The sequence below is a fragment of the Mya arenaria genome, chromosome 11 (genome assembly GCF_026914265.1).
Source record: "Mya arenaria isolate MELC-2E11 chromosome 11, ASM2691426v1".
NCBI lineage: Eukaryota > Metazoa > Mollusca > Bivalvia > Myida > Myidae > Mya > Mya arenaria.
Window position 1 is genome coordinate 61,093,988 of NC_069132.1, and position 123,902 is coordinate 61,217,889.

General features: G+C 35.5%; 3 protein-coding genes, 1 long non-coding RNA gene and 1 pseudogene across 5 annotated transcripts; 3 read left to right on the forward strand and 2 right to left on the reverse strand.

Annotated features, from left to right (window-relative positions):
- Positions 1 to 6,153: 6,153 nt before the first annotated feature.
- On the reverse strand, positions 6,154 to 27,205 carry LOC128208671 (paired box protein Pax-6-like). The gene is made up of 5 exons (XM_052912220.1): positions 26,803 to 27,205; positions 15,846 to 15,948; positions 15,551 to 15,744; positions 9,851 to 10,020; positions 6,154 to 6,435 (listed from the first exon to the last, which is right to left on the reverse strand). Exons 1-5 carry the CDS (start codon positions 27,203 to 27,205, stop codon positions 6,169 to 6,171), a joined length of 1,137 nt encoding a protein of 378 aa, XP_052768180.1. The 3' UTR covers positions 6,154 to 6,168.
- A 4,407-nt stretch (positions 27,206 to 31,612) lies between these two features.
- On the forward strand, positions 31,613 to 56,812 carry LOC128208908 (E3 ubiquitin-protein ligase HECTD1-like). 2 transcript variants are annotated; one of them, XM_052912606.1, is made up of 11 exons: positions 31,613 to 31,769; positions 33,044 to 33,230; positions 33,636 to 33,806; positions 34,350 to 34,725; positions 35,020 to 35,207; positions 35,888 to 36,041; positions 37,003 to 37,153; positions 38,004 to 38,199; positions 40,125 to 40,318; positions 42,595 to 42,709; positions 54,144 to 54,263. In XM_052912606.1, the coding sequence occupies exons 7-10, from the start codon at positions 37,004 to 37,006 to the stop codon at positions 42,688 to 42,690; spliced, it is 636 nt and encodes a 211-aa protein (XP_052768566.1). In that variant the 5' UTR covers positions 31,613 to 31,769; positions 33,044 to 33,230; positions 33,636 to 33,806; positions 34,350 to 34,725; positions 35,020 to 35,207; positions 35,888 to 36,041; position 37,003; the 3' UTR covers positions 42,691 to 42,709; positions 54,144 to 54,263. The 2 variants fall into 2 exon arrangements, with proteins under 2 accessions (XP_052768566.1, XP_052768567.1); XM_052912607.1 differs by lacking the exons at positions 31,613 to 31,769; positions 33,044 to 33,230; positions 33,636 to 33,806; ... (4 more) ...; positions 38,004 to 38,199; positions 40,125 to 40,318 and adding exons at positions 54,987 to 55,043; positions 55,780 to 55,985; positions 56,410 to 56,812 and having other exon boundaries at positions 42,598 to 42,709.
- Positions 56,813 to 62,496: 5,684 nt separating this feature from the next.
- LOC128208909 (uncharacterized) lies at positions 62,497 to 69,853 on the forward strand. Its single transcript, XR_008256916.1, has 8 exons — positions 62,497 to 62,666; positions 63,064 to 63,234; positions 63,780 to 64,162; positions 64,457 to 64,644; positions 65,325 to 65,474; positions 66,555 to 66,716; positions 67,549 to 67,747; positions 69,668 to 69,853. It is a non-coding gene; the product is annotated as an uncharacterized LOC128208909 (long non-coding RNA).
- Positions 69,854 to 76,922: 7,069 nt separating this feature from the next.
- LOC128208672 (uncharacterized) lies at positions 76,923 to 78,251 on the reverse strand. The gene is made up of 2 exons (XM_052912221.1): positions 78,246 to 78,251; positions 76,923 to 77,876 (listed from the first exon to the last, which is right to left on the reverse strand). The coding sequence occupies exons 1-2, from the start codon at positions 78,249 to 78,251 to the stop codon at positions 76,923 to 76,925; spliced, it is 960 nt and encodes a 319-aa protein (XP_052768181.1).
- Positions 78,252 to 108,684: 30,433 nt separating this feature from the next.
- Positions 108,685 to 109,433, forward strand: LOC128208673 (uncharacterized; annotated as a pseudogene).
- Positions 109,434 to 123,902: the final 14,469 nt, after the last annotated feature.

The window sequence follows — 123,902 nt, forward strand, 5'->3', positions numbered from 1 at the left end:
TGCATGAACACATATGTATCTTTGCGACAAACACTGTTTTAATTTACTTTTATTCGTATATTCGCCAGTCGGATATTCGACCATTTCCAGTCGATTATTCGCGAATGTTCAACTGCAAACCAGTCAGTAGTCAATGAATTTTGGAATTTGAGCCAGTACTGCCAGTACAGTAATGTGTTGAAAATTGGCATTGAGGATTTGCAAGGCACAAATGAAACCCATACCGGACAATACTTTTGGATTAGTATATGTGTTACAAGAAATAGCACGGGCATAGGCATTTCCTTATAGCTTTATTTAGAAGCAATATTAAATGTTAGATATATGAATACATTTTTAATCCATTTCAATCCAATGTATAGTAATTTACTCATAAGACAAGTTTTATGATCTTTTGTTGTAAATTGTCAAAGATTCAATGAGGCGCCCAGGTTATAAGTAATTACAGCAATAATGTCTCTCAGATTTATTCAACATGGTAAACAAAAATCTTTGTAAGGGATATTTTCATTTTACTCGGGAATGACAGATCACAGTGAGCACACAAAACTAATATTATATTTAATGGTAAAACCTTTTTTAGACCACAAGTCAATAACTATGCCCGTGTTGATAAATGTTTAAGGAACTGACCAAAATAGTCCAAAAAGTAATATTAAAATAAGTGTATACTGAGAATGATGGTAATTATATATTTCAATTAAACATTTCTAAAATATCTTTCAATAATATTTTTAATCAAGCGACTTGGTATTTTTACTGGCACGATTTAAGTCGTACATGTATGCTATAATTATAATATCATAAACAATAACAAACGAAACTAAATGAAACACAAGAAATAACAATGAAGTTTTAATGATAATATATGTTATATCCTATATATTGCCTCTGAATTATACAATTTTTAAAGCTTTAACTTATAGCCTGTATAGCTATCAATTGTGCTGGGAACATTAATTGCTGAAGCATTATGAAACCCGTCTGACGTTTGTAGTTTTATTAAAATAGTTTGATTTACACAAGTAATTAAACAATCACATTTTATAGATAATATTCATACCGAAAGACAATGATTTGGAAAACAAGTACAAACGAAAGCTTTTGCAAAATGAATAAACACTCTTAAAAGAAGAAAAGCAAATACAAATAAAGTAGCGAGTATGGTGTAGGCGTGGTAGGTAGCGTAGCGAGTATGTTGTGGGTATGGTAGGTAATGTAGCGAGTATGTTGTGGGTATGGTAGGTAATGTAGCGGGTATGTTGTGGGTATGGTAGGAAATGTAGCGAGTACGTTGTGGGGATGGTAGGTAATGTAGCGCGTATAGTGTGGTTATTGTAGGTAATGTAGCGAGTACGTTGTGGGTATGGTTAATAATGTAGCGAGTACGTTGTGGTGATGGTAGGTAATAAAGCGAGTATAGTGTGGGTATGGTAGCTAATGTAGCGAGCACGTTGTGGGTATCGTAGGTAATGTAGCGAGTACGTTATGGGTATGGTAGGTAATGTAGCGAGTACGTTGTGGGTATGGTAGGTAATGTAGCGAGTACGTTGTGGGTATGTCAGATAATGTACAAGTACGTTATGGGCATGGTAGGTAATGTAGCGAGTACGTTGTGGGTATGGTAGGTAATGTAGCGAGTACGTTGTGGGTATGGTAGGTAACATAGCGAGTACGTTGTGGGTATGGTAGGTAATGTAGCAAGTACGTTGTGGGCATGGTAGGTAACATAGCGAGTACGTTGTGGGTATGGTAGGTAATGTAGCGAGTACGAAAGGGCATGGTAGGTAATGTAGCGAGTACGTTGTGGGTATGGTAGGTAATGTAGCGAGTACGTTATGGGCATGGTAGGTAATGTAGCGAGTACGTTATGGGCATGGTAAGTGATGTAGCGAGTACGTTGTGGGTATGGTAGGTAATGTAGCAAGTACGTTGTGGGTATGGTAGGTAATGTAGCAAGTACGTTATGGGCATGGTAGGTAATGTAGCGAGTACGTTATGGGCATGGTAGGTAATGTAGCGAGTACGTTGTGGGTATGGTAGGTAATGTAGCGAGTACGTTGTGGGCATGGTAGGTAATGTAGCGAGTACGTTGTGGGTATGGTAGGTAACATAGCGAGTACGTTGTGGGTATGGTAGGTAATGTAGCGAGTACGTTGTGGGCATGGTAGGTAATGTAGCGAGTACGTTGTGGGCATGGTAGGTAACATAGCGAGTACGTTGTGGGTATGGTAGGTAATGTAGCGAGTACGTTATGGGTATGGTAGGTAATGTAGCGAGTACGTTGTGGGTATGGTAGGTAATGTAGCGAGTACGTTATGGGTATGGTAGGTAATGTAGCGAGTACGTTGTGGGTATGGTAGGTAATGTAGCGAGTACGCTGTGGGCATGGTAGGTAACATAGCGAGTACGTTGTGGGCATGGTAGGTAATGTAGCGAGTACGTTGTGGGCATGGTAGGTAACGTAGCGAGTACGTTGTGGGTATGGTAGGTAATGTAGCGAGTACGTTATGGGTATGGTAGGTAATGTAGCGAGTACGTTGTGGGTATGGTAGGTAATGTAGCGAGTACGTTGTGGGCATGGTAGGTAACGTAGCGAGTACGTTGTGGGCATGGCAGGTAACGTAGCGAGTAATGTGTGGATATGGTAGGTAACGTAGCGAGTATGATGTGGGTATGGTAGGTAACGTAGCGAGTATGATGTGGGTATGGTAGGTAACGAAGCGAGTATGGTGATAGGATGGTAGGTAACGTAGCGAGTATGGTGATAGGATGGTAGGTAACGAAGCGAGTATGGTGATAGGATGGTAGGTAACGAAGCAAGCATGGTGATCGGATGGTAGGTAAATTAGCGAATACAGTGATGGTATGGTAGGTAACGTAGCGACTATGGTGATGGTATGGTAGGTAACGTAGCGACTATGGTGATAGAATGGTAGGTAACGTAGCGAATATGGTGATAGGATGACAGGTAACGAAGCGAGTATGGTGATGGGATGGTAGGTAACGAAGCGAGTATGGTGATAGGATGGTAGGTAACGAAGCGAGTATGGTGATAGGATGGTAGGTAACGTAGCGAGTATGGTGATAGGATGGTAGGTAACGAAGCGAGTATGGTGATAGGATGGTAGGTAACGTAGCGAGCATGATGATATGATGGTAGGTAACGTAGCGAGTATGGTGATAGGATGGTAGGTAACGTAGCGAGCATGATGATATGATGGTAGGTAACGTAGCGAATATGGTGTATGTAAAGTAGGTTACGTAGCAAGTACGGTGTGGGTATGATATTCATTACCAAAAGTTTTGGTATCAGATCTTTCCCTCGAAAAAATACACAGTTCTAACATAACGTAACGAAATTTCACGTGTCGTAACGTTAGGGAATTTAACACAACATAAGATAAGACAATGGTCCCATTACATAACTATACATCGAAAATACTGGGTAAATGCTGTGGATGGAGAAAGTGTTGCTGGCAAAAAATAGGAATGTATCTGGGGAGCGGAGATTCTTTGCCAATGTCATAATCAAACTTAGTGATGGAACTTTCTTGGCGAGTGATTCCGGCGGACTAATAATAAGATTCTGGAGCACTATATGTGCTTTTCTTCAGATATTTCAGAATAGAAAAAAGTCCGCTTTTTCGATCACATGACCAACTGACTTGAGATAAACATCACGTGGTAAACTATCACAATAAAGCAAAATGTACACGGCACCCTGATGTTAAACCTGTTTGTGATTAAGTGACAGGATAAATAAAGTAACGTTACTTAACGTCACATAACGTACCATTTATTTAGCCTTGTTTGAATTACCGTAATTTTATGAAATTAATTGCAATCATATACCTCTAATTTGCACGCTTCTTCTTCTTCTTCCCGAGGGTACGCGCGTAAGCCGGTAACGAGGGTCGGACATTTCGATCCGCACTGATCTTTATTATTGCAAACAATAATTATTAATTTGTCTTATTGTTTACATAGAAAAAAAACATCATTTTGTTCTTTTCGACACAAAGCATGAACGACGTTGCTGACTGACTGATGATTCTTATAAATTCTATATTAATGTTGACTTCAAATAGAGCCTTTAAAATCGCTCCTTTGTCAATTATTTGTTTTATATCAAGTCTTGAAAAATTATATATTTTATTGCTCTTTTTTGAAATGTCATAATGTTATTTTCATAGAACATGCAGTTAAAGATGCACTCTTACTCCCAAATAAAACTTACTACACTTAAAACATTTGTTTTAATATGCCAAAAAAGGACGAAGAATCTCGAAATCAAAATTTAATATTTTTGCGTATTCAGCTATTAAATACATGCTTTCAATCTTGTTAACAGTAATTAATATTTTCCATAAATGCATTATTTAGGGAGTAGTAAAAGGTTTATCACTCAAAATTTATGTTTGTTATTTATGTGTATGTATTGATTTTGAATAAGAGTGCTACTTTAAATCAAAAAGAGACGTCGCGTTGTTGCGCGTGACACATATGGAATGAGGGTGCCAGAAGGAATTTTCCCGCAGGCCGAATCTTACTGGAAATGCCTATCCGGTGTGTAGCAAATGTTGTGTCTTGTTTAATATCGGTTAGGCAAGTCAAGTACCAAATCCAGGAATCTACAAATATATATACATGGCAGGTAATCATTGGAGCTATAACATTTTGTTATGTGTTGAAAATGCTCCAACGTGTCTTCCGTTATAGTGCCAATGAGTGGAATATGGATGTAAACCATGAGTATGGTTTCTTAGTTTTCATTTTTAGAGGTTTATACGAGTGAATTAAAGCAGTGTGGTAGTTCGTCATACTTTAAACAGATCGAAACTGATATTAATCCAGTTAATTGTTAATTTTCATGTTATGAAATTGCTACAGTTTTTTCACAATTCGTTTCCTACTAAATTACAATTCATGAGCACCACAACCTATTCATTGGCACCACAACGTTCAGAAAATCGAACATAGTGCAGAAAGTATAACAAATAAAGTTCTAAAATGTGTAACGAGGCAACCTTTTGTCAATAAAAAAGCCACACACATGTAAAGAAATTGCTTAAACCTAAGGTACGATAACAATTCTCACGAAAATCCAGATTCTTACGTTGTCAGCACTAACCTCTAGCAAGTTATGCAAGTTCTAGACGATCAGATTTTAAATTTTATTCAGAACTTTTACATTTAGAACAACGCATAGCCAATGCTATGAAGAACTACATTCTCCAATTTGTTTTAATTTACTCGTTTAAACCTCTAAAAAAAAATGAGAAACCATACTCACTGTTAACATCCATATTCCACTCATTGGCACTATAACGGAAGACGCGTTGGAGAATTTTCAACACATAACAAAATGTTATGGCTCCAATGATTGCCTGCCGAGTATATAGTAATCGTAGATAAAGCACCATGGTAACAATTAAACTTGTTTTATTTTTTCTTGTATTCAAATCTCAATGCATTTCTGGTTTTGTTTTCCAAAAATTACGACGAAATGTAGAGACAATCACATATATAACCGCATGCATTGCATGTAATGGGTTTTACAAATAAAAATAATCCAAATCGATTCAGTTTTAAAGCTGCACTCTCACAGATTTAACCATTTTTACACCTTTTTTCTTTTTTGTCTTGTCTTGGAAAGAGCATGCTGTATCAACGCAGTGGTCCAAACGAGCAAATGACCAAGAAGCGCTAGCGCTCTTCATGGTATTTGCATGCGTGCCCTACTGCGTTCATGTATATACAGCATAAACGCAAGAAAAAATGCGAACAATCCCTAAATACATAAGATGTGCAGTTCTCACGAAGCTTGTATGTATTAACATGTTCAGTAGTACGTCTTACACACTGTTTTGATGATTTAAGGTTAAAACTTTCTAATTACACCAACAACAAAAAAACAAAAACAAACAACAGTGTTAAATATTTTCACTCAGTTTGCTTTGCGATTTGTATGTCAAACAATCTAAACATCGTCCAATATCTGTTTCATTGACTTGACTCACAAAATAAGGCATATCGCATAAAGCCTCTTGTAATCTCAAATAAAAAAGTTGATTTGAATGTGTTTGAGCTAGTAATTTTACTCTTTATCAGTTTTAATCTATAACTGGGTGAAGAAAAAAGTATATTTAAGACAATCCAGCATAGCTATGGAGAGTTTGCTGTTAAATTTGTATAGGACAAGGGCGTAAACGCTGACGACCTTTGCTGAAAGGATTCTTGAAGACTTTCAAAGGCAAGCATTTGCTGCGATACTGTTCTTGGCGATAGCAATAAAGGGCAATAAGAAGACGTTGTCGTTGGAAACACAACATCTTGATCGACCCTGTCTGCATTGTCTGGAGCAGGCAATGTGTCCTTGACATTGTTGCTTCTTCTTTCCCTTGCTCTACGATTTTGGAACCAAATCTTGACCTTAAAGTATACAAAGCAATCACAGAAAAATAAAAATAATAATATAAAAATGTTCTATAACCAGTCAATCAGATAAGTGTGCACATTGTTCATTAGGCCATTTTTTTTCGAAAACAACCTCTGATGTATGCCAGTACATCAGTAAAAGTAGTTCGTAAAATTAAAATAATATTATTAATTAAATGTAGTGTTTTAGCTTGAATGTATTGATCTAAGTTTAAATTGATTGCCAGTGAAGCGTATTATTGCAAACATAATTAAGGAGTTATTATGTTTAACTGTACTTAAAATTACTAGTCTTCCTGATCTACTTGTAGCGGACTTAATGTGTACCGATTTCTGACTTTGTAAACCGTCCATATACATCCAAGGTTGTTTTCGATAAATGGCCGAGAAGTAACAAATGCTCATTGTCGTCAACATCATGAACTTTTGGAGTTTAGAAACGCGTACTTATGCAATAAAATGTTAATATAATAACTCCAGATCTTTCACAATAATATGAGAGGAGAATACCAAATGCAAAACGTGTGTGTGTTTTTTCAGTAATTTATTCAAACAAAACCACATCAGAAAGGAATACAACAAATCAGAAATAGCATATTTGTTTGTAACCCCCGTTACCAGTCTTCTCATTATGATCGTCACAACCTTGTTAAAGATCAAAGTGAAATTTGGTTTTCAAATTCGTTTTGCTAAATTGCCACTTACAATAAAACTATAGAAATCATAATCGTTAGAAGAATTGTGAGCATTAAAAATTCGCCCTGTTGGTAATTTTAGCACCAGCAAGGTACTTCCATGTGTCTTTAATTTCTTCATAATTTCAATTTCATCAGACAATATTTTGACATTTGCCTTCTGTTTAACTATTTAATCGAGACCGATCTTATGCCCTCGAGGAAGAGACCCACCCTCTTATTACGCTAAATTAGCCCCGGCCCAATGATACTATACTATAAACCTGTCACTTGACACCTAGCGCGTATCGTCACCAGCATTCAGCTCCTCGTAATGCTCTAATAACACCCATTCTCCGTTAACTGGTCGAATTAAGACGTTATTAAAACGTGTTTAAAACGAACGACTTCGCTCCATTAAATTATCTCTATGAAGAAATTTCAGAAAAATAAAATTTGACACCTTCTGCATTTTATATCGTATAATTTTCTTAAAATTAGTGAAACCCTGCTTCAACCCTAGTTATCTAGCGAAAATAGAGTTTTAAATGATTTATTATTAACATTAGCTGCTCGGCTGCTATTAATTGAGATTTTTTATAATAATAATAATAATAATAATAATAATAATAATAAAAAAATAAATAAATGATAATAATAATAATTATTATTATTATTATTATTATTATTATTATTATTATTATTATTATTATTATTATTATTATTATAATTATTATTATTATTAGCATACTTAGTATTATCAGAATGCTTTATAAACCATTATTTACCAACAACATAGAATCTGTTGGGTGAGGACTAATACTGTTCTCTCAATCTCAGCAAGCAACGTTTGCTCTTTATGTCAATTCAATTGTTATCAGTATAGTTTTCTGTATTTCACGCAAAACATGTTAGAATCAAAGATAAGATAATGCATTAATTATTACTTCATGGACTAAATGCAACATATCGCTTTTGTCACAAACTACAAAGCAATGGTATTCCCTGTCGTCAAGCATGGTGCCACCACATAACATTTGCAACCATTTTTCGATTTTGTTTTTCGTTTATTTCGTGAAATTTAGAAAATTTAAACAAAACGCGGAAATTATGTGGGTCCAATAACCCTAACATCCATACACATTTCTGGGCATGACCATATCGGTTCAATTGCTTTTTTAGATTTAGGATTAATTTAAGAAGTATTCCGTACTTTTATATTTCGTTACAAAATGTAGATAATGTTCTTATTACACCACATCATAAACACGAATAACGACATAATACAAGAATTAACAAAATAACATTGTAAATTAATAAAGGGTAGTTATTCTTCATTGCTTCATATAATATTTATAGATGCACTCTTACTCCCAAATAAGATTTACCGCAATTAATACAATTGTTTTAATATATCAAAAAGGATGAATAAATGTTGAAAACAATGGTTCTTGAAGGATACCGAGTTTAATTTGAAAGAAACGATCAGAAAACACGGTATTTCTACCTTATGAAACGTTAGGAGATCACAGTAAATCTTTTTACACTCACCAATCATTTAATATTTATGCGTTTTCAGCTATCAAGTACACGGTTACAATTTTGTTTTCAGTAATTAATATTTTCCATAAATGAAATATTTAGTAAGTAGTTAAATGTTTATCACTAAAAATTTATGTTTGTTATACATATGTATGTATTGAGTTTGAACAGTATCATTTTATACTCTCGTCAATTTACCAATTTGGTCTATACGTGATCACCATCAAGAGTTATTTCAATATAAAAATAAATTTAATTTGCTTATTGCAAAATAGCGATATTGTATAATAGGAAAAAAATCAAACATCAGTCTTATTAAATAATTAAATAATAGAAATGACGAACATCATAAATATTTAAGGCAAACTATTTGACATTCTGAACGGTAAAAAGACACCAAGACTCCGCTTCAGAACATATTTCAAGATCTCGTGGCGGGTTTCGATTGTATATTAAATTATCTGTTCATCTTTTTGTAGCATTAATAAATTTTCCAGTCAATAACACATTGGTGTTCAAACCAGCTGAGGGTTTTAATTTATTGTCAAAAGTCGTTATATATGCCTTGGAAATTCTATACAGGAGTTATTCCTTCGTAATTGCTACAGAATTGGAAATTGAGAACATCTTTGCTTTTGGGTTGAACCGAAAGACAATTGATGTCTATAATTAAAGCATGATTAGCCTCAGTATGCTGGTAATATGAGTCTTGGCAAAATATTGCCATCTTTACATTCCCCGATTGAATTATTGTTTGCCAGGATTCAATTTAGATTTCTAATATCACGTGATTCTTAAGTGGAACTTTGTATTCTAAGATTTCGCAGAAGAAAGACAACATGAAAGCAATACGGTTTGATATTAAAATGTGTCCAACCAATCACTCTTAATTTTAAAGTAAACTGATTAAGAAAATAAATGGTACTGATGTTACAATACTTTTTTATTAAACGGTAGCGTGCCACCAAACACCTGAGCTTCCGGCGACGATATCACTTGTTAACGAAAAGCTGCATTTTCTATGTGATAAAATCATTTTAAAAAAATAAAAAGACAATAGACTTAAAGATGTCAATCCATCGTAAAATTTACCCAAACTTATCATTTTGATGGCCGAAGTTCTCGTCATAATGTTATAATGTAATAGTTTAAACAGAAATTGTTTTCGTTTTCAAAATATATATATCACCAACCCTTGTCTCTGTGAGGTTAAGGTTAGTCGAGAGTTCAGCCACATCAAGACTGCTAAGGTAGTGGGTCCGGTTGAACTTCCTCTCCAACTCCGAAACCTGATGCTGGGTGAACGGCACCCTGGGATTGCGTCCAAGTTTACGCTTTTTTCCTCCTTCCTTCTTACGGATGCCTGGAAAAAAATGCAAATAATTTATCTCTAATAGTTGCTTCAAAAATGAAAAGTACATGAACAGGCATTGTAAATGCTGGTTTCATTAAAGGTTAATTCAAACCACGATTCGTGACACAGAAAACATACATTGGTTATGTGGTTAGGGGGGACGGCATATACACATGCATGGATTCCGCATAATTTAATATTTTACCTAGAATGAATGTCTACCAATTGGTCATTAAGAAACTTTGCAACGTACATTCTGGTTTAAAACTGGTATAAATCTTCGAAAATTTATATTCATACAGTAATGCTCAGCAATTGGTCCAACTTATGAATACACATATTCCAGTGTTTGCGTATATGTGATGTAGGTATATGAATGAAAATATGATAAGAAACAATGCACCCGAGTCAGCTCATATTTGTGAAAGTTGTATGATTGATATTTGGTATAGTCATGGATGGCTTATAGTGACACTCTTATTCAAAATAAAATTACACACATGTATAACAAACACAAATTTTGACTGATAAACCATTAACTACTTACTAAATAACGCATTTATGGAAAAAAATTAATTACTGATAACAAGATTGTAACGCAAAAATATTAAATGATTGGTGAATGCTAAAAGATTTTTTGTGATCTACCACCGTCTCAAAAGGTAGAAATACCGTGTTTTCTGCACATTTCTTTCAAATTAAACTCGGTATTCTTCATAAGAACCAATGTTTTTGACATTTATTCATTCTTTTTGGTATATTAAAACAATTGTATTAATTTTGGTAAATCTTATTTGGGAGTAAGAGTGCATCTTTAATAAGTCTGTTTCAACGCATCGAATTTATTTCTAAACGTGTGTTATTTAATTTCAAATACATCACTAACATGTTGTATTTATATTATGTTAAACTAACTTTTTTTATTTGAAACACATTTAATTAAAACACATGCTTAGGTTTAAGGTTTATTGATTTGGCTACTGACCTTAATTTTGTAGTTTGATTTAATTACTATTGTAATTGTTCATAACGAAAGGTTTCTGATTTATAGAAACTAATAATTATTGTAACAAAATAGATTACTCAGTTAAAGCACAACTTAAATTTCTTTATTGGACGAAAAAGGCTATATAAAATATTCCTTTCCTTTTTATTCTCATCACGTAATAGCAATGTGTGTACACCACGTGATAAATTACGTCATATATGTTACGTCGGCAGGCCACATTTTGCTTAAAATAAAGATAACTGCACCATTTTAAATAAAACAAAGGGCAGTCTATGCCGCTTAAAGAGTCCCACCTTCGTTTTATTACCAAGGTGATTGGTTTCATCAAACACTTCGACAAACCTGTTTCCAAAATAATGTTTTGACAGTGCTCCGTCACACGGCCGTATTGTAAAAAGGTTTGTCGAAGTGTTTTCAGACACTAAACTCGCAATTAAACTCTGGCAAAGGACCGAAGGTGGGGCGTTTAAGCGGTGATGACTGTGCTATGTTTCATTTAAAATGATGAAGAAATCGTAAAAGTTATCTTTCTTTAAAGATGCACTCTCACAGATTTATCATTTTTACAACTTTTTTTATTTTTTGTCCTGGAAAGAGCAAATTTTGCGTAAATATCTGCAAGCAATAATATAAAATTGCTGACAAAAAATCAGATTGTAGAGTTTCATATTTCCGTTCGAAAATTAATGTTTTACTAACGGTTTAAGAAAAATGCATAAAACATCAATTTTTGAAATGAATATAAAATCCTGCGATATAATTTTTGTCAGCAGTCTTATTTAACTGATTTCCATGGATTTTCGCAAAAATTGACTCGTTCCAAGACAAAAATAAAGGAGTTGTCAAAACGTTCATTCTGTGAGAGTGCAGCTTTAAAGTCTTCATTCGAAGCAAAATATTGCATTTCGACGTAGCATTTATGACGCAATTAATCACGTGGTATACATACACTGAAGAGTGTCGCTGTTTCATTTCACTATCCCCTAAGCATTTAATTTACCGTTCAAAACTTGAACTTATACCCCCTGCCGGCAAATGACTAGGTCTTAAAAGGCAAGGCTTGAGTATTTTATGAATGAAATTAACTGGGGTGATGGGTTAAATATTTTGAAATGTGTATTGCCTTTTAATTTTCACAGCAAGTTAGACGAAAGGAATTTGATACATTTATGAACACTTGATTACGACCCTGAGAATGACTGGTCTGCAATATGTTATTATGTTGTGCTTTTGGCGATTTGTTAATTATTTTCCGAATCAAACAACCTGTTATGTCCAGTATTATTTTTAAACAATAATCTCGGGCATGGTTTTATTTTAAGGTTATTGCTTGAGCATGCATCACTATAAAACTATACAAAATATATTTATAAGTTTATTTTTGTATTAAGTACAATTTTCTTTGCTGAAATAGTATTATATTTAAATATTTATAAAAGAGAAACGCCAAGTTTGAGTAAGGAACAACAGAAAAAGTAATTAATTTTAAACAATTTTCAAACTATTAGTGTTTAACTCAAATTAAAAATTTGTAAACTATAAAACGCTGACTAATTGGATGGTAGGGAATATTAAAAAAATATGTCCTTAAAAAGTCACCATATACTTAGGTGTAGTTATTTTTCTGTTACTTCAAGATAAATAAAAACGATTGTAAGTCTAGTGTCGTCCGTTGCTGCGGCTTTAACACTTGTTAACTAACTGTTAAGCATGTGTACATATCATATTTTAAAATATTTATATGAAAATCTACAGAAACAAGCTCAGTAGCCGAAAGTTTAAACATAAACCCCGTTTAATGGCACAGGGTAAACGCCAAAGACATATAACACAAACACAAACAATCACAAACCAGAGACATGGAACAACAGCACAAAACTCCACAATCAACACACTACATATATACTATATAAACATACTAGGTGTGTTTATCAAGGATTGTTAGGTACTGCCTTGGAACGGTCAGTAAAATGTAAATATACAGGGGGTTTAAACCAGTTTGTGTGCACAGCCTCACTATTATCCCAACAATCCCGAATAAACGTAAATGGTAAATCTTATCAAAATGTGCATTAATTTGAGGAAAATTAATAATAAAACAAAGAATAATAAACTAAATGGTAAACCCCAAGTACTTCTATGATTACGGATCCCGGCTCTATCTGCAGACGTAGGAATACAATTCAAAGTACCTAATGCAAAAACTTAATACTTAATGCCCTAATTTCATGTACTACAAATGGTTCGGCAGGTATAAGTCTATTTCTTATGTGTTCATTATAATATTGACAATGTGTTAAGAATGTCAATACATGTTATATTATTCTATTTTTTATTTCGATATTGTATTGAATTCTGTTGTACTCTACAGGGTACCCACCTGATTTGTTAATAAAAAAAACTTGCTGTACATATTATATATGGCATTTTAAGTCTCTAAGTTAAAATTGTTTAACAGATATTATCCGAGTATGAATATAACTAAGTGATTCCTGTTCGATTGTTTGTATTGCAAACATTCGAACTCAAACCCGTTGTATATACATAACAATCAGTCATTTTTTATAAAATGACATGTTCAATCCAAACATTTGCGTTAGTTTTTATTTTAAAACTAATGAACTTTAACCTACGAAAAGGAAGAACGCATAAAAGACCTGTAAGGGCCGTAAAGAGATTTGCCCAAGTCTTAATTAACTCGATTTTTTGTACATGTCCATGTCTTTTATGCGCCCGAAGGATCTCTTTTCCATAATGTATTTGTATGTTTCGTTGTTTATACATAGTTCACAATGAATATCAGAGGTTCCGTGATACTATGTTTAGCGAGCATAATGTCTAGGTGTAACTTACGTTATAACTATAGTTGAACAATTTTATAGGAGTTGTTATAGTTTCAGAAACTATTTAATTATAAAGTCAGTGTTGCATACACTGAAATTTTTTATGTGAATCACATGTAATTTTAAGACAAATAATGGTTTCAGACTTATAAGCCATAAAACTAACTATTCCGGTTATTAAAAAAAAACACGTTTTGTTTTAATGAATTCTCCAATGATAACAAACACATTGCAAGGTTTAAAACGTCGAATTTCATATTAAGCCAATAATGTTTTACACTTATACACCTTTGAACTTATTACTCCGGTAATTAAATACAATAAGTTTTTTAATGAACTTTCCAATGCTAACAATCACTTTTCTTGGAGACAAGTTTTGAAACGCACCTTAACTGTAAGTATTTGTAGTGCATGAATGAGTGTGTGTATATTTACTAAAAGCGAGTGTATGAACGTTTGTGTGTATTGTTACTAAAAGCGACCGGACGGACAGAAATACTACATACACTATACTTGAATATTGAAATAATTTTATTTATATTAATTTATATTAATTTATAAATTACACATTTATAATAATAATAATAATAATAATAATAATAATAATAATAATAATAATAATAATAATAATAAAATAATAATAATAATTAAAAATATAACTTATAAAATAATAATAATAATAAAAATCAAGAAAAAGCGCACATTATTAAATTATTTAATAAAAAAGATCTATAATGGTTGGTTTAATCTGTTTGTATCTAAATTTATGCAATTACACAACACACATATGGCATGCAAGTGCAAATTGTTTTTTCTAAGTATACCCACTGAATATTATTTATGATCGGTGCATAACACCAGTAATGTAAACATGTATAAATTAAGTAATCAAACAGTAGGCATACCTAGACGGATACATAGAGTGGTGGTTTTATTTATTATGTTTTTGAAATAGTGTTTGTTAAAGAAATAGTACTCGTAGATGAGAGAGTATGAGAATATAATTAAAACAGTTTTAGAATGATAGGAAGTTATAGAAGGGGTGCTCACTTGGCGTTGTCAGAGGCGAAGAAGATGTAACATTTATCGAAAGCGTTTTGTTGTTTTAACATGGTTTAATTGTTTTGAGCAACTACGTTTTACCGAAGTGTGCCTGAAAAAGTAAGGTTATTAATTAATTTATTTAAATACGATAAAAATATTCTGAATTCATATGAACTCTGCATAAACGTTTAATATTATAACGCACCATATGATACGCAACGAAATAAAAACAAAATAAGTTATCGAGCTTTTTTATTAGAACGAGTAACCGGTAGGTTTTTACTACATATTTTAATTTTTATCTCTAAAGGTAACAAAATAGCGATTAGAACTAATGACAATCAACAATTACTATCATCACCAACAGCATAACATTAACAACACCATCAATAATATTTTAACTTAAATCAAATTAGGCTTTAAAGAACTACCAATTTGTGTCTGCGATTACATATTTTCTTTTTTGTTGTTGTTATTACTACACAAAATAAATTTTAATCTCCAAAGGTAAGGAAAATAGAAATACTAATGGCAATCAACAATACCGATCATCAAATTAAATCAAATAATACTGCTGCTGATGATACCATAATAAGAACAACTTTAAATAAAACAAAACAACAACAACAACAAATACACCTACGCTGTAGTTTTGGAGGCTTGTATCTGGTACACTGCAACCAGTCGTAACGTAAATCATCGCCAGCTTCATTTGGCTCACACGTTTCTTCATCCTCATTATCCTCTATGGTGTTCTCAATGGCACCAGCCTTAGCACCACGTTCTGAACTACTGTCACTTATGTCCAGTACTTTATTTAAGTCTCCCGATAAAATTCTGTCAATAGAGAACTTTATTTCCAAACTTGCCTGATTATTTTTGTTTTGTCCGCCATTAAAACTATTTTCCAACAGGCGATTTTCCGTATTGTCTTTTACTTGATGTTTGTTGATATTTCCTGCTCGTCCACGGAGAGTCTGTTCTTCTTCATAACAAAACTGAGGTTGGTCGCGTTGTTTAAAGGCATGTTCCTGATGATGCCTGTGTTGAAAATAAAGATGTTGTTGATAATGCGATTCAAAAAGTTGCTTCTGACGTTGTATAGAAAGTTGATTCTGTGATTGTACAAGTTGGTGCCTGTAGATGTTTGGAACAATCAGATCAGGACCAAATGTGCGACCCATTCTCGAGCCGTGATCTTCTATAAAATCACATAATGATTTTTTACCGTGTACCGATGACATTTTAACAAATTTCGTTAACTTGTTTCTTAAAAAAAAGTTTAAAGAATAAAGATTATTTTCACCGAAATGCTAATTTAAAATTTCCTGACACTCTTTGAAAGTATTCTTAAAGATCAATTTAGATCTTAAAGATCAATTTAGATATCCACCTGAAGATTCTTAGACATTGACTGCACATCCTCTAATCAGAATTTACCTGCCCAGCCCCTAACACACGATTGGTCAACACTGGATGAAGGCGTGGCATTGCGGTTTTGATCTTCTATAATGTTGAAGTATGGTGAAAACGATTAATTTCCAAATAATGGGAAATGCAATATCCAGCAAGTCAGGTAATCATCAGGTAATCATCCTTAAGAAAGAAAATCATCACAATGTCTTCTTTATCATGGATGTGACTTTTAATTGATCAACAAATGGTAAACACCTGATTAGTATTTTTTTTCAAAACAATGACAAAATAATTTATTCATTTCAATTAGTTTTAAAACGTACATATGAGAATCAGGTTGAAAATTAAATAAATATTTTATATTTATTGCGTCAATTATCAAAACTATTATTATATCTCCTTTATTTCCTCCATCCGCTGTGGAAACACACTTGGACACCAAATATTGAAAATGTCGTCATAAAGCAAGCGTGTGTTCCACTTCCTTTCTTCAAACTGGTAACTTTTATTATTATTATTATAATTATTATTATTTATTATTGTCATTATTAATTATCATAATAATAATAATAATATATTATTATTATTATTATTATTATTATTATTATTATTATTATTATTATTATTATTATTATTATTATTATTTTATTTGTAGTTATATTAGAAGTAGCTGAAACAGTTGTAGTAATAATAGTTCATAGTAGCAACAGCAGCAGTGGAAGTAGCAGTTGTTTAAACATATGTATGATTTTATCATGCTTATGTTACAGTAAGGGAAATAGTGTGGTAACGTTTGTTATGGTGTGTGAAGCATACAATAAACTAAATCTAAGGTTTATTCCCCAAAGATTTAGAATTCGACCAAGCATGTTCAATTTTGGGAAGTTACTGTCAACTTAAAATAAGACAATTCTAAATAGTTTTTTTCAATATCTTGTGTAAAAGTTTTATTAAACGACTTGAGTTGATAAATAGTATAACTTAATAACGCAAATCACAGTCCTGTCAATTGTATTTGTTAACAAATCGCTCTCAGCTTATTTTATGTATGTTTACTATCATGCACTGACTTGAATGTTTTCGTTAACTTTGAACATGCATTCATTAGCGTGTTTATTTATTTGTACATTTCTTGACGTATTGTTTTAAACTTTCTATTGATTTATCGATATGCTGTATATGCATAAGATAATAAACATTCTGTTCTGTTCTTTTCTGGTAACGGAAAAGGAATAGTTCTGAAATATTTGCTAAAAATAGCATAACTAATAATAATTTTTTTAACATTATGAAAGCCTTATGTCTTTTTTGTTTGTATTTCTGATAAAAGCCATATAAAATGAATGACATACTTTTATTTTTCTGTAGTTGGCTCCCCTTAATTACAACGAAAGAAACAACTGAAAATATATCCTACAAAATCGTGTGGAGGAAAATGTCACTCCACCGAAAATTCGGCGAATTTTGCCGACATTCATTACGATTGACTCAAAAAGAAAATTTAATTCAAGGCTAAAGGATGATTAAATTTTTTTTTATCCCCACAATAACAATATTAAAGAAACCTTAAACCATTCTCACTCATGATCAAGACAACCGTTTCGTTTGTATTGTGCCTAAAGGCGCACACTATAGGTTGACGTATGTTTTAGGAAAGTGATTGTTTTTCAACGATCACCTCCCATAGTTATCACCTTTCTGCGCGAGCCGATTGGATCAAATTCATACGCTGTGACAAATCTTGAACTGCATATTTACTTTATTATGCACCAGTCAATTGTAACTACGGCCCCCCTGGTCCGGGGAAAAGCGGGGACTTTGACTTTCGGTCCAGCTATCCCCGGCTAAAATCCCCGTCCTGCGGGGACGAACAGATGGTAAAATCCCCGCCAAATGCCCCCGCACCCAGGGACCCTAGGTAAGACCCATTTTCAAGTATATTTAAAGCGAAGACAAAACCACCGCATTCACCCGGCACTGCCGGGCCATCTGAAAGGTAAAAACACGGCCCATTTCCCCGGCTATCGCCGGTATACCCTCGGGACCTGGGGGGGGGGGCATGGTTACAATTGACTGGTGCATTAGTGTCACAAGTAATCGCATTTTGTGTCTGCCGACGTTTTACCCGTGTTAATTGAATCTTAGTATCCAATGAAATGGCAGAATTAAAGATGCACTATTACTCCCAAATAAGATTTAACATATTTAATATAATTGTTTTAATATACCAAAAAGGATGAACAAATGTCGAAAACAATGATGCTTATACCGAGTGTACTTTAAAAGTAATGTGCAGAAAACACGGTATTTCTACCTTATAAGACCAAAGTAGATCGCAGTAAATAATTTAGCAATCACCAATCATTTAATATTTTGCGTCTGCAGCTAGTAAATACACAGTTATAATATTGTTAATAGTAATTAATAGTTTCCATAAATGCATTATTTAGTAACTAGTTGAAGATGTATCACTCAAAATATTTGTTTGTTATACACGTGTATGTATTGATTCTGAATAAGAGTGTCACATTAAAGAAGATATTGCATATTGTAAAAACGCGCGCTAATAAAAACTACCTTTTCTGCATTTTAAAGAGGCCCGATATAGTCTGGCGAGTGTCGTCAAGATGCTTTGCATCGACGTTTTTCTTGTTATTTTACAGGTATAATTTTTCCTACTTGGACTTTATATCTTAATCAGAGCATGGCCATTGAAGTTGTGAATGAATGTTGCGGAGAACATTTGCATACCAGTAGTAACCTGGATTGATTTTCTAAAATATATTACTCAATTGCATTTGATGCAAGACTGAATGATTTCCATTGAATATTAATATATATTGGAATTACTTTGTAAACATTTAAAATAAACTGAACTATGAAGAATTTACCAAACCAAAATGAAAGGTATTCGAAATATCGGATAATACCTAATCATGCGAAATAACTACCGAATAAAACATTAATGTTGCAAAAAATATTATTATGTACCGGGGATAGTTTCAAAGTTGAATAATGTGTCCTGGTGATAACATGTAAAATGGGACAAAAAATGATAGTAACACTGTTAATATACAATATACATTTATGTATATTTCGAACTTTCAAAAAATCTGCCAAAGGTGAGAGCACAATTTTATAAGAAATTATTGAGCAAACTTTAGTTAACAATGAGTTTGATCCATTCTCTCCTAGATGAACGTATATATGCAAGCTGCTTAGATATCAGGGTTGGTCACAATACATACTTTCTCACTGAAGTGAACGAGCAGAGACCATTATTCTGTTCTATGTAATAGCAACATCGATCCAAGCTTAGACAAAAGCTTCACGTGTTCCAAATTTGATCACAATATCTCATTCCCTACTGATGACTTTCTGTTTGCGAAAACGTACCTACTTGATTCAAAAAGCAATAATATCTATATATATATATATATATATATATATATATATATATATATATATATATATATATATATATATATATATGAATAGAAAACACCACATAAATTCTACGGCCATACGTTTTGTACACCTCAATAAATCAGATTAACGGCTTATTTTTTTTTAGATAATAGCGTCTCGAACGTTGTTCTTGCAATGCTTGTGGGAAACACATCATGGTTAACTAATCTGTATAAATGAAACAGTTTTAAGTGCAAACAGATAAAAAACAAACATCTTTTTTGCTCTCATCCCTCGATATGAACAACATCGAATATTTTCTCTCGAGCTAGAGAATAGGTAAATGGCCGTAATCATTCTCACAGTCTCGTTATTCTAAATACATCGTTACTATCCTCAGTCCACTTAATAGCTGTCCTCTGTGCATTTATTTACGGAAAAATATGGATCGTATTATGATGCAGTTAAATGCTAATTAGGCGTAAGATATCAAACCATAATGTTTTAAATGAAATTATGATACTTCATTTTATCCTACAATCAGTTTTTTTCATCAGTATAATTTCTTTGTTTAAAATTGCCTAAATCGGCTATTACTTGATTTTTTTATTGAGATTGTTAGTTTTTAATTGTGCTTGTAAAATCTTGTGTAACTACATACGAACAACCTTTTAACCAATTACTAATGAATATCATACACTTTTACAATTCAAATCAAACCGCGTAAAGCGTTGACAGGCTATCGACCTGCTACAATTTTTGTCATAGTCATGTTATGCCGAATGAAACAGAAAGTATGTGAATAGTTTTTAGTTTGTCTCAGAAAGTTCAGTCCAATATCTTGAGCATGTAGCATAATGCATATGCATATTTAAAAACACAACTGATATAAACTTTTAATTTTGTCCACGAGTGACATATGTTTAGGGCATTATTAAGATACATGTACATTAAGCATACAGGGAAGAAATAGTATGTAGGTGATTCGACCCTGAGGTATTTGGCGTTGTAGAAAGAAGTCTTAAGCATAAACCTAATTAATATGTCCAATGCATTTTGTTGGGATGCATTTGGTTAAGCTGGCATACCCTGTTAGTAAGTTAAATACGATTCAAGTGAAGTTTAAAGTGTAGAGAAGGGTTACTAAAAATTCCTTAATGCTTTATCCGTGGCAGTGCATTGTATATGAAACAAAAGCTCCAGATAAGGTTTTATATGATATTGAGTATTACTCCATACCTTATAAGTAACAATATGACGTATTCCACATTTCAAGTGACTTATACTTCATGATCTCATTGAGAATCAACATTAAACTCTAAAAGTTTTTGCGAAGGAAATTATGAGCGAGCATATACTATCTTTAGAGGTTTATGTTTATAAATATGTTTAACAATTACATGATTTAGAAGATTGACTATACTCATAAAACGTGGCAGGCCGAAAGCCATTCAACGCTTTAAGCGCTTTAATTGATATATAGTATGTATGCACTGTGCTGTTTGTGGAGTTTTGTTTCTTGTTATTATGTTCAATGTCTTTGGCGTTTGTCCAGTGCCATTAAACCGGTTTATGTTTAACTTTATGCTATTGAGCTTGTTCCTGTTCATTTTTGCATAAATTTTGCAGACACACTCTATTCAAGCAATTAAGCAGTGGTATTCAGAAACTTTGTTTTAAAGCTGAGACTTGAATTCAATTTTATGTATGAATTTTGACTGAATTGCATCACCCATCCGAGATGTTATTAAAGTTTTATTGAAATTATTTCTATGCCCTATATTTAATAATGGCTTTAGCCTGAGTTTAAGACCCAGATCCAGAAAAGCGAGTTTATAATGTCATGAATGCTTTTAAATAAAGTAATTTTAACAGAAAATGAGTAGACAGTTGTTAATAAATGAGTGAGTATTCGGTACTTAACATCATTTTGATAAGCTATTTTTCCTTAGAGAGTTTGCGTAGTCTGAATTGTTAGTGGGACGATGTGACCTAATATGCAGAGCTATTTGTAAAATTTGAGGTGTATACAAATTACTTGTTGACCTCGTAACTTGAATTTAAAGCTGCACTCTCACATATTTACCATTTCTACAACATTTTTTTTTGTCTTTGAAAGAGCAATTTTTTTGGTAAATTAATGTTTTGTGGCCTAAACCGTTACTAACGGTTTAAGAAAAAAAGCATGACATAAACATCATCATTTTTTTTAACTTAAATATAAAACTATGCGATCTAATTTTTTGTCAGCAGTCTTATTTAACTGGTTTCCACGGATCTTCGCAAAAATTGGCTCGATCCAAGACAAAAAATAAAAAAAAGTTGTCAAAACGTTCAATCTGTGAGAGTGCAGCTTTTAAAGCACTCTTCAATCGATATGACAGCTCTATAATTCAAATAGTGTAAGCTGAAGCCAATAGTTAATCTTACTTTAGGGGAGAGCACCAATAAAATTGTTGCTACAAAATGTTGCAATAATTAATTAATGTAAACAAATAATTATAGACCTCTTTAGAATAAAGAGTAGTTCAGGTGAGAGGAAATGAGCTTGTTTAATTTTACACACATGTTTAATAATTATTCAATAGTATTTTTCATTAGAACTGGTATACATTGTATATTACCTTAGCTGGATAAGTTAGTGAATTGTCCAAGTGAATTTGGTGTGTGCCGAATTGTCAGTGAGTCGACATGTCCTAATAATAGGTCCTCGTGCTTCCCGCTTTTTTCGGATTCATTGCACACTGAGTTTTTCCGGTGAGTGGAAGGGTGATTCTTGTTAACTGTTGGTAAAAAATTAGATATTTTTTGCACAAAAGTGTAGTATAATGATTTGATTGATAGTCATATGAAGACTGGTAGGACTTTTTGGGTTACTCACATAATTTTATCGTTGCGTTTTAAGTTGTTTATTGCTGAAATTAGCATTTTGTCGTCTGTCATGGAGGCCACGTGGTTTCTGTAAATGGCTGCCAACGAGTTTTGTGACGATTTTTTATTATGGCAGGCTCCAGACAGAGTGGGTTCGGCTAACCCTTGGGTTACAGTGATACTTTAGAAATGCCTTAATATTAAAAGAAAAAGTATCATGGCCTGGATGCTCAGTATACATGTAGCTTACCACGTGGTCTGAGATTTTCAGAGAATTTAGCTGACCAGGCTTACCTTTCTGTACAAAACTTAAACATAGTGTTCCTATAATAGTTACTCGATTCCGCAACTTTCATGTATATGTAAGTAGTGATGTATGCAAATTTGTGTGTTTAGCAGGTTTAGTGAACTCTGGAACCCTCATACTAATTAATTTAGAATGAGGTGTACGATTTCCAAACCACAGTGGCTTGATGACAAAGATTTCTTAAAGGCTAGTCCATGTAAACAGACTCTTAAGTCTTTGACGATTTTTTATTTGGCGACTACATTTATGCACCAGTCATTTGTAACCACAACCCCTCCAGGTCCGGGGAATAGCCGGGACTTTGACTTTCGGTCCAGCCAACCCCGGGTAAAATTCCCGTCCTGCGGGGACGAACTGATGGTTAAACCCCGGCCAAATGCCCCCGCACCCCAGAGACTCTATATAAGGCCCAATCTCGGCTTAATTTGGCGCTATGACTGTAAAACCACCGCAGTCACCCCTGCGGGGCCACCTGGAAAGTAAACACATGGCCCTTTTCCCCGGCTATCCCCTTTTTACCCCCCGACCTGGGGGGGCTGTGGTTACAATTGACTGGTGCATTAGGGAACAAAATGAATATCCAAATGTTATAAAAGTTCCCTCAAGGCACATTATTTATGTGGCTAATCAAAGTCATAATAAATCCGTTAAACTAGCCAAAATTATATTTTACACAAACATGAACATGTATTTCATCAATATAATACAATTTGCCTTGAACATAAAATGAGATTTGACAAAATTCAAAAGTATCCAACATGTATACTGTATTTTTATATGAAACAAGTGAAGAATGTTTGCCCAGCAAAATATATAAACAAAGACCAATTCTCTTTGAAAGTTATAACTTCTTAAGAGTGTTCGGATGGTAAGAGTGTTCGGATGGTTCTCGTCCTTCGACCCCTTTCGCAAATCGATGAAGGCGAGCCGAGTACAACGTCATTTTGACGGAACAATCTAACAATGTCTAGCCACAGGCATCTGAATCATTCTTTGTCACTAAAATATTGTTTAAAACCATTTTGGGCACATACAATGAGATAAACAACACATCTGAAGATATTTAGTGTCTTTGATATACAAAAAAGAAACGAGGTATGTAACTCAAACTTACCCGATTTCACGGTAGAGTCCAGTTTTATGTAAATTTCTCAACCAACATATAAACAATCCATTTTTAAATAAGTGACATGGAAAGAAGAGTCAATTACCTTTAAAATGGTGTGCGATATGTTGGTATAACTATATTGTCTTTAGACAAACAAGCATAATTCAATGTCAAATTCTCATGTTTTTCTTTAGTCGGAAAGAGTACAGCAAATTAAAATCTTCAATTTTCCTCGTGTAACAGACCTAATAAAGTTATTTTATGCTTCAGTGTACAGATAAATTAATTCCATTCCATAATATCACGAAAAGACTAACATCACAATGTTAGAAACAACTGTATCAGTCTTTAAACTAAATCCTCTTTAAATTTCGTAGGCACCCGGCCATTTTACCGACAAGCGCCCAGATGATGTCATTGGCATGTACATTTAACATCTTTGTACCGGCTTGAATGTGAGCCACACAAGCTTGGATGGGTCAAATACTCTTCTTTGGAGGTTGATCAGAAACATCTGAGCGCTGTCAGGAAAATGTCCGCCTCAAACAAAATTTTAAAGTGGATTTAATTTGAAGACTGATACAGTTCTTTCTTAAATTGTGGTGTTAGTCTTATTGTGATATAAAGGAATGGAATTAATTTATCTGTGCAATGAAGCTTAAAATAACTTTAATGGTCTGTGTTAAGTAATGTTTACACGGGGAAAATTGAAGATTTTAATTTGCTGTACTCTTTCCGACTAAAGAAAAACATGAGAATTTGACATTGAATTATGCTTGTCTGTCTAAAGACAATATAGTTATACCAACATATCGCACACCATTTTAAAGGTAATTGACTCTTCTTTCCATGTCACTTATTTAAAAATGGATTGTTTATATGTTGGTTGAGAAATTTACATAAAACTGGACTCTACCGTGAAATCGGGTAAGTTTGAGTTACATACCTTGTTTCTTTTTTTGTATATCAAAGACACTAAATATCTTCAGATGTGTTGTTTATCCCATTGTATGTACCCAAAATGGTTTTAAACAATATTTTAGTGACAAAGAATGATTCAGATGCCTGTGTGTCTAGCTAGCGTTTGTGATAATTTGCATTTTGAATAATTTTGGTTGTAGACTGTTTTTCTCAACAAGGATACTGTACCGGTGTTAACATGTACATTACGGGCCACTGCATCAATGAGCCAGTGGTGATTTTTATCGTAAATTGAAATTATCTGTGTCATAGTTTCATTATTTTAATACATATTTGAGTGAATTGAAATGGAGTCAGCATTGAAAATGAACACCAAATTGAGTAAATAGAAATAATTGATGTACATGTATTGTTAATCTTTATACAGGTTTAAGATAATTGAAGTTACGACTGAAATCCTTTATTGAAAAGGCCCCCAGGTATTTTGTTTGTAGCTTACGAAGAAGTTATAATTTTCAATGAGAATTGGTCTTTGTTTACATATTTCGTTGGGCGAACATTCAAGATTCACTTGTTTCATATTACGGTATATAGGGTACTCCTACTCTTTTATTGAACAAACCTATCTACATATTCATGAATGGCACTAAATTGCTACATGCAAAGAAGTCAAATGCTCATACATGCCATATTTTCTGGAGACTATTCAGTGTGATTTGTTCAGAAAGGCTGAAAGTTCAAGGGGATTTTGGTAGTATCCCGGGGGGTTTCCCCCCGCCGGGGGATATGGCATGTATGAATGCTCCTCAAAAAAAGGGATTTTTTAACAGAGTAGACAAAAAAACTATTTTTTCAGGAGGGGAATGGTTGAAAAAATGAAATAATTATGATTTGTTGAAAATAACTTATTTTGAAAGCCAATGAAAGGAGCCACTGTACATATATGATCCTCGTGGTACTAGCAGGGTAATGAATTTTCTGGTTATACAAAAAAACTTTTTTAGAAAAACATGTGTATGCGTTCAGATCGGCCCATGTATAGAATTCTATGTCAGTGATTTGAAAGTTGATCTGATGCAGCCTTGGCAGAACAGTGCATGCAATTAAATAACACGGTTAATATTGTCAGTATTATCTTTTGATGTTCTTTTTTCGTAGGATATATTAATAGCAGAGTAAAATCTGCATAATTTGTAAGAATAAATATTGTAAGATTTTTCTCCCTTCAATAAATTTAAAATTAAATTCTTGTGCACATACGTGCATTACCCTTGAAATTCCTATTGTAAGTGATCAATATTTGATATTTAATTTACGATATGCATACCTGCCGGAAAATGTTGGTACCTTTTTAAAGGAATGCTCAATCACATGATTGATAATAACTAGGAACTTGTTATGGACTTTCTAAAATGAGACAGATACTATGACTATCTGAGAACTTATTTAATGTGCAAACTTTTAAGTGCTCCAACACGACTTCCATTACTGTGCCAATGGGTTTAAAAAGGAAGTAAATGGTGAATATGGTCTCTTCTTTTATTCAATACATGAGGCCTAAAAAATGGTTTGGTTAGGGTTATATCCCTTTCAAAAATAGGTAGGTTAGGTAGGCTTTTTATATTATTTTTATTAGGCTTGACCCTTTATATAAGAATGTTATTTTCATCATTTGAGAACAGAATTTAAGTAATGTTCTGTATAAAGCATTCATGGTTTTAAACTACATATTGAATAGCAATGTGCAGCAGGCATCTTGCAAGACAATGAATGCCTGCAGTGCGTTAGGTGTTGTGAGTCTATGATAACATGCTATGCAGTAGGTTTCTTGTGAGCCAATGAATGCCCGCTGTGTGTGGTAGACCTCGTGTGAGGTCGATGATTGCCTGCCATGCTGTAGGGGTTGTCTTGCTAGCCGATGTCTGCCCACTGTGTGGTGGGCGTCTTGCTAGCCAATAACAATGACTGCCCACTGTGTCTTGCGACCCAATGATTACCCTCTGTGTGGTAAGCATCTTGCTAGCCGATAACTGCCCATTGTGTGGTGGGCGTCTGACTGCCCACTGTGTGGTAAGCATCTTGCTAGCCGATGACTGCCCATTGTGTGGTGGGCGTCTGACTGCCCACTGTGTTGTAAGCATCTTGCTAGCCGCTGACTGCCCATTGTGTGGTGGGCGTCTGACTGCCGACTGTGTAGTAAGCATCTTGCTAGCCGATGACTGCCCATTGTGTGGTGGGTGTCTGACTGCCCACTGTGTGGTAAGCATCTTGCCAGACAATGACTACCCACTATGTGGTGGGCTTCTTGCCAGACAATGTCCACCCACTGTGTGGTGGGCTTCTTGCTAGCCAATGACTGCCCACGTTGTGGTGGGCATCTTGCTAGTAAATGATAATGACTGCCCACTGTGTGGTAGGCGTCTTGCTAGCCAATGACTGCCCACTGTTTGGTAGGTGTCAGGCTAGCCAATGACTGCCCTGTGTGTGATAGGTATCTTGCTAGGCAATGACTGCCCACTGTGTGGTTGACGTCTTGTGAGCCAGTGCCTGGCATCTTCAGTGTGTGTATACCATGTAATAAATTCCATCATGCTACTTTGGAAGGCAACATTTTTCTTAAAGACTTAAATCAAAGATTATTTTTTTTACTACACCATTTTAGATCAAACAAAGGGCAGTCCATGTCGCTTAAAAAACCCGCATTTGTTTTATTACCGACAATTGATAAGGTCATTAATATCATCAAACACTAAGACACACCTGTTTCCAAAATAATGTTTTGACAGTGCTCCGTCAGACAGCCGTATTGTGAAAAAGTTTGTCAGAAGTGTTTTGAGAAACTCCACTCTCAATCAAACTCTGGTAAAAGACCGAAGGCAGGGCTCCTTAAGCTGCGAAGACTGCGCTGTTTCATCTAAAATGGTGAAGTAGTGAAGTTGTCTTTGTTTAAAGTCTTTTTTCAAATCAAAATATTGCTTTCTGATGTAGCATGTATGATGTGTATACACACACTGATCTTGCTAGCCAATGACTGCCCACTGTGTGGTTGGCGCCTGGTGGTAGCCAATGTCTGCCCATGGGCAATGTGTGGTGGGGGTCTTGTTAGTCAATCATTGCCAACTGTGTGGTGGGGGTCTTGTTAGTCAATCATTGCCAACTGTGTGGTGGGGGTCTTGTTAGTCAATCATTGCCAACTGTGTGGTGGGGGTCTTGTTAGTCAATCATTGCCAACTGTGTGGTAGGGGTCTTGTTGTCAATCATTGCCAACTGTGTGGTGGGGGTCTTGTTAGTCAATCATTGCCAACTGTGTGGTGGGGGTCTTGTTAGTCAATCATTGCCAACTGTGTGGTGGGGGTCTTGTTAGTCAATCATTGCCAACTGTGTGGTGGGGGTCTTGTTAGTCAATCATTGCCAACTGTGTGGGGTGGGGGTCTTGTTAGTCAATCATTGCCAACTGTGTGGTAGGGGTCTTTTTAGTCTATCATTGCCAACTGTGTGGTAGGGGTCTTTTTAGTCAATCATTGCCAACTGTGTGGTGGGGGTCTTGTTAGTCAATCATTGCCAACTGTGTGGTAGGGGTCTTTTTAGTCTATCATTGCCAACTGTGTGGTAGGGGTCTCCACAAAGTGGCGGCATATAGGGTTGCCCTTGTCCGTACGTACGTCTGTCTGTCTGTCTGTACGTACGTACGTCCCGAAGATTGTTTCCGATCTAATTCTTGAAAACCGTTTGTCCAATCCTCACCAAACTTTAAACACATGTTTGTGACCATAATATCTTGATCAAGTTCCTTAGCCATGGAAATCGCTTTTGTCATTTAGGAGTTACGGCCCTTTATTTGCAAAAAAAGACTTGAAAAATACGTCCCGAAGATTGTTTCCGATCTAATTCTTGAAAACTGTTTGTCCAATCCTCACCAAACTTTAAACACATGTTTGTGACCATAATATCTTGATCAAGTTCGATAGTCATGGAAATCGCTTTAGTCATTTAGGAGTTACGGCCCTTTTTTGCCAAAAATACTTCAAAAATATATGTTTCCAATCTAATTCTTGAAAAGTATGTGTCCAATCCTCACCAAACTTTACATACATGATTGTGACCATAATATCTTGATCAAGTTCGATAGCCATGGAAATCGCTTTAATCATTTAGGAGTTAGGGCCCTTTATTTCCCAACAATACTTAAAAAATATCATCTCGATGTAAATGAGATGTGGATCCAACAAGTTTTTTCCTGCCTGAATGGCGCCATATAACCTATACAGTCTTGCGATGCCGTAAAACCCAACTCAACTTATCCTATATGTGCAGATTATCCTGAATAATCATTATGGCTTATTTTCTGTGACAAAAAATCGAAGTGGGGGCATCCGTGTCCTATGGACACATTTCTAGTTTAACCAACAAGGCCAATTATTTCATCTTGAGGTTACCATCTTAGAGGATTTTTTGTAGCCCAGGTCAATTTTTCACCGACACAGGCAACTGGGCTAGTGTTAATGCAGCACACTGTTTGGCGCCAACTTTTTTCTTCTTTTTTGTTTGGCATTGACTTTTGTTTGCACCTACTTTTTCCTTCTTTTTATCCGCCTTGAAAAGGTGAGGGGATATAGTAATGGTAGGCGCGCTTCGGTGCGTGTGTGTGTTTAAAATTGGTTTCTTCGCAACTGCTCTTACGTTTTTCATGCGATTTCTACCAAACTTTCACAGATTGATGATCATAGAGTGAAGCAGCGCATATTGTCGGGCTTTCCTGATTTGACAATTTTTGAAAGAGTTATTGCCCTTTGCTTATTTTACATATAGAATTGGTTTCTTCGCAACTCCTCTTACATTTTTCATGCGATTTCTACCAAACTTTCACAGATTGATTATCATAAAGTGAAAAAGCGCATATTGTCGGGCTTGCCTGATTTGACCATTTTTGAAAGAGTTATTGCCCCTTGCTTATTTTACATTTAAAATTGGTTTCTTCGCAACTTCTCTTATGTTTTTCATGCGATTTCTACCAAACTTTCACAGATTGATGATCATAATGTGAAGCAGCATGAATTGTCGGGCTTTCCCGATTCAACTATTTTTGGAAGAGTTAATGCCCTTTACTTATTTTGCATTTAAAATTGGTTTCTTCGCAACTCCTCTTACGTTTTTCATGCGATTTCTACCAAACTTGCACAGATCAATGATCATGAAGTGAAACAGCGCATAATGTCAGGCTTTTCTGATTTGACCATTTTTGAAGAGTTATTGCCCTTTGCTTATTTTACATTTCAAATTGGTTTCTTCGCACCTCCTCTTATGTTTTTCATGCGATTTCTACCAAACTTTCACAGATTGATGACTTTAAAGTGACACAGCGCATATTGTCGGGCTTTTGCGATTCAACCATTTTTGAAAGAGAAATTAAAGCCCTTTGTTTATTTTACATTTAAAATTTGTTTCTTCGCAACTCCTCTTACGTTTTTCAAGCGATTTCTACCAAACTTTCACAGATTGATGACTATATACATGTAGTGACGCAGCGCATATAGTCGGGCTTTCGCGATTCGGCCATTTTTGAAAGAGTTATAGCCCTTTTTTCAACATTTAAAATTGGTTTCTTCGCAACTTCTCTTACATTTTTTCATGCAATTTCTACCTAACTTTCACAGATTGATGACTATAGAGTGACGCAGCGCATATTGTCCTGCTTTCCTGATTCGACCATTTTTGAAAGAGTTATTGCCCTTTCTTTATTTTACATTTGAAATTGGTTTCTTCACAACTCCTCTTACGTTTATGACTATATAGTGACGCAGCGCATGTATTGTCAGGCTTTTGCAATTTTACCTTTTTTGAAAGAGTTATTGCCCTTAATTTTACGCATTTCTTATGTTCCTGAAAAACTACCCTTACCATTGATTGGCTTTGTTACAAAAAATGCCCCATGAGGCGGGGGATATAGCTGTCTGTGACCGCTCTTGTTTGTTTGGTATCTCCTTTTTCCAACTTTTTTGTTTGGCACCAAATTTTCCCTTCTTTTTTGTTTGGCATGAGCTTTTTTGTCTGGCAACTACTTTACCATCTTTTTGATGGGCATCTTTTTTCCTTCTTTTTTGTTTGGCACCTACCTTTCCTTTTTTAGCTCTACTGGCCAAAGGCCTTTCGAAAACCAGCCAGATCCGCCCATGCATGCCTAGATTATGGGCCTTGATAGTAAAAAAAATCAGTATGTCAGTAAACAATCGCTCTTTAACACGATACAGTCTTGAGTTTTGATTGTATCTTGATGAAACTTGTACAGTATTTGGATATCCGTTAGAGCTGGGTTCCTTTGGAAAACCAGCTAGATCTGCCCATGCCTAGATTATGGGCTTGAAATGATTAGATTATGGGCCTTGATGGTATAAAAAAAATGCTAATGTGTAATAAATGCTTGCGAACATGATAGTCTTCAGTTTTGAGTATTCAGATACCCATAAGAGGTTGGTTCTTTTTGAAAACAGTGATGTTGACCACACAAACCCAGCCAGTAGAGCATAGGCCCTTTTGGGCCTCTTGTTTAACCATGTGATCACATTGTAAAGTCTTGCCACACTAAACCTACTATAATATCAGTTTTTGTCTTTATTTAATATCGTTCATCCCACTGGGACCTGCCCCTGCTGGTGGTAGAAGAGAGGACCGGCCAATATCGCCTCTATCACCCAAGACAAGACGGGCCGGTCTTCACCCTGGAGCAATGCCTAAATATGCTCCAGGCCTACCACCAGCAAGATGGTCGGCGCCGTGGATGAGGGTGGTTGAGGACCCTGGCGAAGTTCCAAGCTGCTCCCAGCCCACAAGCAAGTAAAATTGCAAGCATGCATGTATGACCTAAAATATCAACTGATGGCCAATAGAACATAAACATCTGATCTCATACAGTAGCTTTTAGATATGCATATATAATTATTTTTATGCAAATGACCATGTCAACTGTATAAGAATGTTCAAGACCCGTGTCCTTTCCTCTAAGGTCAAGGTCACACTAAGGTATTTATTCAAAATGGAATGCTGCATATAAGGACAGAGTACATGTTGTCATGTTCAGGCTGTTACTTTCTCTTGTATGGTCAGATTTTAAAATAGCTTGCCACATGTGTTGGACATACAAAGACAATGTGTTTCGTGCAAGACCCATGTTCCTACCTCTAAGGTCAAGGTCACACTTGGGTGTTTATTCACAATTGAATGCTGCATATAAGGACATAAAGTAAAGGTTTTCATGTCCGGGCTGTAACTTTCTCTTGTTCTATCTCTAGATGAATGATTGTCAAATATGGGAGCATTGTTTGGGATAAGAGTTTTCAGAAATTTTTGTTTGCTTGTTTGACCGTTGTTTAAGAGAAAAAAATGCTTGGGTATTAAATGTTATAGCCATGGTATTAATATGTTTTCGAGATTTGCAAAATCTAACTTTGGTCATTAGTAAAACATTGTTCACATAATCTTTTATTTTAATCTTTGCAATAGAGTGATGCATGGGAAAATAAAGGCACATACTATTTTATTTTAATCTTTTCAATAGAGTGATGCATAGGAAAATCAAGGCACATAATCTTTATTTGAATCTGTCCAAAAGTGTTGCATGGAAAAAACACAGCACATAATCTTTCATTTTAAACATTTTAATAAAGTGATGCATGGAAAAAACAAGGCCCATTACTCTTACTTAAAAGTTTTGAATTACATTTTATGGGTGACTTGGAAAAAAATGGACAAAATTTTATTTGAAAATCTTGAGGCCATTATTTTTGTCTGCCTGTTCTCATGGTTAATTAAGACAACAATTGTTTACTATCTATAGTAAAATTTCTTAAAATATTTCATTATAAAAATGATTAATAATGTCAAAATGAAATGACAAATGTACTAGGTGTTGGTGTTTATTAATCACCATTATACATAGTCATTTTTGCCCTTCACTGATGAGCCATGGTCCTGTCAGCTATCTTTTACAATAACAGCTTCTACCAGTATTTATAAACTTAAAGAGAATAACATGGATTGAACCTTTTCCTTGTGAGGCACATCCATGTAAGCAATAGACTCACTATTAAAATACTGTCTCATGATTTCAGTGGCTAGTATGAACTGACCTGGTGAGTTGAGGCACTAACCTCTGTGACGATGGCGGATTGTGACCCTGAGACAATGCTGGAATGGCTGCAGATAGGCAGCGGGGAGATGCAAGAAATGCAGCATATCGCCCTTGAACAACTGTGCATGCTACGGCTCATCTGACAACGTGGATCGGGTGTTTGAAAGGTGCAGTTATAAAACATGGAAATTTACTCATAACCAAATAAAGCATTAACATTTGGATTCTTGCTTACATAGTGACAAAGCCTAGCTAATATATTAAAGACTTGTAACTGTAAGATCTAAGAATAAAAAAAACTGAAATGTCTGTTGACCCTATTCCCATGTAGTCAATAAGAATATATTTTCCCCTCAAAACACTCACCGGTACTGTAAGACTGGAACTTTATAAGAAAAAATAACATAACATCCATGTATAATTGGTTATGAACATTTTAAGAAATGATTTGGTATAACTTTTGAAAGAGCAATGAGAAATATGGCAACTGATTCCTGATGCTAGTTGCCATGTGTTGAAAATTAGCTGTTTTTAGTCGACCCTGTATGACTTTTATCTGTTTGATACTTCAGTTTCCCACCACGTACATTCTTCTCGCAATCACTTACTACCTTGATGTATCAGCCGAGTGCACTAGACGGATTGTGGCTGTTGAGGGGGCTGTGAAGGCACTGTGTAACTGCCTTGTGCTGGTTGACATGGAGTCTTGGACAAGCAAAGACCTAGCAGAGCAGTGTATCAAGGTAAGTTGTCCATTTCAAGAATTTTTAAACTACCAAGAAGACACAACATGGTTGAGACTCTTCCCCTGATATTATATTCAGTAACCCTGGATGTGATTTGTCCGCTGATTTACGGATATTTGCAGATCAGATGGCTCAAGAAATAATCCATTTCCGCATCTGCACCTTATGCTATAAAAATTGACTTCAGTTTGCACCAAATTCCACCCAAAAGAATGAGGAGTTGCCCCCTTGTCAAAATAGTTTGAAACTATAAGCCTTTTAGCTGTAAGGTCAATCACATCCATGACTTCCATTTTTAACAACTAGCATATTGAAATGTTATCCTAGGCTCCAAGGTGCTTTTTGAAAACTTTGACCTTTGAAACTGCCACCAAAGGGGCCTGGGGCTGTCTTGAACCTTGGGTGTTTCTCTGCTACCCTCTCCCCAACCCCCTGGAAACCCAGTGAAAAGCTAAGGGAAATTTTCTTTCAGTCATTTCACTCCTGAAACATTTAATTTGGTATACAACATTACAAGACGGTCAAACTTTTTATCTGCAGGTGCTAGAACTAGTATGCACACGAGAATCCGGGGCAGTGTTTGAATCAGGTGGGCTGAACTGTGTCTTGCAATTCATTTGCGAACATGGCAGCCAGGTTCATAAAGACACACTCCACTCATGCATGTCCGTCGTCACCCGGCTATGTGGCAAGATAGAACCCAAGGATAGCTCCCAGCAGGAGTGTGTAAGCTCTCTCTCCGCCCTGCTCGATCATGAGGACCATTTTGTGAGTGAGGACCATTTTGTGAGTGACGGATCCCTGCGGTGTTTTGCTTCCCTTGCTGACAGATTCAGAGGGGAGGACCCAGCGCCGCTAGCGGCTTACAGCCTTATTAATGTTCTCCTTCAAAGGCTGTGTCAGGCAGGTGAACCAGGTAATAAATAAATAGATTCTCTCTTGTATAAAAGTATTTTCAGTGTAATTACCTTTCAGATTTATCCATTTTTTAAATAGATATTATAACAAATTATGTGCTTTTGGACACTGTTTAATAAACAATATACTTCATTCAGTGATTAGGAGGTGTTAATGTGTAATTAGGGAAAACTCTGCCATTTATTTATGCAATAACTCACTTTTGATCTTGTCACAAATGTAAGAAACATTGTTTCATATAATATTGCATCTTACTGAGCAATAATTTTTGAGCAATGTATGTCCATGCCAGGTCTGAATACACCCATATCAAGCATGCCAGGGAAAGTGACAATTACGCCAGAAGTGAAGTCAAGTCACAGTGTCTCCACCGTTATCAGCCTGCTGTCCACACTGTAGAGGTTCACCTTCAATCACCCACGATCTACTGCGGTCTGACCTCCCACATGCTATGGAGTGCGGCCTCAAAGATGACGAAAGGTTGGTTCATAGTTGATTTGTCTTTATTAATTTACTGTCATGGTAAAGCAGACACATTGTAAATGAATTGATGTTATCAATAATCCTCATCGTTGTTAGTGTTTTCTCAGGGATTGATAAACATCATGGTATTTTTAGCTCACCTGAGCATGTTGTTTTCAAGCTGAATTTTTCCCTTTGCTCACCATCTGTCATCTGTCTAAAATCTCTTCAAATGACATCTCCTCCTAAACTGGCTGGTAAATTTAGATTAAACTTCTCTGGGAGGTTCCTGGGATGGTTGCCTTTCAAAATTGTTCAAAGAAATGAATTCCATCCAAAAACCTGGATGCCATGACAACCAGAAGGAAAAACTTACAAAACCCATGAGGCTCTAGTCCTTTACTATGTTTGTTCGAACTATGCCCCTGTGGTCACAACTGGCCCAGCCCCAGGGGTCACAAGTTTCTTACATACCATAACATATACTGATATAGGTAAATCTTTTAAAAAAACTCTCGTCTTAAACTGCTTGGCCAAGACCTTTGATATTTTGTATGTAGCATCAAACAGTATTCCTCAATCAATTTTGTTAAAATTGTGACTCATTAAACATAATTGTCCCCACCCAGTGATCAAACCTTATGGCCAAGATATTTGTTGAAGCTACAGCCATACAATTTGGACCATGTGCGTTTCAGAAAGTCAAGCCTCTCCCTGATCAAGAAGATGGTTCACTATATGGAGGCTCCGTTATTGTTGTCTCTGTTAACCATGGCGATGAATCCGTGGGTGGGTACAAGTTTCCCGGCCTCACTGACGGAGGTGCTAAATACAAATGTCCTAGATCACGAGGTGGGTATAGCTGACAATGTAAATGTTGAGGAAGAAGTTCTACAATATACAATTTGATTTTGCTTGTACACATATAATTATGATGATTTCAGAATTTTAGGCCCATTGCTTCCGTCCAAACAGCAGTTAAGGATTGCTTTCATTTTATTTGTGTGTTCATGCTTTATGTACGCAGAAATGCATGCAAGCAAATTTTATGAAAGGCGCTACTGCTTCTAGGGAAATTTGAAAATGTGCCCTCATTTGCATATGATCAGATTTTATAAATCCTTATAGTAAAAACTTATTCATTAGGATGAAAAATTAGGTATATCATTGAACTGATTATTAATTTTCAAAAAAAGCTATATTAATAATATCTGTCATGTGTTTCCGTTCCGGATAGAAAAATCCGACCGGAGGGCGTTTCCATGGAACAAGGCTTGCCAAGTTACCAGCTATGCAGCGTGCCTGAGGGTTGGATTTTTCTATCCGGAACGGACACACATGATAGATATTTTTTTTAGCATGCATTAAATTTCATTTTTTGTGAAGAAAATACAAAAAAAGCCACATTTTTGTACATATCACCAAAAAGTGCGTGCGATGATGTTTACTGACGTCATGTTAATGGAACTTGCATATTGAAATCTCATAATTATGATTACATAAAGTGTATTATAAAAGAAATTGAAATTATTATGTCACAGCGCGTGACTCATCTGGCATGGGGGGGAGCCAGATGGAGTTTTTCAGCAGGGCTGAAATCACCGGAAATGCCTATGCGGTGTGCTAGAAATGTTTGTATAATAGAAAAGCTGATCACTAACATCATATACCATTGGTAAAATGACATAGTGCTGATCCAGTTAGAGGGTATTAATATTGAAACAAACAATGACTTCATAACCCCTTGCAATTTATACAATATGAACATCACGGTTTCGATATACCATACATTACAAGCATGTAAATATTGCAGGATGATGACCACTATGCAAATAATTGAGGACGTGATGAAGGAAGGGGGAGAACTCTTCCTGGACCACTTTGCTCGTCTTGGACTGTTTGGCAAGGTTCTGTCCCTTGCTGGGCCAGTGATGGAGGAGGAGACTGGGATGGGGCCAGAAAAGGTTACCAAATAGTAGATGTTTGTGGTAGCGTTTCTGGTCATGTAACTATTGCCAAGATATTAGACCTTCCATTTTCCCAATTGAAGATGAGACACAAGCATCAATATGAATTTTGTATATATCTATATGCAATTTAAGTTGTGACAAGCAATTTGAAAGCAGAAAATTAAAAAGTTATTCTATCTCTGTTAAATTATTTAAAAAAAATATTTTCAACCATTTGAAGTTAACTGTGATTTCAAATAAGGCCAAAATGTTTTTAATAGTTAGGTCAGGGTTACATCCTTTTCAAAAATAGGTACATGTAGGGAATGTAAACTTTTTATGAGGCTCGATGTTAAAACGTTAATGTCATCATTGTGGAATGATGTAAAAAGAAATCTTCTGTATAAAGATTTAAAGGTTTCAAATTACATATTAAAACACACACAATTTTTTAAATTTTTATTTTTTTACCAACAGAGTCCGACTATAAATGGTAGTGTGGGCGCCTATTTTGTAACTCGAACCTGAAGAAATTTTTAGGCCTTGTTGCATTTTGTTGATAATGAATAAATGGAGGAAGAGGTATTAATAACTCCTCAGAAAAAAAGTTATAATGAATTTCTGAAAACACGGGTACAAATTATTTTATACTGGCAGTACAAGATTATGCGGAAGAAAATAATGAGCATGAAAAAAATGCCAACACCAGAATTTGCTCTAGGATTTTTGGGCTTGGGGTCATGTGGTTGATACATAGAGGTATCTGACTCGGTCCCACGGAAGTCCCTTGCTTGAAAAGTCAGTCAGGGGCTTGTGTTTTTTGCATCATTGAAAAACCTTAACACTCTAAAACCTAATTCAGTAGGAGGACAGTGGGAGTACGGAGATTGTCCAGGGCTGCCCGTACCACTGGCGTGACTGGAGCCTGGTCCAGGGTCGTGACTGCCTCTACCTCTGGAGTGACGCGGCCGCTCTTGAGCTCTCCAGTGGATCTAATGGCTGGTTCCGCTTTATCCTGGACAGCAAGCTTGCCACAATGTACTCCAGTGGCAGTCCTGAAGGTATGCTTATATATATTTATTGATGACTGGGTGTGAGAAAGATACAACTCCTTAATTCTGTGTGGAATTATAAACATTGTTCCCATTCTTCAGAACTTTGTTGTGCCCATTCTTCAGAACTTAGTTATTTAGGTTAACAAATGTATAAGTAAATCTGTTCCTGCATTTCTCATGAAAAAAAAACCCAGTTGATTATTCCTCCATAAATACTAGGGATGGCAACGAGTACTCGAGTACTCGATCGAACGTCCGAGTACTCGAGTACCAAATCATTACTCGAGTACTCAAGATTTTTTTTTTAAAAATCTATAAAAAAAAAAAAATACATCATTTACAGACAAAATATCAGATCTGGTTAGTTGCCAAGAGGACAATTTACGGTCCCTCTAATCCCCGCTGTGTACACAATTGACCTCAATCAATTAGTTGACAGTTGTTGTGATAGTTGCAAACTGTCAACAAAGGACCCCTATTTCAAATTAGCACTGATGTCAATTAGCGGTACTTTCACCTACACAATTCTATTGTTTACCAATTAGAGACCTTTCAATAAACAATGGACGCTAACGAGCGAAAGAGTATCGACCATCACGACTTAATGGGCGTATTTTAACTATTTTTGCAATGATTATCACAATTGATTGGTTGATATTTTAAATCAAGAATTATAAATATTAATGAGGTAAACAACAATTACACAGTACGAAAAACTATCATTTAAAAAAATAATTTGTAGAGTAAACAACTGAACTTCGTATTGAATTTCGTTCACTATTTTTATATATGCTTTTAATTTTCGTTCATTGTAATTCTAATTGTTGTTCATTCCTGCACTGCATACTTGACATTGATATAAAATGAAACGAATAAGACAAATTAAAAGCCTGATTGTTTTCTTTTTATATCATGTTTTGTTAAAATACCTAATGGGAGTTTACTTTAAAGGTGAAAATTACTTATAATACGACCAACGCACAATATACGCCATTAACGATACATGTATACACAATCTTGTCTTCACGAACACATACTGTATTCAATTTTTCCGAGTAACCGAGTACCCGAGTACTCGATCGACCGAGCGTCCAAGTACTCGAGTATTGATTTTACTACACGTTGCCATCCCTAATAAATACACCAAAAAATAACTCATTCTGATAGTCTGTGTCACCATTTAGAAATAACATACCTGTTAATGGCATGGTTGTTTATTTTTCAAATCATTTGGAAGATAAATGGATACGGTTGTGATCTGTTTTATTTCTTTCAAGGTTTGAAATAACTGTTTGATAACCTAATATTTACACCTTAACTTCCATTCCTTAAATGAACCGCCTTTCAGCATTTGCGTTCATCAATTGATGAACGCTACATTTTCTGATATGTTCGGATTGCAATTCATCGCATAACAATATACATGAAAACTATTGATTTTGTTATTGTTTGTATTGTCTCTGCAGGTCCCGTAAAATATAAATCAACATTTTAGAAAGTGTTAATTTATTATATTTTAAATGTATTGTTGCCATAAAGGTTTCAATTTGATTGATCTTTTCCTGCGTTATTGTGACGTCATTTGAAAAAAGAAACTTTTACTTTCCTTAAAGGATTACTGAAGGATTTCCTTAACTGAAATGAATGTATTTTTTAACAATTCTTGAATGAACTATTGGTGTAAATTATATATAAGTAATGAATTGCGGGTTTGATGTCATTATCGGGGATCATACCCCGATAATGATATCAACCCCCAATTCATTCCTTAAATAATATCTGAAATACATCATTGATTTCATTAAATATACACATTTTTATGTTAAAAAACACTTGTTCCTTTCTTTTCTTATGACTTTAAAGACTTACTTTAAGAAAGTACATAAGAAGTTTTATTGATACTGGTCCTGTACTAGCCATTTTTTGTACAGGTGGATCTGACTGTTTAGAGAATCAGGGTGAATTTCTGGAGAAACTTCAGCGAGCCCGAAGCCAGATCAGGCTGGGTACTCCCAGTCATCCTATCTTGTCCACAGTGAACCCTGGCCGTATTCTCGTAGGCAACTGGGTTATATCCTGCAGCAAGGAGGGCGAGCTGCATGTACAGAACTCAAATGGACAGCATGTGAGTATTGACTGCAGTGTTGATGTGTGCCACCGTTTGTTATATATATGCCTTTAGAGAAGGTTATCAAAATATGTCACTGATACTTCACTGTCTGGAATAGTGAAATAATATTTTAATATTATTCACTGTTTTGATAATGTACTGTGGTTTTGCTGCCCAATTCCATGATCATTTCTGGACTGATGTTTTGTGTGTATTTTGGGATTAGATACTATTTGATGTCAAAAAAAGTAGAATAATAAAAAAGAAAAATTGTTGTTTTTAGCTGGACTATTTAAAGAGTAAGGAGAGCTATACTACTCGCCCAAGCGTTGGTGTCAGCGTCACCCCCTTGGTTAAGGTTTTGCGTGCAAGCACACATAGGTTAATATCTCGGCAACTGCTTGAGGTATTGCATTGAGACTTTATGCAATGGTACTCAACCATCCAACCTACTAAATCAATCAAGTTAGATAACTCTAGTTTGCATTTAATGCAAAATAATTGCCCTTTATTATTAGACTTAGAAATTCTGGTTAAGGTTTTGCATGTAACCACTTTTAAGTCAATACCACAGCGAATACATCATGTATTGCATTATAACTTTACACACATGCTCCCAACCATTTAATCTTCTTATTTAATCAAGTAAGATAACTCTATCTTTCATATTATTTTAATTTTTGCCCCTTTATTATGCGACTTAGAAATTCTGGTTTAGGTCTTGCTTGTTAGCACACATAGCAGACAACGCGAAAACTTTCACAGGACAATTTACCTGTCGCAATGTTACAAACAGTATTCGGTTACATCAGCCTAAACCTTGATTTTAAGCCTCTTTTTTTAAATAAGTTTTGTAATTCCCCATTATAACAGGTTTAGATCTTTTTGGTTAGATTTGTCCTACAGTACTATAATAAATTACAAAAAAAAGCTAAACATCATGTAAAAAAAAAAAATCAATATTCGAATCTTTTGTCATAATTTTTTTCTTCCCTTGCCTCCAAAAAAAACCTCATATCTGGTTCGCCTACCCATGGAACAGCTAGATCTTACTCTTTTAATTAATCTTTAAATTAAAGATACAGTAAAGTTATAAAATGTAACGAATTGTACTACAAGTCAAACTCAGACACAACATTTATGCAAAACCGAAAGTAGATTTCTTGTTATAGGCAATGTTAAACAGAGCGGAAAGAAAGTCAGCTCGATATATTAATCATCATATTTAAATTAACACGATTGCGGGAACCACTTCGCCGAAAATAAATACATACGGAATTTTGTAATTTCCGTAAAATAAAAGTATTATAGTATGAGCTGAGATCGGAACCTTATGCGTTTTATCGGTTTTTACGGAAACATGTCGAAACGGGGTTTACAAATTGTGATACACAGATTAACACGCTGAATAATCATGATATAATAGTTTAAAATAACATTTATTTAGAAACTGAAAGTAAATTTTCCGAAAATTAAACGGTGCTGACTGTAATTTTTCACCGGACATTGTGACCGACCAAAACAAAAGTTTCGTCGGTCAAAATGGAAATATACAGGACATGTCCGACTGTCCGACGGACATTCGCATTGTCTGACATAGGATAATATCTCGGCAACTAATTGATGTATTGCATTGAGGCTTTATACAATGGTTTTCAACCACCCAACCTAATTGAATAATCAAGTTAGATAACTGTGTTTTGCAAATAATGGCCCTTTATTTATGATTACTTAAAAATTCTGGTTAAAATTTTGCATGTAACCACATTTATGTTAAAATCTCAGCACATCATGTGTTGCATTAAAATCCAATCTAACAGTGATCCATTCATGTTTCACCAAAACTTTCAATCCTTACACTGAAAGGCGGCGGAATAGTCGAGCGCGCTGTCTCTGTGACAGCTCTTGTTATTTAACCATTAGTAACGGTTTAAGTTATAAAACATTAATTTTTAGAACAGAAATATGAAAATCTGTGATCTGATCTTTTGTCAGCATCTTTTATCATTGGTTTGCAGATATTTACGCAAAATTTGCTCTTTCCAAGACAAAAAATAATAAAGTTGTAAAAACGGTATATCTATGAGAGTGCAGCTTTAAAAAAAGATGACCATTATTGAATGATTGTGTCAAACTGAAAAACTGTACATTGCAATAAATGTTCATTTAATCGTCAGCCCATATGTTAACGTTGACCCATTCAAAACTAACTCTCAAATCCAGCCCTAGGGTACACAGCTTAATATGATATATATGCTGTAAAAATACATGTGCATTTATTATTCTTACAGGATGGCTGGTTTCATGCCAGATGTTCAGAAATGGTGTCTGATATTCCAAGGCAGCGATCGAGCAATCGTGAACAGAAGCGTCAGATACAACTATGAAGTCAATCTTCAAAGACCGGTATGATTATGTTTTACTTAGGGATGGCAACGAGTAGTAAAATTGATACTCGAGTACTCGGACAATATTCCGAATTAGTACTCGGTACTCGATTACTCGGATAACTTACAATTGGTTTTTGGGAAAGACAAGTTAGTGTATACATGTATTGGTCATGTATATTGTGCGTTGGCCGTAATATTGGCCATTTCATTTTTAAATAAGACTGTCATTATGTACCTTAACAGAGAAATCAATAAAAAGGAAACAAATACTGTTTCATGCTTTTAATTTGTCGTTTTTATTTCATTTTATAGGTATATATGTGCTACATTATAAATGGAAAGTAAACCTCGGATCATATTCGAGCATTGAGATGATCGAGACTACGCTCAATAATGAAGAACATTCAGAATTACAATTAACGAAAATTAAGTTGTTTACTCTACGAAATACTTTTTAAAAATGACAGTTTTTCATTCTGAAATATTGTTCTTTTTCTCATTAATATTCATTTTTCCATGATTAAGATATCCACCAATCAATTGTGATAATCATTGCAAAAAATACGCCCATTCTGGAATCATTGCATGTAACGGTCGTTACTAATTCGTTCGTCAACGTCCATTGTTTAGTGAAAACACACTATTGGTAAACAATACAATTCTCTAGGAGATGTACCGCTATCAAAACAGTTAATTGACATCAGTGCAATTTGGAAATGAGGGCCCTCTGTTGACAGTTTGCAACTACCACAACAACTGTCAAATGATTGATTATGGTCAATTGTGGGGATTAGAGGGGCAGTAAATTGTCGGCTTGGAAACACGAAAGATCTGATACTAACATCTGTTAATTGTGGATTTGGTGAATTTTATAAAATAAAATTATATTTTTTTCGAGTACTCTAGTAATGATTTGATACTCGGGTACTCGGATGATTGATCGAGTACTCGAGTACTGAGGTACTCGTTGCCATCCCTAGTTTTACTGTTCAAAATGTAATCAAAGTTACTTTGTACTTCATACTTCACACAGTTGTTCAGGACCATTAAACAATAAGGTTACATAACTCCATATCCTCCAATATACAAGTTATGGTCCCTGATTGACTTAAGAACTTCGGTTAAGGTTTTAGTTTCTATACATATAGTTTCATCTGCATTGATAGAGTGGGACATATAGTTTCACCTGCATTTATAGAACAGGACAATCATATAGTTTCACCTGCATTCATAGAACAGGACATATAGTTTCACCTGCATTCATAGCTTGGGACATATAGTTTCATCTGCATTCATAGAATGGGACATATAGTTTTACCTGCATTCATAGCTTGGGACATATAGTTTCATCTGCATTCATAGAATGGGACATATAGTTTCACCTGCATTTATAGAACAGGACAATCATATAGTTTCACCTGCATTCATAGAACAGGACATATAGTTTCACCTGCATTCATAGAAAATGACATAGTTTCACCTGCATTCATAGAACAGGACATATAGTTTCACCTGCATTCATAGAACAGGACATATAGTTTCACCTGCGTTCATAGAATGGGACATATAGTTTCACCTGCTTTCATAGATTGGGACATATATTATCATCTGAATTCAAAGAATGGGACATATAGTTTCACCTGCTTTCATAGATTGGGACATATAGTTTCACCTGCATTCATAGAACAGGACATATAGTTTCACATGCATTCATAGAATTGGACATTTAGTTTCACCTGCATTCATAGAATTGGACATTTAATTTCACCTGCATTCATAGAATTGGACATATAGTTTTCACCTGCATTCATAGAACAGGACATATAGTTTCACATGCATTCATAGAGCAGGACATATAGTTTCACCTGCATTCATAGCTTGGGACATATAGTTTCATCCGCATTCATAGAATGGGACATATAGTTTCACCTGCATTTATAGAACAGGACATATAGTTTCACCTGCATTCATAGAAAATGACATATAGTTTCACCTGCATTCATAGAACAGGACATATAGTTTCACCTGCATTCATAGAACAGGACATATAGTTTCACCTGCATTCATAGATTGGGACATATATTATCATCTGAATTCAAAGAATGGGACATATAGTTTCACCTGCATTCATAGAACCGGACATATAGTTTCAATTGCTTTCATAGAACAGGACATATAGTTTCACCTGCATTAATAGAACGGGACATATTGTTTCACCTGCATTCATAGAACAGGACGTATAGTTTCACCTGCATTCATAGAACAGGACATATAGTTTCACCTGCATTCATAGAATGGGACATATTGTTTCACCTGCATTCATAGAACAGGACATATAGTTTCACCTACATTCATAGAACAGGACATATAGTTTCACCTGCATTCATAGAACAGGACATATTGTTTCACCTGCATTCATAGAACAGGACATATAGTTTCACCTGCATTCATGGAACAGGACATATTAAGTTTCACCTGCAGCGTAAGGGCATTGGATCATTGGAGTCCAGTATGTTCTGTGTCTTGAGGAGCATTTGTCCACTTATCACCAAATTTGGTCAGAATGTGGATGGGCATAATATATGGCATAAGTTAAATCAAGCCATATTGCCTAGGTCAATTGCAGACATTTGAACCTCTGGCAATGACAGAGAGGTATATTTGGGTCTACAAGTCGGTAAATTGGGTTAAAAAGCGATAGAATTTCTTAATCCCTTTTATTTTTAAGTCAAAAACAATGATGGACATAATGTTAACAAAATCTTGATGGTTGTTTATATTTTTAGATATTCTGAAAATACGCATGAAATACGTCATGATTAAAATAGTTCAGGGTCTTTGATGTCGGTGTTTTATGTCTGGCTAGTGAAATATGAAGTTTATATTAAGACGAGCTCTTGATAATTCAATCAGACTGCCAAACAGGTCTAGAGTAGACGACTGCAAAATTGTGTATGTTAATGTTCTATTAGTAGAATGCCAATTAACAAAGAATGCTGAATAGTAGGATGCCGGTGGTTCTGAGTGCCATAACTCAGCAACGATCTCGGGCTAGGTGTCAAGTTATTTCACAGATTGTTTATTGCACCATTTTCTTAAAATGACAGATTATGCGGTATTAAGGCATGGTTGATTATATTGAGGGTTTTCAAATGAAATTTTAAGGCCAAAAATTGATCAGATTATTTTTGTCAAGAGCGGTAGTTTCCGTCGGGTGAGCAGTAGAGCGGTAGGGGGTCTCACATACTGTTGATTTTACATACTGCCGGTAGAGTTCACATGTCTGCAATTGAAGATGATGGCCATTTGATTATAGAAATAACCTAATTTCAGTCTTTTACGATCAATAACTTTAGAAGTCTTTGTTAAATCATCACCAAATTTGATCAGAATGTGTATGGACATCATAACTTGGAAAATTTGGCACACAGCCATATTGCTCAAGTTACTCAAGAGTTATCACCCTTTGACTATAGAAACTCTCTAAAAAGGCATAATATCCGTAAGTATGACAAACCTCCTCTTTGGCACTGCATAATTATAACCCTTTAATTGGGAAAGTGTATTAAAAAAAATCATCATTGTATTTCTTGCAAGAGGTCTTAATTTCTATCTGATCCCAGTCACGTTTAAAAATGTTGAAAACCACTCGGTGAATCGTTAAGGCTGGAATCTTTGTTTTTCCAAAGATTGAAAGAGCACAAACGAAAAGCAATTTTGTATGTACAAAGTTGAGAAATAACCCAGCATTCTAAAATCTTGCATTCATTTCAACTTATTAATAGGCAACAAGTATGGGGAATTCCCTTTGAAACCAGATCATTATATACATTATGGGCATGCCTATTATACTTAAAATAATTTGAATACAAGATTTGAAATATGATCTCATTTAACAATTACCTTTTGAAACTCATGATCTTACACACAATTAGGTTATGTATCAGAAATGAAGTCAAATAAATGCTTGATTTAAACATGTGTATATTTTAATTAAAAAAGTAAACAATAATCCACTACATGATATATAAATGCAATATACATCTTAAAGGAACTATTAATTCCATAAATTTAACCCATTTTAAAATAAATCATGAATAGGGGTGACTGTTTGTACTTTTGCTGCCCAGTATGACTGGGGTAGGGGTGACTGTTTTCGCTATCGCTGCCTGATATGATGGGGGTATGGGGGTAGGGATGACTGTTTTCCCTGTTTCTGCCTGGTATGATGGTGGTATTGGGTATGGTTGACTGTTTTCACTGTCGCTGCCTGGTATGATGGAGCTATTGGGGGAGGTGTGACTTTTTTCCCTGTTTTTGCCTGGTATGATGGGGCTATTGGGGGAGGTGTGACTTTTTTCCCTGTTTTTGCCTGGTATGATGGAGCTATTGGGGGAGGTGTGACTTTTTTCCCTGTTTTCGCCTGGTATGATGGGGTTATTGGGGGAGGTGTGACTTTTTTCCCTGTTTTTGCCTGGTATGATGGGGCTATTGGGGGAGGTGTGACTTTTTTCCCTGTTTTTGCCTGGTATGATGGGGCTATTGGGGGAGGTGTGACTTTTTTGCCCTGTTTTTGCCTGGTATGACGGGGGTATTGGTGTAGGGATGACTGTTTTCGCTATCGCTGCCTGTTATAATGGTGGTATTGGGTAGGGATGACTGTTTTCGCTGTCACTGCCTGGTATGACGGGGGTATTGGTGTAGGGATGACTGTTTTCGCTGTTTCTACCTGGTATGACGGGGGTATTGGTGTAGGGATGACTGTTTTCGCTATCGCTGCCTGTTATAATGGTGGTATTGGGTAGGGATGACTGTTTTCGCTGTTGCTGCCCAGTTTGATGGAAGTATATGGGTAAACACCAATACAAATTAGTTTTTTTTTTCGAATTTTAGATGGGAAGTTGATAAATGTACATGTTTCTTTAAATTTAGTAAATTTTTATGCCCCCTTTTGAAAAAAGTGGGGTATATTGTTTTGCACATGTCGGTCGGTCGGTCGGTCGGTCTGTCTGTCTGTCGGTCGGTCGGTCGGTCGGTCGGTCGGAATACCAAATGGTTTCCGATCAATAACTTGAGAACGCTTTGACCGAGGGACCTCATACTTGGTATGTGTATTGGTCATCACCAGCAGATGAACCCTATTGATTTTGAGGTCAGTGGGTCAAAGGTCAAGGTCAGTGTGACCTTTACATGAAAAACGGTTTCCGATCAATAACTTGAGAACGCTTTGACCCAGGAACCTCATACTTGGTAGGTGTATTGGTCATGACCAGCAGATGAACCCTATTGATTTTGAGGTCAGTGGGTCAAAGGTCAAGGTCAGTGTGACCTTAACATGAAAAACGGTTTCCGATCAATAACTTGAGAACGCTTTGACCCAGGGACCTCATACTAGGTAGGCTTATTGGTCATGACCAGCAGATGAACCCTATTGATTTTGAGGTCAGTGGGTCAAAGGTCAAGGTCAGTGTGACCTTTACATGAAAAAACGGTTTCCGATCAATAACTTGAGAACGCTTTGACCCAGGAACCTCATACTTGGTAGGTGTATTGGTCATGACCAGCAGATGAACCCTATTGATTTTGAGGTCAAAGGTCAAGGTCAGTGTGACCTTAACATGAAAAACGGTTTCCGATCAATAACTTGAGAACGCTTTGACCCAGGGACCTCATACTAGGTAGGCTTATTGGTCATGACCAGCAGATGAACCCTATTGATTTTGAGGTCAGTGGGTCAAAGGTCAAGGTCAGTGTGACTGTAAGCTGAAAAAAGGTTTTCTGATTGTCCATATTTTATTTTCTTATATAGTAGACAGTAGAAATTTATATGTCACTAAATGCATGAGTTGAAGTATCAGTTTTCAGTGAACATCTAGTTAATTTTACATTTAATACTTGCAATGTTATGTTCTTAATAATCTGACCAACATATAAGCTAGTTTTTTTATTAACAATGTTAATTTATTTTGCCATTTTAATTTTTAATTAATTAAAAAGCTATTATTGCTTGCTGGTGTATTTTATATTAGATACATGACTAAAAATTATTTTAATATAATTAATTTTTACATGTTGTAATTGGTATTTTTGCCAATGATTTCAACTAAAATTGGACATGAAATGACATATGTGTTTAAAAATAATATGGGGTGTCATATAAGTAATTGTAGGTCATATACTTTAAAGAAGAAAAGCTGAAATTGAGATAAAGATGACCAATAAGTAATTATTTTACAATATACTGAAAATATATGGTACCAGGTCTAATAAATTTGAATGGCAAATAAGAAATATGATTTGTATGTAAAGAAAGACCTACACACATGCACTATAAATGATAACATACACAACAGTTACTATGCTTAAATGCTTCCTTTTTGACAGATGTATATATAGACATGTACAAGATTGTTTAAATTCTGAACCGTAAAGTAAATTTCAATGGCAAATAAGAAACTATGATTTCAATGTAAATAATTGATCCTCTCCAGTATATGGTTAACAGCCTATGAAGTGGGATGGGTTAAATATTGTGTTTAAAAAAGAAAGTAGACCTTTCTGAATTAATAGTTTACATTTTGTCAGCAACATGATGAACATGAAATAATAAAGATTTTGATTTTATGTGCCTTGCTGCTGGACGCTTATAAACTAAGTTTAAAACATCAAGCTATGGATAGTGATAGGGAGAGTGAGAGCCTGTTTTCACTGCGGCTGTCCCGGGTGATGGGGGATATAGGGGTCAACAGATGGATGATAAGAAGGAGGAGGAGAACACATTTGAGGATTGAGACTATGCACAGTGTTAATTGCTTGTTAAGTGATATAAATTTAACTTCATACGTATTTGGTAGTCAGAGTGAAGGCACCACAACACCTGGGATGGAATCTGACACTGACTACTTGCGTTGTGATAACAGTGAACATGTGGCTCTTTACTGGGCAACCTGGCAGTATGGAAAGCCAAATCTGCTGGTGTTAAAGAATGAGCTCACTCCTCCTCAACACTGCTACTTACAGAGACTTAGAGGTGACTGCCCACTGCCAGCAGTACAACCAGAAGGACCTGATGATGTTCTAGATGGGGAAGGGAGAATAATATTGACTAATACAAGAGTCGAATACCAGGACTTGGTACAGCAACAAAGTGAATCTGGTGAAATAATAAGACATGGCCCATCAATGTCAAATGATGAAAGATTTGACATTGTCAATGGATACCATTGTAGCAAGCTGCCTGAAGAATGCAAGTTCATGTTCCACAGACCACGCCCTGGACACTGGCCAAGACCTGAAACATTGGCCAGTGCCAGGGAGACTGGAGTATTCCTAGTGCCACAGGGCTACACAGAGAGCCCATCTAAACACTCATTGTGTAGATCTAAAGCATTAATGATCCCTTCAAAGTTAACAAGTTACCCTTATTCAAGATGGCAGTGGAGGTTTTCAACTTCATTAATGGAACGGCTTTTAATGTTTGATTTTAACACTGTTCAAGTGAAGGTATATACACTGACAAAAATATTGAGAAAAACGTGTTTCAAACCTGTGTTTGATGACAGATTCAGCACATTTCATATTAAAACAGCAATGCTATTTACAATAGAAAACTATCCTACAGAAATATGGAGGGAAAACAAGATTGTGAAATGTGTGTGTCTACTTCTGACAACACTGAAAAGATGGTTTAAACAAAAATACTGTCCCCATTTCACAATATCTGGAGTTAATCTGTTTGTTGGAAAGTTGCATAATTGGGAACTTCCAAACCTATGCAGCATTATTTCACATCTCATCAACACAAAACTGCAGTGTTTATTTTGCATTCATATGGACAATATTGATGTGAGATTGCTTCAATGCTCAAATCTTGAAAATTTATCATATGAGCATGTGGGCACAAGAAACTGTTGTGATGTTCTACAGGAACTACTGTTTGATGAATTAGATTATTTGACTATTGTTTTAGAGGGATTGATAACTGATTGTTCAGCTGATGACATTGAAAGGCACTATTTCATTCTACAGAGTATGTCTGATTCATCAAGTGACCTTGAACAGGAAGTAGTTTCTATGCTGACCCCATTCCTATGCAGCACCCTTGCTTCCATGCTGGCTTCAAGGTGCATCTATCTGGAACAACCAATCACACAGGATATCTTCAACTGGTACCAGCGGTCTCTTGACTCGGACCTTATGTCCAGTAGGTTGAAATTTGCCTCCATGTTATACTGCAGAGGGCAGTATGAGGAAGCTGCAGAAGTACTGACTTACTGTGAAGGGCTGCTAGGGCCAGAAGTGTTGCAGTGCTGTGAACATTCTGAAAGGAAATACCTGGAACCAAGCACTGAGTATAAGAAAAAGTTCATAGTCATCTCAAACACAGAGATTCGGAAGAAATACATAATGATGTGTATATCCTTCATAAAGGAAGAAATAAACTGTATTCCACAACATCTTGCATTTGAAATGCTGAGAAGTATAGAAGGTGAAGACAGATTACCTAGTGACAAGTGGAAGAACAATGTGGTCATTGACTGTGTTCCATTCCTTTATTACTTACAGCATCTCACCTACTGGGAGCTACACCAACCCATGAGAGAACAAGCAGCCCTTCATAATCTGCATGAGTATACAATGGGGACAGATCAAGGCCACATTGACACAGCCCACAACATGCTGGGCCACTGCTATGAACTTCAGAACAGGCTGGACCTGGCTTGGATGTGCTACAACAGATCAATGGAAATCTATGACAGAGACAATGTTTCCATCTGGCATGCAGCCAGGATCCTACATCAGTTTTTATAAAGCTGATATCCACATTGACACAGCCTTAACCATTCTTAGACATGAGTTTCATAACATGCAATGCTTGGATGTGCTACAGCAGAATATTGAAGATACATAACGGAGACAATGTCTCAATTTGGCATGTTGCCAGAACACTCAAAAAGTTTTTACATTCAAACATAACTGCTACTTTTAAACGTGTTATTGCATTGCCTTAATGTGTTATTTCACCACTTACCGGTAATACATGTTTACAGATGTAAAACTTTATTTTGTTTGTGTGTTCTAATTATCAGAAACCAGATTAAATAGTGAAAGATGAAAAACAACAATTGCATATTGTTCACTTATTTCTAAGAAAAAATTGTTGCCACAAAAAGAAGTCTTTAAACAGACAATATAATCTTGTGGGTAGATGACGTTAATATTGTAAAGTGGTAAACACTCTCTTGTGCATAGACTAAATATTGATAATCAAAAATTATAAGTACAAGATCTCATTGAAAATACACCAAGCAGTAGTAGAGTGTACTAGTACACTCTGTCATATTACAAGATGTATCAAGTTTTAGAGCAATCTCTCTTAAATTGTAGAAGTCGCTTGCTCCAGAAACTTCAATAATAATCTGTGAATTAATCTAAGTTAAGGGGCACATTTCCCTTACATGGCTTTGCTGAAACTGATTGAACATTTATTTAGCACTCGAACCCAAGGTGAGCAAGTGTACAAAGCATAGAAAAAACTCTCCTAGACTGTGGAAGTAGTTTGCGCCACTCATATTATAGCCGTAAATGTGTAGATCAACTACAAGGGCAAGTTAATTTAAACCACATTGCCGCAATTTATGAGACCAATGTCAGACACTTATATACTTCATGGTGAGCCTGTGTACTAAGTTTCAGACCATCTCTTATAATATGTGGTATTAAACCTAAAAAAACCTATATTGTATTAAAGTGACTCAGGTATAGGGCCTTGCCTCTAAAACGAATTGGTCATGCAACTAACACAAATGTTCAAGGCACTTGTTTCTTTGTAATTTGTTGCAACACGGTTGCAAAACAATCCATTCAATCTGTTCGCAGAAGTAGTTTGCTCAACAAATGTTTGCAACAAACGTAAGGCCGACAAACTGAAATGCTAACTGCCAAACAGATAAACACGCCCACCCACACGTGCGGTAATGCGCACCCACACGTGCGAACCCCCCCCCCCCCCCCCCCCCCCCCCCCCCAAACACACACAGACACGCACACACGCACACACACACTTTTGCCTTTCACTGACCTTCACATATGAGGCCCTTATAATGCAATTGTTTTGTCTAGATGTTTTAAAATGTCAATGGCCAAATGTTATCACAGGTTTGATTTGAAAATGAAATACCACATGTACATTGATTTCTTTTGATACTGTATGATTGGTCGGTAAGTACAAAATGTCTCTTGAATAGAATTTTTGTGAAGTATCTGAACTCATGATCAATCCTGTAGTAATATTAGTAAAACATTAAAAAGACGAAACTTTTCATAAGTTAATATGACACAGCAATGATGACTAATTTACAACTTATTCATAATAAGCATTAAAAGCTATCTGATAACCAATTTTAAAGCACTCAGTATATAACCCCACGTTTAGATAGCTACTTGTATAATAGCCAACTGAACCTTAAAGTGACACAATTTTCCCCGCTTAATGTAATCTAGCCTGTATTTGTTTTAATCTTGGTGTAAGATTATGCTTCGATTTTCCATAGATCTACATTGTATCACATTGCTTTCAAACAAAGGCTGTTGCTGTTTTCAAAAATGACTGCCATACATTTAAACATAAATGTTTGATTCACACGGCGATATACTAAATTCTTATACTAAAACATTCATTTGTTCTAAATCACATTAAAGAATTCTTGATCGATAATTTGCATTGTTTGCTAAAACTGGTCATACTCCACCTTGAATAAAGCGTCTAATGTAAAACAAAAAGGTTATTCTTACTTAATTCTCACTTAAAACAGATTGACTTATGACAATTGGAATGACGCTAAGTCACCCGATGAAATATAATGCAAACATGTATATAGTTTTCATTGTTAGTTGCACAAGGTCCATGTTAATAATTGCAGCATACAAAGTGAAGCAATGATCAAGTACATTAATTTTTGAGTCGCCTGACTAGGCGACATATAATGGTTACTTTTGTCCGCGGCGGAAGCCGTCGCGTCTCGTTTTCACTTGTCCGGAGCATATCTCATAAACTATATGTGGTATCATCTTCAAATTTTATATGTTGATAGATCTCATTGAGGGCAAGTGCATTGCTTAAGAACTGTTACTCTTGCTTTCATATTTTCAGAGTAATTGCCCTTGGTTAATTTTCATGTTTTACGTTTTGTCCGGGGCATATCTTGTAGAATATAAGAGTTATCAACTTGAAACTTCATATGTAGATAGATCTCATGGAGTGCAAGTGCAGTGCATAATAACAGTAACTCTTGCTTTCTTAGTTTTAGAGTTATTGCCCTTTGTTCATTTTCATGCTAAAGGCTCACTTAATAAATATTTCTTGAACTTGTTACTTAAATGTCTGTATTTTATGACAACTTATAACAGATCATATGTATACATTGAGGTATACTGTTCGTATTTTCCAGTTTGAAGTGGCAGCTTATGCCTGTGTTCCGAATTTCTTCTATCTTGCGGTCACCCTGCTGTTTGGACTCATCGTTGTCATCTTGGCAAAGTTCAGCTTTGGACGAGCTCTTATTCTGAAAGTAAGTAGTCTTAAGCTGTAAGGGACACTGTGCAGCATGGCGTAAAGCTGCAACTTTGTGTTGGATTAGCTCAAATTAGGCATGAACGATTAGAGGAGTTCTTTTTGGCTCATTTCTTGAAATACTGCACTGTCAACAGTCCCTGTCTAAGGTAGATATTGAGCAATTCAGTTCTTACCTTGTGTGTGTTTTAATGGAAAGGGTTGAGATGTTTTCTTAGAATACAACCTAAATTTACAGCAAATGAAATTGCAGATAGGCAATCATTAAGTTTTAGGCTCAACCTTTTCACTATCACAGGTGTTTTAAATCCGATTTAAAGTGGACAACATGTTAGCAAATGAGGTTGTATTCTAAGTTCTTTAGATAACCTGAATTTGCAACGTTCACTCTGTCCATGTTTTATCATTAAGATTACTTGCATGTCATCAAACTATTACATAATATTGGTGTTATCGTCGTTGGAATTGTTGTCGAAGATCTAAAATTAAATTCTATAATGCAACTGTATACCCATGTTGCCAGAGACATATGCACAAGTAAAGCAAAGCCCATATCTCCAGCTTTAATAACTTTGAGTCAGATCCCTGTTTTTACTGAAAGAAAAAATACTTGGTTAGTCAGCTGTATCTATATCCTATCCTATGTATGAATAGATAGTAGTCATGAAAACGTATACGATAATGCATTATGCTTATGCATGAATTCATTTTCTTTCCACAGTATCCACACATATTTACGTTCGGAGTGTTCAAACAAGGAGGACCTTCCAAGAAACAGGTAAAGTGTGATATAAGTAGACAATGAGGGATATGACCATTTCAGTGAAACAGTAATAGAAACAATGAGTTATTGTGAATATGACTTTATCCTAAAATATATCTTTACCTTTTGTATTTCAAGGTCAAAACATTAATGGTTGAATTTAAATCCATTATAAAATCCATCCATTTTTAAGGCATCACGTGTATTATATGCAAGTTATAGAGTATAACGTTTATTTATAAATAGTTGCTTATTTAAGGCGCCCTGAACCTGTTTTAAAGCTTCTCCTGTGTTCATATTTGTACGTTTTTCATGTTGGTCGGACAACCGGACAATATTCAATGATGATGATGATGATGATGAACATGATGATGAGGTGGTGGTGGTGATGATGATGATAATGATGAAGATAGTGATGATGATGATGATGATGATGATGATGATGTACATGATCACTGATCTGTTTCAAAATATTGTCTTATGTTTAAATGTTGTAAATGTTGTAAAAACATGACCTCACATTAATCGTAGCTTACCAGTCTGTCATGATTATCAGTATATACTGCTCATAACCTCTGCTTAATATGAGGACCACAGCTGTAACTGCATTAGAATGTGCAGCAATACCCCTTATTCTGGCTGAAATGGTTGGTAAATTTACCACCTTGAATTAATAAGGATAAGGGACAAGAGTTGGCATCTCTCTAGGGTGTTCTCTTGTTATTAAAACTGATTGATATTTTCCCGACAGATGGAGACAGGGACATTTAGCATCACTGTGGTTGGCAAGGGTTGGAAGGAGAAGCTTCCTGATGCCGACACAGAGCATGACACAGCCCCCGACACCCAGATGATTGTGCGGGTGTCGGGCCCGGAAGCGGGATATGTTGCCACGCCAATTGTCATGGTTCAGTGCGGCTGTACTCTGCTGAAGGAAATCTCCCAAGACAAATTTAGGTATGATTAAAGTTGCGTTCTTACTACCAAAGAAACAGTACCGTAATTAATGCAACTGTTTAAATATATTAAAAATGATGAATAAGTATCGATAACAATAATTCTTATAAAGAATACAGAGATTCATTTAAAAGAAAGGTGCTTAGAACACGATATTTCTACCTTATGACACTATCGTTGATCGCTGTTAATATTTTTGGACCCACCAGTCATTTAATATTTGTGCATTGTTTTGTATTTTTCAATAGTTTATTATTTAAGGCAAAGCAAACATATAAAAGCCTTTTATAAAGCAATGAACCTTCAACACTGTTGTAAAAAGTATTAAAACTTCTATTCATTCTTATATAGATTCTCATAGAAGCCATTAAGGCCTTATAAGATATAACAGATTAGTATGTTATTTATTTTAAATATCTCTCAGGGGTGGTGTGTACACAACAGCCATGCTTTTCCGAGAAACAAGCCTGATTGAACGACTCATCAAAAACAACATCAAGTTTGAAGTTGTGAAGGAACAATTCCCACTGTGAACAATAGCTGGGCCAAAATTACCATTCCTTGGTGAACAATAGATGGGCCCAAATTCTTGTCCATCTGTGAACAATAGCTGGGACCTCACTATCAAAACTAGCTTTACCTTTGCCATCTAATGTCATTTGTTATGACATTATGTCATGTGAGCCTTTTGTATGTAAACTTCTATTTTTACAAATTATGACATGCCTTTGTAAAGAAAACAATAAAGAGTATGTTTATATTACTTAAGTAAAATAATTGAGGCTCTTCGGATTCATAAGTCATATTTTAAAGCTTTCTAAACCGATGCTTTGAGGTACAATATAAGGTACCTGTATACTATACTATACATAATATATAAATACTAATATATATATAATATTAACTACATGTATATCTAGTAATTTTTGCAATCAAAAGTCACACAGTAATTGAAAATGTGTTGTAAAGCTGGTTACAACTGGTGTTTGCATTATTTCTAAACGACATTTGCAACAAAATGACAGCTAATGTAAGCAAACAATAAATACAGAATTAATTGATTAAACTTGAAAGTTATGTAATGGTAAAAATCATATATGTATAAAACTGTGTTCAGCATAATAAAATAAGCCTCGGGTAACAGTATTTCCCTCATGTTGACAATATGTACTGTCACACTGGAAGCCATGCAATATTTATATTATCGGAGAGCTTGTTGAGCAATATACAATACTAATGCACCAGTCAATTGTAACCACGGCCCCCCCCCCCAGGTCCGGGAAAATCCCCGCCTGGCGTGGGACAAACTGAAGGTCAAATGCCCCCGCACCCAAGAGACTATATAAGGCCCAATCTTCGCTAAATTTGGCGCTATGACAAAACCACCGAGGTCACCCGGCCCTGCGGGGGCACCTGGAAAGTAAACACAGCCCTTTTCCCCGGCTATCCCCGGTATATCCCCGGACCTGGGGGGGCCATGGTTACAATTGACTGGTGCATAACCATGGTACATAAATTCGTCTGAAAATAATAAAATCATAATGGCAGGAAGAAAGCCTAACTTCCATTATTATTGAATTACTTTCAAGTAGAAACACCACTGCAAACATGTTTCAAATGGTGATTATGTGAAGGTTTAGAATTTGAGCATATTAGACATTTAAATTTATGAAATCTAGTGGAATGTTACATCATTCAGTGAATGGGTAAAAAAGTTCTTGTCTTGGCAAAACCTGAATACTGCATTAGTGCCAGAAAAATGCTGGGGTTGCTTACAATAGGTCGCAATTCATAGGAAATCCTTATATCTGGAGCTCTGCTTAAGTGAGAATTTTAATTGTATAAAGAATATTGTTTTTCATTTAGGTTTTCTTTAAGGTTTTAAACCAATCACAGAAACGCATTGACTGGCCCAACTGAGAAATTAGGAAATGACAATAAGTGAAGAGAATATTGTTTTTCATTTGGACTTTTTTTCTTGCAGACCCTGAACCAACCCAGACATTGCGCAGATCGCAGAGGATCAGGGAACGTAAGTTGACTTTGCATGTTCTACCCTTCCCTAAATTTGCCACCAACTTCCACCAAATGCCACCCAAATCCATGGCAAATGGGTGGCACTTGGTGGAAAATGGGTGGCACTTGGTGGAATATCAAGAATTCCACCAACTGCCATGAAATTTCCACCCAACTGGAGGTGGCAGTTGGTGTAAAATTGAACTCAGTTTTTTTTTCATGTGGCACTTGGTGAAAAAGTGGGACTTAGTTAATTTTTCATATGGCAGTTGGTGAAAAAATGAACTTAGTTAATTTTTTGGGTGGCATTTGGTGAAAAAAGACTTAGAAAATCTCAAGAGTTCTGTAAAATGGAACCATTACTTATCATGATGGAATAATAATAGAATTTACGACAGTTGCTGTTCATGCTGCTGTTTTAGCATCATTACATATGCTACTATTTAAAACTAACTGGTAATGTTGCTCAGGTTATACTGATGATGATTACGATGTTGGTGGTTCTATTGATGATGATTATGATGTTGGTGGTTCTATTGATGATGATTATGATGTTGGTGGTTCTATTGATAATGATTATGATGGTGGTGGTGGTGGTGGTAATTATGATGATTGTGGTGGTGGTGATTATGATGATTGTGGTGGTGGTGGTTGATTTTGACAATTGTGTTGTTGTTGGTAGTTCATTGTGGTGTTGGTGAATATGATTGTGGTGGTATTGGTGATTATGATGATTGTGGTGGTGGTGACAACAACAACATGTTGTTATTGATGATGATGATGATGATGATGATGATGGTGGTGGTGGTGGTGGTGGTGGTGGCGGCGGCGGCGGCGGCGGCGGCGGCGGCGGCGGCGGCGGCGACGACGACGACGACGACGTGCTGCATTAACACTAGCCCAGTTGCCCCTGTCGGTGAAAAATTGACCTGGGCTACGAAAAATCCTTTAAGATGGTAACCTCAAGATGAAATAATTGGCCTTGTTGGTTAAAAAATTGTTGTGTGAATGTTTATCTTGTCACTGCTGACCAACTTCCGGATAATCTCGCATTGTTAAGGATGTTTTCTTCTGCAGTGATTTCCCTTGTTATTTTGATAGATATTATATTTCATACTGTCAATACTATTTTGATAGTGAAATATTGAAGTATGTATGTTGTGTTTTCTTTTTCAAATAAACTTGGAATTATTAAGTTACTGAAAATATGAAATAAATGTTAGTACAATTTTTAACACTAATGCTACAAGCAGCACATGTTGACAGGACCTTCAACCTCCCCATACATCAACAATCCAACTGCCTTGACAGAATCAGCCCCCCCCCCCCCCCCCCCCCCACACACACACACCATCCAACCACCAACACCAACACCGCCCCCTTGCAACACAGGACCATACCTCCACCATAGCCTTGCAGTCATACCAAATAAAACATTTTATTTTGTTTGAATGCAAGTATGGTTGTGGCGAGGTCCTGTTTAGTAAGATATTGTACAGGTGTAATATCATTACTTGTTATAACCATATAAGGTACTCAAGATGCGGGTGGACTATGGAAATCATGCTTGGACTATAGAAATCTCAGAGTCTGTAACGTTTTTCATGCGATTTCTACCAAACTTTCACAGATTGATTATCATAAAGTGAAGCAGTGCATATTGTCGGGCTTTCCTCATTTTTGAAAGAGTTATTGCCCTTTGCTTATTTTACATATAGAATTGGTTTCTTCGCAACTCCTCTTACGTTTTTCATGCGATTTCCACCAAACTTTCACAGATTGATGATCATAAAGTGATGCAGCGCATATTGTCGGGCTTTCCTGATTTGACCATTTTTGAAACAGTTATTGCCCTTTGCTTATTTTACATTTAAAATTGGTTTCTTCGCAACTTCTCTTATGTTTTTCATGCGATTTCTACCAAACTTTCACAAATTATAATCATAATGTGAAGCAGCATGAATTGTCGGGCTTTCCCGATTCAACTATTTTTGAAAGGGTTATTGCCCTTTACTTATTTTACATTTAAAATTGGTTTCTTCGCAACTCCTCTTACGTTTTTCATGCGATTTCTACCAAACTTTCACAGATTGATGATTATAGAGTGACGCAGCGCATATTGTCCTGCTTTCGCGATTCGACCATTTTTGAAGGAGTTATTGCCCTTTCTTTATTTTACATTTCATTATTCTTCACAACTCCTCTTACGTTTATGACTATATAGTGACGCAGGGCATATATTGTCAGGCTTTTGCAATTTGACCTTTTTTGAAAGAGTTATTGCCCTTTCTTAATTTTACGCATTTCTTATGTTCCTGAAAAAGTACCCTTACCATTGATTTGCTTTGTTACAAAAAATGACCCCATGAGGCGGGGGATATAGCTGTCTGTGACCACTCTTGTTTGTTTGGTATCTCCCTTTTCCAACTTTTTTGTTTGGCACCAAATTTTCCCTTCTTTTTTGTTTGGCATGAGCTTTTTTGTCTGGCAACTACTTTACCATCTTTTTGATGGGCATCTTTTTTCCTTCTTTTTTGTTTGGCACCCACCTTTCCTTTTTTAGCTCTACTGGCCAAAGGCCTTTCGAAAACCAGCCAGATCCGCCCATGCATGCCTAGATTATGGGCCTTGATAGTTAAAAAAAATCAGTATGTCAGTGAACAATTTCTCTTTAACACGATACAGTCTTGAGTTTTGATTGTATCTTGATGAAACTTGTACAGTATTTGGATATCCATTAGAGCTGGGTTCCTTTGGAAAACCAGCTAGATCTGCCCATGCATGCCTAGATTATGGGCCTTGAAATGATTAGATTATGGGCCTTGATGGTATAAAAAAATGCTAATGTGTAATAAATGCTTGCGAACATGATAGTCTTCAGTTTTGAGTATTCGGATACCCATAAGAGGTTGGTTCTTTTTGAAAACAGTGATGTTGACCACACAAACCCAGCTAGTAGAGCATAGGCACTTTTGAGCCTCTTGTTTTAACCATGTGATCACATTGTAAAGTCTTGCCACACTAAACCTACTATAATATCAGTTTTTGTCTTTAATTAATAGCGTCCATCCCACTGGGACCTGCCCCCGCTGGTGGTAGAAGAGAGGACCAGCCAATATCGCCTCTATGGCAACCCAAGACAAGACGGGCCGGTCTTCACCCTGGAGCAGTGCCTAAATATGCTCCAGGCCTACCACCAGCAAGATGGTCGGCGCCGTGGATGAGGGTGGTTGAGGACCCCGGCGAAGTTCCAAGCTGCTCCCAGCCCACAAGCAAGTAAAATTGCAAGCATGCATGTATGACCTAAAATATCAACTGATGGCCAATAGAACATAAACATCTGATCTCATACAGTAGCTTTTAGATATGCATATATAATTATTTCTATGCAAATGACCATGTCAACTGTATAAGAATGTTCAAGACCCGTGTCCTTTCCTCTAAGGTCAAGGTCACACTAAGATATTTATTCAAAATGGAATGCTGCATATAAGGACAGAGTACATGTTGTCATGTCCGGGCTGTTACTTTCTCTTGTATGGTCAGATTTTAAAATAACTTGCCACATGTGTTGGACATACGAAGACAATGTGTTTCGTGCAAGACCCATGTTCCTACCTCTAAGGTCAAGGTCACACTTGGGTGTTTATTCACAATTGAATGCTGCATATAAGGATATAAAGTAAAGGTTTTCATGTCAGGGCTGTAACTTTCTCTTGTTCTATCTCTAGATGAAAGATTGTGAAATATGGGAGCATTGTTTGGGATAGGAGTTTCCAGAAATTTTTGTTTGCTTGTTTGACAGTTGTTTAAGAGAAAAAAATGCTTGGGTATTAAATGTATTAATATGTTGTCGAGATTTGCAAAATCTAACTTTGGTCATTAGTAAAACATTGTTCACATAATCTTTTATTTTTATCTTTGCAATAGAGTGATGCATGGGAAAATAAAGGCACATACTATTTTATTTTAATCAGTCCAAAAGTGTTGCATGAAAAAAACACAGCACATAATCTTTCATTTTAAACATTTTAATAAAGTGATGCATGGAAAAAACAAGGCCCATTACTCTTACTTAAAAGTTTTGAATTACATTTTATGGGTGACTGCGGGAAAAATGGACAAAATTTTATTTGAAAATCTTGAGGCCATTATTTTTTGTCTGCCTGTTCTCATGGTTAATTAAGACAACAATTGTTTACTATCTATAGTAACATTTCTTAAAATATTTCATTATAAAAATGATTGATTGAAATGACAAATGTACTAGGTGTTGGTGTTTATTAATCACCATTATACATAGTCATTTTTGCCCTTCACTGATGAGCCATGGTCCTGTCAGCTATCTTTTACAATAACAGCTTCTGCCGGTATTTATAAACTTAAAGAGAATAACATGGATTGAACCTTTGCCTTGTGTGGCACATACAATATAAGCAATAGACTCATTGTTAAAATACTGTTTCATGATTTCAGTGGCTAGTATGAACTGACCTGGTGAGTTGAGGCACTAACGGCTGTGACGATGGCGGATTGTGACCCTGAGACATTGCTGGAATGGCTGCAGATAGGCAGCGGGGAGATGCAAGAAATGCAGCATATCGCCCTTGAACAACTGTGCATGCTACTGCTCATATCTGACAACGTGGATCGGGTGTTTGAAAGGTTCAGTTATAAAACATGGAAATTTACTCATAACCAAATAAAGCATTAACATTTGGATTCTTGCTTACATAGTGACAAAGCCTAGCTAATATATTAAAGACTTGTAACTGTAAGATCTAAGAATAAAAAAACTGAAATATCTGTTGACCCTATTCCCACAGTCAATAAGAATATATTTTCCCCTCAAAACACTCTCCTGTAAGACATGAACTTTATAAGAAAAAATAACATAACATCCATGTATAATTGTTTATGAACATTTTAAGAAATGATTTGGTATAACTTTTGAAAGAGCAATGAGAAATATGGCAACTGATTCCTGATGCTAGTTGCCATGTGTTGAAAATTAGCTGTTTTTAGTCGACCCTGTATGACTTTTATCTGTTTGATACTTCAGTTTCCCACCACGTACATTCTTCTCGCAATCACTTACTACCTTGATGTATCAGCCGAGTGCACTAGACGGATTGTGGCTGTTGAGGGGGCTGTGAAGGCACTGTGTAACTGCCTTGTGCTGGTTGACATGGAGTCTTGGACAAGCAAAGACCTAGCAGAGCAGTGTATCAAGGTAAGTTGTCCATTTCAAGAATTTTTAAACTACCAAGAAGACACAACATGGTTGAGACTCTTCCCCTGATATTATATTCAGTAACCCGGGATGTGATTTGTCCGCTGATTTACAGATATTTGCAGATCAGATGGCTCAAGAAATAATCCATTTCCGCATCTGCACCTTGTGCTATAAAAATTGACTTCAGTTTGCACCAAATTCCACCCAAAAGAATGAGGAGTTGCCCCCTTGTCAAAATAGTTTGAAACTTTTAGCCTTTTAGCTGTAAGGTCAATTACATCCATGACTTCCACTTTAACAACTAGCATATTGAAATGTTATCCTAGGCTCCAAGGTGCTTTTTGAAAACTTTGACCTTTGAAACTGCCACCAAGGGGGCCTGGGGCTGTCTTGAACCTTGGGTGTTTCTCTGCTCCCCTCTCCCTAACCCCCTGGAAACCCAGTGAAAAGCTAAGGGAAATTTTTTTTGAGTCATTTCACTCCTGAAACATTTAATTTTGTATACAACATTACAAGACAGTCAAAAAACTTTTTATCTGCAGGTGCTAGAACTAGTATGCACACGAGAATCCGGGGCAGTGGTTGAATCAGATGGGCTGAACTGGTGTCTTGCAATTCATTTGCGAACATGGCAGCCAGGTTCATAAAGACACACTCCACTCATGCATGTCCGTCGTCACCCGGCTATGTGGCAAGGTAGAACCCAAGGATAGCTCCCAGCAGGAGTGTGTAAGCTCTGTCTCCGCCCTGCTCGATCATGAGGACCATTTTGTGAGTGAGGACCATTTTTTGAGTGACGGATCCCTGGGCTGTTTTGCTTCCCTTGCTGACAGATTCACTCGCAGAGGAGAAGACACAGCACCGCTAGCTGCTCACAGCCTTATTAATGTTCTCCTTCAAAGGCTGTGTCAGGCAGGTGAACCAGGTAATAAATAAATAGATTCTCTCTTGTATAAAAGTATTTTCAGTGTAATTACCTTTCAGGTTTATCCATTTTTTAAATAGATATTATAACAAATTATGTGCTTTTGGACACTGTTTAATAAACAATATACTTCATTCAGTGATTAGGAGGTGTTAATGTGTAATTAGGGAAAACTCTGCCATTTATTTATGTAATAACTCACTTTTGATCTTGTCACAAATGTAAGAAACATTGTTTCATATAATATTGCATCTTACTGAGCAATAATTTTTGAGCAATGTATGTCCATGCCAGGTCTGAATACACCCATATCAAGCATGCCAGGGAAAGTGACAATTACGCCAGAAGTGAAGTCAAGTCACAGTGTCTCCACCGTTATCAGCCTGCTGTCCACACTGTAGAGGTTCACCTTCAATCAACCACGATCTACTGCGGTCTGACCTCCCACATGCTATAGAGTGCGGCCTCAAAGATGACGAAAGGTTGGTTTATAGTTGATTTGTCTTTATTAATTTACTGTCATGGTATAGCAGACACGTTGTAAATGAATTGATGTTATCAATAATCCTCATCGTTGTAAGTGTTTTCTCAGGGATTGATAAACATCATGGTATTTTTAGCTCACCTGAGCATGTTGTTTTCAAGCTGAATTTTTCCCTTTGCTCACCATCTGTACTCTGTCTAAAATCTCTTCAAATGACATCTCCTCCTAAACTGGCTGGTAAATTTAGATTAAACTTCTCTGGGAGGTTCCTGGGATGGTTGCCTTTCAAAATTGTTCAAAGAAATGAATTCCATCCAAAAACCTGGATGCCATGACAACCAGAAGGAAAAACTTGATTTTTTTTTTTTACAAAACCCATGAGGCTCTAGTCCTTTACTATGTTTGTTCGAACTATGCCCCTGTGGTCACAACTGGCCCAGCCCCAGGGGTCACAAGTTTCTTACATACCATAACATATACTGATATAGGTAAAAAACTCTCGTCTTAAACTGGCCAAGACCTTTGATATTTTGTATGTAGCATCAAACAGTATTCCTCAATCAATTTTGTTAAAATTGTGACTCATTAAACATAATTGTCCCCACCCAGTGATCAAACCACATGGTCCAGATATTTGTTGAAGCTACAGCCATACAATTTGGACCATGTGCATTTCAGAAAGTCAAGCCTCTCCCTGATCAAGAAGATGGTTCACTATATGAAGGCTCCGTTATTGTTGTCTCTGTTAACCATGGCGATGAACCCGTGGGTACAAGTTTCCCGGCCTCACTGACGGAGGTGCTAAATACAAATGTCCTAGATCACGAGGTGGGTATAGCTGACAATGTAAATGTTGAGGAAGAAGTTCTATAATATACAATTTGATTTTGCTTGTACACATATAATTATGATGATTTAAGAATTTTAGGCCCATTGCTTCCGTCCAAACAGCAGTTAAGGATTGCTTTCATTTTATTTGTGTGTTCATGCTTTATGTACGCAGAAATGCATGCAAGCAAATTTTATGAAAGGCGCTCTTGCTTCTAGGGAAATTTGTAAATGTGCCCTCATTTGCATATGATCAAATGTGATAAATTCTTGTAGTAAAAACTTTAAATAATTATTCATTAGGATGAAAAATTAGGTATATCATTGAACTGATTATTAATTTTCAAAAAAAGCTATATTAATAATATCTGTCATGTGTTTCCGTTCCAGATAGAAAAATCCGACCTGAGGGCACCTGCGTTGCCATGGAACGAGGCTTGCCAAGTTACCAGCTATGCAGCGTGCCCGAGGGTTGGATTTTTCTATCCAGAACGGACACACATGATAGATAATTATTTTAGCATACATTAAATTACATTTTTTGTGAAAAAATTTCAAAAAAAGGCACATTTTTGTACATATCACCAAAAAGCGCGTGCGATGATGTTTACTGACGTCATGACGCGCAGTAATTTGTATTCACTGCATACGTCAAGAAGTTCCTTTCGACATCATCTCTTTTAAGGGTTATTTTGTTTTGTTTTTTAAAGTTTATTTTTGTAAAGTTAATGTTAATGGAACTCGCATATTGAAATCTCATAATTATGATTACATAAAGTGTATTATAAAAGAAATTGAAATTATTACGTCACAGCGCGTGACTCATCTGGCATGGGGGGGAGCCAGATGGAGTTTTCCAGCAGGGCTGAATTCACTGGAAATGCCTATCCGGTGTGCTAGAAATGTTTGTATAATAGAAAAGCTGATGACTGTAACATCATATACCATTGGTAAAATGACATAGTGCTGATCCAGTTAGAGGGTATTAATATTGAAACAAACAATGACTTCATAACCCCTTGCAATTTATGAATGTCACGGTTTGATATACAATACAATACAAGCATGTAAATATTGCAGGATGATGACTATGGTCACCTGACCACTCTGCAAATAATTGAGGACATGAAGGAAGGGGGAGAACTCTTCCTGGACCACTTTGCTCATCTCAGACTGTTTGGCAAGGTTCTGTCCCTTGCTAGGCCAGAGATGGAGGAGGAGACTGGGATGGGGCCAGAAAAGGTAACCAAATAGTAGATGTTTGTGGTAGCGTTTCTGGTCATGTAACTATTGCTAAGAAATTAGACCTTCCATTTTCCCAATTGAAGATGAGACACAAGCATCAATATGAATTTTGTATATCTATATGCAATTTAAGTTGTGACAAGCAATTTGAAAGCAGAAAATTAAAAAGTTATTCTATCTCTGTTAAATTATTTAAAAAAAATATTTTCAACCATTTTAAGTTAACTGTGATTTCAAATAAGGCCAAAATGTTTTTAATAGTTTGGTCAGAGTTACATCCTTTTCAAAAATAGGTACATGTAGGGAATGTAAACTTTATGAGGCTCGATGTAAAAACGTTATTGTCATCATTGTGGAATGATGTAAAAAGAAATCTTCTGTATAAAGATTTAAAGGTTTTAAATTACATATTAAAACACACACAATTTTTTAAATTTTTATTTTTTTACCAACAGAGTCCGACTATAAATGGTAGTGTGGGCGCCTATTTTGTAACTCGAACCTGAAGAAATTTTTAGGCCTTGTTGCATTTTGTTGATAATGAATAAATGGAGGAAGAGGTATTAATAACTCCTCAGAAAAAAAGTTCTGAAAACACGGGTACAAATTATTTTATACTGGCAGTACAAGATTATGCGGAAGAAAATAATGAGCATGAAAAAAATGCCAACACCAGAATTTGCTCTAGGATTTTTGGGCTTGGGGTCATGTGGTTGATACATAGAGGTATCTGACTCGGTCCCACGGAAGTCCCTTGCTTGAAAAGTCAGTCAGGGGCTTGTGTTTTTTGCATCATTGAAAAACCTTTACACTCTAAAACCTAATTCAGTAGGAGGACAGTGGGAGTACGGAGATTGTCCAGGGCTGCCCGTACCACTGGCGTGACTGGAGCCTGGTCCAGGGTCGTGACTGCCTCTACCTCTGGAGTGACGCGGCCGCTCTTGAGCTCTCCAGTGGATCTAATGGCTGGTTCCGCTTTATCCTGGACAGCAAGCTTGCCACAATGTACTCCAGTGGCAGTCCTGAAGGTATGCTTATATATATTTATTGATGACTGGGTGTGAGAAAGATTCAACTCCTTAATTCTGTGTGGAATTATAAACATTGTTCCCATTCTTCAGAACTTTGTTGTGCCCATTCTTCAGAACTTAGTTATTTAGGTTAACAAATGTATAAGTAAATCTGTTCCTGCATTTCTCAAGAAAAAAAACCCAGTTGATTATTCCTCCATAAATACTAGGGATGGCAACGAGTACTCGAGTACTCGATCGAACGTCCGAGTACTCGAGTACCAAATCATTACTCGAGTACTCAAGATTTTTTTTTTAAAAATCTATAAAAAAAAAATACATCATTTACAGACAAAATATCAGATCTGGTTAGTTGCCAAGAGGACAATTTACGGTCCCTCTAATCCCCGCTGTGTACACAATTGACCTCAATCAATTAGTTGACAGTTGTTGTGATAGTTGCAAACTGTCAACAAAGGACCCCTATTTCAAATTAGCACTGATGTCAATTAGCGGTACTTTCACCTACACAATTCTATTGTTTACCAATTAGAGACCTTTCAATAAACAATGGACGCTAACGAGCGAAAGAGTATCGACCATCACGACTTAATGGGCGTATTTTAACTATTTTTGCAATGATTATCACAATTGATTGGTTGATATTTTAAATCAAGAATTATAAATATTAATGAGGTAAACAACAATTACACAGTACGAAAAACTATCATTTAAAAAAATAATTTGTAGAGTAAACAACTGAACTTCGTATTGAATTTCGTTCACTATTTTTATATATGCTTTTAATTTTGGTTCATTGTAATTCTAATTGTTGTTCATTCCTGCACTGCATACTTGACATTGATATAAAATGAAACGAATAAGACAAATTAAAAGCCTGATTGTTTTCTTTTTATATCATGTTTTGTTAAAATACCTAATGGGAGTTTACTTTAAAGGTGAAAATTACTTATAATACGACCAACGCACAATATACGCCATTAACGATACATGTATACACAATCTTGTCTTCACGAACACATACTGTATTCAATTTTTCCGAGTAACCGAGTACCCGAGTACTCGATCGACCGAGCGTCCAAGTACTCGAGTATTGATTTTACTACACGTTGCCATCCCTAATAAATACACCAAAAAATAACTCATTCTGATAGTCTGTGTCACCATTTAGAAATAACATACCTGTTAATGGCATGGTTGTTTATTTTTCAAATCATTTGGAAGATAAATGGATACGGTTGTGATCTGTTTTATTTCTTTCAAGGTTTGAAATAACTGTTTGATAACCTAATATTTACACCTTAACTTCCATTCCTTAAATGAACCGCCTTTCAGCATTTGCGTTCATCAATTGATGAACGCTACATTTTCTGATATGTTCGGATTGCAATTCATCGCATAACAATATACATGAAAACTATTGATTTTGTTATTGTTTGTATTGTCTCTGCAGGTCCCGTAAAATATAAATCAACATTTTAGAAAGTGTTAATTTATTATATTTTAAATGTATTGTTGCCATAAAGGTTTCAATTTGATTGATCTTTTCCTGCGTTATTGTGACGTCATTTGAAAAAAGAAACTTTTACTTTCCTTAAAGGATTACTGAAGGATTTCCTTAACTGAAATGAATGTATTTTTTAACAATTCTTGAATGAACTATTGGTGTAAATTATATATAAGTAATGAATTGGGGGTTGATATCATTATCGGGGTATGATCCCCGATAATGACATCAAACCCGCAATTCATTACTTAAATAATATCTGAAATACATCATTGATTTCATTAAATATACACATTTTTATGTTAAAAAACACTTGTTCCTTTCTTTTCTTATGACTTTAAAGACTTACTTTAAGAAAGTACATAAGAAGTTTTATTGATACTGGTCCTGTACTAGCCATTTTTGTACAGGTGGATCTGACTGTTTAGAGAATCTGGGTGAATTTCTGGAGAAACTTCAGCGAGCCCGAAGCCAGATCAGGCTGGGTACTCCCAGTCATCCTATCTTGTCCACAGTGAACCCTGGCCGTATTCTCGTAGGCAACTGGGTTATATCCTGCCGCAAGGAGGGCGAGCTGCATGTACAGAACTCAAATGGACAGCATGTGAGTATTGACTGCAGTGTTGATGTGTGCCACCGTTTGTTATATATATGCCTTTAGAGAAGGTTATCAGAATATGTCACTGATACTTCACTGTCTGGAATAGTGAAATAATATTTTAATATTATTCACTGTTTTGATAATGTACTGTGGTTTTGCTGCCCAATTCCATGATCATTTCTGGACTGATGTTTTGTGTGTATTTTGGGATTAGATACTATTTGATGTCAAAAAAAGTAGAATAATAAAAAAGAAAAATTGTTGTTTTTAGCTGGACTATTTAAAGAGTAAGGAGAGCTATACTACTCGCCCAAGCGTTGGTGTCAGCGTCACCCCCTTGGTTAAGGTTTTGCGTGCAAGCACACATAGGTTAATATCTCAGCAACTGCTTGAGGTATTGCATTGAGACTTTATGCAATGGTACTCAACCATCCAACCTACTAAATCAATCAAGTTAGATAACTCTAGTTTGCATTTAATGCAAAATAATTGCCCTTTATTATTAGACTTAGAAATTCTGGTTAAGGTTTTGCATGTAACCACTTTTAAGTCAATACCACAGCGAATACATCATGTATTGCATTATAACTTTACACACATGCTCCCAACCATTTAACCTTCTTATTTAATCAAGTAAGATAACTCTATCTTTCATATTATTTTAATTTTTGCCCCTTTATTATGCGACTTAGAAATTCTGGTTTAGGTCTTGCTTGTTAGCACACAGCAGACAACGCGAAAACTTTCACAGGACAATTCACCTGTCGCAATGTTACAAACAGTATTCGGTTACATCAGCCTAAACCTTGATTTTAAGCCTCTTTTTTTAAATAAGTTTTGTAATTCCCCATTATAACAGGTTTAGATCTTTTTGGTTAGATTTGTCCTACAGTACTATAATAAATTACAAAAAAAGCTAAACATCATGTAAAAAAAATAAATCAATATTCGAATCTTTTGTCATAATTTTTTTCTTCCCTTGCCTCCAAAAAACCCCTCATATCTGGTTCGCCTACCCATGGAACAGCTAGATCTTACTCTTTTAATTAATCTTTAAATTAAAGATACAGTAAAGTTATAAAATGTAACGAATTGTACTACAAGTCAAACTCAGACACAACATTTATGCAAAACCGAAAGTAGATTTCTTGTTATAGGCAATGTTAAACAGAGCGGAAAGAAAGTCAGCTCGATATATTAATCATCATATTTAAATTAACACGATTGCGGGAACCACTTCGCCGAAAATAAATACATACGGAATTTTGTAATTTCCGTAAAATAAAAGTATTATAGTATGAGCTGAGATCGGAACCTTATGCGTTTTATCGGTTTTTACGGAAACATGTCGAAACGGGGTTTACAAATAGTGATACACAGATTAACATGCTGAATAATCATGATATAATAGTTTAAAATAACATTTATTTAGAAACTGAAAGTAAATTTTCCAAAAATTAAACGGTGCTGACTGTAATTTTTCACCGGACATTGTGACCGACCAAAACAAAAGTTTTGTCGGTCAAAATGGAAATATACAGGACATGTCCGACTGTCTGACGGACATTCGCATTGTCTGACATAGGATAATATCTCGGCAACTAATTGATGTATTGCATTGAAGCTTTATACAATGGTTTTCAACCACCCAACCTAATTGAATAATCAAGTTAGATAACTGTGTTTTGCAAATAATGGCCCTTTATTTATGATTACTTAAAAATTCTGGTTAAAATTTTGCATGTAACCACATTTATGTTAAAATCTCAGCACATCATGTGTTGCATTAAAATCCAATCTAACAGTGATCCATTCATGTTTCACCAAAACTTTCAATCCTTACACTGAAAGGCGGCGGAATAGGTGAGCGCGCTGTCTCTGTGACAGCTCTTGTTATTTAACCATTAGTAACGGTTTAAGTTATAAAACATTAATTTTTAGAACAGAAATATGAAAATCTGTGATCTGATCTTTTGTCAGCATCTTTTATCATTGGTTTGCAGATATTTACGCAAAATTTGCTCTTTCCAAGACAAAAAATAATAAAGTTGTAAAAACGGTATATCTATGAGAGTGCAGCTTTAAAAAAAGATGAACCATTATTGATTGAATGATTGTGTCAAACTGAAAAACTGTACATTGCAATAAATGTTCATTTAATCGTCAGCCCATATGTTAACGTTGACCCATACAAAACTAACTCTCAAATCCAGCCCTAGGGTACACAGCTTAATATGATATATGCTGTAAAAATACATGTGCATTTATTATTCTTACAGGATGGCTGGTTTCATGCCAGATGTTCAGAAATGGTGTCTGATATTCCAAGGCAGCGATCGAGCAATCGTGAACAGAAGCGTCAGATACAACTATGAAGTCAATCTTCAAAGACCGGTATGATTATGTTTTACTTAGGGATGGCAACGAGTAGTAAAATTGATACTCGAGTACTCAGACAATATTCCGAATGAGTACTCGGTACTCGATTACTCGGATAACTTACAATTGGTTTTTGGGAAAGACAAGTTAGTGTATACATGTATTGGTCATGTACATTGTGCGTTGGCCGTAATATTGGCCATTTCATTTTTAAATAAGACTGTCATTATGTACCTTAACAGAGAAATCAATAAAAAGAAAACAAATACTGTTTCATGCTTTTAATTTGTCGTTTTTATTTCATTTTATAGGTATATATGTACTACATTATAAATGGAAAGTAAACCTCGGATCATATTCGAGCATTGAGATGATCGAGACTACGCTCAATAATGAAGAACATTCAGAATTACAATTAACGAAAATTTAGTTGTTTACTCTACGAAATACTTTTTAAAAATGACAGTTTTTCATTCTGAAATATTGTTCTTTTTCTCATTAATATTCATTTTTCCATGATTAAGATATCCACCAATCAATTGTGATAATCATTGCAAAAAATACGCCCATTCTGGAATCATTGCATGTAACGGTCGTTACTAATTCGCTCGTCAACGTCCATTGTTTAGTGAAAACACACTATTGGTAAACAATACAATTCTCTAGGAGATGTACCGCTATCAAAACAGTTAATTGACATCAGTGCAATTTGGAAATGAGGGCCCTCTGTTGACAGTTTGCAACTACCACAACAACTGTCAAATGATTGATTATGGTCAATTGTGGGGATTAGAGGGGCAGTAAATTGTCGGCTTGGAAACACGAAAGATCTGATACTAACATCTGTTAATTGTGGATTTGGTGAATTTTATAAAATAAAATTATATTTTTTTCGAGTACTCTAGTAATGATTTGATACTCGGGTACTCGGATGATTGATCGAGTACTCGAGTACTGAGGTACTCGTTGCCATCCCTAGTTTAACTGTTCAAAATGTAATCAAAGTTACTTTGTACTTCATACTTCACACAGTTGTTCAGGACCATTAAACAATAAGGTTACATAACTCCATATCCTCCAACATACAAGTTATGGTCCCTGATTGACTTAAGAACTTCGGTTAAGGTTTTAGTTTCTATACATATAGTTTCATCTGCATTGATAGAGTGGGACATATAGTTTCACCTGCATTTATAGAACAGGACAATCATAGATTCACCTGCATTCATAGAACAGGACATATAGTTTCACCTGCATTCATAGCTTGGGACATATAGTTTCATCTGCATTCATAGAATGGGACATATAGTTTTACCTGCATTCATAGCTTGGGACATATAGTTTCATCTGCATTGATAGAGTGGGACATATAGTTTCACCTGCATTTATAGAACAGGACAATCATATAGTTTCACCTGCATTCATAGAACAGGACATATAGTTTCACCTGCATTCATAGAAAATGACATATAGTTTCACCTGCATTCATAGAACAGGACATATAGTTTCACCTGCATTCATAGAACAGGACATATAGTTTCACCTGCGTTCATAGAATGGGACATATAGTTTCACCTGCTTTCATAGATTGGGACATATAGTTTCACCTGCATTCATAGAACAGGACATATAGTTTCACATGCATTTATAGAATTGGACATTTAGTTTCACCTGCATTCATAGAATTGGACATTTAATTCCACCTGCATTCATAGAATTGGACATATAGTTTTCACCTGCATTCATAGAACAGGACATATAGTTTCACATGCATTCATAGAGCAGGACATATAGTTTCACCTGCATTCATAGCTTGGGACATATAGTTTCACCTGCATTTATAGAACAGGACATATAGTTTCACCTGCATTCATAGAAAATGACATATAGTTTCACCTGCATTCATAGCACAGGACATATAGTTTCACCTGCATTCATAGATTGGGACATATATTATCATCTGAATTCAAAGAATGGGACATATAGTTTCACCTGCATTCATAGAACCAGACATATAGTTTCAATTGCTTTCATAGAACAGGACATATAGTTTCACCTGCATTCATAGCTTGGGACATATAGTTTCATCTGCATTCATAGAATGGGACATATAGTTTTACCTGCATTCATAGCTTGGGACATATAGTTTCATCTGCATTGATAGAGTGGGACATATAGTTTCACCTGCATTTATAGAACAGGACAATCATATAGTTTCACCTGCATTCATAGAACAGGACATATAGTTTCACCTGCATTCATAGAAAATGACATATAGTTTCACCTGCATTCATAGAACAGGACATATAGTTTCACCTGCATTCATAGAACAGGACATATAGTTTCACCTGCGTTCATAGAATGGGACATATAGTTTCACCTGCTTTCATAGATTGGGACATATATTATCATCTAAATTCAAAGAATGGGTCATATAGTTTCACCTGCTTTCATAGATCGGGACATATAGTTTCACCTGCATTCATAGAACAGGACATATAGTTTCACATGCATTCATAGAATTGGACATATAGTTTCACATGCATTCATAGAGCAGGACATATAGTTTCACCTGCATTCATAGCTTGGGACATATAGTTTCACCTGCATTTATAGAACAGGACATATAGTTTCACCTGCATTCATAGAACAGGACATATAGTTTCACCTGCATTCATAGATTGGGACATATATTATCATCTGAATTCAAAGAATGGGACATATAGTTTCACCTGCATTCATAGAACCAGACATATAGTTTCAATTGCTTTCGTAGAACAGGACATATAGTTTCACCTGCATTAATAGAACGGGACATATTGTTTCACCTGCATTCATAGAACAGGACGTATAGTTTCACCTGCATTCATAGAACAGGACATATAGTTTCACCTGCATTCATAGAATGGGACATATTGTTTCACCTGCATTCATAGAACAGGACATATAGTTTCACCTGCATTCATAGAACAGGACATATAGTTTCACCTGCATTCATAGAATGGGACATATTGTTTCACCTGCATTCATAGAACAGGACATATAGTTTCACCTGCATTCATGGAACAGGACATATAGTTTCACCTGCAGCGTAAGGGCATTGGAGTCCAGTATGTTCTGTGTCTTGAGGAGCATTTGTCCACTTATCACCAAATTTGGTCAGAATGTGGATGGGCATAATATATGGCATAAGTTAAATCGAGCCATATTGCCTAGGTCAATTGCAGACATTTGAACCTCTGGCAATGACAGAGAGGTATATTTGGGTCTACAAGTCGGTAAATTGGGTTAAAAAGCGATAGAATTTCTTAATCCCTTTTATTTTTAAGTCAAAAACAATGATGGACATAATGTTAACAAAATCTTGATGGTTGTTTATATTTTTAGATATTCTGAAAATACGCATGAAATACGTCATGATTAAATTAGTTCAGGGTCTTGTCAAATGTCGGTGTTTTATGTCTGGCTAGTGAAATATGAAGTTTATATTAAGACGAGCTCTTGATAATTCAATCAGACTGCCAAACAGGTCTAGAGTAGACGACTGCAAAATTGTGTATGTTAATGTTCTATTAGTAGGATGCCAATTAACAAAGAATGCTGAATAGTAGGATGCCGGTGGTTCTGAGTGCTGTAACTCAGCAACGATCTCGGGCTAGGTGTCAAGTTATTTCACAGGTTGTTTATTGCACCATTTTTTTAAAATGACAGATTATGCGGTATTAAGGCATGGTTGATTATATTGAGGGTTTTCAAATGAAATTTTAAGGCCAAAAATTGATCAGATTATTTTTGTCAAAAGCGGTAGTTTCCGTCGGATGAGCAGTAGAGCGGTAGGGGGTCTCACATACTGTTGATTTTACATACTGCCGGTAGAGTTCACATGTCTGCAATTGAAGATGATTGCCATTTGATTATAGAAATAACCTAATTTCAGTCTTGTACGATCAATAACTTTAGAAGTCTTTGTTAAATCATCACCAAATTTCATCAGAATGTGTATGGACATCATAACTTGGAAAATTTGGCACACATCCATATTGCTCAAGTTACTCGAGAGTTATCACCCGTTGACTATAGAAACTCTCTAAAAAAGCATAATATCCGTAAGTATGATAAACCTCCTCTTTGGTACTGCATAATTATAACCCTTTAATTGGGAAAATGTATTTAAAAAGATCATCATTGTATTATTTGCAAGAGGTCTTAATTTCTATCTGATCCCAGTCACGTTTAAAAATGTTGAAAACCACTCGGTGAATCATTAAGGCCGGAATCTTTGTTTTTCCAAAGATTGAAAGAGCACAAACGAAAAGCAATTTTGTATGTACAAAGTTGAGAAATAACCCAGCATTCTAAAATCTTGCATTCATTTCAACTTATTAATAGGCAACAAGTATGGGGAATTCCCTTTGAAACCAGATCATTATATACATTATGGGCATGCCTATTATACTTAAAATAATTTGAATACAAGATTTGAAATATGATCTCATTTAACAATTACCTTTGGAACTCATGATCTTACACACAATTAGGTTATGTATCAGAAATGAAGTCAAATAAATGCTTGATTTAAACATGTGTATATTTTGAATAAAAAAGTAAACAATAATCCACTACATGATATATAAATGCAATATACATCTTAAAGGAACTATTAATTCCATAAATTTTTACCCATTTTAAAATAAATCATGAATAGGGGTGACTGTTTGTACTTTTGCTGCCCAGTATGACTGGGGTATTGGGGTAGGGGTGACTGTTTTCGCTATCGCTGCCTGATATGATGGGGGTAGGGATGACTGTTTTCCCTGTTTCTGCCTGGTATGATGGTGGTATTGGGTATGGTTGACTGTTTTCACTGTCGCTGCCTGGTATGATGGAGCTATTGGGGGAGGTGTGACTTTTTTCCCTGTTTTTGCCTGGTATGATGGGGCTATTGGGGGAGGTGTGACTTTTTTCCCTGTTTCTGCCTGGTATGATGGGGCTATTGGGGGAGGTGTGACTTTTTTCCCTGTTTCTGCCTGGTATGATGGGGGTATTGGGGGAGGTGTGACTTTTTTCCCTGTTTTTGCCTGGTATGACGGGGCTATTGGGGGAGGTGTGACTTTTTTCCCTGTTTCTGCCTGGTATGATGGGGCTATTGGGGGAGGTGTGACTTTTTTCCCTGTTTCTGCCTGGTATGATGGGGCTATTGGGGGAGGTGTGACTTTTTTCCCTGTTTCTGCCTGGTATGATGGGGGTATTGGGGGAGGTGTGACTTTTTTCCCTGTTTTTGCCTGGTATGATGGGGCTATTGGGGGAGGTGTGACTTTTTTCCCTGTTTCTGCCTGGTATGATGGGGGTATTGGGGGAGGTGTGACTTTTTTCCCTGTTTCTGCCTGGTATGATGGGGGTATTGGGGGAGGTGTGACTTTTTTCCTTGTTTCTGCCTGGTATGAGGGGGCTATTGGGGGAGGTGTGACTTTTTCCCCTGTTTCTGCCTGGTATGATGGGGCTATTGGGGGAGGTGTGACTTTTTTCCCTGTTTCTGCCTGGTATGATGGGGCTATTGGGGGAGGTGTGACTTTTTTCCCTGTTTTTGCCTGGTATGACGGGGGTATTGGTGTAGGGATGACTGTTTTCGCTATCGCTGCCTGTTATAATGGTGGTATTGGGTAGGGATGACTGTTTTCGCTGTCACTGCCTGGTATGACGGGGGTATTGGTGTAGGGATGACTGTTTTCGCTGTTTCTACCTGGTATGACGGGGGTATTGGTGTAGGGATGACTGTTTTCGCTATCGCTGCCTGTTATAATGGTGGTATTGGGTAGGGATGACTGTTTTCGCTGTTGCTGCCCAGTTTGATGGAAGTATATGGGTAAACACCAATACAAATTATTTTTTATTTTTTTCGAATTTTAAATGGGAAGTTGATAAATGTACATGTTTCTTTAAATTTAGTAAATTTTTAATTCTACATTTAATACTTAAAATATATAAAATTATGTTCTTAATAATCTGACCAACATATAAGCTAGTTTTTTTATTAACAATGTTAATTTATTTTGCCATTTTAATTTTTAATTAATTAAAAAGCTATTATTGCTTGCTGGTGTATTTTATATTAGATACATGACTAAAAATTATTTTAATATAATTAATTTTTACATGTTGTAATTGGTATTTTTGCCAATGATTTCAACTAAAATTGGACATGAAATGACATATGTGTTTAAAAATAATATGGGGTGTCATATAAGTAATTGTAGGTCATATACTTTAAAGAAGAAAAGCTGAAATTGAGATAAAGATGACCAATAAGTAATTATTTTACAATATACTGAAAATATATGGTACCAGGTCTAATAAATTTGAATGGCAAATAAGAAATATGATTTGTATGTAAAGAAAGACCTACACACATGCACTATAAATGATAACATACATAACAGTTACTATGCTTAAATGCTTCCTTTTTGACAGATGTATATATAGACATGTACAAGATTGTTTAAATTCTGAACCGTAAAGTAAATTTCAATGGCAAATAAGAAACTATGATTTCAATGTAAATAATTGATCCTCTCCAGTATATGGTTAACAGCCAATGAAGTTGGATGGGTTAAATAGTGTGTTTAAAAAAGAAAGTAGACCTTCCTGAATTAATAGTTTACATTTTATCAGCAACATGATGAACATGAAATAAATTTTTTGATTTTATGTGCCTTGCTGCTGGACTCTTATAAACTAAGTTTAAAACATCAAGCTATGGATAGTGATAGGGAGAGTGAGAGCCTGTTTTCACTGCGGCTGTCCCGGGTGATGGGGGATATAGGGGTCAACAGATGGATGATAAGAAGGAGGAGGAGAACACATTTGAGGAGGGATACTATGTACAATGTTGATAGCTTGTTAAGTGATAAAAATAGAACTACATACATATTTGGTAGTCAGAGTGAAGGCACCACAACACCTGGGATGGAATCTGACACTGACTGCTTGCTTTGTGATAACAGTGAACATGTGGCTCTTAATTTGGCAACCTGGCAGTATGGGAAGCCAAATCTGCTGGTGTTAAAGAATGAGCTCACTCCTCCTCAACACTGCTACTTACTGAGACTTAGAGGTGACTGCCCACTGCCAGCAGTACAACCAGAAGGACCTGATGATGTTCTAGATGGGGAAGGGAGAATAATATTGACTAATATAAGAGTGAAATACCAGGACGTTACACAGCAACAAAGTGAATCTGGTGAAATAATAAGACATGGCCCATCAATGTCATTTGATGAAAGATTTGACATTGTCCAGGGATACCATTGTAGCAAGCTGCCTGAAGAATGCAAGTTCATGTTCCACAGACCACGCCCTGGACACTGGCCAAGACCTGAAACATTGGCCAGTGCCAGGGAGACTGGAGTATTCCTAGTGCCACAGGGCTACACAGAGAGCCCATCTAAACAATCATTGTGTAGATCTAAAGCATTAATGATCCCTTCAAAGTTAACAAGTTACCCTTATTCAAGATGGCAGTGGAGGTTTTCAACTTCATTAATGGAACGGCTTTTAATGTTTGATTTTAACACTGTTCAAGTGAAGGTATATACACTGACAAAAATATTGAGAAAAACGTGTTTCAAACCTGTGTTTGATGACAGATTCAGCACATTTCATATTAAAACAGCAATGCTATTTACAATAGAAAACTATCCTACAGAAATATGGAGGGAAAACAAGATTGTGAAATGTGTGTGTCTACTTCTGACAACACTGAAAAGATGGTTTAAACAAAAATACTGTCCCCATTTCACAATATCTGGAGTTAATCTGTTTGTTGGAAAGTTGCATAATTGGGAACTTCCAAACCTATGCAGCATTATTTCACATCTCATCAACACAAAACTGCAGTGTTTGTTTTGCACTCATATGGACAATATTGATATGAGATTGCTTCAATGCTCAAATCTTGAAAATGTATCATATGAGCATGTGGGCACAATAACTCAAAACTGTAGTGATGTTCTACAGAAAATACTGTTTGATGAATTAGATGTTTTGACTGTTGTTTTAGATGTATTGATAACTGATTGTTCAGCTGATGACATTGAAAGGCACTTTTTTATCCTACAGAGTATGTCTGATTCATCAAGTGACCTTGAACAGGAAGTAGTTTCTATGCTGACCCTATTCCTATGTAGCACCCTTGCTTCCATGCTGGCTTCAAGGTGCATCTATCTGGAACAACCAATCACACAGGATATCTTCAACTGGTACCAGCGGTCTCTTGACTCGGACCTTATGTCCAGTAGGTTGAAATTTGCCTCCATGTTGTACTGCAGAGGGCAGTATGAGGAAGCTGCAGAAGTACTGACTTACTGTGAAGGGCTCCTGAGACCAGAAGTGTGCCAGTGTTGTACACATTATGGGAGGAAATTCCTGGAACCAAGCACTGAGTATAAGAAAAAGTTCATAGTCAACTCAAACACAGAGATGCGGAAGAAATACATAATGATGTGTATATCCTTCACAAAGGAAGAAATAAACTGTATTCCACAACATCTTGCATTTGAAATGCTGAGAAGTATAGAAGGTGAAGACAGATTACCTAGTGACAAGTGGAAGAACAATGTGGTCATTGACTGTGTTCCATTCCTTTATTACTTACAGCATCTCACCTACTGGGAGCTACACCAACCCATGAGAGAACAAGCAGCCCTTCATAATCTGCATGAGTATACAATGGGGACAGATCATGGCCACATTGACACAGCCCACAACATGCTGGGCCACTGCTATGAACTTCAGAACAGGCTGGACCTGGCTTGGATGTGCTACAACAGATCAATGGAAATCTATGACAGAGACAATGTCTCCATCTGGCATGCAGCCAGAATCCTTAATCAGTTTTTACAAAGCTGATATCCACATTGACACAGCCTTAACCATTCTTAGACTTGAGTTTCATAACATGCAATGCTTGGATGTGCTACAGCAGAATATTGAAGATACATAACGGAGACAATGTCTCAATTTGGCATGTTGCCAGAACACTCAAAAAGTTTTTACATTCAAACATAACTGCTACTTTTAAACGTGTTATTGCATTGCCGTAATGTTTTATTTCATCACTTACCGGTAATACATGTTTATAGATGTAAAACTTTATTTTGTTTGTGTGTTCTAATTATCAGAAACCAGATTAAATAGTGAAAGATGAAAAACAACAATTGCATATTGTTCACTTATTTCTAAGAAAAAATTGTTGCCACAAAAAGAAGTCTTTAAACAGACAATATAATCTTGTGGGTAGATGACGTTCTAAAGTGGTAAACACTCTTGTGCATAGACTAAATATTGATAATCAAAAATTATAAGTACAAGATCTCATTGAAAATACACCAAGCAGTAGTAGAGTGTACTAGTACACTCTGTCATATTACAAGATGTATCAAGTTTAAGAGCAATCTCTCTTAAATTGTAGAAGTCGCTTGCTCCAGAAACTTCAATAATAATCTGTGAATTAATCTAAGTTAAGGGGCACATTTCCCTTGCATGGCTTTGCTGAAACTGATTGAACATTTATTTAGCACTCGAACCCAAGGTGAGCAAGTGTACAAAGCATAGAAAAAACTCTCCTAGACTGTGGAAGTAGTTTGCGCCACTCATATTATAGCCGTAAATGTGTAGATCAACTACAAGGGCAAGTTAATTTAAACCACATTGCCGCAATTTATGAGACCAATGTCAGACACAAATATACTTCATGGTGAGCCTGTGTACTAAGTTTCAGACCATCTCTTATAATATGTGGTATTAAACCTAAAAAAACCTATATTGTATTAAAGTGACTCAGGTATAGGGCCTTGCCTCTAAAACGAATTGGTCATGCAACTAACACAAATGTTCAAGGCACTTGTTTCTTTGTAATTTGTTGCAACACGGTTGCAAAACAATCCATTCAATCTGTTCGCAGAAGTAGTTTGCTCAACAAATGTTTGCAACAAACGTAAGGCCGACAAACTGAAATGCTAACTGCCAAACAGATAAACACGCCCACCCACACGTGCGGTAATGCGCACTCACACGTGCGAACGCCCCCCCCCAAACACACACAGACACGCACACACGCACACACACATACACACACTTTTGCCTTTCACTGACCTTCACATATGAGGCCCTTATAATGCAATTGTTTTGTCTAGATGTTTTAAAATGTCAATGGCCAAATGTTATCACAGGTTTGATTTGAAAATGAAATACCACATGTACATTGATTTCTTTTGATACTGTATGATTGGTCGATAAGTACAAAATGTCTCTTGAATAGAATTTTTGTGAAGTATCTGAACTCATGATCAATCCTGTAGTAATATTAGTAAAACATTAAAAAGACGAAACTTTTCATAAGTTAATATGACACAGCAATGATGACTAATTTACAACTTATTCATAATAAGCATTAAAAGCTATCTGATAACCAATTTTAAAGCACTCAGTATATAACCCCACGTTTAGATAGCTACTTGTATAATAGCCAACTGAACCTTAAAGTGACATAATTTTCCCCGCTTAATGTAATCTAGCCTGTATTTGTTTTAATCTTGGTGTAAGATTATGCTTCGATTTTCCATAGATCTACATTGTATCACATTGCTTTCTAACAAAGGCTGTTGCTGTTTTCAAAAATTACTGCCATACATTTAAACATAAATGTTTGATTCACACGGCGATATACTAAGTGAAGCAATGATCAAGTACATTAATTTTTGAGTCGCCTGACTAGGCGACATATAATGGTTACTTTTGTCCGCGGCGGAAGCCGTCGCGTCTCGTTTTCACTTGTCCGGAGCATATCTCATAAACTATATGTGGTATCATCTTCAAATTTTATATGTTGATAGATCTCATTGAGGGCAAGTGCATTGCTTAAGAACTGTTACTCTTGCTTTCATATTTTCAGAGTAATTGCCCTTGGTTAATTTTCATGTTTTACGTTTTGTCCGGGGCATATCTTGTAGAATATAAGAGTTATCAACTTGAAACTTCATATGTAGATAGATCTCATGGAGTGCAAGTGCAGTGCATATTAACAGTAACTCTTGCTTTCTTAGTTTTAGAGTTATTGCCCTTTGTTCATTTTCATGCTAAAGGCTCACTTAATAAATATTTCTTGAACTTGTTACTTAAATGTCTGCATTTTATGACAACTTATAACAGATCATATGTATACATTGAGGTATACTGTTCGTATTTTCCAGTTTGAAGTGGCAGCTTATGCCTGTGTTCCGAATTTCTTCTATCTTGCGGTCACCCTGCTGTTTGGACTCATCGTTGGCATCTTGGCAAAGTTTTGGACGAGCTCTTATTCTGAAAGTAAGTAGTCTTAAGCTGTAAGGGACACTGTGCAGCATGGCGTAAAGCTGCAACTTTGTGTTGGATTAGCTCAAATTAGGCATGAACGATTAGAGGAGTTCTTTTTGGCTCATTTCTTGAAATACTGCACTGTCAACAGTCCCTGTCTAAGGTAGATATTGAGCAATTCAGTTCTTACCTTGTGTGTGTTTTAAAGGAAAGGGTTGAGATGTTTTCTTAGAATACAACCTAAATTTACAGCAAATGAAATTGCAGATAGGCAATCATTAAGTTTTAGGCTCAACCTTTTCACTATCACAGGTGTTTTAAATCCGATTTAAAGTGGACAACATGTTAGCAAATGAGGTTGTATTCTAAGTTCTTTAGATAACCTGAATTTGCAACGTTCACTCTGCCCATGTTTTATCATTAAGATTACTTGCATGTCATCAAACTATTACATAATATTGGTGTTATCGTCGTTGGAATTGTTGTCGAAGATCTAAAATTAAATTCTATAATGCAACTGTATACCCATGTTGCCAGAGACATATGCACAAGTAAAGCAAAGCCCATATCTCCAGCTTTAATAACTTTTGAGTCAGATCCCTGTTTTTACTGAAAGAAAAAATACTTGGTTAGTCAGCTGTATCTATGTCCTATCCTATGTATGAATAGATAGTAGTCATGAAAACGTATACGATAATGCATTATGCTTATGCATTAATTCATTTTCTTTCCACAGTATCCACACATATTTACGTTCGGAGTGTTCAAACAAGGAGGACCTTCCAAGAAACAGGTAAAGTGTGATATAAGTAGACAATGAGGGATCTGACCATTTCAGTGAAACAGTAATAGAAACAATGAGTTATTGTGAATATGACTTTATCCTAAAATATATCTTTACCATTTGTATTTCAAGGTCAAAACATTAATGGTTGAATTTAAATCCATTATAAAATCCATCCATTTTTAAGGCATCACGTGTATTATATGCAAGTTATATAGAGTATAACGTTTATTTATAAATAGTTGCTTATTTAAGGCGCCCTGAACCTGTTTTAAAGCTTCTCCTGTGTTCATATTTGTACGTTTTTCATGTTGGTCGGATAACCAGACAATATTCAATGATGATGATGATGAACATGATGATGAGGTGGTGGTGGTGGTGGTGGTGATGATGATGATTATGATGATGATGATGATGATGTACATGATCACTGATCTGTTTCAAAATATTGTCTTATGTTTAAATGTTGTAAATGTTGTAAAAACATGACCTCACATTAATCGTAGCTTACCAGTCTGTCATGATTATCAGTATATACTGCTCATAACCTCTGCTTAATATCAGAAGGACCACAGCTGTAACTGCATTAGAATGTGCAGCAATACCCCTTATTCTGGCTGAAATGGTTGGTAAATTTACCAGCTTGAATTAATAAGGATAATGGACAAGAGTTGGCATCTCTCTAGGGTGTTCTCTTGTTATTAAAACTGATTGAAATTTTCCCGACAGATGGAGACAGGGACATTTAGCATCACAGTGGTCGGCAAGGGTTGGAAGGAGAAGCTTCCTGATGCCGACACAGAGCATGACACAGCCCCCGACACCCAGATGATTGTGCGGGTGTCGGGCCCGGAAGCGGGATATGTTGCCACGCCAATTGTCATGGTTCAGTGCGGCTGTACTCTGCTGAAGGAAATCTCCCAAGACAAATTTAGGTATGATTAAAGTTGCGTTCTTACTACCAAAGAAACAGTACCGTAATTAATGCAACTGTTTAAATATATTAAAAATGATGAATAAGTATCGATAACAATAATTCTTATAAAGAATACAGAGATTCATTTAAAAGAAAGGTGCTTAGGACACGATATTTCTACCTTATGACACTATCGTTGATCGCTGTTAATATTTTTGGACCCACCAGTCATTTAATATTTGTGCATTGTTTTGTATTTTTCAATAGTTTATTATCTAAGGCAAAGCAAACATAAATAAGCCTTTTATAAAGCAATGAACCTTCAACACTGTTGTAAAAAGTATTAAAACTTCTATTCATTCTTATATAGATTCTCATAGAAGCCATTAAGGCCTTATAAGATATAACAGATTAGTATGTTATTTATTTTAAATATCTCTCAGGGGTGGTGTGTACACAACAGCCATGCTTTTCCGAGAAACAAGCCTGATTGAACGACTCATCAAAAACAACATCAAGTTTGAAGTTGTGAAGGAACAATTCCCACTGTGAACAATAGCTGGGCCAAAATTACCATTCCTTGGTGAACAATAGATGGGCCCAAATTCTTGTCCATCTGTGAACAATAGCTGGGACCTCACTATCAAAACTAGCTTTACCTTTGCCATCTAATGTCATTTGTTATGACATTATGTCATGTGAGCCTTTTGTATGTAAACTTCTATTTTTACAAATTATGACATGCCTTTGTAAAGAAAACAATAAAGAGTATGTTTATATTACTTAAGTAAAATAATTGAGGCTCTTCGTATTCATAAGTCATATTTTAAAGCTTTCTAAACTGATGCTTTGAGGTACAATATAAGGTACCTGTATACTATACTATACATAATATATAAATACTAATATATATATAATATTAACTACATGTATATCTAGTAATTTTTGCAATCAAAAGTCACACAGTAATTCAAATCCTTTCTGATCATTTACATTGAGTTATAATATTAGCTACCTGTGTATTCAAATAATATGCGCAATCAAAAGTCGTTATTCAAAAGCTTTCTTAATCTATATAGTTTGCGGTACACTATTTACTACATGCATATTTTTTATTAACTTAAAGATAATTGATAATATCATAAATCAAGTCACGTGATAATTATGGTGATAGTGGTAAACACCGAGTCTTAGTTTTCTGTGGCTAAATATAGAATGGAGGCACACATACATGTGTGACAAGTACTTAAGTGCTAGATATTAGATGTATATTTTAGTAGGGGTTTCAATAATTTGTATCTTATTAGGTCTATTGAAGATTGGATGCACACTTGTGAATAAACATGTTAATATTATTCGTTTGTTTTTACGAATAACTTGAACAACTTGAATTAAATAACCTGCCCCAAACTGATTATAGTAGTTCAGAATAGCAGAAGACCTGATAAATATCAACCACTTGACCTACTGAATTTATTTTTCGGTATTATAATTGCGAAATGTACACAAAAACATGCATAGTATCAAAATATTACATTATTTTCCTTGTATAATGTTCGAACATTATTTGTTGTAATTCTTTGCATTGCACATTGCTTCCTTACTTGTTCATGTATTTGTTTTGTTTTTACTGTATATGACTTTCTATATAACGATTGCTCTTACTTTTACATTTATAAGCTAAACGTACTATCTTTGACTTGCAGCTGTTAATAAAGTATCGCTATAAAGAATGCAATTGGAATAGTTTTTATTGTTTTGAGTTTGTGAAAACAATTTATTCTAATAGTCTTCGGATAGAGTCTGAGTTGATTATGACTTGAAAAATGTTGAAGCTACAGTACTGTTAAGACCAAACTTTACACCCTTGTGCACTAGGAGTGAACAATTTGTGCACTATTGATAAACTAATGTAGTCTGTAGTTTATTTGATAAGCCAGTATTGATTTTTCTTGTCCACTGAGATTGGCCTTACTATATTGATTTTATATCACTGATAAGATCTTTTCCTCTACCAGTTCATTTCAAACCTTGTGACAAAATCTTTTAGTATTCACTGATGACTTTATGATGTAAAGCCATTGTACTAGGTTTATAAGACAAGGGGTTTCTATATTTGTCAATTTTATTTTATTGCTGATAAAAAAAGAATATTACATTTCTTAAAATAAATACATTAAGTTTATTTGTAAGCCAATATTTTGAAACAGGAGTGTTATATAATATAATTATGTTACTATTATAACATCTGAACAACTATGACAAGGGGATACATGTACTATATTTTTCAATTTTATTTTATTGTTGATAAAAAAGAATATTACATTTCTTAAAATAAATACAATAAGTTTATTTGAAAGCCAATATTTTGAAACAGGTGTGTTATATAATATACTTGTGTCACTATTGTAACATCTGAACAATTATGACATTTTTTTGTAATTCAGACATTTGATTTAAGTCATTAAGTGATAACAAAATATTAATTCTGAATGCTTTGTATATACAGTTAACAGCACTATTTCTATCATAATATTTACAACACATAATACTGTTTTGCTCCCTTAACAGACGTAAGCTAGAACAGATGAAATGTCAAATTTCTTCCCAACAACTCATCACAAGTACACATTGTTTTTGTCCATAACACGCACACACTCAGCCCACACCTGATGATGTAAATCATTTTTTCGGGCCAGTAACTAAAGAAAAGGGGACCCGTCATTTACTGGTCATATTTGTCAATTTTTAATTCTAATGCAGATGAAATAAAAATAAAACATTTCTTAAATAAATTATTTCTTAGCCAATATTTTAAATAAGAGTGTTATAAATATAATTGTGATACTATTGTAACATCCAAACAATTATGATTTTTTTGGTAATTCTAAATCCTACGTATAAAAGTGAACAGCACTATTATATATTCAAACTGTAAATACAAAATCATTGTATCATTTATGATAAAAAAGTAAATGTGATTTAACAAAAGAAAAAATGCATGCGGTTGAAAAAAGATCTTGCCTTAATTAGAATAATTTAAAAATAGGAGCTCAAGCTATTTTTCAGATTTTTTTACGTAACTATATTCACGATTTATTTCATTAACTTTCCATAAATAAACATCTTTAAAGCCTAGTTTTAGCATTTGATACTGAATATATCTATTTATCTTTTTCTATAAAAATAGCACAAAGGGAATTGTCCTACCAAATGGCCAACTAACCAGGCATTAAAATTAATTGAATATCAGCAAAATGATAAAATGCTTATTCATACTTTTGTAATGAGATTACCCATTGTAACAGTGTTAGCCCCAATAGGTCAGAGCCAATAAACAATACACAGGAAGTATCAGGAACCCTGCTGTGATAACATTCAAAATGGCAAAAGATGAAATTATCCTATGCATTCAAGCATTAACCAGGCATTACAATGAATATTATTTCATATTAAACTTGCTATTTGATGTTAAAATACATGATATGCATGGTAAATATTAAATATCTCCACTCTTAATAATTTCATTAACAAATGATGAAAAGTGTCATTTAAGATGCAGAATAAGATTTACCAAAATTAATAATATTGTTTTAATATTCCAAAAAGGATGAATAAATGTCAAAAACAATGGTTCTTATAAGGGTACCGAATTTAATTTGAAAGAAATGAGCATAAAACACGCTATCTCTACCTTATGAGACTATTGTAGACTACAGTAGTGTACAGTAAATCTTTTAGCATTCACCAATCATTTAATATTTTTTGCGCTTTCTGCTGTTAAATTCACGGTTACAATCTTGTTATCAGTAGTTAATATTTTCCATTAATGCCTTATTTAGTAGGTAGTTAATGGTTTATCAGTCAAAATTTATGTTTGTTATTCATGTGTATGTATTGATTTTGAATAAAAGTGTCACTTTAAGAAATAGTATTTTTATTTTATTATGCAGTTGCAACACAAAATATAATAAAAATTAACTATTTTCCATCTTTTATTAAAACATATTTTTTGCATCTCTTCTCTAAAACAAAATTCGTAAAAAATATATTGAGTTACCTTCAAAGGCCTAGTTTTAGGAATGGTTGTCATGTTAATTGTCTGCTGTGTAGTTCTTGTTTATTGCACTAGTGTCATTGCAGGGGCCAATTTCCTGTGTATTTGTTTATTGGCTTGGGGCCATTTAGAGTTGACAACATTTAGAGTAGAAAATAGCATTAGCTCATTAATACACAACCACTTCTTGCATAAACATATATGCATAGCAAATGTATTAATTTGACTGATTGGGAGTAAATAATAAACAAAAAAGTAAAAAGGGTTTTATTCCATTTAATTTGTTAAAATATAAATAATTTTAATGGGATATTATAAATAATACTACTCATATTCTTATTCTAAAGCTTTTGATAGTTAGCAAGAGGCAATAAAGATAAAAATCAATACACAGTGTACTATGGGGGGGGGGCTCTTAAAGAAGGCTTAAATTAGCCTTCAATGGATAGTATTTCATTAAATAATGAAGCAGCATAACCAATAATACAAAATGCCTAAAATATACGTTTATCTATTATGTGTATCAAATTAGAAATGCAATTAATAAATCTGGGTACAATATAGAAAATATACTATAATATTTAATGGTGTACTTATTTGATGATGATTGCTGTCAGGCTGTCACCTTAAATCCGAACACATTTGTTAAACAAGAATAAACATAAAATTGAAAGTTTCAGAAGAGTTGGAAGAAAATCTTTGTTAATATATTCTTTGAATGAATCAACAATTTCACAGCTTGAGCTTGGAACAATATATAAGGCGTGAACTTTGATAATTAACTATTACAAATAACAAACAACGTGTAATTATCACCTTGTGAAACTTTAGGGAAAGGCTCATGAACTCCTTTGAATGTTATGTCATAAAAGTATTTGAAGATGAAACCCTTTTAATATTCTTTGATTTAAAACTTCATTTTAAGCAAAAAGTTGCCTTCCGACGTAGCATATATGACCTAATATATCACGTGGTATACACACACTGTCACAGCAAACAACATACTAACACTCCAATGGCCTGCAAAAAGTCCGGATTTAAATCCGATCGAGCACGTGTGGGACCCTTTGAAGCGAAAGGTGCGTGCCCAGCCGCTACAACCAGACCCCAGGGTGATCACTCGTGTTATTTATCAAATTTGGGCAGCCATTCCGCAACAGTATCTTCACAGATACATTATATCAATGATGACAAGGTACCTTGCTGTAATTGCTGCAGCAGGTGGACATACAAAGTATTAAAACAAAATCAAATACGACGTGATTTGATATTGCATTGTGTTTTGAAGCTGCACCCTCAGATTTACCGCTTTTAAAATTTGTTTTATTTTTGTCTTCGAATCAGCAAATTTTTGAGTAAATATCTGCAAACCAATGATGAAAGATTGATGACAAAAGATCAGAGCGCAGATTTGCATATTTCCGTTCGAAATTTTTTTTTTATGGGTTAAACCGTTACTAAGGGTTTAAGAAAAATGAATAAAACATGGTTTTTTGAACTTAATTATAAAACCTGCGATCTGAACTTTTGTCAGCAGTCTTATATAACTGGTTTCTGTGGATGTTCGCAAAAATTGGCTCGTTCCAAGACAAAAAAAAAAAAAAATAATGTCAAAACGTTCAATCTGTGAGAGTGCAACTTTAAGGGTGCCGATGTGAATTATCTCTGTTTGTTTAAAGTTTGTTCCCGTGATCAAATTTCAATGATTTTTTGTTGTACGTAATAGGAATAAATCCTATTAAACTTTTATTTGGTTATTTGTATCTTTCCCCGAATACTTTCCCTAAAACATGATAAAAACTAGGTCGCCAATTAGACATTCGTCGTAGTGTAATGAAATATTGGAATCTATTGCAATAATAACCAGGTCCTCGCACTGGCACCGGATTTTCAAACTTAATCATTTTTTTTAAAAAATCAAACAAAAATCTTATAATTCCTTACTAAAAATTGTTGTACCGAATATGTGAAAAAATATTGAAAAATTTTTTTTTTTTAGATATGCACTTTGTACTTTATAATATACTAACATATATTTAAAAATATTGAAAAATTTTTTTTTTTAAATATGCACTTTGTACTGTATATTATACAGAACAAAGTGCATATTTTTAAAAATATATATATATTTTTCAATATATGTTCACATATTCGGTATTATAATTTTTAGTAAGAAATTATAAGATTTTTTTGATTTTTAAAAAAATGATTAAGTTTGAAAATCCGGTGCCAGTGGGTCCTCGTGCTTATTTGTTACGATTAACTTTTAACCTAGCATTGAGGCCAAACAAATACAGATGTTAGTTTTGCTGTATACCGTTTTTATATTTGTTTTGTTTCATGAATAAATAGTCATATATATCGATGAAATTATCTGTACGATATGTGTTGTTTAATTAAGGTATAAACCAAAATCTTATTGTTATAGTATGCGCTTTATAATGCCGTCTATTGTTATAGTATGCGCTATATAATGTCGTCTATTGATATAGTATGGGATATATAATGCAGTCTATTGATATAATATGCGCTATATAATGCTGTATATTGATATACTAGTAGTATGCACTATATAATGCAGTATATTGTTATAGTATGCGCTATATAATGCAGTTAATTGTTATAGTATGCGCTATATAATGCTGTCTATTGTTATAGTATGCACTATATAATGCAGTATATTGTTATAGTATGCACTATATAATGCAGTATATTGTTATAGTATGCGCTATATAATGCAGTTAATTGTTATAGTATGCGCTATATAATGCTGTCTATTGTTATAGTATGCGCTAAATAATGCCGTCTATTGTTATAGTATGCGCTATATAATGTCGTCTATTGATATAGTATGCGCTATATAATGCCGTCTATTGATATAGTATGCGCTATATAATGCCGTCTACTGTTATAGTATGCGCTATATGTATATGCGTCTATTGTTATAGTATGCGCTATATAATGCAGTTAATTGTTGTAGTATGCGCTATATAATGCCGTCTATTGTTATAGTATGCGCTATATAATGCCGTCTATTGTTATAGTATGCACTTTATAATGCCGTCTATTGTTATAGTATGCGCTATATAATGCCGTCTATTGTTATAGTATGCGCTAAATAATGCCGTCTATTGTTATAGTATGCGCTATATAATGCCGTCTATTGTTATAGTATGCGCTATATAATGCCGTCTATTGTTATAGTATGCGCTATATAATGTCGTCTATTGATATAGTATGCGCTATATAATGCCGTCTATTGATATAGTATGCGCTAAATAATGTCGTCTATTGTTATAGTATGCGCTATATAATGCCGTCTATTGTTATAGTATGCGCTATATAATGCCGTCTATTGTTATAGTATGCGCTATATAATGCCGTCTATTGATATAGCATGCGCTATATAATGCCGTCTATTGTTATAGCATGCGCTATATAATGCCGTCTATTGATATAGTATGCGCTATATAATGCCGTCTATTGATATAGTATGCGCTAAATAATGCCGTCTATTGTTATAGTATGCGCTATATGTATATGCGTCTATTGTTATAGTATGCGCTATATAATGCCGTATATTGTTATAGTATGCGCTATATAATGCCGTCTATTGATATAGTATGCGCTATATAATGCCGTCTATTGATATAGTATGCGCTAAATAATGCCGTCTATTGTTATAGTATGCGCTATATAATACCGTCTATTGTTATAGTATGCGCTATATAATACCGTCTATTGTTATAGTATGCGCTATATAATGCAGTCTATTGATATAGTATGCGCTATATAATGCCGTCTATTGTTAAAGTATGCGCTTTATAATGCCGTCTATTGTTATAGTATGCGCTATATAATGTCGTCTATTGATATAGTATGCGCTATATAATGCCGTCTATTAATATAGTATGCGCTATATAATGTCGTCTATTGATATAGTATGCGCTATATAATGCCGTCTATTTTTATAGTATGCGCTATATAATGCCGTCTATTGATGTAGTATGCGCTATATCAATTACGAAACGACTTCTCATAAAAACACAAATATGGAACTGTTATAACAGCTCATAACAACATTAGTTCCCCCATGCGTCATTGTACGATCAATGTCGTATGTATTTAAGAACAAATGGGTTTGGATACAGGTTATAACAACATTAGTTCCTCCGTGCATCATTGTGACGTCAATGTCGTATGTATTTAAGAACAAATAGGTTTGGATACAGGTTATAACAACATTAGTTCCCCCATGCGTCATTGTGACGTCAAAGCGTATGTATTTAAGAACAAATAGGTTTGGATACAGGTTATAGCAACATTAGTTCCCCCATGCGCCATTGTGACGTCAATGTCGTATGTATTTAAGAACAAATAGGTTTGGATATAGGTTAATACAACATTAGTTCCCCCATGCGTCATTGTGACGTCAATGTCGTATGTATTTAAGAACAAATAGGTTTGGATACTGGTTTTAACAACATAAGTTGCCCCATGCGTCTTTGTGACGTCAATGTCGTATGTATTTAAGAACAACGGGTTTGGATACAGCTTTTAACAACATTAGTTCCCCCATGCGTCATTGTGACGTCAGTGTCGTATGTATTTAAGAACCAATGGGTTTGGATATAAGTTAGAACAACATAAGCTTCCCCATGCGTCATTGTGACGTCAATGTCGTATGTATTTAAGAACAAACGGGTTTGGATACAGCTTATAACAACATTAGTTCCCCCATGCGTCAGTGTGACGTCAATGTCGTATGCATTTGAAAACTAATGGGTTTTTATACAGGTTATTAAAACATTAGTTCCCCCATGCGCCATTGTGACGTCAATGTCGTATGTATTTAAGAACAAATAGGTTTGGATACAGGTTATAACAACATTAGTTCCCCCATGCGTCATTATACGTCAATGTCGTATGTATTTAAGAACACATTGGGTCGGATACATTTTATTCAAACATTAGTCTTTCCATTCGTCATTGTTACGTCAATGTCATATGTATTTTAAAATGAACGTAAGTAGAAAAAGTGGTTAATATTTTAAATATAGATCTGTTTTGCAAATTAAAATAGAGAATTGGCTTCCATCATGTTTTAGGCATACATTGTACTAGAATCCCAGATCAATTACGTTGTGTTTGAGGGCAGAAATCAGAACAACCTTTGGTTACCTTTATATACCTTCTGGACTTGGCCAAAAAGCATACTGGTATTATCATTTGTTTTATTTTCTTTTTCAAATAATCGTTTGGATGAACTTTAAAATTGAAGATACTTTAAAAATATAACAGGCATTGATAGAGATAAATTTAAGTTAGAATACAGAAATTTAAAGTTTTAGAAATAAGCAAAGTAGGTTCGTAGAGAAATAAACAACCGTAGGTCTAGTTAGTATCGTTTTGTATTTTTAAATCTAATTATGTTAAATAAGGAACAAATTGTAAGTGGATGTCTTTTTGGGAGTATGAACGCAGTTGGTCTGGTTAAAGTGTGTGGAGTCCGAAGCCAAACTGCGTTCATATCCCCGAAATTGACCCAAACCCCGCAATTTATTACTTATATTTACACCAATTATAGTTCATTATTTCATTCAAGATTTCATTTTATTTAAAAAAAACGTCATTCTCTCTTACTATTCTGTATATAGAACGACCCGACCATAACCGGAAACAGTTTATCAAATTACGTCACGCAGGAAAAAAACCCAATCACTTTAAATCACGTTCAAACGTTAAATTTGGTTTAATCATATTTTATTGCTCTTTTGTACACAGAATTATTTTGCATACAATGTACACGTACACTTACAATCAAATAAAACAAAAAGAACAAATGGGTTGGGGTACAAGTTATTAAAACACTGGTTTCAGCCCTTCCCAGGCGTCAATATAGCGTCAATGTCGTTTAAATCTATGATTAAACGTAACTAGAAAATTGAGAAAACGTTAATTACTTTAGAAAAAAAGAATTGGTTGCCACCAAAAGAGAGAAAAAATACAAATGTACTTAAAGGATGAAATATTCGAGTATTTCGAAAATATAACACGCGTTCTTCGCCGTATCTTCTACATTTAAAGAAATAATGTTCTGCATCTTCTGTGCCTTGTCTACAGTCAATAATAGAATTATCACGAAGAAAGTGGAGATGTGCATTAAGGTCACTACAAGCATTTCTAATTCTTGTATTGTGGGTATTAGAAAGTCTGTCCCCGACAAGATAATATTTCGGAATAATTGAGCCTTTGTATGTATCTGTTAAACGTGCCTTAAATTCATTGAGCGTGTTACTGTTACAAAAGTGAACATCAAGCCGGTTCAACAAATCTATGGCAGATAGGATTTTATATTTCGCTTAAATACTTAAATGTCTAGGTATGGTAGCATAATTATGTCTGTTTTGAAGCGGGTAATTGGTTGTTTGTTCAATTGTCTGTGGTATTTGTTCGCGAAGATACTGTGGCAAGCTACCGGACTTTTTACGATACATTAAAATTAACTTTTGTATTTCCCTGTGCTCACTTAGTGGAATCCAACCAATTTCACTTAAAAGTCTATAATAAGAAACTGATCGAGTTAACCCAGTTACAACTCTAGCCGCTTCGTATTGCATTTATTTCTAAACATTCCATCTCATAGACGTTACAATAATCCCAAACTAAAGATGAATATTCAAGCAAAGGTCGCATAAACGAGATTTATATTAGATTAAGCGTTTTTCTACCAAGTTTATATTTTAACAACATCATTGACCCAAGCACCTTAGAGACTGATTTAATTATTTGGCTTATATGTTCGTGCCATGTTCCATTAGTTGTAAAACAAAGCCCTTAAGGTTCATGGTTTTGAACAAAGTTCAACAAGTTGCCCTCGAACACGATATTTGGTAGAATCTGATTGCACAGCGTAAAAAACGTAACTTCTGTTTTAGGGGATTGAACTGTACAAGCTATTGCTTTGCCCAATTTGAAATCTTTTTTAAGATCGCCATTTAATGTATAATCAATATGGCTGGTATCTGACGAAGAAACGGCTAGAGAGCTATCGTCTGCAAAGAGTCGCGTTGTACTTACAAGGGAATCGGCAATATCGTAAACATAAATCAGAAAAAAAGCAGACCCTTGAGGTACACAAGCATTGACATTGCGAACTTTAGATAACATTTGTCCAACAATAACTCTTTGTCACCTACTCGAAAACTAATGATAAATCAAATCTTTCACATCGTGTTCCATGCCATACTCTTGTATTTTAAAAATAAGACCTGACTATGTAAAAAGCTTTGGAATTGTCATATAAGACCATGCATGTAGATTTCTTTTCATCATATGCCTTACATATTTGATATGTCAATCAACTGAAAAACCGCTGAGTGACCAGGCAAAAACCAAGATTGTAATTTATAAATAAGATATTTGGCATGTAGATGATTGTAAACATATTTAAAGACAATATGTTCCACTATGATCTTGCCTTCACAGCTAATTAACGAAATTGGTCGGTAATTGGACGGAAGAGATCTATCACCCTTTTTAAAAAAGGGGAGCAACATTGGCCAACTTCAAAGAAACAGGATACACGCAGTCACGAAGCGATCTGTTAAACAGTAATTGTAACGGATATGACACGGTGGAAACCGTTTCCTTTAACATTTTATGACCTACCAGATCATTTTCAGTTACAGAAATGTCTTCAAGCGAAGTATTGCATTTGCGTATTAGTTGGGGTAGAACGACTCCACTTTCGTCAAAATACGTGAAATTGAAACACTAGTGACAACAATACATTTAACATATCTTAAATAACACTTTCTTACACTTTCTGTTGATTCAAATTTTTCGTGGCCTGCTGACATATTACAAACAACAAGATAGTTTTCAATGTGATAAATCGCGATAGAACATATCCGATGTTGCGTTCATCGGAAACTATTCGCATTAATTTGCCGAACGACAGTTGATTTCAGGGATTATATATGCCACACATTGTGACCGGTGCCAGGCAGTTTCACATCTTATGTATCCTATTGCATAAATATCACGTGATGCAGTTCACATTTCCTATAAACCGGATATTGGAAAGAGACTTACCTTAAGGTCATTCCACAATGCTAAGGTGGTGGGGGAGGCCAAAAATGAAAGCGTTTCGAGACTCCATGCTTTATTTTGTTTCGGGGAAAAATGTGTGCATTAGTAAAGCATACATCCGTTGCTGCGGTGTTGCGACATATCTTGGGGTAATAAGAAATTGACCTAAGCTTACAAAATTTTGGACCAAAAAGCATTCGCATTTACGCGAAAAGTTTTGTCGACAATATACATATGATTTTGTGGCAAAATGCCCTAGACTATGCACTCAACAATGTCATGTGGGTTCTTGAAGATATATTTTCAAATGAGAAATATGTTAATTAAATAATGAAAAATGTGGATTAAATTCATTTCCTGGCTACAACAATGCAAAATTATTTCTTAAAATAGCCTCAATCACAACAAAGCCACAATACTTGATTTGATCGAGTAGTGTTGACAAAAATTTCATTTTGTATACATCATTTCCGTCAAAATGCAAATGCTCAGATAATAAATAGTAACACTTACACGTGTGACAACGGACGTTTTGATTATGTTTGCTGATTATTGAATCTAAAAACTAAATAAAAAATGATATGATTAAACATATCATGTTTTAGTCCTTCAAACCACTTTTGCACTGTGAAAGGCCCTTAACGCTTTGCGATGCACTTTTAACTCTAAGTTTGTTTCGGTACAAATTGTTTATCAATTTGTCTCTATTCTGAGATCTCTAGAGAAAATGACTTAATAAAAATCATGATAAATAGTTTTTCTTTTGCAAAATCAAGCTTTAATAACTAATTAGGCAGGTTGAGAAATCGGGGTCAGAACATAAGCTTAACAAACATAAGTGATAATTCATGCTAATTGTCATTTCGTCTTTATGCTTACAACGTATTTGAAGTATGGAATTAATGATTGCGGTGAAATTAAGACAAGAAGTATTGCAAAATAAACTGATATTTAACATGATTGTCAGACAGATTGTTTGAAACTGTATCATAAACATCAACCTATTAAACCATTTTAATACTTTTTAAATGGTATGCAGCTGTTGGATATCGTATTGCAGTTAAACATTCCATTGTGTCATACATTTACATGGTAACCGTATTCTCTATAAATAGCATTCCACGAACGCTGTTACATATAATTGAAAATATCGGTCAAAGCTGTGAAGGGATGGTTTAGCAGAAACGGTGTTTCCTAAAATAGCGTTCCATGAAAGCCGTTTTTTTCGTGCATAATTTTGTTTTTGTGAAGTGTCATTTTATTAATATTTAAACAGCTTCTATACAAATTCGACTTCTGACAAATATATTTCTCCTTTCTTATGAGGCACTAGATACAACATATAAATAAAAGATAAACAGCAGTAATAATAACAAAATTTCGTCTACACCCTGCTTTATAGTGTATGCCATATATGGGTCTCGTAAAATTGTAATTAATTTAAATAGTTATTCAAATTACTATTTTTTTACATATGCGCTTGGGCAATCTATTATAAGGAGGAATCAAGACGATTTCACAAACCTGTTATTAAACAAATGAAGGTGTTTAAGTATACATCTTTATCATATTGTAACATATGCAATGTTTTGTTAAGAAATAAAAATAACCGATTTGAGAGCGCGCGAGTCTGCTAAATCACGATTCTGCCAAAAATGAACCAGCCCAGAAACCAAACGAAACTGTTGACTTTCACTTATGAATATTGATAGCCACAACTATAGACCCGGTCACGATATTGCTATGAGGCCTTTTGCCTACCATGAGTAGCACGTCCCGTCTATGGCCAAATCATTTCTGTAGTTAGCCAATTTGCCGTCCCTGAAAACATGGGCACTTTTTGACCAAATTCAACGATATTCAGCGACATAATGTTACATGCCAAATATATAGCTCATTTGCCCAGTAGCTTTAGACAATACTTATTATCATAGTCTTGATATCTACATGCATTGAAAGACCCTTTACCAGCCATGGGAACAAATAGTTTGTAGACGATACCTTGTACAGGCAAGGTATGTGTCTCCGCGTTAAAACTAGGTGCGCCTTCTCAGGTAACAGCCATCGAGTAATATTAAGCATTCGATGAAATCCACACAAAAACAGTTTTACCAAATTACTTACCCATAGCGCGTTCACAGTAACCAATTTGCATTAAATATCTTTCCATGAAACCAGTAATAAATAACCTTGTTTTTGTACAAACATTGCATTTACGCAGTTAATATGTATAAATCAGGGTCGGGTCCAGGATTTGGTGTAAGGAGGGACGCAACTTAGGGAGCGCACCTTAGGACGTGCGCCACAACCTCAAGAACCGAACTTTTTATTAGTAAATGGTAATAAGGATCCGCTCCAAAGAACACTTTGGCTATTATTAGTCTGGAAAGGTGCTTTCAGGTATTTTTTAAGAAATATAACATACCAGTCCACTGAGGGCCATATGACATTATAAGAACCGGCCAGTCAGCTAACGAAGGTGTATATGGTCCGAGGCGTAAGCTACTGTATAGATTGACATTTATTCAATTACGATTTGAAGTCAGTTTTTTATGAATGATAATATAGCGGAAGAAACCGAAATATTTGGAGATCATCATAGACATAATCCTTTTATTTAACTTTTTCCAGAACACTTGAACTCTTTTAAATTTACATACTTTGCAAAACAAATCGACACAAGGATGCCCCATATTACAAGGACGCGGGCTGTTGACGGTGAGACACAAGGATGCCCCATATTACAAGGACGCGGGCTGTTGACGGTGATACACAAGGATGCCCCATAATACATGGACGCGGGATGTTGACGGTGAGACACAAGGATGCCCAATATTACAAGGACGCGGGCTGGTGGCGGTGAGACACATGGATGCTCCATAGTACAAGGACGCGGGCTGTTGACGCTGAGACACAAGGATGCCCCATATTACAAGGACGCGGGATGTTGACGGTGAGACACAAGGATGCCCCATATTACAAGGACGCGGGCTGTTGACGGTGAGGCAAAAGCATGCCCCATATTACAAGGACGCGGGCTGTTGACGGTGAGACACAAGGATGCCCCATATTACAAGGACGCGGGCTGTTGACGGTGAGACAAATGGTGAAACAAAAGGATGCCCCATACTACAAGGACGCGGGCTTTTGACCGTGAAACAAAAGGTGAAACACAAGGATGCCCCATATTAAAAGGACGCGGGCTGTTGACGGTGAGACACAAGGATGCCCCATATTACAAGGACGCGGGCTGTTGACGGTGATACACAAGGATGCCCAATATTACAATGACGCGGGCTGTTGACGGTGAAACAAAAGGATGCCCCATATTACGAAGACGCGGGCTGTTGACGGTGAAACACAAGGATGCCCCATATTACGAAGACGCGTGCTGTTGACGGTGAAACACAAGGATGCCCCATGTTACAAGGACGCGGGCTGTTGACGGTGAGACACAAGGATGCCCCCTATTACAAGGACGCGGGCTGCTGACGGTAAGACAAAAGGATGCCCAATATTACAAGGACGCGGGCTGCTGACGGTGAGACACAAGGATGCACCATATTACAAGGACGCGGGCTGCTGACGGTTAGACAAAAGGATGCCCCATATTACAAGGACGCGGGCTGTTGACGGTGAAACAAAAGGATGCCCCATATTACAAGGACGCGGGCTGCTGACGGTGAGACACAAGGATGCCCCATATTACAAGGACGCGGGCTGCTGACGGTGAGACACAAGGATGCCCCATATTACAAGGACGCGGGCTGCTGACGGTGAGACAAAAGGATGCCCCATATTACAAGGACGCGGGCTGCTGACGGTGAGACACAAGGATGCCCCCTATTACAAGGACGCGGGCGGTTGACGGTGAAACAAGAATGCTGTTCTTTATATAAGACGATACAAAGGACTGACTTTCTTCATCTGATCACACGACCATGAATAAGTTTGGTTTCCTTTTAAGAAATTACAGGTGTGCAACTTGAAACTGATACGAGTATTATAAATTGGAGTAATTCTTTAGACCAGTTAAGACATGCAAATAGTCTATATATGGTATCGGTATCAAATAACATTAAATATATCATAATGTGGTTTTAAAAAGCACAAAAGCAGATTTTAACTTAGCGGATATTTTAACATGACACATGATACACCGAAACCTAAGATTTGGCATGATTTGGTATTTAGACTTACAGAATATAATTGTTATATGCAGAATACGGGAGAAAATGAATGAGGTTTTGGTATGCAAGGAGAAAGTAGGTTAACCCACTTATATACCCTTTGTATATGAATTAATCATGGCATTCCTTCTGATTTAAATAAGATGGAAATAAATCAAAACTCTATCTTCTGCGATGTGAAAACTATGGAAACGCATAGTTCTCCCCACCTACTGAAAAAGTGTCATAATTTTTCACGGATCATTTACAAGGTAATCGTTTCAAATTGATGAACATAAATACCAATTATGTAACCTCTCAGTAGGCTTTATTTAAAGTCCTTTTTGCGTTAAGGTGAGCTGCTGCTTATTCTCATTCTCATCCGGGAGCAGAGGCATCACGGGGTTATCTTAATTACGATCACGGATTGTATTCGGTCAAAGCAGTTTGTTTTTGGCAGAGAGCAACAACGAAGCAATTAAATTGTATGGCATGTCGGTTCAACAATAATTCATAAAACCTGTGATATCCCCAGTTTTTAGCTGATAACCTAGGTTATGGGAAATTATTGTGAAAACTGCGCGAGAAACCTATGATATCAACCAAGGTTATGGTGAATTATTGTGAAAACGGCGCGTGAAACCTTTGATATCAATCAATATCACAAGTTATTTCAATAACCTAGGTTATGGGGAATTATTGCGCGAGAACCTATGGCATGCCGTGCTAATGTTGCGAATACTAAACAGTGTGTGCACCTTATCTGTGTCACAAAGAATGTACGACGTGGCCTTAAGGCAAATTGCTGCTTACGACGAAGTGAGTAATTCAATCATTGACCGAACGTTGTGATCAATTAATTCATGAATAATTAAAAACGTATGGAATTGTCACCCATGGTTGTTTCAATGGCTTCTACAGGAAATTATTATGGCTAAAGGCCGGCTAAGCATTAAGTTTGCCACCTGTTGAAAATTGACCCCGACCGTTAAATGATTTATTCATTAAATAATGGCCTTTAATCAATATGACCCTTCGCATGAAAGTTTTACCTCCTTTAAAACTGATCAAGGTCGGTAATCAAAATCAAACTTGGTCAATCATGTGGTCATATTAATTAAATTTATTACCTATACATGTTGGTTGTTTATATCACGCATTTTTTAAGAATCAAATCATGACAGATACTGAATAGACAGACAGACAGACAGACAGACAGTTTATTGACTTGCACATAGTACATCGTCACAACACATACATATTATAATACTATTTGTCAACGTGTATGGTCAATGAAAATAAATACACATACAGGCTGTATCGAGTCATTTCTCAACGTTGAAAAAGACATTACTCGTACACATGCATTATTAAATGCGTAATTAATGCGGATAATTTAATATTATTTATTACGAGCTAATTTTGATATTATGTCCCAATTGTAAGTTTGCGATGGGTATTTTCGGAGCACATACGAACATCACCTCTCACTCCGAAACTATCACCATTCTAGACAAAGTGGTTATATATATATATATATATATATATATATATATATATATATATATATATATATATATATATATATATATATATGTTTGGAAGGCTTACTTCGTGAATATCTAGTGTTCCTTATTTTGGTAATCATTCTTATTTCAAATCTTTTGTCGATCGTTAACACGCAAGTATTTCAATCAATCCAGAAAACAAGGTTTCCATCCCCCGCTCATAAAAATGGTCTCACACCGATGGCACTTTGGTATTATACGTAAAAAGACCTTTTTTGCCTCTGAAAACGGGGTACCTTATGTCAATCATAGGTCGGTGTACTTACTTTACAACTAAAATCCGTGATTAAAAACCGATCTTTGTAGAATCGAACTCGGGCTCTGCATTGCGTGTAAAGAAGCCAGCCAGTAACATTACACAAGTCGCTGTTTTTCCTGTTGTTTTTTAGGCTGTATGCCGCTAGGCCTGCAGTCTTATATTACTATATCTCGGAATTTATCATCGGCAGATCATCATAACTTTTTTTCTCACCTTTTGACGAACTAATGCGTATCAAACTCAGCGCTGTTAGAACTGCTAATTTACATTAACATTTACATCTAAAATACCTAATTACTAATCAGCTCAAATAGGTACTGACTGCGTTCTGTATATTAAGTAGCTTGCTAAAAATAGCGCTGTAAGGAGTATTCAAATATGTTTTGCGGTTAATGTAGTGCGAATAAACTGCGTTTTTGCGTAATTGCGCAAATTAAATCATAGAAAACGCCATTATTCTCATATCGAGAATTAGAAAAGGCAATATAAAAAGCAGAATACGCAAATTGTTTCAAAATGAACGCATACTAAATCAAAATAAATACATGTATATATCTTTGTTTAGACCTTGGCCGCAACCGGGGAACTAGATACATGCACTATCTGGTAAAAATAGAATCTAGGTCATCGAAATTGGACAGGTTTAATCCCCGGATATTAACCCGGAACACTCGTTATAACCCGGAAAAAAACATGGATCGTATTGATAAGGCAATTAAGTGGTAATTTGACTTAAGAAATCAAACCAAAATATTTTAAATGAAATTATAATATTTCATTTTATCATATACTCAGTTCTTTTGGTGAGTGTGTTCATTCATAAGTATATTTTCTATGTTTTAAATAACCTTAATTGGCTCTTACTTGACTTTTTTAAGATTGTTGTGTTTACACAAAATTCATGAGTATGTGACTGTGTCGCATTAAACCATTTACTTGTCTAAGTACATACTAACAATCTTTAACCATTAATGCATATTATACACTTTTACAGTTTAAATCAGAGCTCGTAAAGCGTTAAGTAAAGTCATATTGTGCCGAATGGAATGGAAAGTGTATGGGTAGTCCACATGTCAAATGAGTATTTCAAGTACCTAAAACTACATGGTTTTGATTTATTTGAGTAAATGCATAAAAATCTAAAAGTATTTGCGAAGGAATTTATGAGTATGCATATACTATCTTTAGATGTTTATGACAATTTGTTTTATAATTACATGACTGTACTACAAAAAACCTAGCAGGTCGAAAGCCTTTCAACGCTTTAAGCGCTTTGATTTTGCTCTACGGTCAGTCAACAGCCTGGTGTTTATTTCAAATACGTTTTAAATGACCCTATTACTGATCAAAATGTAACGCTGATCAATTTCCAACCACTGTTCTGATAAAAATTATTAAAAAAAAAATCAGGGGCACTTTTCAACGTTGAAATATGACCCATTTCTATCAAAAGTATAAATGGAAAGAAATGCTTCCACGATTGTTCAATAAACCTTAAAATGTACCAGGGGTAAAGCAGTATAAAGTATAGAATTAACGAGCACATATCTGCATTTGCATTGAAGTGCTTAGACACACACACACACGCGCCCACGCACCCACGCACACGCACCCATGCACACACACGCACACGCACACGCACACGCACACACACACACGCACCCACGCACACACACACACACACGCACCCACGCACTCACCTACGCACACGCAAATAAAAAACGATTTCGAAAAATGAAACATTTGGAAATTTTAGCTATGATGATTAATGAAAGTCCCACTTATATAGTTGAGGGTAAGATGCCCTTGTAAATATCATCAAATTTCCTTCAAAAACATCCAGGTAGGTTACCCTAGTTTCACGCTAGTGAAATGTACTGGAAACAAATATATGTGGACACCAGCTGTAATAAACTATTCGGTTTCAACTTTTGTGAGCTCTGCTAACAAATTCACTTTGGCTTTCAGTTGACCGACTCAACTCCGATCTTAACCAGACAATGATGTAGTCTGTTCCAGTTCCAACGGCACGTATTGAAAACAGCTTGGAAGTTTAACTGTTCTATTGTATTAAACGCCCCCTCCCTTAGTCCGTCAAGGTTTACTTTTATTTCAAAATGAGAATTTTTCGTATTAATTACGCCTAAAATGCACCATTTCGGACTAGAAATCGTTAAAAAGAATTGGGGGAATACCCCCAAACATCCCTGCCAACATTTTAAACCAAATTCATTTCGGTTTAAGGAAAGAGTGCAATTTAAAAAGTTACGCCCCTAAGTAACGCCCCGTCTTATGTGGAATCATGAACCCGCCCCTGTAAAGAATCCCGCGATGTTATTTCTGCAGTATAACTCGATTTTAATATTATTCTGGTATGGCAATCTAAGCGCGATAAAACACAGAAGTCGCCCTACTTGCTCAATATAGTTACCTGTCCGTGTTATTTTTAGTTTTAGTGCATGTGTGTTCTGTAAATGCTATACATCAATTTTAATTTAATAACAAAATTGAACGTTTGTAAAAATACGAATAAATGTATAATGTATACAGGTTTACTCAAGTTATATGCTTATATATACCGAGTATTTATTATAACACGCTGAACAATAATGTAACTATCGTTATCCGTAGTGTTTTTAGACCAGCCAGGTATGTAAGGTGTTATACGGGTATTAAAACGTAAGTAGATTACTGGATGAATAATATTTAAACCGCAACTGTATTCGGTCATAAAAGTCACGTGACCATTGGAATGTTCCCACGGTGATTGTTATTGAATCAATTGAGTTTGTAAACACAATCTAAGGGGAGGTTACAATGCAGTTACTATACAATTTATATATTGCACACAGGTAATGTTCTGTTTATAAATTATGACAATGCTGAGCCATGCAAGGCAGCAATGAGTATATATATATATACTGTATATAAAGTAATGACTTTATATTAATTCATTGGGAACTCTTTAGTACCTTAATATGCTTAATTTCCTGTGTATATTTTTCTTCTCTATAGTTTTATTTATTGTTTGGGAACTGAACGGAGCCTTCCTGACACCTGACATGGGCAGGGTAAAGCTGTCGGTTGGAAAAGGCTAAAATATATGAACTTTCATCGAAAGTGTACTTGTTTCTATTACTTTTTAAGGAATCAACTAAAAATTATAACAATAAAAATATAATAATTAAAAGATCCTCCCCAAATAATGGGATCAAAGATATAAAAAGTACCGACAGCTTCCAGACGAACGATCAAACTATTGAGGCGAGTGTGATAATCAGTAATTTGGTATTGAGTATCCCAGTAAAACTATTGAAAACCAAATATTAGTGACTATTAATATTAAAATTAATATTTAGATGTATCAGAGGAGTGTATACATGATCGGCCATGATGACACCACCCCAACAGAGCATCTTTTTTATTAGTAATTCAAAGTTTGTAAATATTTTGATTAAGGTGGAACGCGACTATGAACGAACTTTCGAGTTACTGTCTGAAAATTGGTTTACGAATAGAAGAGCATATGCAAAGTTAGGGACCGTTTTTACATTTTCAATATTCGAAACAGTTTTGAAACTACGACTCTTCAAAATATACCACTGACGTCAATTTTGAGACGTCTGTCATATTTTTGCGTTCCAGCTACAATAACCGATATTTTCATCAATTCTTCGTATACCGCTATGAAATTTCAACCCCATGTACGTCTTATGAAAACGTTCACGCACATATATTATTCTTTCTCCTGATTTACGTTTTTTATTTTAAATTCGTCTTTAACGTCATTTTTCGCGGGAAAAACGGCTTCGTGTTTCGCTTAAAAAAGTGCGCCTTTCTTTATTTTATTTTTAGAAAATTGCACGTCTAATTTTGATTTTTTAAATACATGTATTCAATGTTTTATTACAAATCGCCTGATATCAAGAAAAGGGTACTTTACCGACTTCGTTTTTGCGCAGTATCAAATAATCTAACCCCTATACCTTTTCTTTTTCAATACGTATTGTATTAAGATGGTGGGGTACGTTGCTCCGTCAAAATTGACGTTCAAAATAAAATATCTTTCAAATTCTTTCAAATTTGGTCAGAATGATGTGTCAGGCATGTTTTCCTCATTTTTGCCAAAATGACTTATGTCGGCGTTGTCGGTTAGTGCAAAAAGACGCTATCTAACACGATACCCCTTTTTACGTTTTTGGTACGTCTTGCGTTACTGATCAGCCGTTTGTGTTTATAAATTTATGGAAATTGCTGTAAAGATGCCTTAATACAGTTATATAACTAATACAATATGCATTTTCAACAAATGTGCAAATTATTTAATGTGCAGAAGATAAGCTAAGTGTCATTATATAATTGTGCACGTATATTTACGTTCAACGACTGGCCTTGAAGTGAAAATAACTTCCTTAAATGCACGGCACTTCCTATATTTTTTCTATCATTTTATAGCCTGATATTCAGCCTTTCGTGTTATGTAATAAAATATATGTGTTTTTGCTCTAATTAAGCAACCAATTTAAAACAATGCGTTCAGAAACGTTTGCTTTAACGTTGCTGACGTCAACGTTGTTTTGATGTACGTTGTTGTAATGCTGGCGTTAAATTTTGATATTTTGAAAATTGAATGCAAAAAGGGCGGTATGTTGTCCAATAACCAAGAAAGAAATTAGCAAATGCAACGGAAATATGATTTTCTTAAACAAAATGTGTTTTTGATAGATTTGCATTAATTATTGATTAATTTTATATGTTGCATGAATGATTGCGATTATGCACATTCACGTGCATGCGTTTTGGTAAAGGTAAGATTTATTATAATTTGCGATCATCATCTATACATAAAAATGTTACATAACTTTTTTAAGATATATATCATGTACATGAAATCATAACCATTTAATATTCCTAGATGATAACCAGTAATCTCAATAAATGATGCTCCGAGTGAACCCGGGACCTTCTGATCTGAAGTCAGATACGTGCAATCTGTGTTAGCAAGTGCGCGTTTTTGTCGAAACCGTGCACGTGCTCAATAAAACCGGAAACAACGTCATGTAAAATACAAATGCAGAATATCGATGCAACTGAGCAGAAGACATGATTATTCGCAAGAAAAATGGAAAGTTTACTAAAGAAAACACCAAGAAACGGATGCAGAACCTGGTACAGATTCGTAAGATAGGCGAGTGTAACTTGGAAGGAAGACGAGTCGTTGAGTTAAGATTTTAATAGACGGCTTGAAAGAATGCTGCAAGTGCGCGGGACAGTCGTCGCTTACGAACATAACATCAGAAACTACGGTCTTGGGAGAAGTCTTCATATAAAATGCCTGTCATGTCTTGCTGACAACACAGTGCCGACTGCAAAACGACACAAGGCTAGTGATCACAAAACCGGAACTCGATGCTTTGATGTAAATACAAAGTTAGCTGCAGGTAAATATTTCTTTCGAAAATTACAAAAATAAAGCTGAGTAATAGTTTGCTGCAGTTTTCAGTATGCATAAATATTACTATTATCTTAATGAATGTCACCTCTCAAAAATCCCTAATTAACGCCAAACAGGTTGTATATATGTTTTGAAATGCTTCGATTCTTTCAGCCATGATCAACGCAGGCGTTGGGGAACAACAAATGAATAATATTCTTGCCTACATGAACCTCCCCCTTGTTAATAAGAAGACACTCAATAGCAGGGAGCGTGAAATCGGCGAGGGCATTGAGGCAGTTGCCGCCCAGTCATGTTCACGTGCAGTGGAAGAAGAAATTCTAAATTCTGAGTAACTAGTCATACATTACAAATGAGCTATTATAAAGTTATGGTATAAAACATAACTGTACGGATATAATTTAACTATCTTGCTTATTGTACTTAAATGTTGTAAATAATTGAATTGTAGGAAAACAGATGAACAGTGGGTATAGGTTTCGGCGGATGGCGGCTGGCAGAAACGAGGAACTGGTCACAGTAACAACAGCTTGTCCGGTAAATAGTATTCCAGTTACATTTCATTTTGTAAGCTTGCAACAAGCGCAGTATGCTCTTCAAAATGAGTTAAGGAAAACACCCTGCACTAGCATATCCCGGGGGGGGGGGAGGAGGACACCCCCATCGTCCGAGTTTACTTTTATTACAATATATAGAATATATAGAATGAACAAAATAACAGTACGCCCAAAATGCAATATTTCTGACTAGATATTGTAAAACATTTCAGGGGCGTATCCACTCCAGCTAAATCTTTAAACCATTTTTCACTTCTGATGGAGAGACACAATTAGAAAGTTTACGCTTCCTAACTTACGCCCCCTCTAACGTAGAATCAAGGAACCGCCCCTGTCGTGTAATGCACATGCATGTTTGTCCCCCATGATCATAAAGATGTACACCGAAAAGTTAGATTATCTTGAGTGTCCATATTTTGATACTTTGCAAAATATTTGTATAAGTACAAATTCATTCTTAAATATATTTTGATGAATCGAATTATTGAATTCATACACTTCTGTAAACGTCTTTAATGCATATATTTTTCTTTTCATCAGGGCACGTGACAATTGTCGGCAAATCTTTAAAGAAATGTTTGAGCTGTGGCGTTGCTAAAGATTTTTGTAGATTTTGCAAGAATGCAATCAGAAGAAAAGTTCCAGCAACGAAGCACAAATGCGGGAAGAACTGGACGGGCTCTTCAAAAGCAATGGAGCCTTTCCTGACATTGAAATGCCTTCAGGATTTGAAAAGAAAAGGCCTCGAGGTGAATGCATTAACAATGGACGACGACACGTCAACGAATACTAGAGTGAAACGTTACCTTTTTTTGGCCTGTCTACGTTTTCTGAGTGGTTGAAGAAATTTAAAAACCCCGTCCTGATAGCCCACAATGCAGGTTTTGACACTAGAGTATTAATAAATAGCTTCCTGCGTTGTAGTGTAAGTCATTCGCATATTCATGGTTTTGCGGATAGTTTAAAGCTGTGCAAAGCAAACTTTCCAGGACAATCATGTTACAAATTATTTGCTTTCGTGCAAAACGTATTGAAAATTGACTTCAATGCTCACAACGCGGAAGCTGATGTTGCCGCCCTCGGAGCCCTGGTTCAAACAGTTGACGCCTTACCACAGAAGCTGCAGATAACGCCATTACAAGAAGCTCATTATAACCTTAGCAGGCTTAAAAATGAAAAGAACTACCTGCGGACATATGATATTTATATCATTGCAAAGGCATTGACAAAAACAGCAGCAAAGTATTGGCCGGTACTGGACTGCACGGGAAATTACTCCAAACAGCGTACCACCGTTCTGGGTGCAATCGACTATCTGTAGTGCTAAAAAACAGATAAGTTAAATCGGCAAAACCAATCGCTGCTTTATCATCTTATTTTTCAGAGTTATATATGTGAAATTTTGTTAAAAAACAAAACAACGGTGATACATAAATATTTTCTTAACAATAATAACAATTATAATTAATATTATTATTATTATTATTATTATTATTATTATTATTAGCATTATTATAAGCATTATTATAAGCATTATTATCAATATTATTTCTATTATTATTATTATTATTATTATTATTATTATTATTATTATTATTATTAGAATTATTATAATTTTTATTATAATAATTATTATTATTATTATTATTATTATTATTATTATTATCATTATTATTATTATTATTATTATTATTAGTAGTAGTAGTAGTAGTAGTAGTAGTAGTAGTAGTAGTAGTAGTAGTAGTAGTAGTAGTCAGTATATAGACATTTAACGTGATTAAATATGCTAGTTAGTTCATTATAACCAATGACGTCGACGTTCAACGGAACATAAAGTCGTTTACTTTGAAATTACGTGTTGTTTATATTGTGACGGTTAATATTGCAAAAATTAGCCGGAAAATCTCCAATTTTTTATTTTACATTTTGAAAGTTTGAACATTTGGCTATAACATATCAAAAAATAGCCAAGGGGACCGCCGTCATCTTAAACACTTATTTTGACGTTGAAACAGCAAGGGTACGTTAAACAAACGAAAAATATTAACAACACAACACAAGACCACACTCTCGCGCAACATCGTGCCAACGAGAGTGATTAATATAAGTTGTAATAGCTTGTTTCACAATCGTTGTAAAATTAAATAAAGTTTAAATTAAATTAAAATGAATATCATTTTTTTTCTGATATTTCTAATTTATCTTTCTTGTGTGTGAAAATATGAAAATGAAAACGTATTATGCTTATTTCATTGTATATTTATAGCAATTTACATGTTTTTTTCGATGAGATTTAAATATTTGATGACGTAATTTACCATGAAATTAAAGAAATTACGGTGCCATATAAGATAGCCGGTTTTTGCACTAACCTTCATCGGAAAGGTATTTTATTTCGCATAAATGATTAAAGGAATCTTAGCACTTTATGCTGACCAATTTCAAGTACATTTAGAAAATAAATTAATAATTCAACATTGTTTTCTCCTCTTGAATTCCGAATGGTAAACATAAATAAATCAATAAAGCACTGATTATAAATAAACTATAGTTAAAGTGACACACTAATTCAAAATCAATACATAAACATGTATAACAAGATCAATTTTGTCTTATAAAACTTTAACTTCTTACTAAATTATGCATTATGGAAAATATTAATTACTGATTACAAGATTTAAACCGCGTGTTTAATAACAGAAAGAGCAAAAATATTAAATGATTGGTGAATGCTTAAATATTTAGTGTGGTCCACTTTTATCTCATAACGTAAAAATACCATGTTTTATGCTCATTTCTTTCAAATCAACTCGGTATTCTTCATAAAAACCATTGTTTTCGACAAGATTTCTCAAAGGGGCGGATCACATACGACCTTTCTATCATAGAGGACACACACACACACACATACACACACTAATACGCATGCGCGCACGCAAGCACACGCTCTCACACTCATGCACGCTCTCGCACGCAGGCATGTATTCACACACGCACGCACACGCACACACACACGAACGTACACGCTTTCACACTCATGCACTCAGGCATGTATGCACACACGCTCGCGCGTGGAACACACACGCACACGCACGCACGCGTGCACAGCCATAGTACGCACGGCAGAGACATTGAGGTAGTTATGTTGGCTTCTGTATCATTGGCATTGAATGCATCGCCGAAAGTCGTTTCATGAAGTTGCTTGTACGCACAAGAAGCTTTGATTGCGTGGTAAAGTCAGAAAAACAAAATAACTCGTTATGGATTAAAACAAACAATGCGTTGATTAACAAAATTAAACATTTTACTGCCCTCAAAACGTTAACTTTAAGATTATCATTTGAGCCATTTGGAACATATATTTTATCGAAGTGTGTGTGTGTGCGTGTGTGCGTGCGTGCGTGTATGTGTGTGCGCGCGTACGGGTGCGTGTGTATGGGCGTGCGTGCGTGTACGAGTATGTGGGCGTATACGTGCGTGCATGTGAGTGCATATGTGTGAACTATAACAACCCTTAATAAGATGAGAAAATAAAAAAAAATAATGTGATCATTTATTATCAGTGCAAACGCAAGTTTTAAAAACAAATACGATTTACCACAACTAATAATATTGCTTTAATATACCTTTAAATAAATATCGAAAACAATAGTTCTTATGAAGGATACCGAGTTTAATTTGAAAGAAATGTGCATAAAACATGGTATTTCTACCTTATGAGACCATAGTCAATCCTTTAGCATTCACCAAAAAATGAATCATTTTTGCGCTTTCTACTATTAAAAAAACCCCAGTTACAATCTTGTAATCAGTGAATAATATTTTGCATGAACTTATTATGAAGAAAGAAGCAACTTGAGGGTTTTATCAGTCAATATTGGTGTTTGTTACACATGTGATATATTGATTTTGAGTAAGAGTTTCACTTTAAAATTTTAGTGTGTTTTAAATAAACGCCGATGTAACATTCGTTTTTCACCCCGTTATATATTGACCGCATGAGTCATTCTCTCTCTGGTCAAAGAATGACCGATCATTTTTTAACGTCAAGAACTGACCACCCCCCATTCCGTTGCGTTACAAATGGACTCGTTGAAACTTGTTCAAGAGTTGTATTCAATACCAAACTTAGTCAATAATATGTTTACCCCTATTAGTGGAATTTATTAATTGCATATGTTTTTATTCAACGATAAGCGATTGGCTACATCAAACTTAGATTCAAAACACTGAACTCTATAGTCGCGTATAGATCTGTATATTATTACATTTTTCTCCGATAGTGACATACAGAAGTAATCTTGGATGATTTTAATGGGGCGGGGGCGGGGGCGATTGCACCCCCTCTATTGCCTGGATCCGTTAGTGCATATTACAATGCAGATTTCTGTCGATTATCATTTGTTTGGTTTGTAAGTTATATATTGCATATGAAATGAGTGTCACACACTGGATTTACTATGCTTTTGCTTAGTTTAGAGCCTTATAACCGCAGATCTCTACTGACACTTATAAAAAAAATGGTAACAAATAAAGTAGTAGAACTGTTTATTGTTGTGTTATACCTGTAGATGAATATATATAAAAGACACTAATTAGCATAGTCTCATGACTTGAACGATTATAATTGATGTGAATTATCAAAATATAATAATACAGCAAATGAGATTGCGTAATAATTTAGAAAGCCTCTTATTAAAATAGCGCCAGATTTAAGTCATCCGTTGATGTATAAAGCTTGTAATTCAAAGCCCGTCTTGTGTGGAATTAGATATTTTGTACAACAACAATAACATAAAACTGATCAGACACTCTAAGAGTTCTAATCTTTTCAATTAATTAACAAAAACATAAGTTCGATTTACGTCATGCTAAACGCTTTAATACGATACGTATTGAAAAAGAAACAGGTATACTAGGGGTTAGATTATTTGATACTGCGCAAAAACGAAGTCGGTAAGGTACACTTTTCTTGATAACAGGCGATTTGCAATAAAACATTGATACAATTATTTAAAAAAATCAAACATTAAACGAGCAGTTTTTTTTTCAAAATTTAAAAAAAAGCGAAACACGACGCCGTTTTTCCCGCGAAAAATGACGTTATAGACGATTTTTTAAATAAAAAACATAAAACAAGAGAAAGAAAAATATTTATCACATGCTTACCCTTGTTTTCCGTGTTATATACCCATTACGAATATTTTTATCTTACACATGTGTAAGATAACCAATCAGACATTTCTATTGGCCAGACTTATCACACGCAACCTAGATATCCCTCCGCATTGTTTGTAAACAAAATGGTTTAAATGCCAACAAATACTTACCGTAATAATGAAGCTGTAAGACTTCCGGGAGAGAAATGGCTAACGAATCATAGTGCCAGAAAGCATCTTGTACAAAAACCTTCTGATAACAATGTTCCGCCAACCAGATAATGCAGATTACTAGTCACAGAAATATCCAGTCAGTCAACAAATACAGCCACAATAGTGAGAAACACCACAATTACATCTCCATCTTGACCAACACAAGCAATATGCAATCAATGCCATTTGCTTGCCAATTTAATCAGCTGTCGGTTACCGAAAACACAAATAAGGATTCCGCAGCACAGACATCTCATTACACATCCCATGGTGGCTAGAACATCATGTTCTCTGGAAACATTCCTGGTGGAAATTAACTTTTTCAACATCAACATCCATGCAGTACAGAGTAAGGCTTCGTCGTTATCATCTGCATGTTGTGAAACACCATGTACACCAAGAAAACGCTGCAAAATCATCGTAGAAAGCGACAGCGAATAACTTTTAAATCCTTGCACACAGTAAAACTTGACAGACCGATGTAGGTCACATAAACCGCGTAAATGCATGTACTCTGAGTGTGACATCATCAAATTGTGTGCTTATTGTTTTTTTTTTTGGTTAAAATCGTTTATAATTCATGTTGTTGGATATTTTACTACACATTTTTATATTTGTGACTTGTAAAGCGCTTTATCAGATTTTAAAACTTGATAACTGCTAGTTACTTTTGTCATTTTAATTTGGAACTATTTATATGGCGCATCGTTGACATTCTACTCTGAGTACTATGGCTGTCAAACAATCGGTTTAGAAAATGGAACTTAATTGGTAATAAAAACATCGTTTTAAGCATGTGATAAAAAAGATCTGACACTCGTTGTCATTTAATTCAAGAATTTTATTAAACTCGTCCATGAAAGTTGTTAGTAAGCTCGCCAGAGGCTCGCTTACTAGCAAATTTCATGAACTCGTTTAATAAAATCTTGTATTAAATGACAACTCGTGTCAGATCCTATATATGTGCGTGAACGTATACACAAGACGCAATTGAGGTTGAAATTTCATATTATTAATGAAGCCGAGTATTGGACATGAGGCTGAAGATTCACAGAGGTCCTATCAAATGTATTAATGTATTTTTAAGGTGCCCTCGACGATCAGTGTAAGCGCCAAAAGGCATAGCTCTGTGCTTTTCATACTTGGCCTTGATGAAGGACCGGTCCCGAAGAGTTCACTAACAGGGTCGCCTATATTCCGGGACTGTACCCTAGCCCGATAAAAGGGGCAAGGGAGGTACCCCCGCCTCCTCCTCCAGCATGCATGCAGGAGTGCAGGGCAGGGCCCTCAGAGCTATTCGAAGGGCTTTGTTCTGTTTGGCGAGGCATTAGCCTAGACTTGAGCTCCATAGTCTACTTTTGAACGTAATAAGGACTTATTGATGACCAGTAGACTGTGTTTGCCTAACCCATAGTCTGTACCATATATCATTCTCAGTCCTTTTCACACCTTTCTTTTATGATCTTATTTTTTTGTTCAAATGAGAGACGTGGGTCAAGATAAAGGCCTAAAAACCGTACAACTTTTATCAAAAATGATCTTTTGACCTCATAAAAATACGTCCACAGTTTGCCTAGGATTGTTGCTAAACAGCATACCTATAGTTTTAGTTTTTGAAATTTTAAAGCCCCAATCTATGGACCAATTCCATATGGTGTCCAGACCTTTTTGGGCTTTTCCTTTTAGGTCTTTCAAGTTGGACCCCATTCGCCATGTGCCCGTGTCATCGGCAAACTGGCTTATAACCATCCCCGAGTTATTTTTACTATTTCAGGGAGTTCATTAATAATGATTGAGAAAAGAATCGGGTAGATCACAGAACCCTGGGGCGTCCCCCTTGATAATTCTGCGGGATCTGATAGTTCTCCCCCAACTCTTACCATAATCTTTCTGACGTCCAGAAAAGCTCTGAGATAGTGAAAAACAGTTACGAGTTATGCCATATCTTCGCAATTTATGTAGCACAACAAAGTGCAAAGTTTGATCGAAGGCAGCCTGTAAGTCCAAAAACATTGCCAAAACATAGCGACTCTTATTTTTAGCACAGGTGACATCATGTTGTAGACGACCAAGCTGATCCAATTTACCCCGACCTTTCCGAAATCCGGATTGGAAGCGGAAGAATTCCTAGATTCAAGCACGAGCTGAAGTCTGTTCTTGACTATAATTTCAATTCGTTTGCCCGCATGTAAAGTTAAACTTATGGGCCTATATGACTTAGGGTCGCTTTTATCTTTTCCAGGTTTTGGAATAGGCACAACATGGGCTGATTTCCATTCGGACGGAACCACCCCGCCCCGCCAGACCATGCTGTACAGACGCAACCAAATTGCGAGGGTTGAATCCGCATATGCCCAAACATCAAATATGAAATCTCCATCAGCCCCAGTAGCGGACTTCCTCCTGCTACCAAGCTAATTTAAATTCACTTAATGAAAAAGGTAAATTTAAAGGTATTGAATTTTCCCCCGGCTCATTTAAAATACCTTTATGTTCATTCTCGAACCGTTTTTGGAAGGCCAAAGTTTCAGGCGGAAGATTGCTATCACTAGATACTGATTTATAATGTTTAATTAAAGATTGAGCCTTTTCAAGGGGATCCTTAGGAATTTTGTCTTTATACTTAAGAAGTGATACAGGGCAGGTAGAATGACCTTGAATTATGTGGACCTTATTCAAAAATCCCTTCCTTTTTATTTATTTAACCTGGCTGATTCACAGAAGTCTTTCCAAATTTGAGTTTTGACCCTGAGAATCACCCATTAATTAATGATTTTTTTCTTCCCTGTACAGCATTTGAGCATTTGTCAGACCACCATGGGACCGTTTGACGCTCGGCTGCCTTCCGGAAGTGAAGGGCAGCATTTCTTTAGAGCAGAATCTCGTTACGCCACAAAAAGTAATATTTAAAGCGCCAAGATTTCCGTTTGCAGTCAGTCGGAAATCATGGCGCTTTTGTACTCGCATGGCAACCGTAACGCTTCTGCCATGAACAATGATGGCAATGCCACCCAAAACATTGGCAGTGACAACCAAAATGATCACAGTGCCAACAAATTGAGTGGCAGTCATGTGACCGCAACAAAAACAACGTTAAGAAATTAATGCCAGCCATCTCGAAAAAGTACCCTACTGATGTAAAGAAAGGCTCTGAACATAGCTTTAAGTTTTGAAATATAAACATAGACACTCCATAAGGATGAGTCACCTTATACATGACTGATACAAATACAGATCGTTGCATTTATGAGATATTGATACATTGGTTAGACGCATTAAAATCACTCTGTGCTGATGTTAACTTTCCATGGTTTTCTGAAGAAACTTGCCTGCGGCGGTCTTCAAATTATGGCCGCTAAATCGAAGATTTCAGGCTGTGTTGCCTTAACTTTCGATGACTTCATAATCATTTCCAAAAGCTCAAACACTGACTTTTTCCTGTATGTGTGTTCTTTTTACGATACCCTTGGATTATCAAAAGTTGCCATTTTGGGTTGGTTGCTAAATAAATCCTAAGTAAATATTTGACTTTGTATACATACTTTGGAAATACCTAGCATAAACACTTACAAAAAAAGCAGAACATGCCCAACGACACCCATGCGATATAAAGAAGCAGACAATATAAAACACAAATTCGTATGTTTAAATCGTATAACTTTAAGAACTTATGTAAAGAATGCGAGAGAGAAATAAACCGCAGTCACATCTCGGAATAACATTAAAATCAAATATGTAAATCATTGTTTTTAAAATGGTTACATACATAAATTGCATACTCCAGACAAATGTCGCCCGGTCAAATATTTTCATGTACTGTGTTATTTTTAAGGTAAATATTTCTGGAAAAAAATTTCTGCCAACTCGCAAGAAATGTTAGTAATACTACCAATGTTTAAAGCTGTTATATCTGCAATTGAATTGGTTTTATCTGCAGCATATTATGTGCAAAACTGTGAATTATGTGGACGAATGTTTTGTGACAAACTAACTCACAGACTTTGCTTCTGCTGGGCCATAAACGAGTAAGGGAATAATATTATGCTCTCAGCTCTCTTAGTACACACAATACATTTTACCATTGTGCAGATTTGGTAAAATTAAATTGTAAATAAAATGTTAACCTCATGCTATTTATATAAATTGTTTTGTTTTAATGCCATAGATAGAAATATTTAAGAGAAACTTATAGGAGGCGTGCTCCCTCACCGAAGGACTGAAAGATGTTCGCTCTGGTATGCGGTCCTCAACAAGAAAATGTTGGATTAGTTTACTTTTAAATGGTGCATTCTGTTGTTATTTTTAACTATTTGTATGCAAAGTTCACTACACATTTAAAACAAAATTCCGCTTTAAGCTCAGCTGCAACGTTTACATGTACGTGCAGCTAAACGTGCACGTACGTGTACACAATGTGTTTCTCAACCTCTCAATTTTAAGTCAATTATTGCGATACATGTATATTAACATCTTAATCTCCAATCCTCAAGTGAACGGCCTTTCGGCTTTGCGAGTATCATCCGATGAACGCAACATCTAAGGATATGCTCGGATCGCGTATACATAAACATGTACATTTAAAATTGTTTATTTTGTTGTTGTTTTTTTCATTTGTGTCAGCAGGCCACGAAAAACTTAAATCAACATGTTAAAAAGTGTTATTTTATGATAAGTTAAAATACTGTTGTCCCTAGCGTTTCCATTTTACGTTAAAAATCAAACATGAAGTTGTTTAATATCTTCCGCGCTGTTATGGCGTCATATGAAAAACTGTTTCTGGTTACGGTCGGGTCGTTCTATTTAAAAATCTTTGAATTCACACTTTGCTGAATGTTGTAACATTTATAAAAAAAAGCAATTTCACGTTTCCAGTAAGTTCAATGTTATGTAATGGTCCAAAGGTTAACCGGCTTAGTGATTGATATTATATTTTGTCTTTTTGCCCAGTCTATGTTTAAACCTATTCACCTGCTTTAAATAAAAATGGCTGACTATAGATTTACCAAAATAAGTTTATGGCAGATTTGAGGAATAATACCATCCCTTTGGACAAAGTATAATTTCAAACACGTATCGACGTACGATTAGGGTCTGTATTGCTGATGCAGCATCATGCTAATGTAAAATAAGCCGATGCTGCATCGGCTTCGTACGCGCTAATGTAAAATAAGCCCATGCAGCATCGGCAGGCTGAATCAGCATCGGCAGAGCATCATGCTGCATCGGCAAAATAATAATTGAGCATCATGCTCAAAAACAATAAAGACCCTTTCGTACGCGCAATGCGCATACCTTTTTATGTGCAAAACTTTCAGGAACGCTATTTTTAGCATCGGCGCAACCAGGATACATTGCGCAAATGTTTAGCCAATCTGTACGGTTCTTACAAATGCTGCTCATAATTCATTTTTAGAAATATATAAACATATTCTATTTACTTTTGTTAAAAAAAATCGAAATCTTGATATTTAAATCATTCATCATGGCTATGGCTGGTTTGGAGCCGTTAGAGGAATTTTTACGTGCTGCCAGAATTCTTCTAATATCTGTTGTTCGTTCACTAGAAACAAACATTAGTAGTGACTCGCACTCCAATGCATGTTCGACATTGGAAGCAATTTCCACAAACGTGAATTCTGTAATAAAATTGAACATGGTACACAGGTTTATGATAAATCAGCATGTCTCAGAAATTCGTGGACTTTTGCTATAACTTTTGCATTAGTGGTTCGATTTAGGAAATAAACACATCATATGAAATCGGAACGTTCATGTAATACGGTCATGATACTTTATAATACATTAACTCGATATTGCCAGTGCACCATGCGTTTATATAACCAAGGTAACACACAGGCGGCTCACGCGTTAATAACGTTACATGACACCTTGAAGTGTAAATTAACAACAAATTACGTATGCTTAACCAGCTTAACGTTGTCTCATTACGGCAACTGGGCGCAAAGTCAGTGCGGGTTTCATTCGGAATGCCTTGCATCCATTTGACACAATGTCGGTGGGATTGTTCCAGAGGTAGTAACTGGTTTGAAAAAATGCCGCTCCATTATTCGCTTCCGTAAAATGCAGCCGGAAGCACTTTCGTTTGATAGATGCGTTTTGAAGTGAATTGGGTTTAGCACATTTTTGCCGATTCCGCAATTTGTTACACTAAAAAATGTTCCCCGAAACTTATGACAGCTTTCTTTAATATTTAAAATGGAATTAATGGATTTGTTGCAAAGTACACGGTGGTTATATGAATCCGTTTCGCTAATTATTCTTTCCCCCATCTTCCATATTCTGTTGCTCCCTTTAGTTTCATTGAACACTATAACTTTACATTTTGTTGTGTTATAAAAGTATCTTTCTTTAACAGCGTGATTGGAACAGACATTTAAAAGTTCGTATAGGCCCTTTTTAACATTAGAAATACTGACCATGTCGTCGGCTGAGGAAGGACATGCGCGGATAATATTATGGATTTTAAAGCTGCTACAACATGCGTCAACCTTTTGCAATAATTCATTTACGAAGAGGATATAGAACTGTGGGCTACAGCATTGGCCTTGGCGGGTACCTTGTAGAACGGGAAACTATTCAGACATGAATCCATGGATTTGACACAACTATAGCCCCGTTTACATGACGAAATATACCCTCGTGGGCAAAGTTGCCCCCAGGGACAAGTATGTGCATGTAAACGCAAATACCCACCAGGGCAAATTTACCCCCTGGGGCAAATTTGTCCCAAGTCTACAGGTGGGGTAAATTTGCACTGGTTATGTCATGTAAACGCCATTCCTGACTTTCCCCCGGGGTATATCGACTTTTTAGTGGTTTGAAGTAAAATATCAGTAAAGAAGGCAACAGTCAGAAAAGGCAAGTGTTAGTTTTACATATTTATTAATTCTATTATTTTTTTTTCATTCCTTGAGAAACTTCTGTTTGAAATATTAATAAAATGTTTAAAAAGGATGTATTCTAGATGTTTAATATGATTCGTTTTAAGTTTTGCTTTTTGTCGTCTTAAAAAAACACATATATGCGAATCTATTTTTTTTAAGTTCAAAAATTCATAAAATTAAAAGCTAGTGCACTCTTATATCAGCGTATACGTTTTAGCAGTGAAACATAAAGTACTTATTATTTATAATGTTGTTATCATAAATAAAATAACATTAACACGTACATTTTAAATGCTTTCTGACAATCTTATTTTTTTATACCTCCCCCAATTTTGCAATATTAATTATTTAGCATAGCTTAATATACCTTAAGCGAATAATACGCTTGACATATAACTGGAACATTCACTAACGGGTTACGGGGTGTACACGGCCCCTTAAATCGGCCAAATTTACTTTTTAATGTTGATGTCTGTAAAAAATTATTAAAAGACGCATTATGAACCATATCCGACTACAATCAATTTTAAATAATAAAATTTACTTCGGGGGAGGACCCTCTACCCGTAATATAGGTAGGATAAGCGAAAGGCGCATTTAAAAAGTTGCGCCCTGAATCATGCCCCCCTTAGCTCAAATCCTGGAACCACCACTGACATTAAAGCATTATAACTATATTGTTATGATTTCCATCTCTATTATCGTATCATATATGTTTTTCAGCACAAACTAATGCAAATTTATTAAAGTTATTCATTTTCTGCTTATGCCATGTTGAGCCTTATTTTTCATAAACCGCATATGTCACACGTGTGACATATTCGGCAAAATCCTTGACATGAGTGACATATCCGGTCGTATATGTCACAACAAATTAAGGCAGATGTCACACCATGTGTGAAGTAAACGGCTGCATTAAGTTTTTCTATATGTATAAAACGTATTCGTCTCACGCCAAAAAAAGTTTGCAAATTGTATAAAAAAATGATGTCGAAACGTATTTGTCACACCAAAAGAAAAACGTGTCATGTATCTCCCCTGCATTGTCTAATATAAAGGACAACTGTTTAGGACCTGGTTAAACGAATTGCTGAACAACTCAGGTTCACGATGCTAGTTTCCTACTAAATCGTTCGCCCGTCCGTCCATTCATCCAAAATTGATTAACAGGAGCGCATGTACCTACATGTTGCCAATCGTTTTCGTTCTTGTATTTTCTACGTTTGCTATTCCGTCAGGCATTTGTATAGAAATGGCAATATATAGCCTATCATACTAAATCACGCTATTGCTACTACTGTTACTGCTACAAAGTCTACCACAAATACTACCACTAACACTACTACTACCAACACCACTGCAGCTGCCGTCACTATGGCCAACACCACTACCACCACCATCACAACCACCAAGTGATGGCTATAGGTCAATAGAATGTATTTACTAGTATTTACGAAAAGAAATGGAGTAGGCGCGTACCAAACGCGCGGTCCGTTTATTTTTGTTAACACATTGTATGACCTCTAACAATTGGTTTATCATTTTCATGATTATATAGTGTTAATTGTGTGTAACTACGCACTGACTTGGTGCCACTATTAAAGGGGCTCTTTCACGATTTGTAAATTGCACTTTTTCAGATATTTTGTTATATATTCCAAAATAAAGTGTGGGAAATCGTTAAAATGGGTTAAAACTAAGAAACTGACAGCTGAAACCCTTCAACAAATGTTGACATATGTTAAAATATAATCTTTGAACGCGCTAAATACTGAATACAACGTTATGAACGCGATTAGACGAAAATATGATTCTATAATTTATCCAACAGCTGTTACTACCAACTACGCTATATATAGGTAAATCTTTAGATAAACTCGTAAGTGCCTAGCTAGCTCAGTTGGCAGAGCGAAACACTTTTTTTTAAATAGTCTTCTTGACTACCGGCCTGGGTTCGATCCCCACCATCGGCATACACTTATTCTTACGTATTTTGTTTTGTTTAGTATAGTTTCGATATAATATAGTAAATAAATGATACAATAGGTGTTTTCAGATGCATTATCAGGCAAACATATATTTTGGTGCCAATTTGTGAACGCGTCCCTTTAATCAACTGATTAAAATCAATAACGGCTGACTGCTGATATACTGAAATAAATGTTGTGCCACACCTACGA

Excerpts from the sequence above, each read along its gene's own strand:
- LOC128208671 (XM_052912220.1), bottom strand. The coding sequence starts at position 27,205 with ATGCTTACCACACAGTGGGCAGTCAGACACCCACCACACAATGGGCAG. Across the intron at positions 15,949-26,802 it reads AATCATCGACCTCACACGAG|GCATCATCAGGAACATGCCT; the intron begins GTCTACCACACA and ends TTTTCAACACAG. Across the intron at positions 10,021-15,550 it reads CAAGCCTCCAAAACTACAGC|GCATCCGTAAGAAGGAAGGA; the intron begins GTAGGTGTATTT and ends ATTTTTTTCCAG.
- LOC128208908 (XM_052912606.1), top strand. The coding sequence starts at position 37,004 with ATGATGACCACTATGCAAATAATTGAGGACGTGATGAAGGAAGGGGGA. Across the intron at positions 38,200-40,124 it reads CTCCAGTGGCAGTCCTGAAG|GTGGATCTGACTGTTTAGAG; the intron begins GTATGCTTATAT and ends TTTTTTGTACAG. Across the intron at positions 40,319-42,594 it reads AGAACTCAAATGGACAGCAT|GATGGCTGGTTTCATGCCAG; the intron begins GTGAGTATTGAC and ends TTATTCTTACAG.